Source organism: Apodemus sylvaticus, chromosome 23 (genome assembly GCF_947179515.1).
Source record: "Apodemus sylvaticus chromosome 23, mApoSyl1.1, whole genome shotgun sequence".
Lineage (NCBI taxonomy): Eukaryota > Metazoa > Chordata > Mammalia > Rodentia > Muridae > Apodemus > Apodemus sylvaticus.
Window position 1 is genome coordinate 34,367,871 of NC_067494.1, and position 141,345 is coordinate 34,509,215.

At 47.7% G+C, this 141,345-nt stretch overlaps 4 protein-coding genes across 12 annotated transcripts in view; 2 read left to right on the forward strand and 2 right to left on the reverse strand.

Annotated features, from left to right (window-relative positions):
• Nucleotides 1–1,376: 1,376 nt before the first annotated feature.
• Akap12 (A-kinase anchoring protein 12) lies at nucleotides 1,377–62,963 on the forward strand. 2 transcript variants are annotated; one of them, XM_052169570.1, is made up of 4 exons: nucleotides 1,377–1,716; nucleotides 18,383–18,497; nucleotides 55,582–60,241; nucleotides 61,965–62,963. In XM_052169570.1, exons 1-3 carry the CDS (start codon nucleotides 1,561–1,563, stop codon nucleotides 60,231–60,233), a joined length of 4,923 nt encoding a protein of 1,640 aa, XP_052025530.1. In that variant the 5' UTR covers nucleotides 1,377–1,560; the 3' UTR covers nucleotides 60,234–60,241; nucleotides 61,965–62,963. The 2 variants fall into 2 exon arrangements, with proteins under 2 accessions (XP_052025530.1, XP_052025531.1); XM_052169571.1 differs by lacking the exons at nucleotides 1,377–1,716; nucleotides 18,383–18,497 and adding an exon at nucleotides 37,530–37,722.
• Nucleotides 62,964–71,633: 8,670 nt separating this feature from the next.
• Nucleotides 71,634–90,966, reverse strand: Zbtb2 (zinc finger and BTB domain containing 2). 3 transcript variants are annotated; one of them, XM_052169268.1, is made up of 3 exons: nucleotides 90,897–90,966; nucleotides 78,867–79,051; nucleotides 71,634–74,426 (listed from the first exon to the last, which is right to left on the reverse strand). In XM_052169268.1, exons 2-3 carry the CDS (start codon nucleotides 79,037–79,039, stop codon nucleotides 73,055–73,057), a joined length of 1,545 nt encoding a protein of 514 aa, XP_052025228.1. In that variant the 5' UTR covers nucleotides 79,040–79,051; nucleotides 90,897–90,966; the 3' UTR covers nucleotides 71,634–73,054. The 3 variants fall into 3 exon arrangements, with proteins under 3 accessions (XP_052025228.1, XP_052025229.1, XP_052025230.1); XM_052169269.1 differs by lacking the exon at nucleotides 90,897–90,966 and adding an exon at nucleotides 90,386–90,470; XM_052169270.1 differs by lacking the exon at nucleotides 90,897–90,966 and adding an exon at nucleotides 81,144–81,365.
• A 13,915-nt stretch (nucleotides 90,967–104,881) lies between these two features.
• On the reverse strand, nucleotides 104,882–130,943 carry Rmnd1 (required for meiotic nuclear division 1 homolog). 4 transcript variants are annotated; one of them, XM_052170005.1, is made up of 13 exons: nucleotides 130,844–130,942; nucleotides 128,951–129,035; nucleotides 126,670–127,190; nucleotides 121,313–121,421; nucleotides 117,988–118,063; nucleotides 116,635–116,674; nucleotides 116,218–116,318; nucleotides 115,004–115,110; nucleotides 113,708–113,772; nucleotides 112,220–112,296; nucleotides 110,673–110,793; nucleotides 105,521–105,637; nucleotides 104,882–105,177 (listed from the first exon to the last, which is right to left on the reverse strand). In XM_052170005.1, exons 3-13 carry the CDS (start codon nucleotides 127,174–127,176, stop codon nucleotides 105,145–105,147), a joined length of 1,353 nt encoding a protein of 450 aa, XP_052025965.1. In that variant the 5' UTR covers nucleotides 127,177–127,190; nucleotides 128,951–129,035; nucleotides 130,844–130,942; the 3' UTR covers nucleotides 104,882–105,144. The 4 variants fall into 4 exon arrangements, with proteins under 4 accessions (XP_052025965.1, XP_052025964.1, XP_052025967.1 ...); XM_052170004.1 differs by lacking the exon at nucleotides 128,951–129,035 and having other exon boundaries at nucleotides 130,844–130,943; XM_052170007.1 differs by lacking the exons at nucleotides 128,951–129,035; nucleotides 130,844–130,942 and adding an exon at nucleotides 130,672–130,824.
• A 121-nt stretch (nucleotides 130,944–131,064) lies between these two features.
• The window catches only part of Armt1 (acidic residue methyltransferase 1), an 18,830-nt gene continuing 8,549 nt past the window's right edge, over nucleotides 131,065–141,345 (forward strand). Inside the window, exons 1-3 of one of the 3 annotated variants that reach the window (XM_052170008.1) lie at nucleotides 131,065–131,286; nucleotides 134,014–134,119; nucleotides 138,842–139,086. In XM_052170008.1, the coding sequence (XP_052025968.1) occupies nucleotides 131,246–131,286; nucleotides 134,014–134,119; nucleotides 138,842–139,086 (392 nt within the window). In that variant the 5' untranslated portion in view covers nucleotides 131,065–131,245. Of the gene's footprint in view, nucleotides 131,287–134,013; nucleotides 134,120–138,082; nucleotides 138,170–138,841; nucleotides 139,087–141,345 lie in introns of those variants that run through there. The other 2 variants (XM_052170009.1, XM_052170010.1) reach the window with 2 other exon arrangements.

The window sequence follows — 141,345 nt, forward strand, 5'->3', positions numbered from 1 at the left end:
GAGTGCTCCTGGCTAGCCTGGACTAGATTTGTGAGAAATTCTGTCTCAACAAACAAAACAAATCGAGGGAGGTGACACGTTTACAAATAACTAAAAGCAACTTGAAAGTCTGTTTCTAAATGAATAAACCCCAAAGAAACTGGCCTTCAGAAATAAATTGAGAAAACAAATTTTATCTTGAAAAACTAGTGATTCCCAATAGGCACTTAAATGACCATGAATAAGGACCAAAGGTTACTAGCTAAATGAATGTTTCCATTGATACTCAAGTAACCTGTATCAAATCTGGGGACGAGATATTTATCTGGCATCTAGGTTCAATGGTCTTACTGGTTTTGAATCATTAATTCCTTCATTAATCCACAGAGTCTCGCTTTGTGGCTCTCAGGATTGACTGAAACTCACTACCCAACCCACACCGGCCTCAGGCACAAGCTGACCCTCCTACCTTGGCCACTGAGGCATCAGAATTTCAGGCACCCGGCTCACCTGACATCACTTCATCTCTTCTCCCTAGTGATCTAACAAAATTTCAATTTAAGTCAAAGACTACTGGCTGCTATGTTAATACAATGAGTATTTAATCAAATGGTGGGAGAAAACCGACAGGCAAAATCTTCCTGTTTGATAATGCTGATGGCGGCTAGCGTACCTAAGGCAATGTGGTGTTTAGACGAGTGGCCTGGATGTGTAACCTTCAGCATCAGACACTCAAAGGACAGGCACATTTCCAGTAACAGCTTCATTTCCCCGCGTTCCCCCCGGGGAAAGAGGGCGGCGAGTCCTGTTGATGGCATCAGCTGACATCATGGGATCATGGGGACGCTAGGACCACCTCAGCGGTGGCCTGACTGCATCAACCTCTGGGTTTCCCAGCTCCTGCCACGTGAGCCGCCCTAATATGGCCAGGCTCAGGAGCAGCCCAGGAGCGCTTCCTTTCTCCTGCTGAACGAGAGAAAGAGAGAGAAAGCTAGAACAAATGCTTAAAGTCAGACACAACCTGAAGAAAAGCGAATGGAGATTTGGGTTCGCACCTGGTCAAATGCAAATCCTCGGGCTGCAGAAGATCCAACGTTGGGTTATCAATCATTAAATTAAAAAACAAAGCTTTTGCCCCCAGCCCACCCCCCTTTTTTTGCTGCTCCTGAACCTTCTGCAGCCCTGGGACAGACCCCAAACCTCTTGTCCCCCCTTTAGCGACCTGAGAAGCCCTGGGGGCGGGATGGGCTACTGGGAGCCGGGTGGCAGAGCCTCAGGTCCTAGCAGCCTAGGGGGAGATGCTGCAAGGCGTGTCTGGGCTGTGCTCATGTGATGAAGGGAGGGAAAAACAAGGAGGGGGGAGGAGGCTACGAGGTGGCTTTTTTTTTTTTTCTTTTAAGGAGTTTGCCACGAGCGCGTCCCCTTCATTCTCAGTCCGGGTGCGTTCTCAGCAGGATCGCAGAGAGCCGGCGCTCCTCACCCTTAGTCCCTGTGGTCCTGGGCGCACATCTCCTCGCCCCTCTGCGTCTCCGCGGTCCCAGGAAGGCGGCTAGCCGGCGGGAGTAGGAGAGCCACTGAGCCATGGGCGCAGGCAGTTCCACCGAGCAGCGGAGCCCCGAGCAGCCGGCGGGGAGCGACACGCCGAGCGAGCTGGAGCTCAGTGGCCATGAGCCCGCAGCGGAAGCGTCGGGAGCAGCAGGAGACCTCACGGACGCGGACGCGGACGCCGCCACCAAGGTAAGCCGCGGCCACCTGCCCGGGTGGGGCGGGATGGAGATGGGGCGTCCTGGCGGTTTCCGCCTGCCACAACTTCCCGCCGGTGCAGCCCATCTGAGAACTCGAGCGCAGCCCTTTGCCGTCTCTGGGGTCTTTTGCACTGGGGCGGGGCTGGCATCTTTGTGGAGGGTCTCTAAGGGCGGCGACCTAGCCAGCCTTTCCGCAGCCATCAAATCTGCCCCTGCCCGCCGGTTCTCCAGTCTTTCTTCTCTCTTCCGGTGGGCTGGCAGCCTGGAGGGATGGCCGGTGGGGCATCCGTAAGAATTGACCGCGGCCAGGCATCTTAAGCCACTTTGCACACCCCTAGATCCCAGGTCCCAGAGAGGGAAAGTCTGGACCTGCTTTGGAGCAGGGCAACGCTAGGTCCCAGGTTCCCCGCCCAGTGTTGGCCTTGATACCAGCTTCCACCCGGGCCACCAGGTTTGGTACCCAGAGTCCTGCGGCAGTGCCTGGGACACCGCCTAGCTGATGCAGAGAGCCAGGCGTGTAGCTCTCCTCCAGACAGAGAGAACCGGTGCAGAAGCACCAATGGAGGGATAGGCAAAGCTCCTGTAGCCCTGTCTCCCTTTCTCACAGTTTACTGCCTGTGGACTCAGTTGGATAAACAAACATTGGAGTTAGAAGTTCTGCACGGATGTAGGCAAAGGCTTAAGCGAGCATTCCTTGCACTCTTTCTGCCGAGTCCACTGTAAAGCTCTAGAAATGCTGCATTTTACAGGGATGCTTGGTTTAAGGCTGGGATATTTGATCCTGCCCACCACAGCCTCCACCTTTGTGTTTTGCTCTCGTTATTGTATTTTACTTCTGTATTTTACTTCGTTCCTTTTGTTATTGTTCGGGATTGTTAATTAATTAATTTGCTTACTTGTTTTAAGACAGGGTCTCACTTTGTAGCCCAGGCTGGCTTGGAACTCACTAGCTAGTCTAACTAGTGGCAGTCCTCCTGCCTCAGCCTCTCAAATGACTTCGAGGCCACGCCCGGCTGGAAACCTGGCATTTTAACAGATTTCCAGCACGTGTTTGTGAGCAAGACTTCACTCGGGCGGTCGGATTCACAATATGCTTATGGAAACATGTTGAACAATTAAACAACTTAAATGAAAAATCAACCAGTTGCTGAGTTTGGTGATAGCAGCGAGGACCTTTAGGAATGGGTCAGGAAGTGTAAACATCTTTGTGTGAGAATAAAACCTTGAGATCCAGGTAAATCTCACCGAGGTGGGACCTGATGGCTTTGACCTCTTCAGTTGCCTAGTATAATATAGGCTGGGTGGCCTCGCTCTAACAGTTCCTGCCTCCAGTTTTTAACTCATCGCTACTTGTAAAATCCAAATTCCCCACTGCCTCAGATGCACAGGTTTTCTGAGAGGCTTCTGCCACACAGACACCTTCTTTTGGATGCCTCGTTTACTTTTTAACACTTGTGTGACACTCTTTAAAAACTTAGTACTTTGAGGAATATACCTGTTTGGTTCGGTGAGCTGGGCAGGTGGGGCGGGGGAGGCGGCTAATGTGGCTTGGCACTCATGTGCAGGGGTCAGATGACAGCTCTGTGGGGTTAGTTCTTTACTTCCGCCTTTATGTGGGTTGTGGGGCTCGAACTCATGTTGCCGGCTTTGCACAGCAAGCACCTGTCCCCACAGAACCATCTCACCGGCCCTCACCTTGTTTTGCTGACCATCTCCATCAATATAGCTCCAGTCTGGAATATAATCATTTTAAGATATAATTGCTAAAACTCTACAGTCAGGAGACTTTTTTTTTTTTAATTGGTTTTTATATGACATCAAGTCTTATCTGTTTACAGTGAATTATTTCTTTTCCTCCTTCCACGCCTTCCATAACCTGCATCTCCCTTCCCCATCAACATCAACCGCCATCTTGAAACAGCCAAGCAGTCTCTTTTTAAGAGATGACTTAAGTGACGCCATTAATTTGTTGGCCCGTTTCCCAGTTATCAATTTGGAGATGGATCAATACACATGCACGTGCTGGTTGGAATAACTTCATTCCCGCCCACGGGTTACCCAGGTTTGAAGACCTAAGAGTTTTTCAATAGAATCTCCGAATTAAAAATGATTCAGCACCACTGTCTTCCCTTGCTTTTTTCCATCTTGTACTTCAGTCCCTGACCTCCAAGGCACAGGGCTTCCATCACTCTTGTCTCTTTAGCCCCTTGTCCCCTTCCCAGCAGTTCCCACCTTTGTGGACTTAGGGGCTTTTTAACTAACATGTTCCACAAGGCAAGGGGCTTACCTGGTTTGCTGATAAAGTGTCCCCCCACCCCCGGCCCCCGTGTGAGGCAAGGTGCCTGGCGTGAAGCATAGGGAACTTGGCAAGAACTGACAGAGAGGGACGGAGGGACTGACAGACGAAGTGATGATTCTGGCCCTTGGGTTCTCATTGGTGAGTGCGGCTGTCTGCTTCTCCAGCCTCATTTTGATTTGTTTCAAGTACCAGATAGTGACTGAGACCAGTCTCTCTAGTACTTAGTAGACGGAGCAAATGATTTAGGAAGAAAATCAGATCTGAAGACCAGTTTGCTCTTAGAAAGAGAGAGGCCTGGCTGGGTGTATAGGCTCACATTTGCAATCCCAGCATTCAGGAGTCTGAGGCAGGAGGACTGTGATTTTTGAAGTCAGTTGACTCTAGGTTACATGAACTTTTTTTTTTTTTTTTTGGCTCAGATGAAACATGTACAGAGTTACTTATGGATGACATCATGAATAATCGTGATGGATCTGTAGACATTTTGGGGAAGTTTGCTAAATAGTATGTAGTATATAGTATATAGTTTCCCCTTCTTTAGATAGAATGAACTTTTTTTCCTTTTTATAGAATTGATCATTAAAGGCCATTATCTATTTTTTTATATAATGTTAAATATTTATATCAGATGCTACATATTTAGTAAATCTGTTGAATTGGGGTTTTTGCTATTTTGGTTTTTTAAGACAAGGAATCAACTCATTAACCCAGGTTGGCCTAGAACTCACTATGAAGCCCAGGCTGGCTTTGAACTCTTGGTAATTTTTTTCAAGACTGAAATTACAGTTAGGATTCACCATTCTATTCAGTTTAATTTTTGTCATATATATATAATTTTAGGTCAACATATTAAAAATGGTTTCACCGTGGCATCTCTATACTACTGTCCACATTTTATTTACTTATTTTTTGAATGCCAGAAGGTGAACCTAGAAAGTGAACCCAGAGCTTTGGACCTGATGCTGGGCTTCAGTCCCCAGCCCTTGTTCTGGTGACTTTAGTTAGCAGTTAGTTCTAAGTTGCCCAAAGGCAACTCTTCAGTTGAACTCTGCTTGGAGGATAACTTTTTTTTTTTAATTAAAATTGTGTGTGCACACACTCGAGCATTCGTGCACGTGGGTGCTCGTGGAAGCTACAAGTGAGCTCCCTGGTGTGGGTGCTGGGATCCCTCCTCCTCTGCTAGGAAGTGCTCTTAGCCACGGAGCCATCTCTCCAGCCTCTGGAATTATTTTCTTTCTCCCCTTCCTCTTCCTCTTGCCTTGGGTTGAATTCAGGGCCTTGCTGGAGCTAGCTAACCAGCTGGAGCCTCAGCCCAAGGGCTAACGTTAATTACAGAAGCTTAACCTTGCCCCTCTTCTGGTTTTATCTATGCTGTACTTTAGTAAAAAAACCAGAAGCCCTATAGTCAGTCTTCATATGCAAATTCTAAGGGGAATCCGCTTCCTTGGTTATTTCCCCGGTTCCTGGTTTAAGACTGGCTGCTCCTGGGGACAGTTAAAATCGGCTTCTCTTTTTCTCACTTGTGTGTCCGTAATCTCTGGTCGCTGCAGGTTTAATTTCATTCAGTTGCTGACAGACCATGTGTGACCAATGAGTAGACGTCCATTGCTCTGGTAAATCTTGGTTTCTGGAGCCAACCTGCTGGCTGAGTTGGGCGATCAGAATGTCTCTGAATTAATTAATTAATGTGAATTAATTAATTAATTAATTAATATGTGCAGTGTCCTGCCTGTATGTGTGCCTGAATGCCAGAAGAGGGCATCGGATCCCATTACGGATGGTTGTGAGCCACCACACGGGTGCTGGGAATTGAACTCAGGACCTCTGGAGGAGCAGTCAGCGTTCTTAACTGCTGAGCCATCTCTCAGTTAAAAACCGTTTGTTTTTAAATAAATGATTACATATTTGTGTGTGTGTGTGTGTGTGTGTGTGTCTGTGTGTGCATGCATGCATGCCATATACATATGGAGGTCAGAGGACAAGCAATAGGAGTTGTCTCCTCTTACCATGTGAGCCCCGAACTTTGAACTCAGGTCTTCATGCTTGGCCACAAGCACCTTCATGCTGTGCCTTCTTGGTAGCCCTGAATTAACCTTTCTGTATTTTCTCCTCATCAGTGAGTGCAAGGCTGAAAACAGAACAGGGCTGGTGCAAGCTGGGCGAGGCTAGTGTCCCCAGGAGGTGAGGAGCTGGAGACCCTTGTCAAGTCCTTCAGGCTGTGGCTCCATTTGACTGCCGGAGTTACGAGTTGCTAACATAATTATTGTAATGTCCATGAGCAAGCGGTTTGCCCATATTTATGAACATGTACACCACAGTCACATCTGGCGCCCCCAGAGGTGAGAGGAGGACATCTGGTCCCTGGGCACTGACTAGTGAGCCACCAGATGGGTGTTGGGAACTGAACCCAGGTCCTCTGCAAGAGCAATATGTGCTTAGTCACAGAGCCATCTCTAGCTCCTTGAGTGGTATTTTAAAGGGTGTGTCTGTATTAAGACAGATATTGGGGGTGCCATTATTCTATAATTGACTGCCCTACGCTACTACTGTGTCTGAGAAATGGAAGTAGAATAGTAAGACTGGCTTTTAAGGCCCAAGTCATCTGTCTTTGCCCCGAATGGTCTAGAATTTAAAGTATCTTTATTAATGACATGGATTGTGTGTGTGTGTGTTTGTGTGTGTGTGTATGTGTGTCATGTAATCCAGGCTGGCCCCAAACTCACTGTATAGAGGATACTGTCCTTGAACATCTGATTCATCCTTCCTCTACTCTTTGAGTAAAGTGGCGGTTTTGCCTGTGTGGTTGGTTACCTGTATGCCAGTAGACTGTCCCTATGATAGGAGGTGCTGTTCTTTCCCTACATCAGAGACCAAACCCAGCAGCCCCCTTTTCTCTGCTAGGACGAGAGAGACTACACCACCAGGTCCCCAGCACCCTGCCCCCCAGGTCTTTATTCCAGTAGTTGAAAGACCGAGTCTCCAGAATCCGGGACCTCTTATAAAATGGGAAGGCTCAGGCTTGGGGGACTTACTCTATATTCCAGGCTAACCTGGAACTCACTGTGTAGCCCAGGCTGGTCTTGAACTTGTCCTCTTCTGGACGTGCGCAGATCCACTTTTGAAATATACAAATGCATACTGTATTTATTTAGTTTAAGAGCTTAATCAGCCTTCCCGAGTGTGTGTGAAGCACAGTTCTCACTCTTGCCTGGGCTAGAGCCAGTCTCCTGTCTCAGCTCCCAGCAATGGGGTTACAGGTGGGGGTTACAGGTACGCCGGGCTGTGCTCTGCTCTCATTGGCTTCTCTCTGCTTCTAGAATCAGGACCCTTTTATAAAATGGAATACTTGTCTGGATGACATGACATGACTTGAGGTTGACTTTATAGCAAAGAAATGGCTAAGGAAACCAGAGACGAAACCAGTACCTAAAGTTACTCATCTTGTAAAGATGAATGCAGCTGGAACTCGCTTATACTGCCCAAACTTTTATTCATTTGTTTGTTTGGTTTTTAGGCAGGGTCGGTCTCTCGATATAACCCCGGCTCAAAACAGGCAGCCCTCTTACCTCAGCCTGTTGCCTGGGGGATGACTCCAGGCATGTGCCCTCACACTGAGCTGGCTTTGCTTTACCTAACTCTTCATCTTTTGATATCTGAAAGGTCAGATAAACAATTTGGTTCCAGCTTGGTGGCCAGGAACTTTAGCAAGTTTGTCCCCATCCTTGGGCCTGGTGGAGGAAATCCATTTGAAACAATTTCAACTCTGAATTTTAGGACAATCAACACGAAGACTTCCGTAGATTTTGTGTTAGGCCTGGGGCAGCTGAGGATGATAAACTGTTCTTAACCACAGGTGGGAGGCCCTGGGTTTTATTCCCACCCACACAGCAAACTCGAACAAAGGGGCTTTGTTTTCAACGCTGAAAGTGCCTGTTTTCCTTGTCTTCTGTGAGTTTCAAAATATATGCAGGGCTTGGGGAACAGAACACCTGTGCAAGGAACAGAGCTTGCGGACTGTGTGCTCTGTGTGGGTCATCCTCTGGGATGTGAGGGGTTGGAGTTTGTGGCATTCGGCATTTGGAGAAAGGAGTTAACACCTGCATCTGTTGGCATCCTTGGACCTAATTCTTAGTTCTCCTAACCCGAACGTTTAAGATTGGACAATTGATTAACAGTTTCAGAGGGTGAGCCGATGGCCAGCATAGTAGGGAGCACTGGCGGGCATAGTAGAGAGCACGGCCCCGGGCGGGCTGGCCGGCATGACACTGGAGCAGTGGCTGAGAGCTTCCATGCTGATAACCCACAGACACCAGGCAGAGAGAGAGAGAGAGAGAGAGAGAGAGAGAGAGAGCCGAACCTTGTGTAAGTCTTTGGAACCCTGAAGCCCATCCCCCATAGCCCACCTCCTCCTCAAGGCCTCTCCTCCTAATCCTTCCTAAACAGTTCCACCAACTAGGGACGAGATATTTAAACACATGAGTCTATGGAGACCATTGTTATTCAAACCACCCCAAGGTCTGCAGTATGTGCTCTCTGACTGGAGGAAACCCCAGAATTCACAATCAGTACCAAACCAAGAGGTTTCGGAGATGTGAGACTCCCGGGCAGTCTGCTCTCTGGTCACTCCTCTGCAGAGCTTCTGAGAGTGGACGAGACTGAGTTGTTCCCTGCCCTTCACACGAGAATAAATATTTTGTTTTATTTATTATCTATAAGTACACTGTAGCTGTCTTCAGACACTCCAGAAGAGGGACTCAGATCTCGATAGGGATGGTGGTGAGCCACTATGTGGTTGCTGGGATTTGAACTCAGGACCTTCAGAAGAGCAGTCAGTGCTCTTAACTGCTAAGCCATCTCTCCAGCCCAAGAATAAGAATCTTAAACTGTTGGACTGTCTAGTTTCCTTCACCCGACGTGGGCACCTGCTTCAGCCTCGGCTCGCTTAGATATCAAGCTACGAGCAAGTCAGGATGTATCCAGAGATGAGGAGTCGGATCCCTGATAAACAGGCGGTCCGTAAGCGGGGGATGCAAATAGTCAATAAAGATGGAGAACTTTGAGCTGCTTCCTCGCCGTCCTAGTGGGAGACAAAACCTGGCAGCCTTTTCTCCTTCCTCTGGGCAGTGGGCCTACCTGAAGAATTCATGGCTGGATTAGGACATAATTACACCAAAGCTGTGTACCCATCAGTTGGACAGGGACCAAGGATTACCCCTCACACTTACAGGTCTTGTGTAGTGTCTGATAGGATAAAAATGCGGCGAGGGGGTACCTTTGGTGGGCCGATGCCAAGATGTACCCCTGAGAAATCCCGCCATGCAACAGATCTGGTGTAAGAGGTTTCTTTTCTTTTCTTTCTTTTTTTTTTTTTAAGTTCCATATAAATCTTTTTTTTAATATTTTTATTTTCTATATTCTTTGTTTACATTCCAAATGATTTCCCCTTTCCCGGATCCCCCCCTCCCCATATGTCCCATAAACCTTCTTCTCTCCATCCCTTCTCCAATCACCTCCCTCCTTTTTCTCTGTCCTTATATTCCCCTCCAATGCTAGATCAATCCTTTCCAGGATCAGGACCCTCTCCATACTTCTTCATGGGAGTCATTTGTTATGCAATTTGTGCCTTGGGTATTCAGGGCTTCTGGGCTAATTAATATCCACTTATCAGAGATTGCATTCCATGTGTGTTCTTTTGTGACTGGGTTACCTCACTTAGGATGATATTTTCCAGATCAAGCCATTTGCCTAAAAACTTTGTGAATTCATTGTTTCTAATTGCTGAAAAGCGGTTTATTTTCATGGGGAGAGGAATGTGGACTTGAGGAAGAGCAAAAAGGCCTTCGCATGAAAAGAGATAGAGGCAGATAGACAGGCAGACCAGCAGACAGACAGAATGACAGAGACACATATGAGAGAGGGATAAACAGGAGAAGGCAAAGAGAGAGGGGCAGAGAGGGGAATCTAGGGTGGGGTCCTTCTTACCCTCAGCACACCCCTAGAGCCCTTGGACTTGGCTGATAATTACGCCAGGTCCTGCTAGGACCCTGAGAGCAAGCGGGCAGGATCGCCTGTGTCCTAACAACGTCCACACTGAGGAAGATGCTAGAAGCCTCGGGGATGTAATTTTCGATTCACACGCCTTTTTACGGCTGTGTTCCATGAGCGTCTGTACAAAGCTGACTGAGGTTATGGGTTTTCCAAACATTACAAGAGAGACGCCTAAGGACCGTCATCTCAGTGGGTTGCTGTTGCTGGTAGATAGTAGTTTTTATGTCCGTTGTCTCAAGCAGAGATCTTATAAATTCCCTTTGCCTGGAGTCAGTACGGTTGATCTCCCACCTAACCAGATTTAGAACTCTTGTGTTTTCTTTTGCATACTTTCCCAGAGAACCCAGAAGTTTTAATATTTTTAAAAACATTTCTATCATTTAAAGTGTGTGTGGGGGGGGGTGGGGGGATACTTGACTGATCTGTGTGTTAACACATATTTGAGTTCTATCAGTTACGGATGGTGTTTCTAGCTGTGACGCACAGGGGGTTCTTTGGACAGATCATCTCAGAAAATGCCACTGTGATTTTTCCCCACAGAGCCTCAGAATGCACATTAAGGGCCCTTTGAAATTTAAGTAAACAAGCTCAATTCTGTGAGGGCTCCAGTTTTCAAGGTGCGTGGAGCGCGGAGCCGTTCCCGCGGGTGCCACTGTGCGTGCCGCTGCCTCCGCTGTGCTGATGTTTTTAGAGCCCGGTTTAAAAAAGGTCTGGTTTCTTAAGAGGTCTAATTTGTAGACAATGCTCCTAATTAAATGAGTCCATCATGAGGTCTGTTTGCATGAACAATATTATGTTAATTATTTTCTAGGACACTCAACAGTTGGAATATTTGAAATGTCTGGCCGAAGAGAAAGTGAATTGTGCCCACTAAGAGCAAACTGGTCAATTCAATGGCTGTCCTGAAGCACTTCTTTCCTATTCTCATGATAAAGCTAAAGCTGAAGTCTTCCTCCTCATGTTATTTTTAAGAAATTTTTATGAATTTTACCCAATACTACAACAACAAGAAGATAGAACATCCCTAGAGAGTTGCCAGAGACAGCAGCTTCGTCAAGTGGCCCTGACTGACCACAGCTTGTGTTCTAGGGAGATAGCATCCCAGATCCTTCCTCAGATAATAAATGTGACACTTGTCAAAAGCAGCTGAGAAGTATCTCTCTGCTATTAAAATCAGAATTTTAACTTTTTTTTAAAAGAATTTTCACTTTTTAAAATTTATTTATTTATTTATTTATTTATTATATGTAAGTACGCTATAGCTGTCTTCAGACACCCCTAGAAGAAGGGCGTCAGATCTCATTAAGGATGGTTGTGAGCCACCAATGTGGTTGCTGGGAGTTGAACTCAGGACCTCTGGAAGAGCAACCAGTGCTCTTAACCTCTGAGCCATCTCTCCAGCCTGAATTTTCACTTTAAAAAAAAAAAGATTTATTTTTAATTGGGTGGTGGTGGTGGTGGTGGTGGTGGTGGTGGTGGTGGTGGTACTGCTGGTGGTGGTGGTGTGTGTACCAACATGTGTGGGTACCAAAAGGAGAGCAGCTCCTTCGGGCCTGGAGTTCTAAGTGGTTTCGGGCCATCCAACCCAACTAGGGTCTGGGACTAGACCAGTCCTCTGAAAAAATTCACAGGTAGCTGAGCTACTTCTACAGCTCCCTGAAAATCAGAATTTCATACTGAGATTAAATATTCCTCTTTTTCCCCATGCCAATCAAGTGTTTAACCAACTAAGTGGTGATTTGCATACGCTTGTATTCTGGTGGTCGTTTGGGCGATGACTGACAGTGCCGCAACTGTCTCTTAAGTAAGATCCCAGAAGTCAGAGCTCTGAAGTGGGAGGTGTGTCCAGGGTGAGGACAGTGGGACCTGGATGTTTGTGTGCCACGATGGGGTTGTACGTATCCTGTCTTCTGAACTCTTCACATAAAAGCCATCACTAAGGAGGTTTCTGTTGCTTCCGGTTTCGTCCGCTGTACCCTGTACCAGAGGGGAAGGAAATAACCTGACTGCATAGAAAGCTAGAATTGGAGGCGTCTTCTGGACTCTCCTGAGTGTGTGTGTGTGTGTGTGTGGGGGGGTGTCGCCACGCTCCGAGTGACTGTTTTATCTCAGCGACCTGAGATAAGGACTTCCCAGATCTCCCTGGAGACTGGAGTCTCCTGCACATTCTTCTCAGTTTCATGTGGTTGGAGAGAGCTTTTGGTCAGCAGCCCCATAATCCCCTGAAACCTAATAAGCAGTCCGTTTATTGTCTTTGAAAGGTCTGCTAGTGCTTGTCGAGGCCGGCCCTTTCTGATTGCCTGAAGGTTAGTTTTCTTCACGGAAGAGAAATGTGCGTCTCTTATTTTAAGAATTGCACCATAACCGAGGGCTTCACCATTTCACTATATTTTTAAATTGCTTTTTTGTATTTTAAATTTTATTCTTGGCTCGCTTAGTGTCAAGTGTCACTGCCCATTGAGTCACATTACTCTGTGTGTGTGCGTGTGTGTGTGTGTGTGTGTGTGTGTCATGTATGAAAGCCTGTAGAAGTCAGCAGTCAGATGCCCTAGAGCTGGAGATATGAGAATTACCTGAAGTGTGTGCTGAGAACCGAACATGGGTCCTGGAAGAGTTCTTAACCAGAATCTTTCCAGTCCCCTGTATTGACATTTTATTAACTAGGAGGCTTTTTAGATTTATTTTATTTGTATGAGTGTTTTGCTTGGGGGTATGTACGTATATGTAAATCTGTGCATGCCCGGTGACTGCAGAGATGAAGGGAATGTTGAATCCCCTGGAACTGCAGTCGTCGACAGTTTTGAGCTGCCCTGTGGGTGCTGGGAAATCGCACTCGGTCTTCGCTCAGCAAGAGCGCACAACTTCACCGTGACAGAAAGCAAGACTTCACCGTTGCCATCTTTTCAGCCCCTGCCTCATTATTCTTTTAAAGAAATTCTTGCCCAGATTGGCCTCAAACTTTTAATCCTCCTGCCTCTGTCTCCCCAGTGCTAGGGTAGCCAGTACTATCAGAGCCAGACAGTTGTGCAGATTACATTGTCACCAAATGCTGGGACAACTTCACCAAAGAAAACATTTCTCCCAACTCTGGAAAATCTAAAGGCACACTAGATTCCTCATTGTCCTGGCAGAATATTTGACAGTAACATCTTAAATATGTCAGACTTTATTTTGCTAATGCTGCTTTGTCAACACAAGGGGACAATTCAGAAACGATGGCCTCAGTATGATAGAAGAGCTAGAAAAGACACGCCTAGAGCATATGTCTTCATTTGAACAACCGGGCCAGGACGTAAGGGGTCTCCGGTGTGGGCTTTTATGACATAGAGAATGTCCCAGATACTATTCGTTTGAATTCCAGACAGTCTAAAAACAGAAAAGTGTATTAGGTCTTGATTTATAATTGGGAAAATGAGCTGCCGGGAGGTTTCAGAGCCTGGGGGGAAGGAGAACCTGACCTCAGAACTTACTTAGGGCTGCTGTACCCAGCACTGTCTGATTGAAAATCCCCTGTGGTGGTTTGAATGGGAAATGTCTCCCATTGGCTGGAGCTTGGTCTCCAGTTGTTGGGGGGGGGGGTAGATTTAGGAGGTGTGGCCTTGCAGGAAGAAGTGCAACCTACTCTAGAAGAGGCTCTAGAGTAGGCAGCCTGACTCTACTTCCAGAGGTCTTTCTCTTAATACCTGAGGTAAAAGATGGGAACCCTTAGCTCCGCTCCTGCTGCGTGGAACCATGTGGAACCACAAAATAAACTCTTCTTCCTCAAGTTGATTTTGGTCATGATATTTTCTCAGAGAAACAGATATGTCATATGTCCCCCTCCCCCAACATCAAGGCGATAGAAAAACACTTCGGGCCATTCTCCTCCTTGGCATCCACCTCTCTGGCTCTTCCTTGCTCCCTTCTTTCTCAGACCAACAAAAGCTTAGAAAGAAAGAGACCATGGTTTCTCCCCCTTGGGTCCAGAGCATGAGCGACAGACACATGCAGAAGTTCCCCGAGTGTCCCCTTCAGAGAACGTACACTTGACAAGTAATTGTCAGGAGACCCCGTTTGTTGACAACACAGGGCGTAACAAGGATTTCACAGTTGACTTATTAGCATCTTAACATGTGCCAGGTGGTATTCTAGAGGTGCGTGTGTTGTTGGTGATCAAACATTGGTGTGACCCATAGGTAAGTGCTGTGCCTGTGGACCTGTATTCTAGCCTTGGTTGGCATTGTGATGGATGGCTTGAGGGCATTAACATGCCAAAGAACAAAGATAGGGGCACTCCAGACTCAAGTATAATGGTTGACATAATCTTTTCCTCGGAGACAAAGTGTCTCTCTCTTGGGTAGCTCTGGCTGACCTTTAACTCACTCTGTAGTTCACTCTGTAGATCAGCCGGCTTCTAAATCAGAGATCCTTCGCCTTTGCTTTCTGAGTGTTGGGATTAAAGGTGTGTGTCCTCCCTCCCTCCCTCTCTCCCTCCCTCCCTCCTTCTCTTCCTCCTTCCCCCCCCCCCACCTTCTCATTCTGATTATTTGTACACATGATTTCTGGTATTATAGGTAGGGCAAGTTACAAGAGTTGGAGCTGCCCCCTGTGACAGATGCTGGGTCATCCGCAGCTGTGTAGACTGTTCAGGAAGACTCTAAGATGGCTCCTGCAGAGGAGGCGGCTCCTCCAGCAGCCTCTCCTCCGCCCTCAGCATCCTGAGAGATGGCCGGACCTCATGGATTTTGTTCGTTGTTTAAGAAATTCATTAAAGGGCTTGATAGCCCGCACAGAGAACTCAGGGCAAGCTCTAGACAGTTATGTAACGCAGGAAGGGAAGAGGAGATGCCTGGTCCTCACTCTCAGACATCTTACAACTGCCTCGAATATCCCTGGATGTTCCTAGAGGAAGGCGAGGCTGTTGCTGGAAACATTTGGGAGGTTTGATTATTTTAGTGTTGCTTTGTTGTAATATGGTAACACTTTACTGGGATAAACTCTGGCTGACCCACCCAGAGGATATGAGCTCCAAACACTTAGGGTTTTGATTTGGTCGGAGGAGGCGTCTTCACTTTTTGAATCGCAAATCCAGTGGGAAGATTGGGTTTCTGGTACTCATTGTGCTTATGGGGTGAGGGCTGTGTCTTTCTATTCCAATTTTTGTCTCAAAAGGAATAAATGTATCCCTAATACTTAAGTCCAAGATGTGTGGGTAAAGCTAAGTGAGAGAACTCCAGAGAGAAAAATAGCTGGATCGCCCTCTTTCTGGACTGAAAACCTTGAATTTCAAAATTACCTTTCTCCCGGAACCGGACACCAGTGAACCTCATTTGGGTTCATTCAACCCCTCCTCATCCTGCCTTGAGGGAGCTGAGGGTAAATCCTGTCTTCAGTGGTCCTGTGAGAGTCCCAGGGAAAGGAGATACTGACTAAAGATGATTGATATGAGTTAGTGAGAAGTTCTTCTCAGTATGGGGAATCGGTGCATACGCTCCAGTTTTGTGGTTGGGAGGGGAAAAAAAAGCAAACGCTGGTTTTGGAGGGGTGGTTGAGTGGCTAAGAGAATGAATGCACTGCCTTTGCAAAGGAGCCAAGTTTGGCTCCAAGCACCCATGGAGGGGGCTGCCAGCTTCAGGGGATTCGGAGCCTCAGGGACCTGAAGGCACCTACGCTCATACATATATACCCATGCACATGCGCATGATTTTGAGACAAGGTTAAGGCACATGATAATACACAAATGAATGCAGTAGGCATAGTGGTCTATTTCTTTAATCCTAGAACTTGGGTGGGTAGATGGATGTCTTGAATTTAAGGCCAGCCTGGTCTACACAGAGCATTCCAGGCCAGCCAGGGCTACATAATGAGACCCTTTTCAAAAACCAACCAACCAGTTAAAGGAGGAGGAGAAAGAAGAAAGATTGGAACAGTTGTTTGTTTACAGTTTACAATTAACCTATCGTTTATAGCATGAAAAGTGGGTTTATTAAGTACCTGTGGGCAGAAGAGACAAGCTGTTTCCTCCCCCCAGAGCCAACTGGGTAGCTGGTTTAGCTAAATAGGTGATTTCTGGGTTTAGTGCAAGAACTTACTAACCTGGAGATCATTTGGGGAAGATGTATACCCTAGCAAACCTACCCTCCATGGACTGGTCTGTGTGTGTGTGTGTGTGTGTGTGTGTGTGTCCAGCTCCGTTGCTATCTAGTTTAAAATGTGCTGACGTTTTTTTGCTGATGAGCCTGTGGAGACGCCACCTCTCCTTTTAACTTTATGTTTCATTTAAAATTCCCATCTTTCATATTTTGGTAAGTGAACCCTTGAAGCGGAACTGTAATCCAAGCATCTTGTCTAATAACTGGACTCAGCATGGGCATTTTGAAGCTGACCGCTCCGTCTGCAGTGTCAGTGTGTGGTGATACCTCAGAGGAAATACTAGTGGGGGGGAGGGGGAGGACTTTGCCGGGAATAGAGAATGCCACGGTGAAATCGGTGCACTGTGTCTAAAGGCCACAGAATTTCTAGAATGAGCAGGACCTCCTGGTCTGGAGCTAACCATTGTCCCATGAGTAGTGACAGCATGGGGTTAGCTGGGTTTGTGACTGGCCCTTCCCTCTTTTCAGTGTGTGCATGTGCACATGTGCACAGCACTTATGTGGAGGTCAGAGGACATCCCCCTGTTCCAGTCCTCAGTGACCTTTCACCTTCTGAGTGAGGTAGGGTCTCTCATCGTCCTACAATGTCACCGAGTGGCCCAGGCTAGCTGGCCCATGAGCTCCAATGATCTCGAGATGTCGAGCTAGGAAATGGAGATTCCTATTTGTCTCTGGGATTACAGACGCGTGTCACCACACCACACATAGGGTCTGGGGAGGCAAACAAATTCAGGTCTTAGGTTAGAAAGCAAGTTCTTTACGGATCGACCACCTCTCTCCCTGTGTCCCCTGTTGTTCTCACCCGGCCCTTTCTAGGAGAACCCTCAGCTCTACCTCCTAGATAAAGCCCTGGACACCCCGAGCACAGCCTGGGGCTATCTATCTTGCTATCACTTGCTCTGCACAATTGCTTCACAGCACTTTTTATAGCTGTCACTTAGCAATTATGCATTTAATCACCTGGTTTGAAGGATGGAGAGATGTTAAGAGCATGCACTGGCTGGTCTTCCAGAGGACCCAGGTTTGATTCCCAGCTCCCATCTGTGCCTCCAGTTCCAGGGGATCTGATATCCTCTTCTGTCCTTGGGCACTGCATGTATATGGCGCACACACATATATAAATATACATAGATTTGAACATCTGCTCTAACTTAAAGACACCTTACTATTTATAAAGCTCAGTTATTTTTCCTAATCTGTATGTAGTCCCAAAGAAATGTGGTTTTATTTATTTGATTAGTTTTAAATTTGTACCATCCTAGAACAGGACACCAGACCCCTGGGACTGGGCTTCTGGATGGCTGTGAGTCCCCCATGTGGTTGCTGGGAAGCAAACATTGGTTCTCTGTAACCACCTCCCCAGCTCCAGCCCTTCCTTCTTTTACATTTTAACATTTATTTGTGTGTGCTGGTACATGTATGTGCATGAGTGCTGTGGTGCACATATGGAGGTCAAAGGACAACTTGTGGGGATTGAGTCTCCTTCTACCACAGATCGAACTCAGGCCATTGGACTTGGCAACAAGTGCTGCTGTGTGTTCCACGGAGCCAACTTTCCAGCCCGAGGGTTGGGCCGTACTAAAAGGCATTTTTAACAGATTTAGGAATAACTGTTAGTAGAAAGAGAGATGCTGAAGGAATACATCCAAGAGTGTGGGTGTGAGCTTTAAAAAACCAGAGTCATTGAGATTCTATTTTATAGTAATACACACACACACACACACACACACACACACACACACTCTTCTAGGGCCAGAGATGATAGATTTCTTCCCTAGCGCATCAATGCCCTGCATCCCTAACATCACAAGAATGAAATGGAAGGGACAAGATAAGTTTTGGCTTCCATGCTAGTTTGTAAACTCAGCATGCTGAGACTCACCAAATGCTTCAGTTTCTGACACAGGGCCTTAAGTAGCTAATGGACAGAGGGATGAATGCACAGACTTGTGCCCACACTTCACAGGCAAGGGTCGACTTTTGGTGACAGAGCATCAGGTATTCTATACGGTCACTGGATCTTCTAGAATTCTCACCTTCTTCGTCACGGAACCTCCCTCTTCTGTATTTCTCCATTTCATACTTCATGCACCGGAAGTCAAGGCCTTGCTTTTAGCCTGCACTGGGGAGTTTGGGACTGACCTCATGGTTACATGGCTTTGTCTTTCTCCGCCCCCCAGCTCCCACAGAAGAACGGTCAGCTGTCTACTGTCAATGGCGTAGCTGAACGAGAAGATGTCCACGTCCAAGAGGAAAACCAGGACAGGCAAGAGGAAGAAGCCATTGTTGAAGATGGTAAGCTGTCCTCGAAGGCCGGGCTGGCTTTGGCAGGACATTGGGAGCTGGAGGGCAGCCTGCACTTGCAGTGAACCGAGACCCGGTTGTCACATACTGTCATCAGCTGGTCTCAAAAGGAGATGTTTAACATGCACTGTGGGTGGCCCCTGTCTGTCCTGGGGAGGGTGGTGGCGTCATGCTCTATTTCTTCAACGTTCTTCTCTTGAAAAAAAAATTTTTTTTTAAAAAAGTCATTGTCCCTCATTCTTGTGTGATGATGTCAGGTGTGAGTTCTCATTAGAAAGACTAAAGTGCTTGCTTTATAAAAGTGAGGGTACAATATCTGGCCAAACTAAAAATGAAAGTGATATGTATACACACAAGATTTTTCTGGTATGTATATATCTCTTTCCCTGAGCTGTGATCAGGGAAATCACATCTAGATCTTGAGGCATCTAGCTCTTGAAAACAGTGACAAAGAAAGAGCAATGGGCTGGTGCATCTCTTCCTCCCTCCCTCCCTCCCTCCCTCCCTCCCTCCCTCCCTCCCTCCCTCCCTCCCTTCTTTCTTTCTTTCTTTCTTTCTTTCTTTCTTTCTTTCTTTCTTTCTTTCTTTCTTTCTTTCTTTCTTTCTTTCTTTCCTTCTTTCCTTCTTTCTTTCTTTCTTATATGTGAGTACATTGTAGCTGTCTTCAGACACACCAGAAGTGGGCATCCAATCTTATTATAGATGGTTGTGAGCCACCATGTGGCTGCTGGGATTTGAACTCAGGACCTCCAAAGAGCACTCTTAACCGCTGAGCCGTCTCTCCAGCCCGGGCTGGTGCATCTTTAGCTAAAGTGTTGCTTCCATGTTCATTCATGGGGCAGTAGTGCTGGGGTCATTTACCATTCAATTCAAGATATAGAGGAGCCATTGATACTCAGCGGGTACAGGCGATTGCCACTAAAGCTTCCAGTCTGAGTTCAATTCCCAGGACCTGCATGATAGAAGGAAAGAAGTGAGTCCTGAAAGTTGTCCTCTGCCCTACACACACACACACACACACACACACACACACACACACACTTGAAAAACAAATACATAAACATACCCATATAGATATACATACATACACACACACACACACACATACAGATATACATATATACATACATACACACACTCGAAACATAAATAAATAATACATACATACATATACATATACACATACAGATATACATACATACAAGTAGTTTTTAAAAGGTATATTCAGTGTAATAACTAGGCTCCTCTATGCAATATAAATAAGGCACAGATGAAAGGGCTGGGCATTGCCTCACTAGATAAGATCCTATGAACACATGGGACCCGTTTCTCCCCTCTTATCCCCCCACAGTGCTGCGTCAAGCCGGGAGCTCCTTTGAAGTTGGTGGGAAGAACTGATCTTTCTATATCACCACAGGCACCATATAAAGTTAGAAATGCATACATGGTCTCACAGATGAAGTATTTCCCTGACTGAGTATGAGCCTTTCAAATCATACCCGCCAGACAGCTGGCGTGGACCCAAATTAAATTCCCAAGGCCAATCCTTTGTCCCCTCCAGTTCGTTTCTGAGCTGAGCCAGACAGTGGATGGGGCGCCTGTGTGTGTGAGTTTGTGTGTGGACAGGTGCGTGCGTGCGCGCGCGCGTGTGTGTGTGTGTGTGTGTGTGTGTGTGTGTGTGTAAGCCAGAGGACAAGCCGCTGAAGACTCATTACTCAGGAGTCATCTACTTTGCTTTTTTGAGACAGAATCTCTCAGTGGCCGAAGCTTTTCAAAAAGACTTGGCTGGCTAAGCGGCCATCTATGGGGATCTGCCTCTCTAGCACTGAGAGGACACACGCATGCCCCCGTGGCACAAATCCCAGCAACTGCCTGGTGGCTCACAACCATCCGTAATGATATCTGATGTCCTCATATGGGGTGTCTGAAGACAGCTACACTGGGATTTGAACTCAGGACCTTCAGAAGAGCAGTCAGTGCTGAGCCATCTATCTCTTCAGCCCTGTTTCGGTTTTGTTGTTTTTTTGTTTTTTTTTTTAATCTATTTTTCTTTGTTGTGGGTTAGTGTGGATACGTACTCACATCCTCACTTATTCTTGAGTGTGCAGAAGTCTGAGTGTGCGTGTAGAGGTCAGGGGACACCTTGCAGGAATTGAATCTCTTTCTACCAAGTTTGTTTTAGGGATTGAACCCAGGTTATCAGGTTTGGTGAGAGGCACCATCTTGCCACCCACCCTGACTCCTCTTATTTTTAATTTGTGTGTGTGTGTGTATGTGTGTGTGTGTGTGTGTGCAAGTGCATACCACAGTGAATATGTGAAAAGCAGAGTGCACACACAAGTCAGTTCTCACCTTCTATTGTATGAAACCCAGTGATGGACTTCAAGTCGTCAGGTTCAGCAGCGCGATCATTACTCCCTGTGCAGAATTGCAAGTCCGTGAGTGATCCCCGTATGTGGTGGAGCTGATGTGTAGGCTACATGTTTGCGATCAGGGCCAGGCACACATCCCATGAGACCCCGGAGAGCGTGGTATCCATGTAGTCTGTGACTTGTCTCCCGGAGGCTTGTTGCCTGCTGTCCTCTTTCCCCCAGATGTGGTTCCTCAGACATGTCAGCACATGGCTATACACCAGCTTCTGTGAAAAGCCAGTCTGTCCCCACCTGTGACTGCACTGCATGACTTCCCTGAGCAGGCCCAGGTGGTTAGCTGTGGCTGGCCTAAGAAGTCTGGGCGCGCATCAAATGCCGGGTGCTGGGAGAGTGAAGAGAAACAGACTCTGTCCTTCAGAAGACCCTGAGAAAAACCCAACTTCTGGGAAGGGTAACCATCGTCTGAGAGGACTGTAGAGGTCATTGTACTGGCTGGTTTTGTGTGTCAACTTGACACAGGCTGGAGTTATCACAGAGAAAGGAGCTTCAGTTGGGGAAGTGCCTCCATGAGATCCAGCTGTGGGGCATTTTCTCAATTAGTGATCAAGAGGGGAGGGCCCCTTGTGGGTGGCGCCATCCCTGGGCTGGTAGTCTTGGGCTCTATAAGAGAGCAGGCTGAGCAAGCCAGGGGAAGCAAGCCAGTAAGAAACATCCCTCCATGGCCTCTGCATCGGCTCCTGCTTCCTGACCTGCTTAAGTTCCAGTTCTGACTTCCTTTGGTGATGAACAGCAGTGTGGAAGTGTAACCCTTTCCTCCCCAATTTGCTTCTTGCTCATGGTTTTGTGCAGGTTTAGATACCCTGACTAAGACAGCCACTATGAGACACTTCTTCTAGAGGCCTGTCCTTTTATCTTTGTCTTATCTGCCTGACCATCATAATTCACAGCTTGGCAGTGTTAATTAATGCAGATGGAATCCTCACATTAAATTCTTCAACAGCGTTTTCTTCATGCTTTTCTTTTGATATTAGTATTAAGCCTGTGGGATGTGTGTATGTGTGTGTGTGTGTGTGTTTGTAGAAGTCAGAAAACAACTTGTGGGAGTTGGTTCTGCCTTAGGAGTTCTAGTGATTAAACATCAGGCCGCATGACAGGTGCCTTTATCCCTGAGGCATCTCACTGACCTGTTAGATGCCTTTAGGAATAATTGTATGTATGTGCTCATAATTCCTTTAAAATGCTATTTATGAGGCCATGGGACAGAATATTTGTACAGTATGCTTGGGGTTCTGGAATTGACTCCCAGCACCACCAAAAAGCAGAAGAGAAATGACATGTGGGTCACGTAATTTATACCTGCCTCTAATGCCAGAATTTGGGAGGCCGGATTTAGAAGGATTGCTTCAAAGTTCAGGGCCAGCCTGGGCTACATAGTAAGTCCCAGGGTACTTCTGATACCAATTTTCTATATTTTATGTCACTGTTGTGCTAAATTACTCTGAGAAGAGCAGTTTAAGACGGGGTTTACTGTGGCTCATAGTTCAAAGTCCAGTCCTTCCCCCCCCCCCCCCCCCAGCAGACAGGCTGTGTGAGCTTGACACGGCTGTTCACATAGCATCTGCTGTCAGGAAGCAAGAGCCATGAACACGAGGTTCAGTCAGCTTCTTCTTTTAGTGCAGACTAGGACACAAGCCCAGGGAATGGCGGCCACTTTTAGGATGGGCCTTGCATCTCATTTTCCCTGCTGAGGAAAATCCTTCCTAGACAAGGCCGAAGTTAGGCTAACCTAGCCTAGAAAAATCTCATAGGGAAGCCTGGAGGCTTGTCTCCTAGGTAATTCCAGCTGCTGCCGACTTAACAACTCAAGAAGCCGCTGACTTTTTAGATAGACAGAAGTGAAATTTTTCCCACTATGACTTGTTTGCCTTTTCTGTGATTAAGAAATAAAAATAATTCAAGAATATTAGAATCTTTTCTCCCCATGGTTACTTTCTGCCCTCACTCCCTCCTCCCCAGCTTAGAAACTTTTTTTTAAGTGGCTGAAGTAAACTGAAAAATAGGTTATATATGTGGGGAAACAGTTCTGCGACTGTGTAATCTCAGAGCAAAGTTTTAAATATTTACTTGTGTGCGTGTATGAGTGGGGCATGTGCATAGGGGTTGGAAGACAATTTTTTGAGTCAGCTCTTACCTTCTTTATTTATTTATTTATTTAATTTATTTATTTATTTATTTATTTATTTATTTGGTTTTTCAAGACAGGGTTTCTCTGTGTAGCCCTGGCTGTCCTGGAACTCACTCTGTAGACCAGGCTGGCCTTGAACTCAGAAATCCGCCTGCCTCTGCTTCCCAAGTGCTGGGATTATAGGCGTGCGCCACCACTGCCCGGCCATTTCTTACCATCTTGTTTCGAGGCAGCATCTCTTGTTTTTGCTTCTGCACTGCATCCGCCAGGCTCCCCTGCCTCTGCCTCTCATCACATCTTTAGGAATGCTGCTGGGGTTACCGATGGCCACCATGGCTTCCAGAGGAGGATCTTAGCCCCTTGGGCTCGCATGGTGAACCCTTTTACCTACCCACTGAGACACATTGCCAGCCCCAGGGACAACTTTAGGCCATACGTGTTTAGGAATGAATGCAAACGTTTATGTACAATGACAAAAAAAAAAATCACTGCAATTTTCTTTCCATTCCAGAGTCAGTCTCTGCATTCTCTTCCGGTGATTTGTCAGTTTATCTTTTTATTAAATCCGCTTGGCTTTCTCTCTGAGCATCTTTTCCTACTGTCCCCTAAACAGATAAGGACAATTCCTGTGGATGCTACTATAGAATAGTATGGTATGGTATGGTATGGTATGGTATGGTATAATAGTATACCCATTGCTAAACAAAATGTCTAGAGAACCTCAGACGAGTAATTCAGCACTGTCTCAGGTCTGGATATGTTTGGCTGTTTCCTTCCCAAAACGGGGATTTCTGGGTGTCTCTGTGGATTGTAGAGTCTATGTAGCAAAACTCGACATTTCTATCTTTCCGGTCACATCTGTGTGAGCAGAGAGCGGTGGTGCTCCGTCCTTGTTTTCAGGTATTTTCTTCACCTAGGTCTTACTCCGTTTGCACACCCAGAGCGGAGGGAATTTACACCTGCAGTAGCATTTGTCCTTCCCTGCTTTGTGGCTGGTCCTTGTTCCTCTGGGGCTCACCCACGGGTGAACCAGCGAGTGTCTCCTTGTCAGCGAGCAGTAAAGAGGCTGCCTGTAGGCAGGCAGTGAGTCCCTGTGACACTGGCTGAGCATGGCCGCCCCTCCCCCATCCCTGGGGACACTGGTTAAAGCAGAGGTGTCTAGAGTGGCTAGTTGTCAGTCTCACGGGAACCCGCTTTGCTGCGCTGCACCTCGATGCTATCCCTCAGGCATGAGCGTGAGTGGGGGACTCAACTATTTAGCGGCTGAATTTGCTGCATTGGGGAGAGTACATTTTGCTAATGGTGCTTTTACTGACCCTCGTTTTATTGAATCTGAGCTTTCCCATTCCTAATGATAAGTACCATTTGGGTATGGGAAGACCAAAGGTGGCCTGAATACTTACTGTCCTCCCTGTGAGTCTGTTCCCTTACGGATAATCTACTCTAGAATCAAAAGCAATCCTTCTTCCTTGTTTGAGTTGCATAGTAACCTGATCTGGAGAGTAGGTACGCTAAGGCCTGCCCTTGTAAACAAAGACACACATACACACACACACACACACACACACACTCACGCACGCGCGCATTTGCTTTTCTGCTAAAGGTGGTTTCCCTACTCAGAAGAAATAGTTTAGGATTTAGGCCTCCTTTTCTGTTTGAACGTGTGACATAATCTCGTATATTTTTAGGAATACCTGCCCGCCACCCCATTATTATCCTCCATTCTGCCTCTGTTTTCCTTGGTGCCAGTTACATCTGGCATCTGATGTCTCCCTCTTACCTCCTCTTGACAGAGAAGAGAGCCAGGGATGTGGACCCGGGGAAGGGAGTTCATGGCAGCTCTGGCCCTGTGGTTCCATATGTCAATCTGGATGTTGCTCTATTTTTTTGTTAGCGGCTCCCTATATAGCCCGGGATGGCCTCGAACTCACGGTCAGTAGTCTTCCTGTCTCTTCCTGGCAATGCTGGTCTTACAGGTGCATGCCCCATGCCTGCGAGTGCCCCGGTTTTGTGAGTTTTGGCCATGCTCCCTTTTGTTGCATGGGTGGTAACAAAGCTAGCTCCCTTTCAGAGTGTGCAGCTGGCCCGCAGGTGTTTACTGCTGGCTGACATCTGTGCAATACCATCCTGACCTAACCACGAGCGAACAAGGATTTCCAGAAACGTTCTGCAGATGCAGGAGCCCCCCCCCACCCAGAGCACACGCTTTCTGTTTCAGATACAATAATGTCATGTGGCATTTTCTCAAGCTCAGTCCCGACTTGTGAATGTTTTGAAAACTGTAGAGCACTAACATGAACTAAACCTTGAACTCAGGGGAAAGTCCGCAGGTGCGTCATCCTGGGAATTCATTTAGGTTCACTCCTGCTTGTGTTGAGATAGCCCAGGCAATCCTCCTGCCTCAGCTTCCCAAGTGTTGAGATCACAGGTGCCTAACACTGTACTCTGCTTCTTTCTCTTAATTATGCTCACACACACACACACACACACACACACACACACACACACACACACACACATGCGCATGCAGACGACCTTCATTTGGATGTATCCCCCTATATCTGTGGAGTCAATTTCTATCTGTAAAATGAGCATCCCTTGAAACCTGACTCATCGATATTACTCCTTTGGGCCTTATAACCACAGAGGATTAGCTCATGCAGACACCTGAGCCTTCTTGGCCAGGTGCTTTAAATATCATTATGCCTATTTATAAATGATCTCAGCGGTTTTTCTTAATCTGATACTAAAAGTCATTTTCTGGATTTGAAGTTTTAATCTTAGTTGGATAAAAGGTTCATGAGGGGACATTTTATTCAATACTATCTTGCCTCAGAGGCATCTGGGTGTGAAGAACAAGGTTAATGGCTTTATAAACGAATGTCCCCACAAGGTATTGTGTGGATCTCTAGTGTGTTAGCTATGCCGAGTTCCTGGAAGGATGGGACTGAGAAAGAAAGGTGGATGGAAATGATTGTTGACCAAAGCCTTTGCTTCCTGTCAGCTAGCTAGCTCTAGAAGTGTCAACTGTAGATTGCTACGGTCTTATACAGTTCTGCTCACCGCTCCGTTAAGACTCACATTTTTTGTGAGGGTGGCACAGGGGTCAGTACATCGAGTGTCTGAGTGACTTTCTGCCACAGTGAAGAAATACCCAAGGAAGTTAAAACTGACCAAGAGGGGGGAAATCATTTTGGCTTCCTGTTTTATGGACTTCAGTCTAAGACTGGGGCATTCACTGCTTTGGGTCTCAGGTACGTGGGTGTGCCAACTAGCTAGGACCAAAGCATGAGAAGGAATGGGACGTTCATCTGCTGCTGAGAAGCAAAAGGAACAGGAGGGGCTCGTCCTATAATCCATTCAGGGAGTATGGGAGTACGCGCCTCCCCCTCCCCCCCCGCCCCCATAACTTGAGGTCCTCCCAGTCCTACTCCTAAAGGCCTGTGGTACCCTCCCAGAACACCACCCTGGGGGGTGTGCTCAGCAGTCAGGCAGAGGAAGTGTGTTCTCCTGGCTTAGAACTTGCTCTGGGCGAGCAAGGCGGTTGAGCAAGTAAACGCTGTTGTCGCACAAGCCCGGCGCCCTGAGTTTGATTCCCTGGAGCTGACAGAGAAGTTGAGGGAGGGAACCGACTCTCCATGGTTGTCCTCCACATGCGCACACACACACAGAAACACAGGGAAACAGACAGTCGACACAGGACAACTTGAAGTTGTTTTTCCTTGGAGGCTCTCTTGGTGTACACAGTGAGGTTCAGGCTAACCGTCTCAAAAACAAACAAACAAACAAACAATTTCCCCCCATTTGTGCCTATACTTTTGAGTTTTTGTCAGATTGTTACTGCTATTTGAATGTCTGTATAATAGAGTACGTTCATTATTCAGGTGAGCGCTGGATTAAAGGCAGGTAGCACTGTGCATGGCTGCTTTAAGACATCTTTAAATTTTTTAAATTACATCTTGTTCTTGTGTGTGTGTGTGTGTGTGCTCATATAGAACTCACTTCAGTTGATATTCTTTTCCACCATGTGAGTCTGAGGGAACTTAGGTCATTAGGCTTGAGAGCAAGTGGGGTTTTTTTTTTTTTTGGTTTTGTTTTTTGTTTTTTGTTTTGTTTTGGCTGAGCTGTCTTGACTTGCAGCTTTGATGTATCTTAACTTAGGTGTGTCACGTTTAGAAAAGCGCCAAGCGTGCAGTCATTCCCTCATGCGGTCATCCCCTCTCCGTGCGTGAACGAAACTCTAGAGCAGATGATGTAGAGACAGACATTTATCATGCTCCTAGTCTGAGCGTTTTCAACAACTCCTGAGGCCTCTCCTTGGCTTGTAGATGATTGCGTTCTTGCTATCCCTGCACCGTCTTTCCTTTCTACATCCCTGGATGTCTTTAATTGTCCAGATTTCATCTCATGAGGTCACCAGATGATTTGGGTTAGAGCCCGCCTTAAGTGACCTCATTTTTAAACCCTTTGTTTGTTTAGGCTTTTTTTATTTTATATTTTATTTTATTTTTAAAGACTCCCCGAGTTGCCCATGCTAGCCTTGAACTCGCACTTGAACTTGTTCTATAGCCCAAGCTAGCCTTGGACTCTAGGTAGAGCTATTGGCTATTTTAAGGCCCTTTCCCTTCAGAGCCTAGGGCTGTGACTCACCTGCAGTGCTTAGCTAGCATGCAGAAGCCCTGGGCTCTCTCCCTAAAACTACAGTAAACTGGGGTACGGTGACACAGGAGAGAGTGAAAAGGGGGGGTCAGAAGTTCAAGGTCACCCTTAACCACATTTGCCCATTCAGGGCCAAGTCACACTTTGTGAGACCTTGTCTCTAAAAATGGGGGTGGAGCGGAAGAAGGGGTGCTCTATCCAATGAGGTACCAGGTAGACAGAAGGGCAGTTAGCTTCGCATCCGGTGATTGTTGGATTGGAAAGTCAAGTTTGGGACCAAGAAGACTGAGTAGGAGAGAGTTACAGGGCTGTTGTGTCAGGACCCTGCATGCTATAGCTGCTTCTTCTGGGGAGTATGTTTTCCTTAAAAGGAGGCCTGAGACTCTGCCTGTTTCCGGGGGCTGACTTCTGTGCCTGCAGAGCAAGCTCACCTCCCTTTAGGGGCAGCCCTCTAAGTATTTGCAAACATCAGTCATGCCCCGCTTTCATCTTTCCTAATATCTCCCGGGAAAAGAAGCTGCCTGGCATTAAAAGAGAAAATCGCCAGGACTTACGTGTATTTCCAAGAGGAATGTGCCTCATGGAAGCCCGCCAAAAGTAACTGGATTTCACTATTACGAGTTCTCGGTTTTAAGTTTATTTCTCACTCTCTCTAAAAACGGAAGAATAAAGCCAGGCGTGGGGCTGCGTGCCTGCGTGCCTGCAACCCACAGCACTTGAGAGGTAAACTTGGGAACAACAGTTCAAGGTCCCGTTCCGCACTAACCTGGGTTACACCTCCACCCTATCTGTAGTGGTTTGAATATGCTTGGCCCAGGGAGTGGCACCATTAGGAGGTGTGGCCTTGTTGGAGTGGGTGTGCCATTGTAGGTGTGGGCTTTAAGATCCTCATCCTAGTTGCCTGGAAGTCAGTCTTCTCTGGTTGGCCTGCAGATGAAGATGTAGAACTCTCAGCTCCTCCTGCACCACGCCTGCCTGGATGCTGCCAGGTTCCCACCTTGATGATAATGGACTGAACCTCTGAACCTGTAAGCCAGCCCTGGTTAAATGTTGTCCTGATAAGAGTTGCCTTGGTCATAGTGTCTGTGTGCAGCTGCAAAACCCTAACCAAGACACTATTTTAAAACTAAACAAACAAATGTACTGGGGAGGTAGTTCAGATGGTAAACATGCCGGTGGACTTCAGTACAGTCTCCCAGAACCTATATTTAAAAAGCCAAGTGTGGTTTAGAGCGTGCTTATAATCCTGATGCAGGAGAAGCCAAGGTAAGAGGGTCCCTAGGGTTTGGTGGCCAGCCGGTCTACTCTGCTTGTTCTAGGCCAGTGAGAGACCCTGTGTTTTAAATTACATTTTTTTAAACTTTATTTTAGGTGTGTGGATGTTTTGCCTGCATGTCTGTATAGCATGTAGGTGCTGAGAACCGAACCCGGGTCCTCTACAAGAGTAGCTAGTGCTCTTAACTGCTGAGCCATCTTTCCAGCCCCAGATCTGGCAATTAAAAAAAAACCCTGTTATTATTACACTTAGCCTCTCTCTCTCACACCCCTTCTGTGTGTGTGTGTGTGTGTGGCAATTTACAGCAGTCGGCTCTCTCCACCAAGTGGGGTACAAGAATCTAGGTAAAGTCATCAGATTTAGCAGTGAGTTCCTTTACCTTCTGAAAGCCATCTTGCCAGCTCCTAAAGGTGACTTTTCAGAACTCTTGGCTAGCGTGCACGAGCCCCCAGTACAAGCACAAACAACATATCCCAAAAGTCAATCAAGCGTCTCCAGCCTCAGTGAAGCCTCTCACCAGGTCCTTGCCATGATCGAATGCTAACTCCAGACCTCGGGCCTTCAGAGAAGAGAGAAATGAGCCCTGGCTGTCTGGGAGCTGGGTGCCAGGTTTGTGGTGCGTTGTGTGGTTGCCCGGGCGACTGAGATAGTCAGTGAACGAAACTTTTAAAGAAGTGTATCGTTTCATCGCGACGGGCAAATCCTGGCTCTGAGCGTTCCCCTCGCCGGGTTAATTTCCGCTCACTGTGTTCAGACACATTGGGATTCCATCAGGGTCAGTATGATGGATGTGCTGTTGTCATCCTGCTGTTATCCAGACCCTAATCCCTCGTGTGCTTCCTGGAGGCCTCAGCCTCCTGAAGCTCACAGAAAAGAATCTCCAGGATCCATTTCCACTTGATAAGCTGTCAGCTAGACATGCAGGCAGCTCACCTGGGGGCCGATCGTTCCCCACTTGTCTCAGTCCTGCTCTGTTGCTGTGCAGAGACGGCGTGACCCACGCAACTCTTATAAAAGAAACCATCTAGCTGGGGACTCGCTTACAGGTTCAGAGCATTAGTCCTTTATCGGCATGGCAGGGGCATGGAGGGACCATGGTGGTCCTCCTGGTGCTGGAGCAGTAGCTTATAGTTAGTTACATCCTGATCTAGGAGGGGGGAGAGAGAGAGAGAGAAAGGGAGGGAGGGAGGGCAAAGAGGAGACTGGGCAGGATGTGTGCTTTTGAAACTACCAAGCCCACTCCTACTGTCATACTTCCTCTGACAAGGCCACGCCCACTCCAGAAAAGCCACACCCCCTAATCCTTCTCAAATAGTGCCACTCCCTGAAGCCTAAGCATACATATATATGTTCTGGAAGGTTTGAGGCTGCTTATGTGTGGGGTTTGGGGCCCACACTCTTGGTAACATAGATCCCGCTGTCACGGAGAATCAGTGAGTCAAGTGTTCGCTCTGCATGCAAGCATGAAAAACACAGTTGGGATCTCCAGCCCCGACATAAAAGCTTTGTCTATACTCCCAGCACTGGGAGGGTAGAGACAGACAGATCCTGAGGTCTTGCTAGCCAGACAGTCTAGCTGAAAGGACAGAATCCTAGGTCACCGAGAGGCCCTGTCTCAGAAATATGGTGGAGAGCAGTATAGACAGCAGACACTCGCCTCTGACCTACACACACACACACACAGGTAGGTGCACACACATAAACATATATACACACACACACAGGTGTGCTCACACACAGGTAGGTGCACACACACACACAAACCCATACAAAACACAGTATCATAGTAAACAAACACTTTCTAAAGACACACATGCTACACAGCATTTAGGATTCCATCAAAAATATACCATTCAGCCGGACAGTGGTGGTACACGCCTGTAATCTCAGCACTTGTGGGAGGCAGAGGCAGGTGGATTTCTGAGTTCAAGGCCAGCCTGGTCTACAGAGTGAGTTCCAGGACAGCCAGGGCTACACAGAGAAACCCTGTCTCGAAAAACCAATATATATATATATACCATTCATTTTCTGGTTTCACTCTGAATAACTTGTGGGCTTGGCTCGCACCTTTAATCCCAGCATTCGGGAGGCAGAGACAGGCAGATCTGTGAGCTCAGGTGTTCTGTTAGCTGCCTGAGGGAGCTGGCAAGGAAGCTTAGATCCTCTGAGGGAGCCGCAGGCACTCTCGACCGCTGGCCTGTCCTCCAGCCCGCCTTCAGATTGTTTTTTTTTTTTTAAGTTTTATTTACTTATTATATATAAGAACACTGTAGCTGTCTTCAGACACTCCAGAAGAGGGCATCAGACCTCATTACAGATGGTTGTGAGCCACCATGTGGTTGCTGGGATTTGAACTCAGGACCTTTGGAAGAGCAGACAATGCCCTTAAAGGCTGAGCCATCTCTCCAGCCCCCAGATTGGGTTTTTACTCTTCATTTTCCTCCGTGCTTTTGAAGTGTTTTAAAATTTCATGCTTTTCAGATTATTTATTTGGATTTTAAAAACTTAAATAACCATATCTGTGTTAACATAGCCAATGCATCTGGACCATAAAATTCAATTAGCTAGTGCTCTCACTGCATAGGGCAGAGACCTGAATGCCCAGAGCTCAGTAGAACCAGCTATCCTGCCGATAGTTTTGTCAGTATCCTTTCAGATATTCAGTATAGCCTTTAGTCCTTGCACTCGAGAAGTAGAGACCCGCAGATCCCTGAGTTCTAAGCCAGCCTGGTCTACAGAGCAAGTTCCAGGACAGTCAGGGCTATACAGAGAGACCCAGTCTAATATTGGTTATACATAGTACATCCTCTGGAGCTGCAGATTCCACACCTAATCAGTCAACCATAGGATCAACTAACCTTGAATCAATCTGTGTGTGTGTGTGTGTGTGTGTGTGTGTGTGTGTATGTGTATGTGTGTGTGCATGCATACATGCGTGTGTGTGTGTGTGCGCGCGCGCGCTCGCGCATGTGTGTGCGCGTGTGTGTGTGTATGCATGCGTGTGTACGTGTGTGTGTGTGCATGTGTGTGCGTGCATGCGTGTCCTTACACCTGTGCTAGGCTGGAATACTCTCTAAACATGCAGACATTTTCTCCTGCTATTATTGCTAGGTAATACAGAACGGCTACTGTTAACCCTGGAACGATTTGTGTTCTATTGGGTATTGCGAGTAACTCAGGAGTGATTTAAAGTTTACTGTTAAGATCAGGCATGGAGACTCACATTTCTGTAATTCCAGCGCTGGGGAAGTCAAATCAGGAAAGCCGAGACTGGAGGCTAACCTGGGCTATGTACAGTAAGACCCTATCTCAAAACAAACAGAAACACACAAACGGCCAGATAGAGTTGTGCATGTGTGTTAATTCCAGCACTTAGGAGACAGAGATGGGAAAATGAGGAATTCAAGGCCAGCCTGGGATATTCAAGACACTATTCAGAACAGACAAACAGGAAGGCACCAAAGCAGTGGAAAGGTCAGTGTGTAGTCATCCTGCAGTTGTCGGTGGTGCCTTGCTCTGTGCATCGTCCAGTGCAAGGCTGTGCTGCATAAATGGAGGCGGCCGAAGATGACAGCCCCCGGGCACTATCCCCGTACCCCAAAGGATCTTGGGAACCTTTCTCTGCTCCCAAGCAGCAGTGTGCCCTAGACCACAACGTCCACAGCTGATACTAGCAGGGACTGACTGCCCCCAGAACGAGATCTCTCAGCGAGTCGCAGGCCTATGGGAAGCATTTCCTTTCCACGTGTGATCCGCCTCCCCTCACTCTGGTTTTCTTTAGGTGTGTTATGTCTGTGTGTCATTTTTTTTTACATCGTGACAAAGTTGTTTTATCGTAGCTTTTTGTGGTTTGGGGTTTTTTTGTTTGTCTGTTTATTTTTGTTTTTTGTTTTGTTTTGTTTGGTTTTTGTTGTTGTTGGGTTTTTTTGGGGGGGGGGTTTCAAGACAGGGTTTCTCTGTGTAGCCCTGGCTGTCCTGGAACTTACTCTGTAGACCAGACTGGCCTCGAACTCAGAGATCCGCCTGCCTCTGCCTCCCAAGTGCTGGGATTACAGGCATGCACCACCACCGCCCGACTTGGTTTGGGGTTGTTAAGATTTGATCTTGTTAGATAGTCTTGGTTGGGCTAGGATTTGATATGTAGCCTAGGCTGGCCTCAAAGATGGCTATCCTCCTGCCTCTCAGCCTTCTGGGCTGTAAACCTGGGATTTACAGGTGTAAAGCAAGTCCCGGCTACTTTCACCACTTTTAAATTTTTAAGTTTTATTCTTTGTATATGGGTGTTTGGCCTGCATATATACCTGTGGTATGTGTGTGTGTGTGTCTTTGTCTGTCTGTGTCTGTCTCTGTTTCTGTCTGTCTCTGTGTGTGTGTCTGTCTCTCTGTGTGTGTGTGTGTGTGTGTCTCTCTCTTTCTCTCTGTGTATGTCTGTCTGTCTCTGTGTGTATGTGTCTGTGTGTGTGTGTGTGTGTGTGTGCACGCGCACGCACATGCCTGATTATTTTCAGAGGCCTGGAGAGGACACCTGTCAGGTTCTCTGGAACTAGAGTTATTGACAATTGTGCGCAGCCTCATGGGCTGTGAGAACTGAACCTGGATCCTCTCTGCAAGAGCAGTCAGTGCTCTTAAGCTCTGAGCCACCCCTCCAGCCCCTACACACTCCATTTTAATCACTACTATTTCCTTACACAGAGCTGCTATACTTGTTGAAGCCTGTGTCCGTTGGTGGGCACACTAAAGTTGTCTTTAAAGACACAACTTTAAACTGTGTGCCTGACGTCCTGTCCAGGTCCTCCTCTGATTGTGTGTTCTCATGGCTTGTGGGTGTGTATTTGATGCTGGGTCGTCTGGCAGCCGTGTTAGGCTTTGGGGAACATCCCAGGCGCCTTGCACAGCAGTTTCCCCTGCTGCCAGCAGTAGCTTCTTCATGGTGATGTTGTCATTTGGTTATTAGCACCCCAGTGGCTGTGAAGTGGTTTTAATTTGCATATTTACAATGGATAATGATGTTGAACATCTTTTCATCAGTTTATTAACATTTATCTCAAAGATCTTTTTTTAAAAAAAAATTTAAAAAAGAACTTTTCTTCTGCCCAAACGTGCTTTTACTTCCAGCACTCAGGAGGCAGAGGCAGATGGATCTCTGAGTTCAAGGCTAGCCTGGTCTACAGAGCAAGTTCCAGGACAGCCAGGGCTACACACAAGAAACCCTGTCTCAACAAACCAAACCAACCAATCAAACACCTTTTCTTTGGAGATTTTCTTTACTTTCGTTTTATGTGTGTAAGTGTTTGCCTTAATGTCTGTCTGTGGCTGCATCGCCAGAAGAGGTTTAAAGGTGGGTCTCCAGTTGCAGAGGGTCGTGAGTCACCATCTAGGTTCTGGAATTGAACCTTGGTCCTTCCAAAGAGCAGCCAGTACTCTTAGCTCAGCTATCCCAACAATCCCCTCTTTTCAGGTTATGTGTATATTTGTGGCTATGTGCATTATGTGAGTGTGGGTTTTCTCCCAAGTACAGAAGGGGGTACCAGATCCCCTGGGGCTGGAGTTATGGTTGTTGTAAGCCACCCAAGACGCCACTTCTTTGCTTATTTGAAACACAGTCCAATAGCTTCCCTAACCCTGAGGGTAGCCTTGAACTCCTGATCTTCCTCTACCCTCCAAGTGCTACTATTACAGGTGCGCTGTTATACCCACCTCTGTGTATGTTCTTTAGCCAAATATCTGCTGTCCCGTTACTTTATTTATTTGTTTGTTTTTTGTTTTGTTTTTGTTTTGGGGGGGTTGGTTTTTTGGGGTATTTTTTTTTTGGTTGGTTTATTTTGGGGGGGTTGGGTTTGGTTTTTTTTTGGATTTGTTTTTTTTTTCAAGGCAGGGTTTCTCTGTATAGCCCTGGCTGTCCTGGAACTTATTCTGTAGACCAGGCTGACTTGGGAACTCAGAAATCCACCTGCCTCTGCCTCCCGAAAGTGCTGGGATTACAGCTGTGCGCCACCACTGCCCGGCTATTTGTTTGTTTTTGAGACAGTGTCTCATGTAGCTCATGCAGCGTCTCATGGAGACTTTGAGGTTGGCCTCAAGGTCATTATGTAGCTGAAACTAGCCTTGAACTATCGATCTGCTTCTGTCCTCAGTGATGGAATCATACATGCACTCCATCCCTGGCTGCCCCTGTTCCTTCTGAGACTGTTATTACAAAGCTCTTAAGATGCACTTAGAAATCCTTTCTTGCGTGTAATCTCTGTACGAGCATTTCTGGTTAGCATCTCTAGCTCTCCCCTGCTGTCCTGGGCCTCCGAACATTAACAGTAGTTAACAGTGGCTATAGGGAACCCACCCATGAGTCCCCGAGTCCCATGGGTCCCCACGTCGTGCTTTCTGGGCATCCCCAGGATGTTGCTTCTTTGCGTTCAACACTGGGGAGTCCCCACTCTTTTTGTAGGCCAGCTCTATACCCCTACCCCATTCCCCCGGGCGGCTGCCACTCACGACTAAGAGTCCTAAGGCCATAGTATCTAATTGTCCCCCTCCCCCCCTCCCGTGGGTTCAGGCACAACAAAACTGGAACATGATCTTGGTAAATATTTGTCGATCGAATCCTGCAGATTTAAGAAACATCCCCACGCCATCTTCCACCCAGTGATGGGCATATAGTCTGCCGTTTTTCTCTGGGTGGTGATGCCTGGCTCTAAAACGACTCACTTAACACAAGTACAAAGGAGGAGATGGCAAAGGAAGGTCGCCTGAGTTTGTAGTGACCCTTCTGTCTGACCTTTCCTTCTGCGTTTGCCCTGATTGATGGTTTTCCATTTTAAGGCGGTCCCCAGAGGAACTTGCTGACAGCCACGACATATACTCCCTGGCCTTCCTTGCACAGGGAGAGAGCGATCCCAGAGACCTGTGTGCAGGGAGAGTAGGCCTCTAGCCTGGCATCCATTGCTCCGCCTTCGAGCCTTAGCTGCCTCCCTTTGAGCCTTATTTGAGGAGCGAATTGCTACCTGTGTGTCATGAAAGCAAAGATCTTGCCTGAGACCTTTTAAAAAAGAGTGTTTTGTGTCAGAATTTTGTATCTGGTGCATTTTCCCCTTAGCTATCTCAGTGACATCACTATTATTAGAATTTGGGCTCAGAAGGGAAGGTGTTGCAGATGCAGTCAGGTAAACCCCGAATCCTCAGAGGGGCGGAGCGGCAGCCATGTGCTGTCCACAACTGAGCGCTGGGAAGTGATTCTGTCTTCTTAGTTCCCTGGGGCGCTCTGGGGAAGTGTCTAGTTTAATGTGGACCGCTGATGCTGCACCTCCGGGCTTCTTATCCACGATCTTCACAGCCGGAATAGATGGTGGGAAGAGAGATTGCTGGGCTATCTGAAACCCCACCTACTGAGGGCAAATGTCTGCTCCCAGATCTTAACCAATCAGAATAAGACCCATAGCCTGGCTTGCCTAGACTCTCAGCCAGGTTGGGTGTTGGCTGGGGTCTGTGTCTCGCTGATTGCCTGGGAGGATTTGGCCCTTTCTTCTTTTTGGGTCGGAATGTGGTGCGTCGCGCCCCCTGGTGGCAAGAAGCAGCAACCATACAATCGTAGTCAATGTCTGACCAAATCTTTCTTTGATTCCGCACCCTCAATGTCGCTTGTGTTTGCAAACTCTTTCCCCGCACCGATCTCGCCGCTACAGTTCCCTAAGTAGTCATGAACAAGGCCTTCAGGTCTTATTTTGGAGTAGGGAGAGATTGTTCGCTCCAACATGCCGGTGCCTAATGGACCTATCCTAACGAAGACCCTGCTCATTTATTATTGTGTCTTTGTAGAGAAACGATCTCAAGATTAACGGAAAAGAAATATCAGGCCGCCTGCATTTTTTAATGCAGCTGCTTTATTCGCTCTAGGCTCGTACGTTAGAGGCAGGAGGATGTTTGGGAAGTTTCAACGAAATGTTTAGCTCATTTCTACCACGAAAAGAGGAGAGACCCAAGGGTCAGATATTTCTGCTTTTTAAAAAGTTTTCTTGGCTAAATGTTGAAGATAGTTGGCTTTGGGGCGACCCTTTGCAAAAGGCCTAGGAATCAGGACCGCAGGAGAGTTGTGGGTCTTTACGCCGGCCGCTGTGTAGGAAACGGTTGGCAATATATAAAATATATTAAAAAGGAAATGCACCTCATCCACCTTTAAACCAACTAAAGGACACCGAACACGGCGTTAAAAATCGGAGAATTTAATATCTGTGTAGTTATTGCCTTTACATAATTTTAAAAGTTTGAGATGCAGGAGTAAGTGCCAGGGATGAAGTCACTGCTTGGATCCAATTTTGATGCTCGGGGTCTGGCTCAACCAGGAGACTTAAAAACTTCCTCCGGGGTCGCTAAAGACCAGGCACTGAGAGCAGCCCTGTAAAATGGGGCACGTGACTGCCCCGAGGTGCAGCCAAGTCCGGACAGAGGTGTGGGCGGTCGGGCTGTGGGCGAGGCCTGGGGCATGGGCGGGGCATGGGGCGTGGGCGGGGCCGTCCTATAATTAGCCGGAGCAGCGCTTCTCCAGCGCACATTGCTGCACCTCTTGGGCTGGAGCGGCTCCTTGATGCTCTGGGGGTAAACAGGGCTGCGTTCCTTCTCTTCACATCGACACCTTGCTGGGTTGGCAAGGGAGGAGACAGAGGAGAAAGAGACTTACTGCTGTAGGAGGCTGAAGACTGTTATTAAACATGCTGGGGACCATTACCATCACAGGTAAGACTTTGGTGACTTTTTCTTCCTGCTGATGTGACTCTGGAAGAAGAAGAGTCTCAAGAGGTGAGCCATGTGTGGCTGGAATTGTATTGGCTTTTCAATAATCTCTCCCTGCACTTTCACTGGGAGAACATTCCGCAGTCCCTCAGGAACCGATGGACCGTGCGTTTTATTTTTATTTAAACCGAAATCTTCCTGGAAGTGCTCACAGGACAATGCATCTGGTTAGGAACGATAGCCTTTCCTCTTAGGGAAGTGGGGGCTGTCCTGTTGAGTGGGAGCCACAGCGGCTAGCCGAATTGAATCAGTGTTAGATTCGCTGTGGATAACCTGCCCCTGTCTGATTTTAAAAGTTCCTATGTCTGAGAAATTGCAAGCGCTTGGAGCTTCCTAGAGCTTGTTAATTAGAAAGTCGTGTATCAGACTAATAGTTTAGTTCTGACATATATGGTTGGTATCAGTAAAGCCATAGTGACAAAATCTACAGCAAGAAACGCCATTTAAGTGTTAGTAAAAAATAGTAAAAAAATTATTTTTGCTATGCTTGTTTTCTAGGAATCTACTTGTGTGAGTTGTAATGTAATGCCAACTTCTAGAGAGTGGGCAGCCTAAGCCAGGCTTTCAAACTGCATTTGCAAATCCACTAACTTGGTATTTGACAGTCTCAGCCAGTTCTACCAAGACTGGGCTATTTCAGAGACTATGTTTAATTAAGCATGCTTTCCCTTTTAATCCTGTAGAAAGTAAACTCCACTCCGCTAATTTACATTTATAAAAATGGCTGTGATTTCAATACTTGAGACCAATGCTGCCAAATCTGTTGTCTCAAAGTGGGGCATAGACTTTGCACGGCTTCCGTATTTTTCTCTGTGTGATTGTTCCCCCAAAGCCGTGTCACCCTGTGGAATTTTAAATGACTTCAAAAAGTTTAGCAGAGCTAAAAATATCTCTCACTTCCTATAGTTTAGTTTGTTTATGGCGAGGGCTCTCTCTCAGTCTGTCCGTCTGTAACTTCAGTCATCTTTCTACCGCTGGCCAGGGTAGAAATTTATGAAACCTAGAAATTAAAAATGTTGAAAAGAAAGCCAGGCAGTGGTGGTGCACACTTGTAATCCCAGCACTCTGGGAAGCAGAGGCAGGCGGATTTCTGAGTTTGAGGCCAGCCTGGTCTACAGAGTGAGTTCCAGGACAGCCAGGGCTATACAGAGAAACCCTGTCTTGAAAAAACCAAAAATCCAAAAAACAAACAAACAAAAAAAGTTGAAAAGAAATGATTAGCATTCTTCTCTCATGCCATTAGGTGTTTTGTTTAAGATTTGTTTGTAATAGTGTGCATATGTATGTGTCTGTCAGTCCGTGTGTGGATATACGCATGTGAGTATAGGTGCCTCTGAAGCCAGACATCTTGGATTCCCCTAGAACCTATAGTTACAGGCGCTTGGATATTGGGAACTGAGCTTCTAGGTTCCGGAAGAGTTGTCTATTCTCTTGACTGCAGCGCCCTCTCTCCAGACCCTGAGTCAGGGTGTCCACATGGATGTATAAACAATGCATCGAATGGGTCCTCCCCGATCTCCCTTTCTTCTGGCATCTTTTTGTTTTTTTTAAAGAGTTATTTATTATATGTAAGGACACTGTACCTGTCTTCAGACACTCCAGAAGAGGATGTCAGATCTCTCGTTACAGATGGTTGTGAGCCACCATGCGGTTGCTGGGAATTGAACTCAGGACCTCTGGAAGAGCAAGCAGTCAGTGCTCTTACCCCCTGAGCTATCTCTCCAGCTCCCATAGACTTACAAGGTCTGGACAATACCTGCTGAATTAGGATCTGACAGATTGTCCACAGTACATGTCAAGTCCATTCTAGTTTCCAATTAGCATTAACTGGGCGTAGAAACTAGAAAATTGTTGTTTGCAGCACGATAGCGAAAAGTGTCCCCTTCCATGATACACAGTGGTACTGGGATAGCCTGAGCTAACCTAGCCTAAACTGCTTCAAACTCCCTAGGTAGCCAGGGGTCACCTTTCCATACCTTCCATTTCTGGTCCTCCTGTGTGTCCTTCCCAATGCTGGGCTTATGCCTAGGACACTGCTACCACACCCAGTTTGTACAGTGCTGGGGATGGCCACCAGGGCTTTCATGAATTCCGGGCAGGGGCACTCTCCCAGCTGAGCTAGCCCAGAGCTGCTGCTTGCATCTTATTTATTACCAGGTTGTGTTCCTGGATGCATGCATTTGTGAGTGAGTGTGTGAGAGTGTGTGTGTGTGTGTGTGTGTGTGTGTGTGTGTGTGTGTGTGTGTGTACACGTGTGCCTGTATTGCCTGGTCTGCCTGTATTGCTGTGTGTTGTAGAAAGACAATTTTCCTTGCCAGTTTTCTGCAACTCAGGTCCTTAGGAGTGTTGGGCACTCCCTTGCCCTCCGACCCCCCTCGCTCTCTCCCTATGTATCCCCCTGGCTGGCCTAGACCTTGACGTGTAGATCAGGCAGGCTGGCGTTGAATTCACAGATCCCTCCTGGTGCTGGGATCTACTGCTTTTTGAATTAAGAAAATGTACCTTTCACAACTGGAGAGGTAGCTCAGCTGTTAAGAGTAAGGCCCGAGATATGATCCCAGCACCACCACCGCCCCGCTTGTTCTTTATATCTTAAAAGTAAATGGGGAATACAAGTGTGGGGACTCAGTCCTATAAATCCAGCACTTGGGAAACAGGCAGAAGGATTAACTCTGGTTTGAGGCTAGCCTGGGCTACAAAGTGTGTGTTCTTTTTTTAACAAAATTGGGGAGAGGGGGGGAAGAGCCAGTGATGTTCTTAAAAGGGGGACAAGAGCCTGTGAGATTTTAAAAAAATGTTTTAAATGTTTATTTTTTATTATTATATCTAAGTACACTGTAGCTGTCTTTAGACACACCAGAAGAGGGTGTCAGATCTCATTACAGATGGTTGTGAGCCACCATGTGGTTGCTGGGATTTGAACTCAGGACCTCTGGAAGAGCGGTCAGTGATCGTAACCCTTGAGCCATCTCTCCAGCCGGAGATTTAAATTTAAGTAAAAGAAAAACAAAACAAGACCGGGCAGTGGTGGCGCGTGCCTGTAATCCCAGCACTTGGGAGGTAGAGGCAGGGGGATTTCTGAGTTTGAGGCCAGCCTGGTCTATAAAGTGAGTTCCAGGACAGCCAGGGCTATACAGAGAAACCCTGTCTCGAAAAAAAAAAACAAATCCAAAAAGCAAACAAACAAACAAAAACAAAAAGGAAGAAGCATCTGTGCATATTGTAGACAGCTTATGATGCACGTTTCTATGCAAATTATTGGTGGGGGGGGGTAGTACCCTGCAGACAGCTGGCATCAGGGCTGCGAGGTTGGTTCTGGTCTGTGATGAGGACAGAACAGTAGTCCAAAGAGTTGAGGCACTTCGCTGGCCTCTGTTCCCGTTGACTGTGTTTTTGGTGCGTTTAGGCCTCCACTGTCCCCTAACAACTAGGAAAACCCTGATTAGTGAGCTTTCTCAGGCCATACAAGGAAGTGCCTCATAAAGGATCTCTTCTGATGGCACAGATGATGCTCTCAGGACACCCTTGCATCAAGGTGGCCAAAGAACTGCACGGCAATGTTGTCACCTGGACGGTCCTTTCCCATCTCGGTGTTAAGCCCCAGTGAGCAGCTTTTCTGCCCGGCCCTCTCTTGGCCGAGGAGCTTTGGCCGAGCCGAGTTGAGCTGGGCGTGTTTTGATAGAAAGGGTGGGTTCAGAATGCAGAGAATTCCTGGAAAGAGTCCAGGAGATCGTGGGGGAAAGTTAAACAGTTCCAGATGTCGCACACTGGAAGCCCTGCCTGGGGAGAGAGCGCTGGCTATTCCGAACCTGGAGAGTGAATAGTATAGCTTTGGTGGTGTTAGACCTTTTTTGTTTGTTTGTTGGTTTTTAAAAAGTGATGTCACGTAAACTCAATGGCGAAATTGAGATTAAAATATTAACGCTTTTGTGAACTACAAGAGAGAATTTGTTTTTAAGCTTCCAAATTGTGTGTGTGTGTGTGTTGATATCTCAGTCTCCTTAGTGTGACTGTCTCTTGACATCTGTGGGGAGTTAGTTCCAAGACCCCCTTAAAATGGGTACATTAGAGGAAAAGTGTTTTTATCCAACCTTAGCCCGTGCCATTTGCACTCTGAACACCCCTAGAGCCCTTGCACCGCCTGTAAATAGTTGTCACCCTGTTGTCTTGTCCTTCAGGAGAGGTGATGAAGAAAGAAGTTGGTGTAAGCTCAGTTTGGATGAAGCTTTTCTCCCGAAATGTTTTTTTTTTTGCTTTAAGTCTGGTTGAACATTCATCCCATCCTTAGGCCAGAAGATGGGTTGCTAGCGGGGGCGGTGTGAAGATGCCCGTGACTACCAACTTGGGCCTTTCTGGTTGAGTACCCCCATCTGGATCCTGGTGAGCCTCTGCCCCAGTATTAATGAGCATGTTGGACGGCTGAGCATCCGAGGTTTGCTTCATGAACAGCAGTTGTCCTCACAGTGGGGGGAATGCTGAGAGTGGTGTACTAAGTATTTACTGTCCACGGCGAGAGAAGGATCTCTTCCACCACTGCTTGTATTATTGATGCGTAGACTTTTAAGGGGACAAGGAAACGTACCCCAAGTCACTGTTGCTTCCAGGGACCTTTAAGCGTTTCCACTTTCTGCCTAGCGGGACAAATCTAAGGCAGATGATTCTGCAGGAGCTGGAAGCCCTCTAGACTCAACCCCGTGCACTAACTCCACACGTAGCAAAAGGATCTAAAGCCAAAACTAATAGAGGGCGGGCTCCACAGTTCAGCTGTAATCTGTGCTTAATCCCCAAAACCCATGCAGAGGTGGACGGAAGGAGCCGCTGCCCAGAGACGGCCTCTGCCTTCTGCGCATGCGTGGTGTCTCTCATGCCTCCGTGCATACATAGCACACACGCAAGGCAAACTAGAAAGAGGGAAAAATTAGTTTTTTGAGATATGATGACATGTCTGAAAGGTAAACGGTGGCCCTTATACCCAGGAAGCTTCTCCATGAATATTTTTTCTTTTTCTTTTTTTTCTTAAAGATTTATTTATTATTTTATCTAAGTACACTGCAGCTGTCTTTGGACACACCAGAAGAGGGTGTCAGATCTCTTTACAGATGGTTGTGAGCCACCACCTGGTTCCTGGGATTGGAACTCAGGACCTTCGGAAGAGCAGTCAGTGCTCTTAACCACTGAGCTATCTCTCCAGCCTGAATATTTTTTTCTTATCTGAAGGAAGATTTTATTTTATTGTTTTAAAGGTCACAGTTAAGGGCATGCAGTCCATCATGGTGGGGACACCAGCTTCTGCTGCCCATAGGGGCTCTACCCCTGAGATTGTGTGTGTGTGTGTGTGAGAGAGAGAGAGAGAGAGAGAGAGAGAGACAGACAGACAGACAGACAAATAGACAGACAGACATGGACAGGATCTCACCATGTAGTCCAGGCTGGCTTTAAATTCTCATAGATCCATCTGCTTCTGCCTCGAGGATGCTGGGATTAGACCTGTGGACCTTCCCTCCTGCTAGAAGCGAAGTGTGGTGGTTTAGGTCTTTTTCTTAACCCCCACCCCCATCCTTGCACCTTTTTATGTTCCTTTTGTTTTAAAGCATCCAACAGCTTCCCAAGCTGGGTGGCACGACAAGAGACTCATTAGTTCAAGGCTAACCTCAGCTATATGAGGAGCTGGATACCTGCAACTCCGTCAAAATCAAGCCTCTCTGTTTACTAAGCATTGTCCATGACTGCATCCTGTCTGTCTGTCTGTCTGTCTGTGAGGCTCTGGCAGCCCCATGGCTGCTGGGAATGATGTCTGGTGTGGGGAATCTCCGCTGCCAGCTAGAACTCGGGGAACGTGGGTAATTTGAAAGTTCCGAGCAGAGGTGGGCCAGTGGGAGCCAAAAGCAGGGGATGGGTCGTAAAGAATGGAATAAAAACACAGACCGAGAGGCCACACCGGGCTCACAGGGGTCAAAATGGCGAGGGACCTGCAGGCTTGCATGCTACAGAGAAAGAAGATGAGAGCCAGCTGGAGACATAGGCTTTCCTTAATGCTCCAGAAAGGCTTGTGTTGGAAATCTGCTGTTGTGTTGTTATTGTTGTTGTTGTTGTTGTTGTTGTTGTTTGAAGGCATCAGTGGAACTTGCAACTTTGCTGAGTTTGAAAGTGCACCAGACCACCCTGTGGGCTCTGGTCTTACTGATCCACAGCAGCTGGCTGGGCTACACTGCTCTCTTCTGTCAAACTCCACAATGACACTGCCTGTGAGCCCCACAGTGTAACCGCAGACAGGACCAACGAACTGCTGGGGAGGCCCCAAAACATGAGTCGTGCTACCATTATACTACACTTTGGCAAACCATTGAATGACTTAACAACAACAACAACAACAACAACAAAAAGCCCATAAATATTAATAGTGATCACCTCCACACACTGTCCTAATGGGAATCCTTGTTTCTGTAGATTACAGATAGATGGCTTTTAGAATTCAGAAAAATGAGCCAAGTACTTGGGTATGGCGTGCCTGCTTGTAGTTCTGACATTTAGGGAGTGGAGGCAGGGGCATTGCAAATCCAAGGCCAGCTTCAGCTATATAGCTAGTTCATATCAACCTCAAGATATTTGAGGCCCCCTGCTTAAAAAACAAAAGCAACACAAAACAATAAGTACATTTGTTTTTGAAAAACCAAACAAAGCCATTGAAGTTTTAAAGGCGCATAACCAGCCAGCATACTAATTCGCCGGCTGTGAATAATAGCGTTTTTAGTCAAAATGTAAAGAAGCCAATCTGAAGGCTGGGGATCTGGTTCTCTGGAACAATACAGCGGCAGGGGAATTGGGATGGGATAGCATGGCTATCTAAAACTCTGTGTCTGTGAGCCCTGGATGTCCTGTAGACCAGGCTGGCCTCATAATCAAGAGATCCCCCTACCTCTGCCTAGGACTGTGATTAAAGGTTTGAGTCGCCACTGCCTGGTTTCTTTCTCTTTGGGGGGAAGGGAAAGCAATCCTTGCCATTTTATCCACCTGTGAACCCAGCACTCAGGGACCTCACGGTGTATGAATGGAGGAATGGAGGGGAGTGTGGGGAGGGACAGAGAGGGGCTGGGGGGGGGTGAGAGGGACAGAGAGACATGAACTCACTATGTAGACAGGGCTGGCCTAGAATCTGAGATCCTACCTGCCTCCGCCTCCCAAACTCTGGGATTAAAGGCGAGCACCGCCACACCTAGCAATTTAAAATCACATTTTATGTGTGCGTAAATGCTCGTGAATGGTGCTGTACCCTAATGGAAGGTGGAGGACAGCTTGTGGGGAACTGGTTCTCTCCTTTACCCTGTGGGTCCCCAGGATTCAGGTCAACAGGATTGGCGACAGGGCCTTTCTTTACTCGCTGGCCCTAAGGAAAGACTTTGGTTTTTGGACCATTTCCTCCATGGGCCTGATGCTTTCGTGAAACCCCACCCCCACACATCCCCTTTCCTCCCAGCCTTCCTCCTCTTCTGATCTCTACCCGAGCCTTTTCCAGATCCATGACTTGGTTTTGTGACCGTTCCGTTTAACCAGGGCCTCCTGTGTTGTGTGAGCCCTGGATTGCAAGTATGCACTGAAGTCTTGTGGGGTCATCGGCAGGTACATATGGAAGGCAGCGGCTCCCCGACTCCCTCACTGTATGAATAGCAAGCCCTTTAGCCTAATAGTTTAGCCTGGAGAAATAGCCCTGCCCCCACCTCTCCCAAGCCCGCCCTTCACCTTTTGGCCCAGCTCGCCCAGCTGGTCTTTTGCAGTATCCACAAACTGTGACTTGTGGTTTTAGTGGCTGCGTATTGCAGGAAGGACTGCATTGCGCAGTCCTGGTCTAGGGTATTTTTGGTTGCTTTTATTTTATGCTGTCCTTACGTCCCCTTTGGTTCAATATTTAGGTAATGTAGCCAGAATGTGACAGGGCGGGGATGATGCTGGGAACTTCTCAGACACTGGGCCGAGTGACATTTGTCCCTTACGGGTTATTGAGCCTTTCTTCCCTCCCCCTCACTGTAGTCGTTCTTTCGGGTTTCTCGCCTGACAAACACATGCTGATCTAGCACTGTAAATACTTCTTGTCCTAACCAGTTGTCCCCTTGTTTCAAAATGATGGCCAGGTGGTCTTTGAAGTCCCTACCGGTGGATGGATAAGGGGTGTGCATTCTTTCCTTTGGCTTCAGTATAGCTGTAAGCGTGAATAAACCCCACTTTTCACACCAAAACCACCATCGTCTGCTTTACACGTGCAGTCATTTTCCTGTCCAGGTGGGAGAGCTGATGCGTCCCAACACTTACTCTTGTCTTGTGGCATTTACAGGTGTCATGTATTACAAGGACTTAACGGGATGGGGTGGGGGAAGGCCGTGCTTCTACCAGTGCCACGCCGGCCTTCAGCTATCCCAAAGTACCACACACTTGTAATTATATGTAATCATATGTTAGCTTTTATTATATAGTATGGTTTTATATGTAATGTATATTATTATTTTATTTATATGTATTGTGTATATGTATGTATGTGTGTATATATGTTTGTATGTGTGTATATATCTGTGCACGCAGTGAGCAGTTTGGGTTCAAAGAAAAGTTATCCATAATTCACAGTTTCCATGTGTTCATTGTGGTCTTCACTGTCCAAATCCTTTCCCAAAGTGCCGCCTTTGTTATGGAAGTTTGAAGACCCCCTCGCTGCACAGCCGCAGTCAGAGCGTACAGCGTGTAAGTTCCGTCCTGGTGGGGGACTGTATGTATTCTGACAAATGTCAACGCTGTGTATACTTTCAGTATATTACCAGAAAGTGTAGTGTCGCTGCCTAACACACCCCTTATTACCTATACATTCTTCCTTCTCTAATCTAAACCTACTGAGCCCAGCGGTGGTGGTGCACTCCTGTAATCCCAGCACTCTGGGGGGCAGAGGCAGGTGGATTTCTAAGTTCGAGGACAGCCAGGGCTACACAGAGAAACCCTGTCTCGGGAAAAAAAATAAAAAATAAATAAATAAAAACCAACCAAAAAACCTAAACCTACTGAATTCTATCTTGGCTACTCCTAATTTTGATCAGTTATGAAGCTGAATTGAAATCAGTGCCCAAGCCGGCAGTGGCGGCGCACGCCTGTAATCCCAGCACTTTGGGAGGCAGGCTGATTTCTGAGTTCGAGGACAGTCAGGGCTATACAGAGAAATCCTGTCTCCAAAAAACCAAATCAAAAATAAAAATAAAAAATAAAAAAGGAAAAAAAGAAATCAATGCCCAAGTACAAGGTGTGTGTGTGTGTGTGTGTGTGTGTGCATGCGCGTGTGCCAAGGATCATGATTGCAGTCTCGCAGGATACAAAATATGTTTAGTACTGTAATAAACTGCCTAGTTGTCCCCCTAGGTCGCTGTAGGGACCTTCTCCCTATGTGGCCATTTTTGAAGTTCCTGTGTCTTCTGAACCAGTTGGAGGCTCTGCCTTCAAGCTCTAAGACTGTACACGGCTATAGGAAAGGACTTGGCCCTGGAACATAACAGCACTACAGTTAGGTTCTATCAACTTAAAGTGCTTAATCCCAATCCAAAGCCACACAGAGACGTGTCCGGAGAGCCTGTGGCCATTACTTTGAGGGTTCACTAGGTAGCAGATATAGATGGTATACAGATCGGGGGAGCGCCAGAAAGCCCTCATCCTGCACTAGATCTGGGGGGTGAGGCCCCCACACGTGATTCTAGATCCTTCTGGATGGGGGGAGGGGCTTGCCTTGGTTACCTGGCCGACGGTGCCCGGCCTCTGTGACGGATGTAGCCGTCCCCAAGGGTACCCCCCTCCAACTGGGCGGCCGGCGCCTGCCCCGCGGCCGGTTGGTGCCCCGCGATGGGGCAGCCGGGAGCGGCTGGCCGGGCCTCGCGGGCCGCTGTCCCGGGCCACCAGCCACCATGCCCTGGTGGAGTAACTTATGCTGTGAGTAGTGCGCCCCCTGGCGGCCGGAGCGTGGCAGCGGCTGGGAATCGCGATTCCTCTAGAGGAGGGTGTGCGGTTCCCAGCCTTCCTGAGCGTCGCAGCAGAACGGGGCAGCAGGCATTGCTTTCCAACCCCGAGCTGTCTGCATTCCTACGTCCATTCAGCCTTGGAGAGCAAGGCCAAGCCTCCATGTGCTTGCTACACGGAGATGAGCACAGTAGAGTCTTTTCCATTTATTTATTTATTCACTCTACATCCGACCTCTTGCTCTCCCCCCCCCCCGCCCCCGCGCGCGCAGACAGCCCACTCCCTTCCGCTTTTCCTCTAAGAAAGGGGAGAGCCCCCTGGGTATCCCCTGGCACATCAAGTCATTGCAGGACTAGGCAGAGCAGCTCATTTAGGGGAACAGGATCCACAGGCAGGCAGCAGATTCAGGGACAACCCCGGCTCCAGTGTTGCCGGGAGCATAATATAGATTTTAACACAGTGGCAATGCTCGGGCTACCCCAAGAGTGGATATCACTTCTTGCCAGGCAGAAAGCACGGCCTCCAGCACCGGAGCGGTGGCTGTGCTCCCTCCCGAGCCGGGATGGAGCATAGAGGGAGGTGGACCGGGTCTCTGCGTGTGCCGACGCATCTGCATCCTCATCCGCTGTGGGTTCAAGCCCTTGATGCCGGCTTTGCAAAGGCGCGTGTGCGCCGCAGGGGTGCGCGAGGACCTTTCTGTATCCTGTTGGAACCTGGTTTAAACGGCCTTGGGCACCAAGCTTGGTAGACGCGAAGGCCAAGCTCAAGGCCCGGGCCATCAGATGTTTGATAGCTTGGCTATGCAGTAGAGGCCGAATTTTTGGAAGTGAACTTCCCTGTAAGTTCTATTCAGATTGGGGTTGGAGCGGGGGAGGTCTCCTGGGGTTGAGGCAAGAAGAGGCCGACAAAACCGCGAGTGTCTAACCGTGGAGGCAAATGGAAAGGAAGCCATGTTATAATCTGGGCTTGCATCTGGAAGAGTGTTCTTAAATAATAAGAAATTTACTTACAATTTCCTACAGGATACTGTAGACTGGTAGGCCAGTTCAGACTGCGTAAGCATTTATTTATTTATTTATTTATTTATCTATTTATTTATTTATATTTTGTATGTGTATCGGTGAGAGGGTGTCAAGAGCTTCTGGAACCGTAGCTTCAGACAGTCGTGAGCTGCCGTGTGGGTATTGAACCTGGGTCCTCCTGCAAGAGCGGCTGATGCTCTTAACTACTGAGCCATCTCTCCAGCTCCCACTCCTCCCCAAGCATTAAAAAAAAAAAAAGAAAGAGTACATAAAGCCGTCCCTTGAGTATTGCTTAGCCATCCCTGCCTGCTTTGTCCTGCTAGTTGGCTGCCACCTGTTTGTTTTGTGTCCTTTAGCTCAACCCTAAGCATCCCTCCCAGTGTAGAATTTAAAGGGGAAAAGGATGGACCTGGAGAGATGGCTCGGTGATTAAAAACAGTTGCTCTTGAGGAAGGCCAGTGTTTGGTTCTCCAATCCCACCTGGTGCCTCACAACCATTCATCCTCCTCCTGACCTCTGAGATGGTGCACCTATATTCATAACATGCAGGCAGAACATACACATAAAAATAAAATAGGGTTGTTTTTTTTTTTTTAATTTCTTTTTCACCAGGTGATGATGACACACACCTTTAATCTCAGTACTCAGAAGGCAGAGACAGGCAGATCTCTGAGTTCAAGACCAGCTTAGTCTCAAAACGATATAAAACGGTTTAATTTTAATCTTTAAAAAGATAGGTTTTGGGGGTCTAGAGAGATGTCTCAGCAGTTAACAGCATTGGCTGCTTTTCTGTTACTTTATAGAACTCCAATTCCAGAGGACCTAACATCCAGATGGACATACATGCAGGCAAAACATCAAAGTCTTAAAAATATATAGTTCTGGCCGGGCGGTGGTGGTGCACACCTTTAATCCCAGCACTTGGGAAGCAGAGACAGGCGGATTTCTGAGTTTGAGGCCAGCCTGGTCTACAGAGTGAGTTCCAGGACAGCCAGTGCTACACAAAGAAACCCTGTCTTGAGGGGGGAAAAATACATCTGTGTGTGTGTGTGTGTGTATGTATGTATGTATGTACGTATGTATGTATGTATACACACACACATATTTTTAAAAAGATGGGTTTTTAAAAGATTTATTTACTTATTTTATATAGATGAGTACACTGTAACTGTCTTCAGACACACCAGATCCCAATACAGATGGTTGTGAGCCACCATGTGGTTGCTGGGAATTGAACTCAGGACCTCTGGAAGAGCAGTCAGGGCTCTTACCCGCTCTCTCCAGCCCCCTCCCCCAATCCTTTTTCTTTAATTTAAATTTATTTCTTTAAATGCCAACTTAATAGAAAGCTTGAGCATTCCCTCCTCTCCAGCCTTTGAAGTTCCTGCCAGCAGTCCTTCCTGTTCTGCCTTGGCCTATTGTAGCATTGGCTCCACAGGCCAGGCTCGGCAGGCCAGGCTGTCTGATGCTGTGCCTTTGGCCGATCCTTCCCTCACAACTGGACTCCATTCGATGGGAATCTGACCTGTGCTTTCTCAGCAACTCCCACGGGTTGTCAGGCCTGATCACTTGGTTGTGGTGGCACCTGTTGGATTTCTCCACTGTAAAGGGACCTTTTTGAAGTTGTCTGTCACCTGGGTGTCGATTGTTGTCACCCCACAAACCACAGGAATAGCGATCTCAGTCAGACAGGGACATATACCCGAAGACTGATCAATCAGGGCCATAGCTCAGACTTCAGCTCACAAAGGCTAAAACCTCAAAAACCACAGTGAGCTCATCCGCTGTTGCTGGAAGTGCTGCCCAGTGGTCAGCTCTGACCCAAGCCATTTTAGACATAGCAGTTCATATTCACCTTTCATTTGATGGGTCCTACATAAAGCTTATAGTTGTGGAATATCTTATGATTAACAAACCTCTTAACATACAGAATATAACAGTATGTGGTAGCAGGACCCTGCTCTGAGTCGTTATTTTTCTGCGTCAGTGACTGGCAGGCATATCACAGCAACAATATGAACATGAACATGGCACACATGAACAAAATGGCTACAGCTGTGCTAGGGGCAGGCCTCAACGCTGATACTCTAAAACTTTATGCTTCCTGACGATTTTCACCCAACGATTTTAGCAGCTGTTGATCCTTGACGTGTATATATTATTTCCTACCACCGTATTTTTTTAATTATTATTTTAGTTTACTTATTTGAGCCAGATTATTTATTTGAGACATATTATGTCATCCTGGAACTCACTGTGTAGACCAAACTGTTCTGGAACTCACAGAAACCTACGTCCTCCGTCTCTCAAACTCTCTATGATTAAAGACAGAGATCACCATGTTGGGCTTTATTTTTTAATTTCTGAGATGAGGTCTTACCACGCTGCCCAGGATGGCCCTCAACCTGGCCATCCTTCCTGCCCCTGTTCTCTAAGTAACAAGCCTCCCCCACCGCACCCTCTCCAGACCTTTTTATTTCGTTCAGAGCCAGGAGCAGGCTAGGAAGACATTCTACCACAGAGCCTAACTTAACAATGCACTATTTACATTTATATATTTTATAATATATATTTATATTGACTTTCTTAGTTGGGGTTTCTAGTGCTTTGATGAAACACCATGACCAAAAAGTAAATTGGGGGGCTGGAGAGATGGCTCAGCAGTTAAGAACACTGACTGCTCTTCTGAAGGTTCTGAGTTCAAATCCCAGCAACCACATGGTGGCTCACAGTCATCTGTAATGGGATCTGATGCCCTCTTCTGGTGTGTCTGAAGACAGCTACAATGTACTTAACATACATAAAATAAGTAAATAAATCTTTAAAAAAAAAAAAAAGTAAATTGGGGAGGAAAGTATTTATTCTGTTTACACTTCCATATCACAATTCAGTCACCAAAGGAAGTAGGACTGGAACTCAAACAGCGCAGGAATCTGGAGGCAGAAGCTGATACAGAGGCCATGGAGGGGTGCTGCTGATTGGCTTTCTCCTCAAGGCACGCTTAGCCTGTTTCCTTATGGAACCCAAGCCAGCTGAGTGACGGCCCCTCCCCATCAATCACTAATTAAGAAAATGTCTAACAGGGTGTGGTGCTGAATGCCTTTAATCCCAGCACTTGGGAGGCAGAGACTGACATATCTCTGAGTTTGAAGCCAGCCTGGTCTACCAAATGAGTCTGGGACAGCCAAGACTATTACACAGAGAAACCCCATCAAAGAAAAAAGAATATCTTATGGCTAGAACATTTTTTTTCCTCTAAAGATTCATCCATTTTTTTTTAAGATTTATTTATTTATTGGTTTTTTTTTTTTTTTTTGATTTGGTTTTTTCGCCACCACAGCTCGGCGATTTATTTATTTATTATATGTAAGTACACTTTATCTGTCTTCAGACACCCCAGAGGAGGGCATCAGATCTCATTAAGGATGGTTGTGAGCTACCATGTGGTTGCTGGGATTTGAACTCAGGACCTTGGAAGGAGCACTCATTGCTCTTAACTGCTTAGCTGCCTCTCCAGCCCTCATCCATTTTTTTATATGTAAGTACACTGTAGCTGTCTTCAGACACTCCAGAATAGGGCATCAGATCTCATTACAGATGGTTGTGAGCCACCATGTGGTTGCTGAGATTTGAACTCAGGGCCTTTGGAAGAGCAGTCAGTGCTCTTAACCGCTGAGCCATCTCTCCAGCCCACCCCCACCCCTTTTCCCATAGTTTGTTTTTTTCTCATTATAGGTGGTTGTGAGCCACCATGTGGTTGTTGAGACTTGAACTCGTGACCTCCAGAAGAACAGTCAGTGCTCTTAACTGCTGAGCCATCTCTCCAACCCCCAACAGCTGGATCTTAAGGAGGCATTTTCTCATTTGAGGTTCCCTTCTCTCAGATGAATATAGATTGTGCCAAGTTGACCTAAAATTAGCCAGCACAGTGATATACCTCCAAAATTAATTATTTTGTTTTTTTATGTGAGTGATTTGCCTGCATATATATATATAGTGTGTGTGTGTGTGTGTGTGTGTGTGTGTGTGTGTATCTCATACCTGTCAGGAGCTTGAGGCTGTCAGATCCTGGAACTAGGGTTACAGATGGTTGTGAGTCACAATTTGGGTGCTAGGGACGGAACCCCTCTGAGCCATCTTTCTAGCCACATTACTTCTGAAATTCTAACGAGAGACATAAAACACGGTGGCACTTGATTGCAATCCCAGCACCTGGGAGGCAGAGGCTGGAAGACAGAAGTTCAGGATCATTCTTGGCTGCATAGCAAATTCAAGGCTAGCCTGGTCTAAGTAAGGTCTGTCTATGAACGAATTAACACCAACCAACCAACTAAAGAGAGTGACTTGGTGGATCACACTAGAAGTTTTATCTGTTTGTTAAACTTTTTTTTTCCTCTGTAAAAATAGTTTCTTGGGGCTGGAGAGATGGCTCAACAGTTAAGAGCACTGACTGCTCTTCCAGAGGTCCTGAGTTCAATTCCCAGCAACCACATGGTGGCTCTCAACCATCTCTAATGAGATCTGACGCCCTCTTCCGGTGTGTGTGAAGAGAGTATACTCACATAAAATAAATAGATCTTTTTAAAAAATTATATTTTTTGAGGCTGACGTCAAATGCCAACACAAAGGCCGGAGGGCCTGAGTTTGACTCCCAACACCCACCACAGAAAAAGCCTGGGGTAGGGGGAGCAAGGGAACAGCCAGGACTTGTTAGCCATCTAGTGTAGCTAAATTGGTCGCCTCCAGGTTCAGTGAGAGACCATAAGGTGTCTCAGCAGGCAAAGTGTGAGTACACTGTTGCTCCCTTCAGACACCGGAAAAGGGCATCAGATTCCTTTACAGGTGGGTAGGAGCCACCATGTGGGTGCTGGGATTTGAACTCAGGACCTCTGGAAGAGCAGTCAGTGCTCCTCACCACTGAGCCACCTCTCCAGCCCCGCAAAGGTGCTTTCTACTTTGTGGCAGGATACACCCGTTCCCCCACAACACAAAGTAAAAAAAAAATTGAGTATAAATAAATGTGTGCCTGAGGAAGACCTTCATGTCATCCTGCGCGCGTGCGTGTGCACACACACACACACACACACACACATACAGGCTCGCGTATTGTTTTGTTGGTTGCATTTTATTTGGAGATCGGGTCTCATTAGTCCCCTAGCTGTCCTGGACTCATTCTCCCAGCCATGTTGGCATTGAAATTGAGGGCATGGGTTGCTTCTGCCTCCTGAGGGAGGGCTGGAATTAAAGTCACGTGATTTTAATCCTGATTTTTTTTTTGTTTGTTTGTTTTGTTTTTTCGACACAGTTTCTCTTTTTCTGATTTTTTTTTTAAGATTTATTTATTGTTATATGTTCAGTACACTGTATCTGTCTTCACACATCAGAAAAGGGTGCCAGACCTCATTACGGATGGTTGTAAACCACCATGTGGTTGCTGGGGTTTGAACTCAGGACCTTCAGAACTGCAGTCAGTGCCCTTAACCACCGAGCCATCCCTCCAGCCCGGCTGATTTTGTTTTTAAATAGCATTCTTCTTCATCCCTCATTTACTGGATTTTGTTTTTGTGTCCCTACTCATGAATTCATGAGGTTTTTGTTTTTTTTCTTCTTAAGATGTCTTTTTCCGGGCTGGTGAGATGGCTCAGCAGTTAAGAGCCCCGACTGCTCTTCCAAAGGTCCAGAGTTCAAATCCCAGCAACCACATGGTGGCTCACAACCATCTATAATGGGATCTGATGCCCTCTTCTGGGACATCTGAAGACAGCTACAGCATAGTTACATATAATAAATAAATAAATCTTTAAAAAAAAAAAAAGATGTCTTTTTCCTCGGATCTGTTTTGCTTGCACACATACACCTGTGTGCCATCTGTGTCCAGTGCCCACAGAGGCCAGAAGAGCATGTCGGACCCAGCCACCGTGTAGGTGTTTGGAATTGAGTGTCCAGGTCCTACATAACAGCCTGTGCTATTAGCCACACAGGCATCTCTCCAGCCCATGGAACTAATTCCTTGAAAACCAAGGAAGGGTAAAGAGCCAAGTGTGTAGTGCCTTTGAATGTGAGGTTTGAGAGGGTCCCTTTGAAAGGAGCAGCCTTGGCCCAATCTATGAAACATCTACACACACCTCCACAGTCTACTCTACTTTATGTAAGACCCCAAAAACCGAGGGTGCCCCAGCACCCCACACCCCGGAAGGCGACACCCAAATCACTCGCGAGAAACGGTCTCGATGCAATAGCATGAGGATTTCTTTATTTCCAGAATTCTGAGTTCCATAGCCGTGCACCACGCAGGGTTAGAGGACTATGGACCCCGAGTGCTGAATTGCAACAGCTTTTATAAGTTTACAACAGAGCCTATGAATCACAAACCAATCATTTCTTAGCATGGAGAGCCCTCGAAATGCGAGCCAATTCATTTGTACCACTCCATAGTTTTTAGGCCAATCAGTTTAAATTATCGGAGCCCGCGCTCAGTGGACCAATTCGCTTTCTATGATGTCTACAGCTGCTTGAACTCCTGCTTAGGGGTAATGGCGTAAGTTTACAGAAGATAAGCTTAGCCCATTTCCAGTTACCCTATGGGGCCAGGATCACCTATTCAAGGCCTTTCTGCTAGGTCTAAACAAAGGGCGGGCTCTCGAAAGTGACCTTTTACCTAGTTTCTAACAAAGCGAGATAGCATTTTAAACTCCTGATTTCTTGGGGGTCGTTAGAGTTAGGCTGTATTATTTTCTATCCTTTCACCTTACACTTGCTGAATACAGTCATTTTTCTCTTCTCTTTTTCCCCCGGTCAACAGTCGGACAGAGAGAGTCAGAAGATGTGAAAGAAAAAGACCGAGCTAAAGAAATGGCGGCCAGCCCCACAGTTGTTGAAGACATCACAAAGGATGAGCAGGAGGAAACACCAGAAATGATTGACCAGGTCCCTGCTTCAGAGAGCAACGTGGAAGAAATGGCGCAGCCTGCCGAGTCCCAGGCTAACGATGTCGGCTTCAAGAAGGTATTTAAATTTGTCGGCTTTAAATTCACGGTGAAGAAGGATAAAAATGAGAAGTCGGATACGGTCCAGCTACTCACTGTGAAGAAAGATGAAGGCGAAGGGGCAGAGGCCTCTGTTGGGGCAGGAGACCACCAGGAGCCCGGAGCGGAGACCGCCGGAGAGTCAGCATCCAAAGAGAGTGAGCTGAAGCAATCCACAGAGAAGCAAGAAGGCGCCCTGAAGCCAGCGCAGGGCAGCACAGAGCTTCCCCTGCAGACCGAATCCGGTCAAGCGGCTGAGGAAGAAGAGGAAGAAGTAGTCAAAGATGAAGGAGAAGAAAAACCTACCAAATCCCCAGAATCTCCGACCAGCCCTGTCAGCAACGAGACAACATCTTCCTTCAAGAAATTCTTCACTCACGGTTGGTCCGGCTGGCGCAAGAAGACCAGCTTCAAGAAATCCAAGGAGGATGATCTGGAAACTTCGGAGAAGAGAAAGGAGCAAGAGGCCGAAAAAGCAGACGAGGAAGAAGGGGAAAAGACAGAGCCAGGCCCAGCCTCGGAGCAGCAGGAGCCCTCAGAAGGCCCAGAGCAGGCCAGGTTGTCGGCAGACTACGAGAAGGTGGAGTTGCCTTTGGAAGAGCAGGTCGGCGACCTGGAGGCACTGTCTGAGGAGAAGTGTGCTCCTTTGGCAACGGAAGTGTTTGATGAGAAGATGGACGCCCACCAAGAAGTTGTTGCAGAGGTCCACGTGAGCACTGTGGAGAAGACGACAGACAAGCAAGGAGGAGGAGGAGAGGTGGAAGGGGACGTGGTGGTGGAAGGATCGACAGAGTCCTTGCCCCCTGAGAAACTGGCCGAGACCCAGGAGGTCCCCCAGGACGCCGAGCCTGCCGAGGAGCTGATGAAGAGCAAAGTGTGTGTCTCTGGAGGTGACCATACTCAGCTGAGAGATCTAAGCCCTGAAGAGAAGATGCTGCCCAAACACCCGGAAGGCATTGTCAGTGAAGTGGAGATGCTGTCCTCTCAGGAGAGAATCAAGGTACAGGGAAGTCCCTTGAAGAAACTCTTCAGCAGTTCAGGCTTAAAGAAGCTCTCCGGGAAGAAGCAGAAGGGGAAACGAGGAGGCGGGGGAGATGAAGAGATGGGAGAAAGCCAGCAAATCCAATCCGAGTCCCCAGAGAGCGCTGATGAGCAGAAGGGAGAGAGCTCAGCATCTTCCCCTGAAGAGCCTGAGGAGATCACGTGTCTGGAGAAAGGGCCATCGGAAACACCCCAGGAAGGGGAAACTGAGGAAGGAGCTACTTCCGATGGAGAGAAGAAAAGGGAGGGGATCACCCCCTGGGCATCCTTCAAAAAGATGGTGACACCCAAGAAACGGGTCCGTAGACCTTCTGAAAGCGACAAAGAGGAAGATCTGGAGAAGGTCAAGAGTGCCACCTTGTCCTCCACGGAGAGCACGGTGTCGGAAATGCAAGATGAAGCCAAAGCGGGCAGCGAGGAGCAAAGGTCGGAGGAGCCGAAGCGCAGGGTGGATACGTCAGTGTCCTGGGAGGCGCTGATTTGTGTTGGATCGTCCAAGAAGAGGGCCAGGAAGGCATCATCTTCCGATGATGAAGGAGGGCCTAGAACCCTGGGCGGGGACAGTCACAGAGCGGAAGAGGCTAGCAAAGACAAAGATGTCGGAGCAGAGGCCCTTGCTGCCAGCGCCCAGGACCAAGACCAAGCGCACGGAAGCTCCTCGCCTGAGCCGGCTGGGAGCCCTTCTGAAGGGGAGGGCGTGTCCACCTGGGAGTCATTTAAACGATTAGTCACCCCCAGGAAAAAATCCAAGTCCAAGCTGGAAGAGAAAACTGAAGACTCCGGTGTAGAGCAGTTGGCTTCCGAGATCGAGCCAAGTAAAGAGGAATCGTGGGTTTCCATTAAGAAATTTATTCCTGGGCGGAGGAAGAAGAGGGCAGATGGGAAGCAAGAGGCCACCACCGCCGTGGAAGACTCGGGGCCACCAGAAAGCAACGAAGACGACCCCGATGTCCCCGCCGTTGTGCCTCTGTCTGAGTACGATGCGGTGGAAAGGGAGAAGATGGAGGCACAGAGAGCTCAGGAGAATGTGGAGCTGCCCCAGCTGAAGGGGGCTGAGTACGTGTCCGAGGAGCTGAGTAAGACTCTGGTTCACACTGTGACTGTCATTGACGGGACCAGGGCAGTCACCAGTGCGGAAGAGCGGTCTCCGTCGTGGATCTCTGCTTCCGTGACAGAACCTCTGGAACACGCAGAGGGAGAAGCAGCAGCCACACCACCTGTGGAAGAGGTCACCAAAAAAGAAGACATCATTGCAGAAGAAACCCCCGCACGCACCCAGACTTTGCCAGAGGGCAAAGACGACGCCCACGACGACATGGTCACCAGTGAGGTGGATTTCACCTCAGAAGCCGTGACTGCTGCAGAAACCACAGAGGCGCTCCGTGCCGAAGAAGTTACCGAAGCATCGGGGGCAGAAGAGACCACAGACATGGTGTCTGCCGTTTCCCAGCTGACCGACTCCCCGGACACCACAGAGGAAGCCACCCCAGTTCAGGAGGTAGAGGGTGGCATGTTAGATACAGAAGACCAGGAGCGCCAGACGCAGGCCGTCCTCCAAGCCGTTGCAGACAAGGTGAAAGAGGAATCCCAGGTGCCTGCAACCCAGACGGTGCAGAGAGCAGGGCCGAAAGGTCTGGAGAAGGTGGAGGAGGTAGAGGAGGACTCTGAGGCTACCCCAGAGAGCCTGGAAGGTCCTGAAGTCACGGCGGCGGCTCTAGACTGTGTCACCCCATGCCAGCCTGTCAAGCTGGCAGAACAGGCCACAGCCCCCGAGTCATCCGAAACCTTGACAGACAGTGAGACAAATGGAAGTACTCCCCTAGCGGATTCAGACACTCCCGACGCGACACAGCCAGACGAGACCATTGAGAGCCAGGAGAGTGAAGCCATTGTCGCCACTGTCAGGCAATCACAGGTCACAGAGGAGGAGGCAACTCCTGCTCAGGAGGGGCCTTCAACACCACCTAACCTCCCAGCCCAGGAAGAACACGGGGCAAAAGCAGGAAGGGATGTTCTAGAACTTACCCAGCAAGCGCTTGCTGCCGGGGCAGTGCCCGTTCTGGCAAAGACTGAGGTGGGTCAGGAGGCTGAGGCTGGCCATTTTGATGGAGAAAAAGTCAAAGACGGACTAGGTGTGAAAGAGCTGGAGGGATCTGTGCACACTGGAGCCAGCAGTCAAAAGACTGCTGACGTGACACGTGGCGGTGAAGCGACGGAAGTGGCGGGAAGTCAGGAAAACGAGAGTGCTGGAGAGCAGAGTCTTAGCCCGGACGAGAGAGAGATGGGAACCGATGTTGAAAAGGAGAAAATGGAGACAGAGACAGAGAATGAAGAACATGAACAGGAAACAGCCCACCCAAAGCCCGTCCTGACAGTTGCCGTGCCCCTCTCAGAGAGCGGGAAGGCCCTGGGCAGCCATGACGGAAGCTCTTCTCTCCCAGACCACGCCAAAGCAGGTTGCCTAGAGGTTCAGGTTCAAAGCTCAGACACAGCAGTCCCTCAAACAGCGGAGGCTGTGAGAAAGGTCGTAGGAACTGTCGCAATTTCAGAGACAGATGAAAGTCTGGACTGTGAAGGGGCGCACCTGTTAGCAGCCGAGAAGTCCCCTGTGCCCCTGGGGCCGGAGTCTCAGGCAGAGTCCATCCCAATAATAGTAACTCCCGCTCCTGAGAGCACCCGACATCCTGACCTGCAAGGAGAAATAGGCGCGTCCCAGACACAGAGATCAGATGAAGATGACAAGCCAGATGCTGGCCCGGATGCTGAGGGCAGGGAGAGCACAGCCAAAGAGAAAGTCCTCAAGGCTGAACCTGAGATCTTGGAACTGCAGGATAAGAGCAGTAAGATTGTCCAGAACGTCATCCAGACAGCCGTTGACCAGTTCGCACGCGCAGAAACAGCCCCCGAAACACGCCCTTCCGATTCCCAGGCGCAGGCTCCTGTGGTGCAGGCTGACAGCCAGGAAGCACAAGAGGTGCTGGACAAGGGTGAAAGCTACCATCAAGTCTCCACCCCAGGCCAAACCCCCAGTGCCGCAGCCCAGGAAGGACTCGCGATTTCTGACGGTTCTGACGGCGTGGGCAAGGCTTCAGAAACGATCAACATGCTTGCAGTGGAAAGTGCCAGAGTCAAAGAAAGCCCTGAGAAGCCGCCTCTACAATCCAAAGATCAAAAGGAACATGCGGCTGACGGCCCCCAACTCCACGGCCTAGCCCAGGCGGAGGCGGGTGCCTCTGCAAACCTAACCAAAGAGTCCCCAGACACCAGCGGACCAAAGCTAACGGAGGAGGGCGATGCCCCGAAGGCAGAGGTCCAGGAGGAAGAAATGAACAAGGCCCAGACAGAAGAGGATCTGCAGGAGCCCAAGGGAGACCTGGCAGAGTCCTAAGACGTTAGGTAGGTAAACTTCCTTCTGGGTGGTTGGTCTTCCTCCATCCGGATTTCCCTGCCCCATCTATGCAATTACATGGCAGATAACAGATTGTATATAGAGCCGGGGCGGTGGTGGTGCACGCCTTTAATCCCAGTACTTGGGAGGCAGAGGCAGGTGGATTTCTGAGTTCGAGGCCAGCCTGGTCTACCCAGTGAGTTCCAGGACAGCCAGGGCTACACAGAGAAACCCTGTCCCGAACCCCCCCACCACCACCACCAAAAAAAAAAAGCAGATTGTAGATAGAACCAACCTTCAGTTGGAAATAATTATCAACTAGAGTTGTATCTAGGGTGGATATGTGAATTTTGTTTTTGTTTGTTTTTTTCCTCTCATCAGAAGCCCAGGTCTTGCTGATGTAATGAAAATAATGGCTTAATTTTGCCGCTGCTGCTGCTGCTGCCGCTGTTGTTTTGAAACGAGGTCTCACTATATAGTCCTGGCTGTCCTGGAACTCACCGGTGTAGACTAGGCCTGCCTCTGCCTTTCTCCCTCCCCAGCTGGGATTAAAGACCTTCGCCATCACACCCAGCTCAGCCAAAGCTTTTAGCATTTTAGTTTAGGGCCTGGAGAGGTGACTCAGTGGTTAAAGTGTATCATTAAGAAAGTGTTCGTTCCCAGTACCCAAGTTGGGCAGCTCACCACCCCTCCAGCTCCAGGGGTCCAGCGTTCTTGTGGTCTCCTAGCCCCTCCGTTAATGTGCATGCTCACATACAGACACGTATTAGAAATCTTTTTTTTTTTAAACTAGCTTATAGCTATTGGGGGGAGGGCATGGGCCCCTGCTCGAGGCAGCATTAACAAGCATTCTTTAACTTTGCACAACTGAACCTGGGACGCGGTGGCAGTGCTAATTTAGCCTTGCAGCAGTATAGTACAATCTGGAACACGCTGTCCTTTTTGTTTTAGCCCAGGCTGGCCTCGGGGGTTGCTTTGTTTTGCCCAGGCTGGCCTTGAGCTTGCTTTGTAGCTAAGGAGAACGAGAATGATACATCATTTCTCAAGTTCTGGGATTACAGGTGTATTGTATTATGTATCCTGCCATGCCTGGCTTTCCCAGAGGCAGAGACTCACTACTGTGTAGCCCAGGCTGGACTTGAACTCCTGATAATGCTCCTACCTTCAGCCCACCCTGTCGTTAGATTATAGTCATGAGCCGCTACGTCTGGCTCTGATAAAATGCGTCTGGCTCTGATAAAATGCGTTTCTCTTCTGTGTGTGGTGCTGAGGTTGGAATTCAGGGCACATTCTAGGCCAGCACTATGACTTAGTTATCAACCTATAAGGACCCCCAACCCACCCCTACTCCCTACCGTGTGTGTGTGTGTGTGTGTGTGTGTGTGTGTGTGTGCGCGCGCGCGCGCGCGCGTGCGCGCGTGCGCACGCGCGCGAGCGGTACATGTGTGTTAAGTTTGTGCAGTAAACCTGAGCTGTCTAGCCAACCCCCTTCCTCCTTTAATGCAATTAGATGCCAGTGTCCCACAGTCCCCCATACTCAGACCTCCCATGCCCAGAGCCCTCCATACCCAGAGCTCCCCATGCCCAGAGCTCCCAATGCCCAGAGCTTCCCGTACCCAGAGCTCCCATACCCAGAGTTCCCCATTCCTGTGGCTCTCGGCAGTTATTCTGTTGTCTGTAGAATGAGGGAGGAAAGGGGATTTTTATCTCTTCTCTGTCTTCCTTCTCCAGTTGCTCATTGTATATTTGTAAGACCAGAATGTGAAGACAAGTCACGGAACAAGATGCTGCTGTTGGGACCTTGAGACCAAGATTTCAGAGCCCTTGAGATCCAGAGAGCGGAGCCGTCCAATGATTTCAAACCCTGTAGAGCACCCCGACAATCCTGAGGCCTCATCGGGAGCTAGCGCCAGCTAACATTTCCTCGTTTCAAGACTGCCTACCTATGCTTTGCCCCTTGTCGTACGTGTATTTCAGATTTCAGGTCCTGCGTTCTCGGCCTGGAACCAATGTCGGCAATACCTAGTTCCACTTCTCTGACTCGGGCATCTTCCTTTTTGTATTTATATGTATGTTTTACGTAGTCCTCCTCCTGTACCTATTGTATATTTTTTTTTCTAATGTTTAAGCACATGCCTTTTGTATTATGCAATATATAATGGGTGTGCAGCCATAGCAAAGCTTTGAGAAGCCCCAAGCCTCAACTGTGACCTGCAGCAAACAGAAATAACGTTCCTGGCAGGAAGACACAAGTCTTTTTTAAAGTTTACCGATGCTTAGATCTGTGGGCTCGTAGTCCTCTGAAAGTGGTCGTTTACCTATGCACAGAGCTCAGAAATAAAAACTCCATTTTGAAACATCCAGAATTTCCCAATATTACCATGACATTTTTTTTTTTCCTAATCCAGCCCAGGTTGGAAAGAAGTCTCCTTAGTGTCAGATTGAGCCCCATCTCTTAATGATACAGATAGTGTGCCTAAGGCCGTGAGATGTTTCCTAGTGCAGAAGGAATCTGTTGTTACTTTTTGAACTATACTCTTCTATGCTGGACCGAGTTCATATGCAGATGGAAGTGAGTCCCGTTCTTTACAGATGGTATTTTGATAGCTACTGGAGTTTGTCCGTGTTGTTATCTGTGTCCCTTCTTTTAAGAACAATGTTGCATTATGTTCCTTTGGATAAATTGTGATTTGACAACTGATTTAAATAAAAATATTTGCTTCACTTATATCCACTGGTTTGTATTAAACACTGAAGGGTCTAGATCGCATACTTAACTGTAAGATACAGGCAAGGAGAAGACAGTGAGAGAAACTGGAACTTTTCTTACTAGCCACCCCATGAAGACGTTACTTTGTACTGGTTTGTTATAGAATTAGAAGAAGCCATGACAGGAATGGGTTTTGTTGAAGGAAACCAGTATAACCAGGTGTTGGAGCACATACCTGTGATCCCAGCTCCTGCAATGCAGAGGCAAGAGAATTGCTGGAAGTTTCAGATTAGCTAAGAATGACTGGGACTTTATTTTTAAAAGCAAAAAAGACTCAAACAAAACAAAAAACCTGCTGGGCCTGGTGGTACATATGCCTTTAATCCCAGCATTCGGGAGAAGAGGCAGGTGGATCTCTATGAGTTGGAGGCCAGCTTGGTCTACAAAGAGAGTTCCAGAACAAATCTATTCTCAAAAAATTAAAAAAGTTGCTTTTTTTTTTTTTTTTTTTTTTTTTTTTTTCCTAAACGAAATAAGGGTTGGCAAGATGGTTCAAATAATAAAGGCACTTGCAATTCTGGTGAACTGACTTCTGCCTACAGAATGTATGCAGATAAGAGTTTCCTGTAGTTTCTGGATAGTCACTATGGGCTTCCCCAGCATACTACTACCTATGATGTTTCACATGATAATGGCCACACAGGCTCGTGTATTTGAATGCTTGGTCCCTGGTTGGAGGAACTTTTGGAGAAGGAGAAGGAGGTGTGTCACTAAGCATGTGGACTTGTGGGTTTCAGAAACCCACGCAATATTCCAAGTGAGCTCTCCACCTTATAGAGACGTAAGCTCCCAGCTGTGGCTCCAGCGCCATGCCTGCCTGTCTGCTGCCGTGCTCCCCACCTCGACAGTCACCGACTCTCCCTGTGAAACTTCACCAATAAACCTATAAGTTGCCTTGCCCTGGGTGTCTCTTTACAATAATAGAAAAGTAAGACACCAACTAATAACCAGTTATGAATTAGAACCCCTTTCTTCAATTCCCCCAAGAAAGGGTCCCATAGGGTATGCCTCTAATCCTAGCTTTTTGGAAGCAGGGACAGGAATACTTGGACAGGTTGGGAGTCACAGCTAGTCTACTGAGAGCATTTTGCCTCTGGAACCTCATCTGGGATCCTGGAAATCAATGCTTGTATTTTAATTATGCCTACCCACCATCCCCCATCTACAATCAACACTTTCCTCTTCCCATCTTTGTTCTACTCTAACCTTTCTCCTCCGCTCTGGTCTACTCTGCCCTTTTTTTTTGTAATTCATTAATTGCAGTTAGTATTGCCAGTGTACATGGGTGTGGGGCCATCTGCTGGAACTTGACACTTCCAAAGAAAAATGACTCTTTAAGGTCTCTTCTGGAACTGCTGGGCGGGTGGTGGCGCACACCTGTAATCCCAGCACTTGGGAGGCAGAGGGAGGCGAATTTCTGAGTTCGAGGCCAGCCTGGTCTACAGAGTGAGTTCCAGGACAGCCAAAGCTATACAGAGTAACCCTGTCTTGAAAAACAAAACAAATAAACAAGCGCTCTTCTGGGACTGGAGAGATGGCTACGGAGGTTAAGAGTACTTCCTGCTTGCTCTGATTACTTGGGTTTGATTCCCAGCACCTACACTGGACAATTCACAATCACTCAAAACTCCAGTTGCAAAAGATCAAATGTTCTTTTCTAGACTCTGGCAAATGGTGTATATACACAAAAAACATTAAAAATATATCAAAAGGAGAATCAGGAAATGGAGAAATGTCTCAATGGTTAAAAGCACTTTCACTCTCCAGTTCTTGTTACCCACGACGGGTGACAACCATCTGTAACTTCAACTTCAAGGTATCTGATACCACCTTCTGGCATCTACCGGTACCTGCACACATGTGCACAGACATAACACATGCACGTAAATAATTTTATTGTTTTAGCGAACCAACAAAGTACTGATTGTGTCCTAGGAATTGAGAAGGTAAAGAATTAAGTTCTGCATTAGTAACCTGGCCACAGAGGCATTGTGGGGTGTGAAGCTGTGATTTGGGAAAGGCCCAATCTGAGATGTCCATGAGATTTTCTGAATTAGTTGTCTCATGACTGTGAGCAGATATATGACACCAAGAAATTTAAGGGAGGAAGGATTGTTTCCCTTACAGTTGAGTGTGGTCTGTCCTTGGGGTGTGGTGGGACAGCTAGTTACCCTGTGGCTGTAAGGACTCAGCAGTTGGCAGCTGGATACACTGTGGGCATCGGAAGCTAACTAGTGCTTAGCTAGCTTCTCTCTTCTTTCTTCAGGCTACAATCCCAATCACTGAGACGACACTGCTAATAATACTCAGGGCATTCTCCAGCAAGACTAGAAATTCCCTCAAGTCCAGCCAGACTGCCAGTATTCATCTTTAAAATATCCAAGAATAAAGCAAATGTAGAAACCAGCAGCAGGATATATTGGTCTCATAAACAAAAGAGAATTTGGGTTAATGGAACACCAAGAACTCTGTTGTTGGAGAAAATAATAGCTTACAAAGATTTCTGCAATTTTTGAAAGGAAAGGATTAGCAAAATTCAAGGTCTTGTACATACTACACTAACACTGTACCTCTAAGATGGTAACTATAATACTAGCTCATTTTACCTTTTTTTTTTTTTTTTTTTTTTTTTTTTTTTTTTTGGTTTTTCAAGACAGGGTTTCTCTGTAGACCAGCCTGGTATTGAACTTTGAAATCTGCCTCTGCCTCTGCCTTTGCCTCTCTGCCCCTCTGCCTCTGTCTCTGCCTCTGCCTCTCTGCCTCTCTGCCTCTGCCTCCTCTGCCTCTGCCTCTGCCTCTCTGCCTCTCTGCCTCTCTGCCTCTGCCTCTCTGCCTCTGCCTCCTCTGCCTCTGCCTCTCTGCCTCTGCCTCTGCCTCTTCCTCTTCCTCTTCCTCTTCCTCTGCCTCTGTCTCTCTGCCTCTCTGCCTCTCTGCCTCTGCCTCTGCCTTTGCCTCCCAAGTGCCAGGATTAAAGGCATGCACCATTTTGAGCAGCTGAGATTCAGAGGTATGGGCCACCATACACCCGGTTCCTTACAAAATTTCTTTTTTAAAAGAAAAAATATTTATTTATTATATGTAAGTACACTGTAGCTGTCTTCAGACACCAGAATAGGGTGTCAGATCTCTTTACGGATGGTTGTGAGCCATTATGTGGATGCTGGGATTTGAACTCATGACCTTTGGAAGAGCAGTCAGTGCTCTTACCCGCTGAGCCATCTCTCCAACCCCCCCCTTACAAAATTTTTTTAAGCTTATCATAGAAACTTTGGCTTAGGTCACACTGCCCCCTTCTTTCTGATTCTCTCTCCATCCTTTCCTTTGCTCCCTCGAGAAACTGTACCTGGTTTTGTGTAGCAATTTCCTCAGAAGAAGCACTCTACCCTGGAAGCTCAGGAAGTAAACAACACAGGAGTTTCAGGATATTCCTGAAACTGATCACACTCCATAAGCCCCTTCCTCCCCAAGCTTATTTAAACACACTTAACAGTTGCTGGGTGACTCTCAGAGCTGCCAAACTTCCTGGAAGAGGTTCAGACCAGCCGAGCTACCTAGAAGAGACACTCTGGGATCTGTGGAGCTGCCTGGAAGTCATACATTAAGTTCCAGGGTTTACTCATGCTGCAGAACAGAAAACTTCAGTGATAGAGCTGTCTTTGATAGCTTTCTGCTCCTGTACATAACCTCTCACACTATACTCCTGTAAGTGACCTTAATGACCACGCCCACCACGTCAGTCAACAGGTTCTCCAGAGTAGGAGCGAGGATTGAGAAGAGACAATTAGACAATACTGCAGCATGACCTAAGTCAATTCTGAGACTGAAGGAAGGTTTATTTTTTCCCAATCCACTTTTATACCATTTTAATTACATGCAAGCAATAAGGACAAATAGTACAATAAATACAAATAGTCAAGGAACAAGCAAGGCAATAAATAAAATCCTGTGATCATTCCTGTGGTCACCGTTTCTAAGGGCTTGTCAGGAAGACCACAATATATGAACCTACTTCCTTGTCTAATCCGAAAATCAGATTCTTACCTGAAGCCTACTTCTTTGTTCTACCTTAAAATTAGATTCCTCCCTGAACTTACTTCCCTGTTTTAGCCTAAAATTAGATTCCTGTCTGAGCTTATTACTATTTCCGCGTCATGGTCCAATGTCAGATTCCTGCTTGAAGGCCATTTCCTTGTCCTGGCCCAATGTCAGATTCCTGCCAAGCGGCCAAAAGCTCCCCACACCTTAATCTGATCTGCTGTAGCTTGCCTATCTGGGGTGAGTGGATGTTTACATTTCCCCAGGAGTGGTGTCAAATAACAGCTGGCCTTAAAGTCAAGATCTCTGTGCCTGAGTATGGAGGATCCGCTTGCCACACAACTAAGGCCAGACAAGCCATTCATAGAACTTACTGGTGCTGTTTTGCACCAGCTCAGCCTTCAGGGTTCTTTTTCTTCCCGTTAACTGGACTTGAGTCCAGTTCCCAGCACCCATATGGGAGGAGGGAGAGAATTTATAGCCACCTGTAACTCCAACTCCAGGAGACAGAATGTCTTTCTCTGGCTTCCACAAGTACCACACATGTGCTCTCTGTCTCTCTGTCTTTCTCTGTCTCTCTGTCTCACACATACACACAACAGACAGAATGTAAAGATAGACTGTACTAGCCGGGCTGTGGTGGCACACGCCTGTGATCCCAGCACTCTGGGAGGCAGAGGCAGGCGGATTTCTGAGTTCGAGGCCAGCCTGGTTTACAGAGTCAGTTCCAGGACAGCCAGGGCTATACAGAGAAACCCTGACTTAAAAATAACCAAAAACCAACCAAACAAACAAACAAAAGGATAGACTGTACTAATATGTCACAGTACTTTCTTGTTATGAAAATAACAAAAACCCTAGACGCATTGCGTGAGGGAGGCAAGGAAGCGGTTACCTCTCCAGGTCGTTTGATGGTTTTGGAATGATGGCTTTGGCCTTCCTTATGATCATTTGGCATGCTTCATTTCCAGACTCGTTCCTCTAAGAGGTTGTTAGACTCTCTCTGTAGCACCTGATTTTTTTTTCCTTCTTTGCCCTGATTTTTTTTTAAAGATTTATTTATTTATTTTATGTATATGAGCACACTGTAGCTGTACTGATGGTTGTGAGCCATCATGTGGCTGCTGGGAATTTGAATTCAGGACCTCTGCTCAATCCAGTCAGCCCCACTCTCTCTGGTTGGCCCCACTTGCTCTGACCTAAAGATTTATTTATAATTATATGTAAGTGTAAGACCCCCCAAAACCCAGGGCACCCCAGCACCCCACGCCTTGGAAGGCGAAACCCAAATCACTCGCTAGAAACGGTCTCGATGCAATAACATGAGGGTTTCTTTTATTCCAGAGCTCTGGGGTCCACAGCCGTACACCGCACAGGAGTAGAGGACTGTGGGACCCCTTGCAACTGAATTCAGGGGTATTTAAAAGGGAAAAATCTCAAGACAAGGGGTGGAGGACACAATTCTCAAGGCAAGGGTTGGAGGACAAACTATGCATGGAATGGGGAAGTACAGAATGAGGAAGTCAGGAGGTAATCCTCCTGCCTCTGCTTTCCCAGTGCTGGCATCCTAGGTATGTGCCACTGTAAGACCTTCAAAAACCGAGGGTGCCCCAGCACCCCACGCCTCGGAAGGCGACACCCAAATCACTCGAGAGAAACGGTCTCGATGCAATAACATGAGGACGTCTTTATTCCAGAATTCTGGGTTCCACAGCCGTACACCGTGCAGGGGTAGAGGACTGTGGACCCCGAGTGCGGAACTGGGACAGCTTTTATAAGTTCACAACAAAGACCGCGAATCACCAACCAATCATTCCTTAGCATGGAAAGCCGCAAAATGCAAGCCAATCGATTTGTACCATTCCATAGTTTTTAGGCCAATCAGTTTAAATTATCGGAGCCCAAAAGCGCTCAGTGGACCAATTAGTTTCTTATTTTCTTGGAGTCTATAGCTGCGTGAACTCCTGTATAGGGGTAATGGTGTGAGCAGTTTACAGAAGCAAGATAAGCTTAGCTCATTTCCAGTTACCTTGTGTGGCCAGGATCACCTATTCAAGGCCTTTTTGCCTTGGTCTTAAAGGGCAGACTCTGGAATGTGACCTTTAATCTAGTTTCTAACAAAGAGCACAAAGCGCGGGCTCTGGAATATGAAGTGTTTGGAGCTCCTTAGAAGGCCGGAGTCAGGCTGTATTTTCTATTCTTTCACCACTATCCCCACCTCTTGCACTACATTCTTTTTTTCTTTTTAAAGATTTATTTATTTATTATATGTAAATACACTGTAGCTGTCTTCTGACACTCCAGAAGAGGGGGTCAGATCTCACAGATGGTTGTGAGCCATTATGTGGTTGCTGGGATTTGAACTCAGGACCTTCAGAAGAGCAGTCAGTGCTCTTAACCACTGAGCCATCTCTCCAGCCCCTGGACTACATTCTTATTAAGGGCTCAAAGATTACAAGCGGATCTAGACGGAGAACAGAAAGTTTTGAACAAGCCCCAGAGCCTTCGAACTCCTACAATTCTGAGAACCTCATTGACGAGAAGAAAGGAGGGTTATTCTACAGCCAAGATGGCCAGGAATCCTGTGCGGCTCAGGGTTACCAGCACCAGCACCAGCACCATGCGGGCGGAAAGACTGGGCTACAGGCCCAGGCCTTTCAGCTAGTAGGACATTTGCCCAGTATCTGGGTTCTGTCTCTAGAACCCTTGTAAGCCAGGTGTGGTGGCCTGCACCTGAAATTCCAGCACTGAGCAGGGGTAGGATGGAGGAAATCAGGAGTTCAAGGTCATCCTGAGGTATTTATGGTCTTTGGGGCCTGTCAGAGTTAAGTGAGAAAATTTCCCCCCACCCCCACCATCAACAACAACAAAAGAAACTTAAGGGTTCCACCCACATAGTGACCCATATCCTCTCAGGGTAGGGCCAACAATCTTTCTGCCCAAGCCTTCCCGAGAGATCTGTGGCTCAGAAAGGCTCAGAAAGCCTTTGCGGTGATGTGAGGCTTTAAAATATCTTGAAGAGCAGGGCATGGTGGAGCTAGGGGCATGCCTTTATTCCCTGTACTTGGGACCCAGAGGCAAGACAATCTCTGTGAATTCGAGGCCAGCCTGGGCTACATAGCCAGGGCTATGTAGAAAATTCCTGTATCAAAAAAAAAAAAAAAAAAGTTTTGAAGAGAATTGCTCTAATTGCATGGTAAATAGATTGACAATTTAAATGATCTTTTAGGACTGACCTTTATAAGGAGAGAAAATATTACTACATTGGAGACCTGACTGGGCCACCAGGGAGGACGTGATTAAAAACGGACAGTCCGGGGGGGGGGGGGGATGGAGAGATGACTTAGAGGTTAAGAGCACTGACTGCTCTTCCAGAGGTCCTGGGTTCAATCCCCAGCAACCACATGCTGGCTCACAACCATCTGCAATGTGATTCTGGCACGCAGGTGTACATGCAGATGCAACATTCATATACATGAAATAAGTAGATTTTAAAAAGGGACAGTTCGTTATATCAGAAACAACATGAAAGGGCCCTTAAAGGGAAGGGAAGGGTCCAGTGTGAAACCCAGAGAGACGCTTCATTAGGAGAGATGGGTTATGGGCTGGAGAGTGGCTCAGCGGTTAAGAGCACTGACTGCTCTTCCGAAGGTCCTGAGTTCAAATCCCAGCAACTGCATGGCGGCTCACAACCATCAGTTATTGAGATCTGATGCCTTTTCACCAGAGAGAGATGGCTTAAAAGAATAAGAGAGCTACCACTACTTTAGAGAAACGCCAACGAAAAGGGTCTGTCTTTTATATCCCTTCAGGAGGGCAGCATGAAGTGACCAGGGCGTGGAGGAACCAGGTACAGTGGGTAGGTGTAAATAATCCACAGCACAGCACAGCTTTATAACTGCTTTCCAAAGTGTGTATTTATATAAGCATTTTACTATAAAAAGGATGAAATGGCCCCCTTACTGGTTAATAATCTAGGTTCATAGTATGCCTTGTGTTACTGTTTGGCAGCACCCCGTGTCTTTGTAAAGACAGTTGCTCTGACATCCTACACAACAGTCCTGTCAGTCCGTTTTTTTTTTTTAAAGATTTATTTATTTATTTAATGTAAATACACTGATGCTGTCTTCAGACACACCAGAAGAGGGTGTCAGATCCCATTACAGATGGTTCTGAGCCACCATGTGGTTGCTGGGATTTGAACTCAGGACCTCTGGAAGAGCAGTCTGTGCTCTTAACCTCTGAGCCATCTCTGCAGCCCATAACCCTCTCTTTATTGGCAGGGACAACAGCACTGTCTTGAGAAACTATTTGAGGTCAGACAGGCATACATCCAGCTAGAATGACTTTTTTTTTTTTTTTAAAGATTTATTATATGTAAGTAGACTGTAGCTGTCTTCAGAAGACGGCGTCAGATCTTGTTACGGGTGGTTGTGAGCCATCATGTGGTTGCTGGGAATTGAACTCAGGACTTTCGGAAGAACAGTCGGTGCTCCTAACCACTGAGCCATCTCTCCAGCCCTAGAATGACTCTTGATGCAAGGTTTCCAAATTCCTGTGTTCTTTAGGTAGACAGATAAGAAAACGATCACATGCCCATTTAATTAAATGTTTATTCAATGAAAGGATGTATAAAAACTTACAAATCTGAGAACGCAACTATACATATAAGGATGGTGGGACATTCAGTTTCTAACGTACACGTACGGTCTAGCTATGCACTGCCCTCGCCCTGCCCCGAGTCCTCACTTCCGGCTCCTGCTGCATCCTGTGAGACCACTCTCTCATTGGCCCAAGGGAAGGTTAATGGACAACTTCTCATGCTGTTAGGCCAGTGGGAAAAATTTCAGGTGTTAACAAAAACTGGAGGATATACAACAAAATTAATTGTTTTCCTCCAAAAAGATTTTGTGCCCTGATTTGTTAATTTTGATGCTTTAGTAGATGTCACCAGTGAACTATGGGCATTGCATTTTTATTTTGTATTTTGGACAAGGTCTCTCTGTGTAGTCCAGGCTGGCCTCAGACCCCTGCTCCCCCCACCCCCATCTCTTAGTGCCGGGGTAAGAGGTGGGCCGCTGTGCCAGGCAGCATCAACTTCCGCCCTCATTAAAGTTATACTTCCGGCTCACAACCTGCCTTGTGTGGTGTGTAACTGCCGTGCACACCACTGACTTTGCAGGCAGTTTGGCTAGCTCAGACACAGCAAGCTCACCACTGGCCATTACTGTTCAGAGAGACATTCTACAGAATCGCATTTTCAAATCTGATTTTAAAACAAGTGTGTCAGGAACGGAAACACAGCATCTTCTTGTTCACCTGGAGAGAGGCCAGCCACTGGCTAAGGCATGCGCACCCATTCCCCTGTCTGCAGCAAGTATCCATACACGGTCGCTCAAATACAAATTCATAGCCTGTCAGGTTTTTATCCAAAAATGAAGATTGCCATCACATTATTACTCTTTTGCATTTGTTAAAGTCGTTCTCCTAACTAGTGATTTTCCTTAACTGGACATAATCTCAAAGGATACATTCTGAAATCAGACACCGAGAGGACAAACATTAAAAACAGTCTCTTGGGTTTCAAGTTTCCCCACACCTTCTAGATTTGCATAGCACAGCCCGGCTTTATCTCTAAGAAGCATGCTGTATTTTCTGACTTTGTTTCTTTGAGAAGGAAGACTTATTACCCAGGGACAGTCATAATTTTAGCTTACCAAATTATAGTCTAGTTGTTTTTATTATATACTCTTAATTAATTCCAAGTAGGTTTTTAAAATAATCTAAAACTTCTCAAAACCTATTTCTTTATAAGTACTACTGACCATTATCCTTCCAATATCCCCTGAATTAACGTAAATATAGTCCAGGTTTATAATGCACAAAGCCTTACAGAGACGGGGCTGGGAGAAGGGCGGGGAAGGAGGTGGGCCCGTGTGTATCATGCCATGGAGAAACTGTCCCGAAGAGGGGAGAAGATTGTAAAAATGACAGTTTTTAAAAAGACGAGTAACATTCAGTCTAGTAACACAGTTTCCTGCTCCTTTTTGATGGACGCTAACACGGGGTGGTCAGGTTCCGTGACCTCTGAGTCCCCACTGCCCAGGAGGACTGACCGGCCCTCGTCCAGGGCGAACCCGTCCGAGTTCTGGTTCTGGCAGGAGTGTCTGACCACCTCGTTGGGCGTGGAGAAGGTCTTGTCGCACAGGTTGCACTTGTAGGGCTTGTTGGCCTGCACCAGCATGCTGTCCATCTGGCTGCCCTCCTCGAAGGTGCAGAGCTCCAGCGTCTGCTTGTCCACCATGGTGTAGGTGTCGATGCTCTGGTTGAGGCACACGTGGCGCGCGGCCTGGTTGGCCCTGCAGAAGCTCTTGTCGCACGTGCTGCACTTGAAGGGCTTGCCCGTGTGGATGTACATGTGCTCGCGCCAGTGGCTCTTCTGGATGAACTTGCGGCCGCAGATGCTGCACTCGTACTTGCGTCGCTTCACCTCCCTCTCTTGGTCGGCCTGCTCCAGGTTGTCGATGTCCGCAATGTCCGAGGGCGGCGGGGTCTCCGACTGCTGCTGCCCATCGATGATGGGGGAGTCGGAGATGTGCTGCAGCTCGCTGTCGCTGATCATGCCGGCCTCCGGCACCTCCAGAGCATCCTTGCCCAGGTCGGCCGCGTTGCTGCAGAGCGACAGCGGGGCGCGGCCGTCCCCGGGCGGGCCCGCGGTGAAGGGCACTCCGGTGTGGATCTGCAGGTGCTCCCGCAGGCTGCTGCGCAGCGTGAAGCGCCGGCCGCACAGGTGGCAGGCGTAGTACTTGGGGAAGCTTCCGTTCCTCTTCATGATGCTCGGCTTCACGTGGGCGATCGTGAGAGAGGACGGCTGCTCGTCAGAGGAGGAGGCCTCTAGGTTGGTCTCCTCCCCAGGAGGAGGGGGCGGAACAGGTGTGGAGACGAGTTCAGGCGACAGCGAGGTCTGCAGGGGGTCGGCGGGAGTCATATTTGTCCGGTTCACCTGGGCCAGGTTTGAGGTCAGCTGCGACAGCTGCGAGGTCTCTGGCACAGGCTCCTGGTTCATCCTGGTGGCCTGTGGCCTAGGCTCCCGCCCAAGTTTCTCAGGCCCTAAGTTCATCTTGGTGGCTTGTCTCAGCTGGTGGTCTGCGATCTGAATGCCGTACAAGGATGAGGCCAGCGGGAAGACTTGCTCAGGATGGGCAAAGGTGCCTTGGCTGGCGAGGCTGGCTTCCTGGATGAGGGGGTAGGCGTGCAGGAATTTGATCCCCTGCTCCAGCCTCACGGGGTCGATGAGCTGTGGGGCCATCTTCCCAGTGTACATGAGGTGGAGCAGATAGCTGAAGATGTCGGGCTGTATGTCGGTGGGCTTCAGGCGGACACATTCACTGAAAGAAAAGTAGAGCGCTGTGAGGAAGCCCAGACTCCGACAGAGGAACAGCCCAGACCCTCCAAGACAAAGGACTGCACTCACTGAGCTTAGCCACAGACCCAACTCAGCTCAGCAGAACAGGCAAGGTAGGTAAAAGCGTTAACCTGATTAGAAAGCCCTGGAATTGTCACATGACCCAGGAGAGCTGGTTGTACTCTGAGTTATGAGACCTTCCCAGCCACCTTCCCGGGTGGCAATGGCACCTCCTGCTGTGGGCTTTACAACCTTTCTAGTAACTGCCCCTAATCCTTACTTTACAGGTGGTGAGGCCCATGGTGCCCTGCAGGGTTAGTGAGTGGTAGGGTTAGGCTACCTAATTCCAGAGCCCCATGGAGGTCCTCCAGAGCAGCTGTGGGGCACACGGGGCACACGGGGCACACGCGGGGCTGACCAGCCTCCTCTGATAAGCAGTAAAGCAGGCATCGTGGCTCAGCCAGGTGTCTCTTTTAGACTGATGTCACTTCAGAAGCAGCGCCCCCTAAAGGATGCTTCAGAGCTTAGAGTGAAGGAAGAAGTGGGGACCCTCCTCAGACCATCACTACTGAGAGAACTTCTAACACCTCCAGAGGCCTACGAGATGCATCTCTGAAGTAGAGAGGCATGCAAGATCATCCGTGAAGTACATATGTATATACATACATACATATATACATACATACATATACACACACACACACATATTCTATGCATTTCAGAAACAGTTCCCTTGAATATCCTTAGAATTTATAATAATGCATTATATAACTTCTTGGCATTAAAGACATTTTTGTCAGGTTTAGCAATTATGTTCACCATTTAAATCAATTATCTCTCACCATGCTAAAATATTAACAGCATACCCCATCTTCTAAATTTAACATTTTATTTTACTGAGATAAAAATAGATGAGCTAGGCGTGATATATAATCTCAGCACACAGAGGGATGAGGCAGGAGGACTGTCTGAACTTCAAGGCCAGCCTAGCTACAGTGCAAGACAAAGGAAAAGAAAAAAGGCTAACATGGCTTTAAGATTGACTTCTAGGCTTCTTTTTTTTGTTTTTGTTTTGTTTTGAGACAGGGTTTCTCTGTGTAGCCCTGGCTGTCCTGGAACTCACTCTGTAGACCAGGCTGGCCTCGAACTCAGAAATCTGCCTGCCTCTGCCTCCCAAGTGCTGGGATTAAAGGCGTGTGCCACCACCGCCTGGCTGACTTCTAGGCTTCTGACAGGACATCTCTATCACTGGATGGGTACCACGGTCTTAAGACTTCATACACTTAACTACAAATCCCGGAGTCAAGCATAAAATCCAGCACCCAGCACCAGAGTATGGGAAATGCAAGCTTAATGCTGTTTCTTTAAAAAAAAAAAAAAAAAAAAAAGACAAAGATTGTTAGTTCCTATCTTTATTTCATCTTTTCTCTCCCACGCTGACTGAGACAAGGTTTCCCTGTCTGGATCTGTCTGACCTGGGACTCACGGAGACCCACCTCCTGCTTCCCAGCTCTGGAACTAAAGGTGCTTGGAAACATTGGTGCCATCAGGCAGGGCCAGGAACTCAGAGACCTAGGCCCCCAGAGATGCATATTTCTCTGGGAGATGGATGTAGTTCAGCAGCCGGGGTTTCCGTCCAGCATTTCCAGTCCTACCCAGCTGAGCCCTTTCCTCGGGGCTTTGCAGTTGCTCACTGTGACTGTAAGCCTCGACAATTTTAAGCAACGTCTGTATAGTTCCTGATGATGTAAGGACAGACCTGGGAAGCCAACACTGCATACACTGCAGCCAGGCCTGCAAGGAGTGAGTGCTGGGCTCCTGGGCTTGGCGGCGCTGGCAGAATACTATGGGCAGGAAGCTGGGCATCCCTGGGGTAGCCCAGCAGGCATGTGTGTACACACATGCATGCGTAGTTTCTTCTGAGCCATTGCAGCTTCTGGAACCCTGTGCTCATTTCCTGGGTGCTGGTTGGACTGCTCATTCTTCCTATCCACTCAACGTGATAGGGTCCGACTGTCACTTCTCTACAATGCACACAGCAGCCCCACCTAAGCTCCGAGGTGCACACAGTGTGCTGCCAGTGGGGAGAAGGGTAAAAGGGAGTGCTGGCACAACCGCAAGCAGTAATTCGCCGTCAGTTTCTCCTTCGTTAGAATTCTAGAATCAGAGTTTTAAATGATGCTAAAGTTGTTTTTTTTTTAAATGGAGACAGGCTCTCAATATGTAGACCAGGCCAGTCTTGAACTCACAGTGATCCACCTGCCGCTGCCTCTTGATCACTAGATTAAAAAAAGGCACAGGCCACCACACTCAGCAGGCTATTTTTACCATTAGTTTTGTTTTCAGTTTATTCTACTGAGAAAAGGTAGAGACACCTAGTGGCGGCTGGCGACAGAAACCTTCCGTCTTTGCCTAGAGGCGATCAGGCAGGCACCTCTGCCCGCGATGGGAAGAGCTTCTAGGCAGGATGCTCGCTGCTCTGTAACAGTGAACGCTGCTGCACACTGATGTGGACAAGGATGGTCGCCCGCTGGGCGTTCTCAGATACACAGACACATCCCTTTGTTAGAGATTTGTTCACTGCCCTATACTTAAGCAAAGGGACGCTTCTTGCATCTAATTAAAACCCATCACATAGTCTTTTGCATTTCCAATTTAAAGACATTTCTTTTTCAACATCAATTAGTTCACTGTGTTGAGATTAGATGCTGCAAATAACATCTTTAACATAACGATGCTAAAGGACGGTAAGTGTATATATGAACTTGTTCTGAGATAGGGTCTTGGCTCCTCTGCACCTGATAACTTTCCTGCCTCAGCCTCCCAAGTGCTGAGCTCACAGGGATACATCTCACATGACCTGCCCAGAGGAATCATTCCCAGGGCTCTAAGACGACGACTCACTGCTAAGGTCCCTGCTCTGGCCTTCTTGCTCCTACAGACGGGTACCAAGGGGCTATTCGAAGCCTCAGCCGTCCTCTGGGGTGGTGTGGTGCATGTGTGCACCTCTCTGCTTTGCCACTGCAGGTAGGAAGGAGGAGGCTACAGATGGTGGTTACCGTGAGCAGCAGGGTGAGTGCATGGAGCACTGAGAGTGGAGGCAGCTCTGAGGAGTCACAGCGGCCATCCTGATGATTTCGGCTACTTGACTAGGATGAGGGCGAGGACAGAGAGTCGGGGGTAGCGTGCCGCGGAAAGTGTGGACAGAGGCTCGCCTCAGCCCAGCTAGTCTAGGGACACTGATCTGAGTGATGTGGCACTGGGTGGTTACGGATGGGAGTGCAGGAGCGAGGCCAGGGCGATGGGACATGTGCTGACAAGCTGTGGCCCAGGATCGGTGACATGGGGGTCTCAAGTAGATCCCAAGCCTGGGTTACTCGAAGATGGAAACAGCCGCCAGGAGTCCGTTTGGAGAGAGCCTTTTAGCTAAATCTTATTCACGTCCAATGAGAAAAACAATGAGGGCAGTCAGGTCTAAATGACGGACGGACTTCTGTAGCTACAAAGATGGAGGCTAGAGCTGACACTAACAAGCTTCTCCCAGCCACGGAGAGGGAGAAGATGACCTGCCCAGCACAGTCAATGCGCAAAGACAGCAGGGGCACAGGAGGCCCCGTACCCAGTGCCCCCATGAAGAACAAAGGACACTTGGTCACAGTGAGGGCTGAGGAGACTAGGAGGATGGCCTGCAGGAGGGCAGCGTACTGGTGGAGAGGTGTCCTTTGGAACATGACTGCAGCAGAGAGAGGACAGGAAGAGTGGGATGAGCAGGGCAGTTAAAGTGCAGGTGACCTTAAAGACAGTTCAAGGAGAGCAGAGAACTGTCCTCCTGCCGCTCAGGTCAGGGGCAGCCTCACCCAGACTGGGCAAGGGCTGGGGGTGGGGGTGCGGCGAGGATGGTGAAGAGCAGAGTAAGAAAGATGGAGAAGTGGGAGGAAAGGGAGAGGGGAGATTATTTTCCACACACACCTAGAGATTCTTTTCCCTAAGATATTTAGGAGAAATTAAAAAAAAAAATCAGCAAAGATGAAAAGTTTGCATTAGAAAAGAGGGAAACAGGAAATCTGTGCCTCCAGCGCCTCATTTGAATCCAAGTAAAGGGGACAGGCCTGGAGGAGCAGCAGGGCTTACTGACAGGCCCCTCAGGTCTCCAGGCGGTCAGGGGAGGGGAAACTCAGGCAGGAAGGCAGTTTGGAGGTCTAGGCTGTAAGGGGCCAGGTTAAGATAGGTGACTCTCAAATGCTAATGAAAGTATTCGTAACCAAGAAAGGCAGGGCTGTGGGGTAACAAGGGAGTGGGGGGGGGGGTGCCTAGATCCTGGGAGAGGTGAGAGACCCGTGGTCAGAATGAAGGCAGAGTAGGAAGAGGGGCCCAGCGGCGGGAGGCCTACAGCCCTTACAGTATTATCAAGCACTTTAGTTACCTGGTCTGATGGACAAACAACATCTTAAAGTAATTGGAGAATGAAGCGAGAACTGATTTGTGTGCCTTGAAGTACACATCGCCGATTGCAACCGTGCAGTCACACAGGAAACCAAACTCTCGCTGAGCGTTTAACTGCTGCAGTAGAATAAGTCCATGGTTGGTCAAATCCATTTTTTAAAAAATCTGCAAAGTAAACAATTTTATTTTTAAGAAAGGTGTTCCACAAATATGAATGTGTCCTAACGTTACAGTAAGGTTCACAGCTACCATGTCACCAAGGCTAGCATGCCAGGACCCGTTACACACGGCACACACATCAATCCATTCCATTTGCTCGACAGTCGCTGGGACAGGACCCGCTGGGACCTATTTTCAGATGATGTCATCTGGGGCAACTCAGGGGGAGTAACCTGCTGAGGCTGGTGAAATAACCCAGGCAGAATACCTCCAAGTATCAGTCCTTAACACAACCCCACAGCAAATGCTAATGGTTCTGGAGAATCCGCCCAGTTTTTCACCAAGATTCCTCCTCCACTACCCGAAGCCCCAGGAGGCTTGCATATCCATTAGCAATGGAGCTGCGCACCCCCCCCCCCTTTTGTGGAGGAGGAAATGGATTTTGAGACTTGAGAGTAAGCTGCCCCAGGCCTTCTGGGAAGGCTAGAGAGTCCAAATTTACATCTGAATGCGCCTATGCTACATTGCTACATTCCGCCTTTTAAGCCATGCAGTCACCCGACCAAGGTCCTGGGGACCGATCTGTTTACAGCGAGAAGCTGCCGGAACCTGCGGGGCTCACGGAATCCCCAGATGAGTCCTTTTCCATCCGCACACCAGGAAAGCCCACTGCGGGATCAGCATCCTTCTCCCCAGAGTGAGAGCAAGGGTCAGAAGTGCGCAGGTCCCTCCAGCAGCACCCAGAGTGGTGGGGAGAAAACAAGTCAGAAATCAAAGTCTACAGCCAGAAGGAAGCAAACCTGCAAAGTAGAGAGCCCAAGGAATTTACACAAAGCCTCCACACCATTACAGGAATCTGGTAAGGTGTAAAATGCATCAAAAACCAAAACTCCTAATCCCTAATTGTAATTTCATATACTAGCATTGAACATGGAAATGAGAAACACCAGCACCGTAATCCAAATAATGGAATCCACAGGTGAACATACCAAGATGTGTAGGAGTTCTATGTGGAAAAATAAAAAGTGGTAAATCTCAAATCTTCTGTGAGATCTTTCTACAGACAGACAAGACTGTTCGAAAACGCAAGGAGAGGCAAACACAGGAAGTACAGCGTCTTCAGATAAGAACTAACAAGTGGGGAAATCAGGCCTTGTTACTCAACCCAAGATGTGGCAGCAGGCCCCAACTCCAGGAGGAGATGCTGGGCCCTGGCTGGCCCACAGACAAGCAGGACGGATATGCCGGGACCCCCCCCAGAGAGTGCTGCACCGGGTGAACCTCTGAAGGCAAGAAAGAAAGACAGACCCTCGAGTAAGTCTCACACTTTCACACAGACACACTAAAAACGATTCATGGCTTTGAGCATAAGGCACACAACAAAAAAGGATTTTAGAAAAAAAAAATTTTAGGGATCTACAGAAAGGGAAGAGGTAAGTCAGACTTGGTGAAATTACGTGTTGGCTCTGAGAAGTGTTCTGCTAAGGATGGACAGGAAGCTAAGGACTAGGACAAAACATCTGCAACTCCTCAGAGGTCAGTGCTCATAGGGTCAGGAAGTAAAGAAAAAACTCTGAAATTCAATATACAAAACAAACCAGGAAGCGAGCGCGATGGACTTGAAGAGGTCCCAAAGGGAAAGAAGCGGTGAGAGGCCCAGCTCACATCACAGGCTGTGGAGGACACGGCGTGACTGGCTCACCCTGCTGCTCAGAGCGGGAGATGGCACACGTGGCCTGGGAACTACATCCAGCTCAATGGCTACTCGGATATGCTTGCTCCAAGAAACAAAAATGGACTTCTACACAAAACTGTACACCAATGTCTGCAGTGGTTTTACCGGAAACAGCCGGCTGGATAGTTGGGCTGTGGAATGAAGCACCCGGTCATTGGAGGAGACGGACCACAGCTGGCCTTGCTGGCCAGGACACTAATTCCAGCATTCAGAAGGCTGAGGACTGGCAGTGTGAGGCCAGCCTGGGCTACACTGAGACCAAACCAAATCAAACTAAACCAAATCGAACCAAACCATCTATTGTAGACAAAAGCTAGAAGAGTGAATTATGCTCACTGAAAACCAGTCAAGCACAAAACTCACCTCTGACAGAATAGGCACGGAATTTAGAGGAATGGAGAGCAGACTTGCGATAGTGAGGGCGAGTAGGTGGGTATTGCTACAAAGGGAACGAGGACACCTGTGGTTACAGAGACGTCCACAGATGCTAAGAGTCAACGTCATATTTTAGTGGGCACATGGTCCAGCCCAGCCCATACGGTGTCACCTAACTGAATGTGAAGACACGAGAAACTGCCGACAGCGCAGTGTTTCTCGAGCAGCAGACGAGAGGTGTGCCGTGAGCTGTGTGGTAGATCTGGGGTTGCATGCCAGGGCCTCACTGCAGCTATGGCTGGGATTTATGGCAGGAGTGCTTTGGGTAGCAGAGGGAAAGCCTACAACGCCTCAGCTCGGCTGTGTGGCCTCTCCAGAAACACTGCGGTTTGATCGGGAAACAGTGTTTCCTGCCATACTGCCTCAGATTCTAAGTAACAGGTTCCTGTATCTCCAGATTGTCTGTCAGTACACTTTTGAATGCAAGACTGTAAAAACAAAACAAAACAAAACCACTTTGCTGTTTCGGTGGCTGACTTAAGTTTCATTAAAAAACAAAACAAAACAAAAAAAAACCCCAAACTGTACGTTTACCCTGAGATTACGACAGGACTTCCTATGATCCCTGAAATGGCCCTGAGTGTACTTCTGCTGTTCCTCATTCTCTATGCGCTTGGGTGAAGCAGCACGCACGAAAACGTAAAGTTAAAACACTGGCGAACCCAGAAACCACTGCAGCTGTTCCCCTCCTTTAGGAGCAAAGGTTAGACCAGCCGTTTGCCCCTTGTCCGTGACAGCGACTGCTGTACTGTTAGCACCCCTCATACACTACCATTTTATCTCACACTAAAAAGGCATTTGAGGTACGACTACTTACACCCTAAATCAAGGAAATGGCAGAAGTTAGGCAGCTGCTCAGACCACAAGCCAGTAAGTCTAAGAAGTAGGGTCAACCAGTGTTCCTTGGATTTTGTCTGTTGAGAAAAACTCTTTATTTATTTACTTTATTTATATGAGTACACTGCATCTGTCTTCAGACAAACACTAGAAGAGGGCACTGGATCCCATTACAGAGGGCTGTGAGCCACCATGTGGTTGCTGGGATTTGAACTCAGGACCTCTGGAAGAGCAGTCAGTGTCCTTAACTGCTGAGCCATCCATCTCTCCAGCCTGAGAAAACCTCTTAATGCGTGGCTCAGATTGGCCTTGAAATCCTGTTCCTCTTCCCTCCGTCTCTTGTTTCGTTTTTGTTTTTTGTTTCTCTGTGTAGCCCTAGCTGACCTGAACTCACTCTGTAGACCAGGTTGGCCTCGAACTCAGAAACTCACCTGCCTCTACCTCCCAAGTGCTGGGATTAAAGGCGTGTGCCACCACTGCCTGGCTTCCCTCAGTCTCTTAAGCATTGGCATTGCTATTTGGTTTAAAGTAAGAGATACTATTTCTTAAAAAATATTTTTAAGCATGTATACTTGTTATAAAAGACTGAAATAGTATGTAATATTAAATAGTATGGACATACAAATATTCATGTTGCCCCCTGCACATATATTAGCACACATATTCTCTCTCTCTCTCCCCCTCTCTCCTAGTTCTGGGGAGAAACCTCTAACTTGGCACATGCTAGTAGCACTACTGAGCCACACCACCCAAGACCTAGAGTACTACTTTTTGAGGACTCCTTCCAAATATTTGCTAGTTTTACTCCCCGTGATGTGAATGATATTTAATGACAGGATGCATATATTAACTCTATTTCTGTTTACTCTAGTGTCTCTTCATGAACTTTATCCATTTCATTCTTGTAAAAAATGTAGGCCAAGTCAGCTTGGACTGACCGAGCTCTCCTGCTGCCCTTAAGTGCTTCTGCTTCTTAAGGGTTCAGTTTAAAAGGATGAGCCGCCATGCCCTCTATCCTCTTCTGATTTTATTTAGTGTGTGTGTGTGTATGTGTGCACATGCATGCACAGGACAACTTTATAGAGTGCGTTCTTTCCATGTGGGATTTGGGGGTTCACCTCAGGTCACCTGCCTTGGTAGCAAGTGCCTTTGCCCACTGAGCCATCACGCGCCCTTTAGTTCACACACAGCATTAGGAAGGTTGAGAACCGTACCACAGATGGGAAACAATCCCTCCCTCCCTTTTTTTTTCCCCCTTTGGTTTTTTTCGAGACAGGGTTTCTCTGTGTAGCCCTGGCTGTCCTGGAACTCACTCTGTAGACCAGGCTGGCCTCGAACTCAGAAATCCACCTGCCTCTGCCTCCCAGATTAAAGGTGTGCGCCACCACCACCCAATTCCTTCCTTCCTTTTTAAAAGATTTATTTATTTTATGTATTCACCATTGCTCTCTTCAGACACACCGGAAGAGGGCATCAGACCCCATTGCAGATGGTTGTGAGCCACCATGTGGTTGCTAGGAATCAAACTCAGGACCTCTGGAAGAGCAGCCAGCGCTCTTAACCACTGAGCCGTCCCTCCAGCCCAGCCCCTATTTCTTAAGCGCTTGGATTGTAGGTGTGCACCACCGTGTAGCTCTGAAAAGCATAACAAATAATATACTTTCATGATACCAAATATCTACTTAATTTTAAAGTTCCATTTATTTCTCAGACAGGTTCTTATGTAGCCCTTGAAGAGCTCACACAGCTCTTGAAGCTATGATTTTCTTACCTGAGCGTGCAACTGTGAGCTTAGTGATCTTTCCAAAGTATCCAACCATTAACAAAATCCAACCATTAACAAAAATTCTGTCTCATCCACCTGCTCCTCTCACATTTGGGATGCTGAGTCAGGACGTTTTGTAATCAAGGACCAATCAGACGGAGCCATGTGTTTTCACCTGAAGATGCGGCTTAGTGAGACAAGATGGTCATTGGGAAACTTGTGGTCCCTGGTGCAGGGGCTCTTGAGGGAGCATGGGGCTCCCTGCCTTCCCTGGCTTCCCTGCTGTCCTCCCTCAGACTCCACACAGGGCGGGGCTGCCTCCTTTCTAGTCACCAGATGAGCAGGGCAGGTGGAAGAGGAGCCTGGGGCCTTGGCTCACGCCGTTTTCAGAGCTGTCCGCTGACTCACGGCACACTGGTGTGCACTCACACTCGTGTGCTCACACAACGGGCTGACACAAGCCCTGCCGCCCTGCGGGCTCTGAGTCCCCCCCACCCCACCCCACCCCACCATGAGCAGAGTCGCCTGGGAGGTTGTCTGGCATGGTGTTTACCATCTGCTAGTCCAAAGCTACTAACTAGGCATTAAGGGAAGAGGGTTCTGCTCCAGCCATGGTTCCTTCTGCGCTGACCTAGCCTGGGAAATTAGGAGAGAAGTGTAGCTTTTGTTTTTTCAATATAAAAAATTCTGCTGGGCGGTGGTGGTGCACACCTTTGATCTTGGGAGGCAGAGGCAGGCGGATTTCTGAGTTCGAGGCCAGCCTGGTCTACAGAGTTCCAGGACAGCCAAGGCTATACAGAGAAAACCTGTCAAAAAACAAAACAAACAAACAAAAAATGCCGGGTGATGTTTCCCTACACATTAAGTTTGGACAATGCTTTATGGTTTACTAGGAGCCCAGAGAACTGAGGCAGAGAGGCGAGATGCAAGCGGATAAGGCTGCGGACTGAGGTGTGGCTTCAGCTTGTAGCTTTGCAACAATGGGAAGGGGTCACAGTAGAAAGACCAAGGAAGTTCTTCTAGAATCTGGACAAGAGAGGGACAGAGGGTGCGGACCAACGGAGAGAGGGAGAGAGGGAGAGGGAGAGGGGGAGAGGGAGGAAGAGGGGGAGAGGAAAGGGAGGGGGAGGGGGAGAGAGGGAGGGGGAGAGATTAGAAAGATCTCTGGAAGATCCAAGCCTGAACCCTTGCCTAGGGAAGAAGGGTGGAGAAGTCAGAGCCTCAGCTGGGTAGGTCTTAGGCGGGAGATAGGCCAAAGTCTTAGTTTGGTGGGAAAGAACATGTTACATTTGCAAGACCTCTGGGCTCTCTAGGATGAGGCGGACAGATGTAGCGCTCTGGCCAGGCTGGTCTGGGGCTAGAAGTCTGGCGGCTGATGTCTGAGGGTCTTCAGAGAAGCCAGACTACTTGACTCAGAGCTGGAGCCCTTAAATAACAGGCTCCTGTCAGCACGGGTCAGGGCACTGCGTGGGAGTGGGTCAGGGCTCAAGCTTGTTGCCTTCTGGGTCTGTGTGCAGCCCTGCCTTGCGTCACAGGACATTTCTAAAAGCTTTTACCAGTGCTAGTCACAGAGCCAGCAATGAGAGTGCACACCTTAGACCTGCACAGAGAATCCTCACACAGTTGTGGGTTAGCCCTCAGTTGGCAGAGTTCTTGCCTAGAATGCACAAAGCTTTGGGTTTGATCCCCATATAATCAATAGATCATGTCAAAAGTAAAACTACAAACATTTTCCAGAGCCAGTTAAAATGATTGTTTGGAATATTTAATGGTTTGGTTTTTATCTTCACTCTCTCTCCTTCTTTGATATACTGAAGACCTAGCTGTCAAGGGCTCCCTCTCAGAGTCCCCAGGCCACAGGCCTTGGCAGGGACACAGGAGCAGAGGGCTTAATTGAGGTCTATTGGCCAACCCTAAGTTCCTCTTTCAGTTTCAGTACAGAAACTGAGGAACAGCTGCGTTTGGGAATAGACATTCCCTTTTGGAAGATAACAGCTCTCAGAACACAGGAAACACCACTCAAGAGCTCCAAAAGGCCCTGAAACACTTGATTTTATCTCCACCAAGAATAACGAACCCTGTAACGAACGGGGTACATCAGGACTGAGGAAGCGCCATTCCGAATAAGATGGGTCTCTCAAGTGGTTCAGGCCACTTACCAGGGTAAAAACTGTCTTTTCAATTAATACTAATAAAAGTTAACGTGGGAGAGGGAGTGGGGCATGAACTGAACCCCCTGATGCTGGCCATCTGGAGCTCACTAGACTTTAGAACTTCAGGTCAGAGGTAGGAAAGAAGGAAAAGGCATGGAAATTACAGTAGCACGTACTGGACTACTGGAAAATGCTGCATTTCAGAGAAGACAATTCTAAAACCTATGCAGCAGTCGACTGACTGGAAACCAACAAAGGATCACACCAGCAGAAGTGACAGCATTAGCTCCTTTTTACACCACCTCCAGGCCTGGCTCAGGCTGAACTGCTGGTGTGTGGTGTCCAACTCAAAGACTCCTGTACTTTAACTGTAATGAATTTCTAAAGACTAACAGGGTTCTAGGGATGGGACTTGGCTTATCAGACCAGGCAGCACGTGCCCTCTACCACTGAGCCTTGTACTTTTATTCATGCTTTAAAAAAAAAAAAACAAAAAAACTCATTATCCAGTGGTCATTTGGGAAATATCAACGCAATGAATTATGAGCATTCCCCAGTGCTAACACACTGGAAAACTAAGATCAGTATCAGTAGTGAAAACTGTTTCAGCCATATGGAAGGAACCTGACAGACCCATGGGGACTCACAAGGATTGGAGATACTTATATACACATTTTGGGGATTGAGAAATCAAAATAACCAGCTAGTCTGTCTCAGCATACTCACACATTTGAAAATTAGTTTGAGATAATTCTACACTTTCCCTGGTGCAGGACCTATGATGTGTACATAATTTAAAGGAACGGGACATAAAAAATTTGGTTTTGCTTTTGCTTTTTTTGAGACAGGGTCTGTCTACATAGCCTTAGCTTTCCTGGAACTTACTGCTATTAAGTAAACCTTGAACTCACAAGAGTGCTGTGATTGTGTGCACCATCACGCTTGTCAAAGGCTTTATTTATAAGTACTTAGCCAGATATAATAAAATGTTTCACAAATTCCTAACTTTGTAAAGATCATTTCTTCCTCTTATTTCTGGGAGAGGTCTTGCTAGTTAACACAGGCTGGCCTTGAACTTGTAACACATCAATCTTCTTGTTCTAGCCTCCCCAGTGCTGGGGTTACAGATACATGCCCCCATGTCTGCCTTGAGTTTTCTTGAAGAGTCTCGAGTACATCCCTCATGCACACGGTCTAGGGCTTGTGTTTGAATGTGAACACCAGCCTCCAACTGGGCCTCTGACCCAGGGAAGAATCATTTTACATGTCAACCTGTGCTGCTGTTTCTTAGTGAGGGTCCTGGGGCTGATGTTTGCTCCAGGCACCCCAGACCCCCTTTGTCCCCCCCTCTCCTTCCTCCCCCATTTCTGTCTCTCTCCTTTCCCCTTTCTCTGGGGTCTCATGTAGACCTCAAATTCTCTGTGTTGATAATGGCAGACTGTCAAACCTCCAACTTGGGAGTGTTGGGATTTCAGGCATGTGCCACCATGCCTGGCCAGATTCCACACCTTTATGACCATCTTACCATTGGAAAATATGGAATCTCATTTAGTACCAATCTGAAATCCCCTGATAGGGTCTCAGTGTCGTGTTAGGAGACCCAAAGAGCATATATAAAGAGATGTTGGCCACAGGCCTGAGAGTCTTCAGTTTCCTTCTCCTACCTCATCCTGCACCAGGCTACAGGGGAAGGGCGTTCGGGGTGGGGATGAAAGACCCAGGGACACTATGATGGAAGAGTCCCCCACTCCAACGCTGATACCACCCTGTTTCCTTCACTGCCTACCTGTTCTAGGAATTCTCAGGCAGAAAAGCAACCCCACCTCCACGGTGGGGCACAAGCCAGTAGATACTTCAGATCACGGGTGACAAGGCACAGCTCCTGAGGGGGTGTTGGGATAAAGTGTTTTGTAGGGATGTCTTAGTCCCTGTTCAGTTACTGTGAAGAGACACCATGACCAAGGCAACTCTTACCAAGGAAAGCATCTAATTGTGGGCTGGCCTACAGTTTCAGGGTTAGTCCATTATCTTTAAGGCAGGCAGATGTGGCTCTAGAGGAGCAGAGTTAGATCCTGATCTGCAGGCAGAGAGAGGCTGGGCCTGGCAGGAGCTTTTGAAACCTCAAAGCCCACCCCTGGTGACAGATTTGCTCCAACAAGGCCACACCTCTCAGTCCTTCTAATTCTTTCAGACTGTATCACTCCCTGCTGGCTATGCATTCAAATAGACGAGTCTACCAAGATCATTCCAGTCAAGCCTCCACAAAGGTCTCCGGAAACGAAAAATCTGGACGTCGTCATTGTGCAGTTTATATAATTTAACATAAAAAACTCTCCCAGACCTTGTTCTGTGAGTGAGACATGTCGACCATTAACTTTGCTGGAGCGTTTTGGTGGGAGTTTCGCACCCACTTATAGACACATACTTTGAGGAAGAAGCTTAAAAGTGGGCAAGGAGGTGGGAACAAGGGACGAGGGTCTCTACTGCCTACTCACTCGTGCTTTGTTCTGTCACCCTTTCCACTTTAGAAAAAATGTTTTCAACAACAGGCCAGTTCCTGAGCTAGGAAAGACAAACCAAACATGGAATCCCAAGTTTACTAAATGAGAAACAATATCATGTTTAAAAGAACTTGGGATAAATTAACATTCTTAAAAATTATCAAGGTCTCAGGCGGGTAGTGGGTGCCAGCAGAGGCTGGAGGTCTTTGGACCCCCTAGAACTGGAGTTACAAGAGGTTCTAAGCTAATTGATTTGGGTGCTGGGAACAGAACCTGGGTCCTGGAAGAATAGGAAGTGCTCTTAACCACTGTATTTCTCCAGCCCTGGTATTTTTGTAATGTCTAGATTAAAAAACAAAACAAGCCAGACAGTGATGGCACACACATTTGATCCCAGCATTTGGGAGGCAGAGGCAGGCAGATTGCTTAGTTTGAGGCCAGCCTGGTCTACAGAGTGAGTGCCAGGAGAGCCAGGGCTATGCAGAGAAACCTTGTTTCAATAAATAAATAAATAAATAAATAAATAAATAAATAAATGTAAAGGTCTGAAAATATCTTGAGCAAACTAAAGTTGTTACTATGAATATCCCCACTCTCAAATTTGATTTTTTTCTGAATGTAAGAAACCATAATAATGAGAAGTTTTTTGTTTTTTTTTTTAAAACAGGGTTTGTAGTCCTGGAATTCATTCTGTAGACCAAGCTGGCCTCAAACTCAGAGACCTGCCTGCTTCTAGGGCTAACACACTGGCAAAATATATTAGTTCTAATTTCATGCCTCTCAGAGTAAGTACCTTAGTCGTACTTGTGCTTTGGTCTGGTAGTCAGGATCTATACAGTGTCAACCACGAAGGGCACACAGACCGTTCAGATCATCCCTTATGTGAGCCCCAAATCCATTCTCTTTATGCCACATTTCACTAAAACAATAGAATCTAGGCTCTCACGCTAAATGGGCCAAAGGTATTGTATGATGATGGTGAGAAAGAACAATGCATACTGGGAGAGAGGAGGCTCCCCGAGGTATAATTAAGTTGTTCGAGAAGCTGGGTGGAAGTTCTTGCAGCAAATGGCCGGTCAGGCACAAGATTTTCGCTCTTCCTGCTCCGCTGCGCGATCTAACTTGCAGATCTAATCTTTATAATGCATTATCGGCTAAAAGCAACAAAAAGCCCGCACCCTATACAGCGTCTAACCGTGCATGCATTCTGATCTACGATCGAGCTTGTGCTTAACCCCGAAGCAGCCCAAAGCCCTAACTCCACGGCTCCGACTTCACCCGCTCTGCACCGCAAGCAGAGAAGGGCGCGGCCGCTCCAGCTGCAGCCCTTAGGCGGCGAAGACCCGCCCAGGAGGCCTTGGCCCCGCCCCGCGAGGGAGAGGGCGGAGCCGGAGGACAGGCGCACCGGTCCCGCCCCAGGGGCTGAGGGTAGGGGGAAGCACCGCGCTCAGGTCGCGCCGCTTGCTCGCCCCGCCCTTTTGCCCCGCGCACGCGCGCGCCCCGAGTCCCGCGGCGCTGAACACAATGCCGAGACGCCTACGCCGCGCGCGCGCACCGCCCCGGCCGGCGCCACGGCCCCGGCGCCAGGGGCGTGGTGGAGGGGCGGGCGAGGGGCGGGGGAGGGGAGCAGCGCGCGCGAGAGCCGCAGACAGCGCGAGACCCGAGGCCGGAAGCGCGCGTGCGCGCCCCCGCCCGCGAGCGGGAGGCGGAGCCGTAGCAGTAGCGACAGCAGCTGTAGGAGCCGCTGCAGCTGGGAGACGCGCCAGAGAGGCCGGGCCTGCTCCGGTCCGACCGGATCCCTCCCCTCCCCCTCCCTGCTCCCTCCCCTCCCCCAAACCCACTTCCGCAGCTCGCGGCCTGGCCGCTGAGGCGGCGGAAGACAACCACAGCGGGAGGCGACGGCGGAGTACGCACCTGATGGGCCCGCCTGACGGGGCTCCGGCGCGGGACCGCTCACCGGCAGCCGTCCGCTCCGGACGCCCTTGGCCGCGGCGGGCAGCAGGGACCGGCGACTAGGACCGGAACGCGGAGCGCCCCCTCCCCTTGCGCCCGCCCTCTCGGCTTCCGTCCCCTCCCCCTCCCGCGAAGCCCCGGATGGAGCGGCCGCGACTCGCCGCCGCCTGGCTGCCGGGATGGTTTTGTCAGGCGGCCAGAGCCCCGGCGCCAGGCGCAGTCGCCGCCCCCGCCCCGCGGGGCCGCCCCCGTCCCGGCCTCCCCGCCCCGGCGCCCCGCGCGCTCGGGCCCGCCGCCTGCCTTCGCCGGGAGCCCCGGGACGGGAAGTCATTCGTCGCCTTTGTTGCCACGGCCGCTGCCGGAACCGTTTGCGAGCTCCGGCGGCTCCCGCCCCTCCCTGCTGCTTCCCGGAGCCCGGGCCGGGGGCGGCACGTGGGCCCCGGGACGGGACGCGGTGGCGGTGCGCGCTTACCTGTCGCCGGTGCGGCCGCGGCGGGCCGTGAGGAGGAGGCAGAGCCGGGCGGCCTGGCCTAACTGTCCCCCGCCGCCGCCGCCTCTGCCCCGCGTTGCTGCTGCTGCTGCTGCTGCCGCCGCGGTCGGTGTCTCCGGAGCGGCGGCGGGCGGCGGCGGCGGGGCTTTTCCTGTCCGGTTACGTTAAGGTCACATGACCGAGAGAGCGGAGCGACTAGTGCAAAGAGGCTGAGAGCGGCTCCCGCCGGGGGGGGAGAGGCGGCGAGAGAGCAGTGGCGGCAAGAGCCCCTCCGCCCCCCCAGCCGCTCCCCTCCCCCCGCCCGCCCGCCCGCCCCCGCCTCCGCCTCCTGCTGCTCTGCCGCCGCCACCACCGCCGCCGCCGCCTGCAGCTCGGCGCTGCGGCTCCCACCCAGCCTGGGCTCGCGGCCCCAGCCAAAGTTCTGCAAGCCATGTGCAGCCGAGGCGAGGAAACTTCTCCGCAGCGGTCGGGCCCGGAGGCCGGCAGCCCGGCCCCCTTGTTTACAGAGTGTTTAGGTAGGACCAGTCCTGCAGTTGCAGATGGTCTTTTCGGGGTGCAGAGGGAGATGCATGCCCGTTCTCCTGTCAAGGGATGCTTGACAATCTCTGGCCCTCCGCCTTTGTCCCCGGGCTGCTCCCGTGGTAGCTTCTCGTCCCAAGATTACGGAGTTGGGCTGTTGTCGATCACGGATCACGGATGGCGTGGCCACCGGTGCTGACTGAAAAGTCACACAGAAGTGGCTGTCCTGCGTGTCCTGTGTTGCGAGGTCGAGGTGCTTGCTGCGTTACATGGGCAAATTGTAGGCTAAGAAGTTTCCGTTAGGATGGAGTGGGATACTTCCCCGTGTTATCCGAGTTTTACCTTATGGTGCTCCGCGGTGTGCGCGTTTGGGCAGGACACTACCCTCTGTTGACTTTTGGTCTCTGGAGGATCTGGTGGAGTGGAGTCAGTTGCCATCCCGTGGGGTGTGTTAAAGGGAGATCCTGAAACGTGGTAACATGCAGGGGCGTTGGAATGTCCTGATTGAGCATTCTTAAGGTTTTAGATTTTACTTTTTATGTTGCCGTTTTGTGTGAAGTTGTGCTTCAGGAAGTACGGTTTTGTCCCTTCTGCGTGCTTGAGTTAATGGGTTACTTTCCATAGCTTAGATTTTAAGCTTGTTCATAAATAAGTGGAGGCAGTGGTTTCCTGGTTACACTTGGCTTTCAAGTGCAGATGCCAAACTCATTTGTTTTGAAAGTCAGACTTCTAGCACCCTGTGCACTGACTTCATCCTAGAAATCTTGAATGTGATTTCACCATCCAGCTTTGTGTACAGCTACTGATGACTAATTTCTTTGAGGTTGTAAACATCTGTGTAACTGTAGTGTTGCCCAGTGTGAGTAACAGATCCAGTGGATACCTGCCTTGAACTTTCCAAGACTTTGATCAGCTAGATGAACAACTTGTGGAGTGCTTAAATGTTTGCGTCCACAACCGAGCCCTGACACTGACCTACGTGTTCTAGGGCATTATCAGTAAAACAGCTGCGTCGGACTTCACATTGGCATGCCTGCTTCCTTGGAGTGGCTGCTCTATTGTTTTTAGAAAGAGACCAAAATGAATGTGATTTGGTGTGTAGAGAGAGTGTACCACATACCACCTCTCTGAGTCTTAGGAATAGTTTGTCAGTACTTTGTAACAGTTTCACAGAAACAAGCTGGTGCTAATCTCTATAAAGACTTGTGCTAAGAGCATGTATCCCTGTTCCCTCAGAAGCTGCTGGAGCAAATATGTTGTCCAGAGCATCTTGGTCTCCTTAGGAGCTGCTGCTCAGATTGGAACTGGACTGTTCTGCTAGCTCTCAAGCCATACTCCAGCCTGCTTGACTTTCACCAAGTGTGGGGGTATTTTGTTTTTCAGTCCCCATCGTGACTTTAGCTTAAGGGCTCTGTGTGCTTTCTCCTAGCTTGTCTGAGTGGAAGCATTTGTCTGGGAAGGCTGGGGAAAGAGCAGCTCTTGTAGAGAAGGACTGGATAGTGCCACTCTGGACAGTGCCCAGGGCGCACCTTCCCTCTCTAGTCAGTCTGCTTGGCGGAAGAGTCACGCCTGCCCCAAGTCCAATAGTAACTTGGGAGCTCAAACTAGTTTTATTTAAAACAATACTAACAATCTGAGTGGATTTATCAGAAAAGAAAGTTATGAGTATTGTGTGAAGATTTAGTTTGTGTTGTGCAGAGATACTGCCATAAAAACAGGCATTTATTTGCATGTTTTGAAGAGAATAGTTACAGTGTGACAGGGACAGTGGACAAAAAATTGGTAGTTTGGTACTTACCCTTTAACTCCATAGTTTTGGTGAAAGCTTCGTGAGTTGTGTGTGCTAAGGTTGGAGGTGGAATTTCCTTTAAACATTGGTAAGAAAAGTTAACAGGAAGAGCTTGGTCATAAAGGAGATCAGAATCCAGTGCTGCCCTTCACTAGATGTTATGAAGGGTCTCCTGTTGAGTAATCTCTTAAATTAGGATAATGGCATGCTTGTGCATGTTGGGCTTCCGAGTGTATGTGGCATGCCACACCACCCTCTGGTGCTTTGAGACACGGTCCTTTGGTATGGTCCTGAATGGCCTGGAGCGTGCTCTGTAGACTATCAATCCAGCTGGCCTTGAATTTAGATTAACATATATGTCAGGAAAGATACATTTTAGCCAAATATGGCACATATCTGTAATCAGCTGTCGGGAGGTTGAGGCAGCAGCATTTCTATGAGTTCGAGGCCAGTCAGGGTTAGAGAACAAGACCCAGTCTTAAATCAAAAAACCAACAAACCCCACAAATAAAGCAGACAAAACACCAATTAATTTGAAGACTGTGTTTATTTCATTGGCTGTATCATAGAAGCGCTAGGAACTACCAGCTAGTGGTTGGTTGTTACATCACTGTCCCTCGAGATGAATCCCTATGCTCTAGAGAGCTGCTGCAGTTACGGGCTTGCCAATCTCTTAGAACTTACAATTGTAATGCTAAGGAATGAATGCCTTTTAAAAATACTGTATGGATATGCATAAGGTGTGCCGTGGCCCATGTGTGGAAGCTTTGGGTCCTTCCACCTTAGGGTTCTGTAGGGTTGTGAGGATCAAACTCAGATCATAGGGTTGCACAGGCGACTGCCCTGCTGAGTCGCATCTTAAATTTTGCGTGTTTGTTTGTGTGTCAGATCTCTCTGGAGCTGAAGTTAGGGAAAGTTAGCTATTGCTGTGGGTGCTGGGAACTGAGTTGTTCTTTGCAGAAGGAGTCTGCACTCCTAACCTGAGCCATCTTTGCAGCCCTTTTTATTCTTTTTTGAGAAGTGTCTCCTATAGCCCAGGTGGGCGTGGGACTTGGTTGTGTTCTCTGGAAGGTTAGAGCCCCTGGCTTTACTGACCTAGTGCCAGAGTTAAAGATGCATGCTGTCTGTAAAGTGTTGGCGCTCTCCTGCATTCATTCACTTCAGAGCCCAAATGAGGTAGGGATCACAGTCTGAGGAAACACTCATTTCTGCTGCTGTAAACCAGCCCAACATTAAGACAGTAAGCAGTAAGGTATGTGTCTCTCTCGTAGTTTTTGTGGATCAGGTGTCTGAGTAGTGAGCTGAGAGGCTTTGTGACAGGGTCTTTCGGTCACGTTACTGTAGCTGCTGAATCTGCTTCCAAGGAAGGTCACTGTGTCTAGCCAGTTGTGTTGGTTGGCAGGTTCTTCGCCAAGTGTCCTGGTGTGGTGGGTGTCCCCCAGAGCAAGACTTTGAAGCCCCAGGGAAGCAGCAGCCACACACTGCTAGTGGCTGTCTAGTGCTGTCTAGTGGCAGTGCAGAGCACAAGCCCAGCCTGACAGTGGGCGGGAAACGAGCTTCGCGGTGCAGTGGTTTAATACCTGGCTCAGTTCTAGGTCTTTCCTGTTCCTAGGTGAATTAGGATGGGATCGGAAACCTAGCTGAAGTCAGTCGGTGAGTTACTAGTTGATCAAGTCAGTTTTTCTTTTCCTTGAAGGGCATCTAGTTTCTCTGCTCAATCTTAACTGTAAAAGGAGACTCAAAGAAGCTAATTACTTCGAGTATGGTCTGATTCAGTCTTTGAAAACTAAACTGTTCTGACCTTTATCATGAATAATCTGTTTGTGATGAGAAAATTGGCTGGCAATTGTTTTTTAATTTTTATTAAAAAAGGTTCAGTGAAGATCGCTTATCTAGTCTCCCAGTTTGCAAGTTTCTGATGTTCAGCTTTGAGTGTGTATTTATATAGAATATATATGTGTATATATGTATTTATAATTTAATATATTTAAAGGACTTCTGCATACTTACGTGCTTGGGCATATGGTGCCTGTGTAGTCCAGAAGAGGGCATTGGATTCCTTGGAATTTGCATCACTGAACCATCTCTGGTTCCTGTGGATTTTAAAGAAGGATTTATTTTTAATTATGTATATATGTGTTTATATCAGTTACTTTCCTGTTGCTGTGATATCATGACCAGAACCAGCTAGAGGAAGAAAATTTATTTTGGCTTAGGGTTCCAGAGGTAGACTTTAGGCAGCAGGGGAGAGGCATATCAGGGAGTCATGGCAGCTGAATGCCAGAACCAGGAAGCTGACAGATCACATCTCAAGTCACATACAGAAAGCAGAGAGAACAAACGGGAGGTGAGGGGAAAACTCAAAGCTTGCCCCCAGCAAGACTTTTTTTTTTTAAAGATTTATTATATGTAAGTACACTGTAGCTGTCTTCAGACACACCAGAAGAGGGCATCAGATCTCATTAAAGATGGTTGTGAGCCACCATGTGGCTGCTGGAAATTGAACTCAGGACCTTTGGAAGAGTACTCCATGTTTTTAACCACTGAGCCATCTCTCCAGCCCGTCTGGAAAGACTCTTACCCAAAAGATAATCAACTTTCCAACACAGCACCACCAGTGTGATGACTGTTGAACTACATGAGCCTGTGAGGACAGCACCACAGTATGTTTGGATGAATGTGTATAAGTGCAGGTGCCGTCAGAGTCCAGACGAGTGAGGGCTGAAGAAAGCTCTGGTATTTTACGCTGTGAAATGATTGGCACTGGGGATTGAACGCAGGGCCTTGTGTGTACTAGGCTAGTGTATGTTACTGAGATAAATCCCTAGTTGTTTTACTTTATTTTGAGATGGGGGTCTTGTTAAATTTCTCCCACGATCAGGTAGCTGGCATTACATGATTTAGGTTACCAGCAAAGGTAACCTAAGGTTACCTTTCACAAGGTGTGAAATTTTTATAGAAAATTTAGGACTGGTTTTTGCTTACTAATATAAAGAAAAGGAAGAGACTGCTGTTGGTCACAACAGTGTATCTTAGTCTCTCTTCCCAGTTCTTTTAGACTTTTCTAAGTAATACACGGGACACCATAGATTATTTTATATTTGTTTGTTTGTTTTTATTCGATATATTTTTTATTTACATTTCAAATGATTTTCCCTTTTCTAGCCCCCCACTCCCCAAAAGTCCCGTAAGCCCCCTTCTCTCCCTCTGTCCTCCCACCCACCCCTTCCCACTATGGTTTTGGATCTTAGAGACTGGGTTTCTCTATGTTAACAGCCCTGACTGTCCTGGAATTTGCTGTATAGACCAGGCTGGCCTTGAACTCACAAAGATCTGCCTGCCTCTGTCTCCCAAGTGCTGGGACTAGAGGTGTGTGCCAGAACTAATGGCTTATTTTGTATTATTACATGACAGGCTCTTTGCCCCTGTGAACCTTGTTTTTGTTTTCTCCTTTTTGTTTTTTGCATGTGCCACCATTCCCAATGCCTTTTTAAAGAAATGGGAGACGGTTTCTCTCGGTAGCCTAGGCTGGTTCAGGACTTCATCTATAGGCCTGTCCTTGCCCAGGAGTGTTGGGATCACTGTTAGGGTCTGCCACACTTTGTAAATTTTGTGCCGCCTATTCAGTCTTACCTCCCTTCCTCTCTGATAAGGTTGAGGTGGCCTGAGCAGGCTTTGAAACAATGTTGCCAAAGATGACCTTAAACTTTGAAACTTCTGATTCTGCTTCCACCACCCAAGTGCTTGGTTTACAGGTGTGCATTACCACCCCTACCCCCTAGTTTATAGGGTGCTGGAGGTGTAATCCAGGGTGTCATCCCCTGCTAGACAAACACCCCACCCTTCAATGGAGATAAGTCTCTACCCCTAAATGTTGGTTACTTTGTTTTGTATTTGTTTATTTTGTAACCCTTACCTCTGTAAGCTTGAGTGAGCTTTTGTGAACTGTGGGTACTTTAAAGGCTTAACAGCTTACAGGGAATGTGTAGTTGAAGGGTTAAGACTGGGGAACCTAAGATGATTTTTATCACTAGAGCTGAATGGAAAGGTGATTGTGGTAGAAAGCATCTAGGTATAGGTTATAGGGTGTGTGATTGTCTGAGTGTGTGTGTGTACATGTCTTTAGTCTTGCTATTAAAGATGCACTGGGGAGAGACAGAATGTGGTGCATGAGGGCTTGTAGTTCTACGGTGCCCACTGCATGTGGCACTGCTAGTGTTTCACTGGCCAGTCGCTTCAGCCTAAATAAAGAGACCGTTTCAGTTAACAAAAAGTGCTGGTCACGTGGCTCATTGGGTAAGAGTTTGCTAAGCAAGCCTGGTGAACTGAGTTGAGTTCCTGGAGCCCGTGTGTGATGGTTTGTATTTGCTTGGCCCAAGGGGTGGCACTATTGGGAGGTGTGGCCTTGTTGGAGTAGGTGTTATTGTGGGCATTGGCTATAATACCCTTGTCCTAGCTGCCTGGAAGCCAGTATTCTGCTGGCAGCCTGCAGATGAAGATATAGAACTCTCAGCTCCTCCTGCACCATGCCTGCCTAGATGCTGCCATGTTCCCATCTTGATGATAATGGACTGAACCTCTGACCCTGTAAGCCAGCTCCAATTAAATGTTGTCCTTGTAAGAGTTGCCTTGGTCATGGTGTCTGTTCACAGCAGTAAAGCTCTAAGACAATGGAAAGGTGGAAGGAAATAACTGACCCTATGAAGTTGCCCTCTAACCTCCACATGTATGCTGTGATACACATGCGCCAGGCACAGGAGACAAGAAGGAAAGAAAGGCTTTGCATTTGTAGCTGGTCTGGAATTGTGTGTGCTATATCTTATACATTGTTTAATCTCTTAACCTTCATTTTTATTTCTAACAGGGATAAACTTATCAAGATTGTGTAAAGTCAGTACAATATAGAGGGTGCTCATTTAACACAATACCTTACTAAATGATAGTGTTCATTAATACACTTCTGAAATAGATGAATTTCTATGTAAATAACTTCAAATCATATGTACAATAAAGTTGATTTTTCTTTCCATGTGCAGTCTTGTTAATTTCAACTGTGTGTGTGTGTGTGTGTGTGTGTAATAGAGTGACTAATTCATCTAAATAGGGTGAGATATGCATCCAAGTTAGAATTAAAGTTTGTGGGTGGTCTCATATACCTTAGGCTAGTCTTAAACTTTTGGCCTACAGATTTTTCTGCAGTCCTATAGATACATTTTAAGTTGTAAGTGTATGAGGGTGTTACCTACACGCCTGGTGCTCCAGGTCAGTCTTAGAATGCCCTGGTACTGGAGTTATGGTTGTGAGTTGACTTGTGGGTGTGGTGAACTGACCTGAACCTTACCTGAGGTACGAGTATTGAGTATTCTTGGCTGCTGAGCCATCTCTCAGTCCCCTGCATGCCCTCCCCACCCAGTTGAGGCAGGGTTTAGTAGCCCAGGCTGTTCCAAAATTTACCTTGTAGTTTAGAATACTGTTGAACTTGGATCGGAGCCAGGAGTCCCAGTGCCCTGCTGAAGTACTAATGTACTTCGTCAATAACACATGTTTTAATTTTTTTGTTTGTTTGTTTTTTGGTTTTTTGGATTTGGTTTTTTCGAGACAGGGTTTCTCTGTGTAGCCCTGGCTGTCCTGGAACTCCCTCTGTAGACCAGGCTGTCCTCGAACTCAGAAATCTGCCTGCCTCTGCCTCCCAGAGTGCTGGGATTACAGGCGTGCGCCACTACCTCCCGGCTTGTTTTGATTATTTTTGAGACAGGGTCTCAATGTTTAGCTTTGGCTGTTCTAAAACTTACTATGTAGACCAGGCTGGCCTCAAACTCTGAGATCCACCTGCCTCTCCCCCAGAGCACAGGGATTAAAGGTGTGTGCCGCTAAGCCCTAGACTTTTTAAATGATGAGATTCACAAGATTGCTGCACATTTTCTTTTTGGTTTTTTTTCCAAACAGGGTTTCTATGTGTAGCCCTGGCTGTCCTGGAACTTACTCTGTAGACCAGGCTGGCCTCGAACTCAGAAATCAGCTTGCCTCTGTCTCCCAAGTGCTAGGATTAAAGGTGTGTGCCACCACTGCCCAATTGCTACACATTTTCAACCTCCTTATTTTTTTTTTTTTTCTTTAAGTCTCCTGTAGCTCCAGCTGGTCTTGAACTCACAGATGTAGGCAGGAATGACTTAAGCTGCTGCTCCTGCCCCATCTCAGTGCAGAAATTCTCGGTGTTGCCACCAGAGCTGTTTGGTGTGGTGCTGAGAGTGGAGGCGAGCTTTGCGTGGGCTGGGCAAGCACTCTGCCCTGCTGGATCCTTAGCCCCACGATGAAGAATGTTCTGGTTGAGGGTGCAGGGCGCTCTGGTCAGAATCTCCAGTGAGCGGCAGCTCCCTGCTGGTGAGCCCATCCGGCAACTGGCATTCTGGTGGTGGTTGGCAGTTAGGTAAGGTAAGTAAGTGCATCTCACTTGTATTTTCCACCTGTGGGTTGGAAGGTGTGTGTGAGAGCCCCATTGTAAATTGAGATACATCTGTACATCCTCTGATAATATTTTTGTTCATCACATAGCCATTGATTGGCAGAAGAGTATAGAAGTATTTTTATGGGGAGGTTTCTGCCCCCTCTACCCCATACAGCTCCTGAATAAAAGGCAGAAACCTGGTATTTTTATTAACAAGCTGTAAGCCTAAATGGGCAGGTTCTTAAGGTATTCTGACACAGCCCAGCCATGGGCCCTGTGATGGTAGCCTTATCCCGCCTCATGGCGGCCTTATCCCTCTCTGTTCTTCCTAGTGATTCCTACTGAGATCCCCTACTCCATCTCAAGTCCTGCCTTCTTCCCTCTCCTGCCCAATCACAGGCTCTAGCCTTTTATTATCCGATTAGAGATTCCGGGGGAGCATTCTTTACAGCACATTGGCCAATGCAGTGCCCAAGTCCAGACTGCAGCCTGAACTGGGACAAGAACTCAGCATTTGGATTGACAGCACACAAGACCAGCCCCAATAGAGACGACATGGTTGAGGCTCTGTAGCATTGCAGCAGGGTTGTGAGTTGACAGGTGGCCAAGAGGAGGGCGACTGAAGACGGGTGGGCCAATTTTTGCAGGACTTCCACATTTCTGGGTCAGAGGGTTGCTGCTCCTGGGACACCTTCACTCCCAGGAAAACCTAGGGTGGTGGGTAGTGATGGGTCACATTGCAGAGAGGGTCACAAAATTCAGGACTTAATGTGGTGCCTAGAAGTAAAACTGCCTGATCAGAGCTAAGAACTAAAAAAAAGATCAGTCCTGAGCTAGGAATGGTTTAGATTTGGATTGAAGCACATTGCTTTTCTTAGTTTGCCACCCTCTATAAGACTTAAGCTGATAAACTCACCAACCAGAATCCCCTCAGCCTAATCTCGTCAATAGCAATATTTATTTTTTGTTTTGTTTTGAATTTTTGTTTTTTTTTCCGAGACAGGGTTTCTCTGTATAGGCCTGGCTGTCCTGGAACTCACTCTGTAGACCAGGCTGGCCTCGAACTCAGAAATCCGCCTGCCTCTGCCTCCCAGAGTGCTGGGATTACAGGTGTGCACCACCACTGCCAATAGCAATAATTTTTTTTAAAAGATTTATTTATTTATTATATGTAAGTACACTGTAGCTGTCTTCAGACACCCCAGAAGAAGGCCACAGATCTCATTACAGATGGTTGTGAGCCACCATGTGGTTGCTGAGATTTGAACTCAGGACTTTCAGAAGAGCAGTCAGTGCTATTAACCGCTGAGCCATCTCTCCAGACCCAACAATAGCAATATTTAAAGATGGTCACTGTTAAAAGTAGATTCCGGTTTTGTATGGAAGCAGAGTTAAAAGTTTAAAAGCTTACCTGTTTGTAGTTTGGAAATTCAAATGGTGACTTCTGTCTAGTCAACTCTTAGTACCTGCCCCTAAAGCACGTTACCTAGTGGTTTCCTCTTGTCTTCATTGTAGGTAAGCTTTGCAAGGCTGGGGGCCCCTGGATCTCAGCTTTCTCATGATTTCTTGGAGTTGAGAGTAATACATACAAATTTGTAGCCAGGTGGTGGTGGCACATGCCTTTAATCCCTGCTCTTGGGAGGCAGAGGCCAGCCTGGTCTAAAGAGTGAGTTCTAGGACAGCCAGGGCTACAGAAAGGAAACCCTGTCCTGGAAGGAAAAAAAAAAAGCACTCCACTGATTTGTTGCTGCCCTAGAAAGCACTGTAACTAGCCTATGTGCATTAGGATGGATGGGGCCTTGTGGGCTATGTAGATAAAGACGCCCTGAACTTGAGTTAGTCTGTTAAATGACAGACGGTTTTATATTTGTTCGTGATAATCCCACAAGAACCATCAGTTAAGCATCACCAGTTGGATTAAGAGACTGTCAGTCATTAAAAAGGTTCAGTGGGGCTGCTGGTCTCTAGCTGATCCCAACGTGGCTGTCCTGTGGGTTTAGAGATGCCAGGAGTACCTGCTTAGTATATATGAAATTCCGGATTCTGATAACCAGCATTGCACACTGTACGTGTTGATAGGCAATGAGCTGGCACCACGTTGAGGTAAGGGGGAAGGAGATCCTGAACATTTTTTTTTTTTAAATCTTGGAATTAGAATGCATTTTAAATAGTCCTATCTGTATTAAGCATGTATGTCTACACTGTGCATCAGCCTGGTTCCTGTAGAGGCCAGTGGGTGGCATAGCATCTCTTGGAACTGGAATTAGCACCCCCAAGTGCTCTTAACCGTTGAGCCATTTTTCTGGCCCCAGAATCATACTTCTGTCATTGGATTATCCTCATAGTTAAAATGCTCGTAACTTCATGCATATTATACTGACCACTGACCTCACAGCAGCTTTGAGCTTTTGGTTTGTTTTTTGAGACAAGGTCCCAGTTGGGTGGCCTTCAGTGGTCAAATATGCTGGTCTTACCTGGCTAAAATTCCTGACATACATTACTTTTCTTTTTCTTTTAAAGATTTATTCATTTATTAAGTACACTGCAGCTGTGCTCAGACACCCAGGAAGAGGGAGTCAGATCTTATTACCGATGGCAGTGAGCCACCATGTGGTTGCTGGGATTTGAACTTGGGACCTTTGGAAGAGCAGTCAGTGCTCCCAGCCGCTGAGCCATCTCTCCAGCCCATATTACTTTTCTTTCTTTTTCTTTTTTTCCTTTCTTGTTTCCCTTCCTTACCCCCCCCTCTCTGTCTCTCTGTCTGTCTCTCTCTCTGTCTGTCTGTCTCTCTCTGTCTCTCTGTCTCTGTCTCTGTCTCTCTCTCTCTCTCTCTCTCTCTCTCTCTCTCTCTCTCTCTCTCTCTCTCTCTCGTTTCGTTTTTGGTTTGTCGAGATAGGGTTTCTCTGTATAGTCCTGGCTCCTAGACCAGGCTGGCCTCGAACTCAGAAGTCCACCTGCCTCTGCCTCCCGAGTGCTGGGATCAAAGGTGTGCGCCACCACTGCCCAGCCACATTACTTTTCTTGAACCCAGGGTTTTACATATGTGAGGAAGCACACAATCACTGAGTTACATCCGCAGTGAGGTAGATGATTAGCAATCTACTTCAGGGCTGGAGAGATGGCTCAGAGGTTAAGAGCAGTCACTGGCTGTTCTTCGAGAGGTCCTGAGTTCAATTCCCAGCAACCACATGGTAGCTTATAACCATCTATAATCAGATCTGGTGCACTCTTCTGGTCTGTGGGCACACCACACATTAATGGATAATCTTAAAATCTTTAAAAAAAAAAACCGCCTACTTCAGAGATGAGAAGACAGTGTCCAGAGAGGTCTCTTGACTTGCCCAAGTAGATGGAAACACTAAAGCAAATGTCTGTCTGGTGTTAATCCTTGAATTCTCATGGTGATACAAATGTGATTGTCCAGTCCCAGAAAGGCTTACTTTTTGATTTTTTTTTTTTTTTTTTGAGGTACTAATTCTAAAGTTGCCTGCCTGCTTTTCAACTTTTCAAGACAGGGTTTCTCTGTATAGCCTTGGGTGTTCTAGAACTTACTCTGTAGACCAGGCTAGCCTCAAACTCAGAGATCCTACCTGCCTCTGCCTCCCAAGTGCTTCAATTAAAGGTGTGTGCTACCACCCACCAGGGTAAAGTAGTTTTTCCTTTATGAGCATGTTAGTTAGTTATAATTGGTTGCCCCGTGACTGTTTTACTAGCTAAAAAATTTGTTTTGCAAACCAAAAAAAAAAAAAAAAAAAAACCAAAAACAAAAATTTGTTTTGCAAACAAACAAAAGCCGGGCAGTGGTGGCACATGTCTTTAATCCTAGAGGCAGAGGCGGGCAGGGGCAGATTTCCAAGTTCAAGACCAAAGCTATACAGAGAAACCCTGTCTCCACCCCCCACCCCCCCAAAATTGTTTTGCTTGTGTGTAACTGAAAGTTTTAAATACTCAGTTGAAAAGATCTTGATTTTTGCTATCACACTGACGGTTTGTCAATACTGTTTTTATAAGCCACCTTTAAGCTGTATATAAGGGGATAGAATACATTAAAAATTTTGTCTGTCATGGTCCATTGAAATCCAGAACCATTCTCACTCTGCATTATTCATTTCTTTGCTACTGCTTTTGTACTACATTTTCCCCCATAAAACTTTATCCTAATAAATGTTGATGACAATCTGTTTCTGGTTTTTGTTTTTTTGCAACACTTATAAATGTTAACTTTTGTCGGAGCATGCAGGCACCATAGTTTTTCTACCTTATTAAAATTCTTACCATTTTCTGTTTAAATAATAGCACCTGTCACTCACTGGGATTTCAAGTCAACGGTTTTTGGAAATGTATCTTTTAACAAGAAGATTTAATAGCCTTGTTCAAAAAGGTTATCCTCACCAATTTATTGTCCTTTCACGCGGCTTTCCTGAAGCTCAAAGGCTATTTAAATGCAGCAGACCACATGTAGGGTCCCTGAGAGATGCTACTGCCTATAGTCACAGCAGGCTGGTGACAGCTAGTGGATGACGCTGCTGTTCCTCCTTGGGAAACTTGGGTTCCCTTGGGTTCTCGGGATTGCAACATGGACCCAGCTACGGGCAGCTATGCAGAGAGCTGGAAGGAAAGGCCACACACTCGCCTTGGCAGTAATAGCAAGTCAGCATCAGCAAGATGTCACTGATGTGTTCTCTGGTATAGTTGACCAAGGCACAAAATGAATGCTCCATTGTAGTGTATGCAAAGTACATGGTTGTGTACACACACACACACACACACACACACACACACACACGATGGGATCTTGACAGAGTCAAGGGGTCAGGGGCAGAGCTATGCTGAAGTCCTGAAGGTAATTATGTCTTTGTTAATTTTATGTGTTTGTGATGAGTGAGGTGTGAGTCATGTACACACAACACTGTGTTTGGAGGGAAACCGACTTTCTCAATGTTACAGATAGAAAATGTCTTCCTGCCAAAACACATACATCTCCTGTAACAGTGTCTGTACGGCTCTTAAGCCAGGGCCATGATTCCAGATTTTAAGAGTGGTGTCTAAAGTCGGCCTAGTCGTTCTTTTTGTGAAGATATTCTGTATGTTCAGGTGTTACCTGTTCCTTAAACTGATGAAACATTTTCCTTTAGAACTTTGAGTATGTTGCCCCAAACACCGTACTCTGACTTTTAATTCAGGTAGCAACATAATTAAGAGTTGACAGGAGCATTACAACATTTGTTTGTTTTATTTTGAGACAGTCCTGCTGTTACTGTTGGCCTCACACTGGGCAGTCCGCCTCTTCCCAGGGCAGTGATGGGTGCCTTTCCCGGGGCTGGTCTGGACCGCACGATCTGCTTCAGCTCAGAGTCCTGAGATTCCAGTGTGGCCCATGCGCACTTAAAGGGCTGAGGAAGAGCCAGTGGTGAACGCTGGTTTTGCTGGTTGCAGGACTTCTGTCTTCCCAGTGTGGTGCTTTCATGATCACACGATCAGAAGAAGACTCTCCCCAGCTCGAACATTACCTTAGGAAGATACAAACTGAGTTACTACTCTCAAGGTAGAACTGAATTTCATTTCCTAAGAAAAAAAGGGTTTTTACTTGTTCCACAAGTAAACGCCTGGTGATTCCTCACTGTGTCAGGTTGAGCACAGCAGGGACGGCCACAGCCTGAAGAGTGCTCTTACTGTGCCCTTGGAGGAGCACTGCCATCCTCCCAAGGCTGCAGGGCTGAGGCACAGGCAGGTGAGTAGGTGCTGGGCTCCACTTGGCAAACTCCCAGTGGAAAGGAGCCAGTGCTGTCTACACCGTGGGACCTGACTCAATGCATTTGACCCCCAGCCACCTGACGCAGGGTTGCAGCTGACCTCGATGGTGATGAGGATCACGATCATCCACTCCAGGCGGAGCGCTCGCTTCTCAGTGAGGTGATTCCGCATTAGGTCTGTCAGTTCCATGCAGTGCTGGAGTTTCTCATTCATGACCTGTGAGAAAAATCTCAGTGTATTTATATTGAAAGAGAAAACAGGTAAGACATGCCAGGTCATCAGATTCTTGCTGCTTAGTCAGCTAAGGTGACCAGTGGTTAGCAAAGAGCGTTTGATGACTCCGTCTGGAAACATCTTCGTAATGCAATTTTGTTGTGTATGTTTATTGAATGTATGTGTGTATAGATGCCTGTGGGGGCCAGGAAGTGTCAAGCCCTCAGAGCTTGTACTAAGCATCTGTGAGCTAGCTATATGGGTGCTGGGATGTTTTTTTTTGTGAGGGTTTCCCTGTAGCCTTGACTGCCCTAGGCTCCCGCTGTATACCAGGCTGAGTGCTGGGATTAACTTTACTAATGCAGGGAGCGCTCTTAATTGAGATTGGGGTCTCATGTAACCTAGGGTGCCTGAAGTCTTCCTGCTCCCACCTCCAGGAATGCTGGTATTTCAAGAATCACCACAGCTAAACAGTGCTGGTGACTGAACTTGAGGCTTCATGCTTGATGGGCAAAATACCAAGTCAGTTATATTTCTTGGTCCCTTTGTATTGCAGTTTAAAAAAATTTTTTTTGCATACTAATCTGTGACTGACGGATGTTTTTAAAATAGGGTTTTCTAGTATTTTATTAGGGGAACGTGAAACTTTATTAAGCATGACAAAGACTGCTTTGGCATAGGGGCCACGCTAATCTCCACAGCTTGAGTTTTGTTACTGTAAGGCTTTCTGGAAACATGTAGTACATGTCACAAACTCACCACTAGATGGCACCACTGCTGGCTGAATTGGCAGAGGTTCTGGGTTACAAGCCTTGGATAAGCTGGTTGGAGTGGGGGTATGGATGGCTGCTACATCAAACAGGATCTGATTTTAAACCTGAATATGAATACAGCTGTATACAACCTTCTGAAGGCTGTAAAGTGGGAACATTTATAGTTAGTGCAGGTTCAGCCAATGAGCTGCAGTCTAGGCAGGGACTGTAGCATCTTAGCACGTCAGACTCAGCGTTTGGCACAGAGGCATAACTGCTTTACCAGTGAGGGTCAACACAGAACACACTGGTTGATAGAGCCACCTTCTAGTTTCTAACCTAGATAAATGCCAGGGTGGCACTGTGGTCCCTTTTTGTCTCTGTCTACTGCCTGGTCTTGGCCTCAATGTGTTCATCTTTTAAGATCCTCCCTCCTGACAGCTCTCCATTTCAACTGTGACCACAGAACAGAGAACATGTTTTTTTCCCAATGTTACTGCTTTCAAAAAAATTGGTGCAGTGTTACTATAACAACTTTAAAGTCTCCTGGGGCCTAGAAAGAGCTCAGCATAGGAGTGTGATTGCTCCCAAAGAAGACAACCTAGGCAGTTCCCCAGTACACAACTGCCCATAATTCCATTCGAGGGTTCTGATGCCCCCTTCTGGACTCTGGGCATCTGCATGCATGTGCTACACTAAGTCCACACAGACATACATAAGACAGACAAATAAGGAAATTTCCTGTAGGTGAATATTGTGAAATCCCAGGACCTGGAGCAAAGGCAGGCAGATTTCAGAGTTTAAAGCCATCATGATCTACATAGCAAGTTCCTGGCCAGAGAGCTACATCGGCCCCTATCTTGAAAAAAGAAAAGTCCCTTGATAATTAAACTAAGTTTCTTTGGTTCAAAGCTGGATTAACCTAAGCATTTGGCCTAGACCAAAGCAGTTTCAAAATCAGGAGACTAACATAGTCTAATGAATACCTAAGAACGTCAGTGCAGAGGGCCTGAGATCACTTGGAGACCCAGGAAGGGAAACGCAGCTAGATAAGTGTGGTAAAAATGACCAAGGAAGCAGAGATCATGAACCGCACTGGTATCCTAATCAGTTCCTTAAGCTTACGTGGGAACGGGCTGATTCTAAGGAGAATCTTGGTGGCAGGCATATTCCATCTCACTGTAACGACTACTGCAATGGAACACACCAAGAGACATCCAAAAGGGAAACGGGAATACTTCAGTATGGCTGCACCTAAAAACTTGTCACAAGAGGCTTTATTTCCAGAGACGTGGAGACGGAATTTACATGACATGCACCCACTCTAAGCATCCTACTCCGAGAAACCTCTCCGTAACCACTTCCACCACCACAGTTCACTCATCGCTCTGTAGACTGTTACCCACTGCCAGTCACACTCCGTACTCTAGAGAGACCCCAGGCTGGCTTCTAGCTCACTGTGTAGCCCAGGGTACTACGAGGATATGTAGGCCAGTGTTTACAAAGCAGGCTGCTAAAACTACCTCCATTCTAAGAGTCAGAATTCTACACCACCAGCTAAATGTTCCGGATTGGGCCCACTAATGTTACCTCCTCTCTAGGAATGTGGGCAGGCCTGCTGGCTTGTTTTAAACAGAACACAGCAAAGTAAGACTCTGCCTCATGTGGCGTTCTCTCTAGCACTCTTACCATGCACACAGTGGTTAGATGCTGATGAGTCTGTGGTGAGGAGCAGAGACTAGAGACTTTAGCGCAACAGCCTGGAGGGACTGAGCCTAGTAACCGCTAAGTGAGAAGGCAGGAGGTGAAGCCTTCCCAGCATTCCACAGTCGCCTGCAGCCTTGTGAGGGGCCCTGACCCAGGAAACCAGGAGAAAGCTGCTGGTTTGGGGGAAACTGTACTACAGGTAGCTGGTGCCCGCGCTGACGAGGCCTCCCTGACACAGGACTTTGGTCCCCCTCACATCTCCATCCTCAGCCTGTGCAGTCCCCGGCCAGCACAGCCGCGCTTGTTTCATCCGTACAGACGACCTGGATTAGCAGATGTCTCAGACATCCGGAATGTGGAACTACCGTGACTGGTCCTCTGATGAGGCCCGCACCAGCAATCACATCTTTCTGAGCCAGCTAAAGGCGGCATGGTTTGGAATGGCTGCCTTTGCCTGACATTTGGCAAGTGTCTTCTTTCCTGCACTGGGCGATGCAAAGGGACACCGAGATGAGTGAGGGCTGTGGGCACCTTTGGTGGCTTGATGAATGCAAAGGACAAGTGTCTGGGTTGGAGAACAGGATGTCGTCACGGCTTTCAGTGAACTGTGCAGGTTTTTGTTTTTTAAGAAATTTCATCATTTGCTTGATGGGATGTGAGATGGCGGAGAAGTGAGGGGAGGGAATATGTTTAAACCGGGTAGGACAGGACACAGCTGAACTCAGGGTTCTAGGCAACAAAAGAAACTGGAGACTTTAGAAACTGGTTGATAGACTAAAAGTAAACAACAACCTATCAGACTGTTAGATGGAGCAATGGGAGAGGTGCTTGCGGCTAAGCCTGACAACCTAATTCAGTTCCTACCACAGGAGGGAAGGAAAGAATCGAGTCCTAATGGTTGCCCTCTGACATACATGCATACCCTGGCAGCAGTGCATCCCCCCCCCCCCCCACACACACACGCAATAGATGTAAAATCGGCACTGAGGCAGGACAGCTGAAGCAGATACTAACTGGGCAACAGAGCAGGTGGCGGCTGGGAAGATGGCTCAGCTGATAAAGTGCTTCTCATACAACCATGGGGACCCGACTTCAGGTCATTAGCACCCAGATTAGGGGAAAAAACTGGGCCTGGGGTTACAAGATGGCTCAGCACTTGGCACTAAGTCTGCCAGCCTGGGTTCAATACCAGGAACCTAAGCGGAGGGAGGAGAATGCCCCAGTCCACATGGCATGCGTGCTGGCACTGATGTGCGCGCGCACACACACACACTCACACACACACACACACACACAAGTGTAATTAAGGGAGAACGGGCACAGAAGCCAACGCCCACAACCCCAGAGCTGGGGAAAGGGCTGGGGATGGGAAGACCCTCGACACGTTAGCTGGCCGGCCAGTCTTAGTAAACTGGTGAGCTCCATTCTCGGTAAACGACCCTGTCTGAAGAGTGGGGTGGAGTGGGAAGGAGAGGGCTTAGCAGTGAGGAGCGCTTGCTGCTCTTCCAGGAGACCGGAGGTCAGTCAGGTTCCCAGCAACCACACTGGCTGACTTCTTCTAACAACTGCCAGTAATCCTAACTCCAAGGGCTCGAATACCCGGCTTCCACACTCACACACCTACTGCACAGGCACCTGTATATGTGGCAGTACACAGATCCACAGACAAGACACGTCTAATTCTTTTACAGATGGACAACCACAGAGGAAGATTGAAGTCCCCTCGTGTCTACACTGCATGGTCACGTCTACACGTACACTGAACATAAGCAGTATCACATCACCGGTAACACACAAAGGAAAAATCATGATTAGCTACTTGGGAGGCTAAGGCAGGAAGATTCCCAAGTGACACTTCTCCCCAAACAAACAAGGAAGCAAGGATTAAAAACAACGGGACTCAGCCGGGCGGTGGTGGCACATGCCTGTAATCCCAGCACTCTGGGAGGCAGAGGCAGGCGGATTTCTGAGTTCGAGGCCAGCCTGGTCTACAGAGTGAGTTCCAGGATAGCCAGGGCTATACAGAGAAACCCTGTCTCGAAAAAACAAAATCCAAAAAACCAAAACAAACAAACAAACAAAAAAACCAAAAAAAAAAAAAAAAAAAAAAAAAAAAAAAACAACGGGACTCTCAGGAGTGAGCCTCTGACACAGGAAACTCACGAGTGGAGCCAAAGGTAACCCAGGGACTAGGCTAGGACAACAGGAGCGCAGTCTGAGGCCAGCCTGGGCTACAGTCTGATACTCTGTATCTCAAACCCCTCTCGTAACCATGATGTTTTATACCTTCCTTCAGGTGGTCAAGGTGGAGAGGTTATCTCTAGTCCAGCTTGGTCATGAGCTCAAAAGCAACTGTCCTGTCAGTCTCCTGAGCAAAGAGACTGGACAGTGACAGCAGAGAGGACACGAGGAACTGGGGATCCTAAGAGTCTTTCTCCAGATGCTGAGAAGTTCAGTCTTACTAACTGTAGCAGAGAATGTATTTCCCAACACACCCTGCCCAGGAGGGTTTCCATGTGTAGCTCTGGCTGGCTGTGGCCTGCTTCTGCCTCCAGAGTGTTAGGACTATAGTTACGCACCTTAACTCTTCGAGTAATGCTAAGGAACTGGCAGGTCTTGTCGTAAAGCTCCTCCAGGTTCGCTCTGTCCCAGTAGAAGTCAGGGGTGATCAAGAAGTCTGAGCTCAGGTTTATTCGGTGCCTAAGTAAAAGAGGAGAGCGTAGCCATTCTAATGTATGGTGGATTAACAAAGCAGCTACTATGTAGCCCATATTTCCATAGTGTAATGTGAGCATACTCTTAAAAGTCACTCTTCAAAAAATACTGGAGGAGTGTACCCGTGTACCCCGAGCCAGGAAGAACTACGGCGACGCCAGCAAAGCTCACTTTCTTCTTGCCCGCAGATAGCTCCCCCTTCTCACTCACCGACCACCTGTAAGGCTCCTCTATACCCTCTCCGTCATTATGCAAACACAAGACAGGCAAAAATACACTAGGTCCTTTTCTGCTAGCTCTGTAGGTTAGCCTGGCCTGGAGCTCACTATGTAGCCCAGGCTAGCTTGGCACTGGATAAGCAGCCTCAGTCTCTAGTGTATTAAGAACATTAAGGTGTGTGTGTGTAACTGGCTCACTCTTAATTTTATCTATCCTTTTGAATTAGATGTCTGAGCTTACTTTAGAATTACTTGATTTAATGGAAATTGATGCTGCACTGTGTACTGGCTGGTTTTGTGTCAACTTGACACAAGCTAGAGTCATCAGAGGGGAAGGTGCCTCAGGTGAGGAAAAGCCCACGAGATCCAGCTGTACGGCACTTTCTCAACTAGTGACCAAGGGGGGGGGGGGTCATGGTGGGTGATGCCATCCCTGGACTGGTGTCCTGAGTTCTGAGGAAGCCATGGGGAGCAAGGCGGTAAGCAGCACCCTCCACAGCCTCTGCACCAGCTCCTGCCTCCAGGCTCCCACCCGCCTGCAGTACGAGGGACACAGATGCTGGCATGCCGGACCACTCTCCTGGTTGGTCTAAGCTTGTGGGAAGACAGTCCTCAGGAAGGCATGTTCAAGCTTTGGGCACGTCCTTCAGAGGGGAACTGGATGACACTGTCCAGTGAGACCTCTGCAACCAGGACGCATCCCTCCACAAAGACAGGAACCCAGCACAGTTCAGCGGCAAGCCCTTCCTCTCCTGTAGCACTGTACAGTTCAGCCCCAATAAGCAGGGTTAACTTCTGGAAGCACTGTCCTGTTTCCTGTGCTGAGTGACAGGTTTAATGTAGATGGGTCCTTCTCCTGTGAACCCATCAGATTTCCTGGCAGTCCTAACAGCCTGCCTGCTCCTCACAGGGCGGGCACTGGGGGAGGAGGGGAGTGGAGGACATTTTTCCTGCTTAGAGTAAAATTTGTTTTTTGGATTTTCTGGTTTTTTTCCAGACAGGGTTTCCCTGTATAGCCCTGGCTGTCCTGGAATTCACTCTGTAGACCAGGCTGGCCTCAAACTTAGAAATCCGCCTGCCTCTGCCTCCCAAAGTGCTGGGATTACAGGTGTGCGCCACCACTGCCCCGCTCACTCGGCTCATAAATGTTTTATGTTAAAGGAAAATCCTTCATTTACAAGAGAACATTTTACCTGAGGGCAAAGAGCTCACCCATTTTCTGCATAACTTCTTTGTGAGACAGTTTGACTTTCTTCCCAGCTTTTAACGCCTGTTTGGGAAAAACAAAACAAAACAAAGCCCCAAAGCCACATAGACAACGGTCCTTGGTGGAGCCCATGACCGCAGTCAGGGTATTAAAGACTGCACCTCTCCCAGCAGGCACAGTCTGTCTCTGTCAGTCTACGGACAGCACAGCTTACACTGTCTACAAACACTGACATCTTAGACAACGCTGACCGTGCACAGCTTTGGTTCCCTGGGTGGGGAGGAGGACTGCAACAGTCAGCCAACCTTCCAGGCACCAGGGAACGCTGCACAAACGGCTTTCTAATCGGTCTAAAGTTAGATCTATGGAGCCAGTTCTCAATGTCACGTCATAGCCTATGATTGATACGGATGACTTGCCCAGGTGAAATACTTAACTCATCTCAAGAGTTGTGAATTTTATTACCCTCCGGCTCCTCATTCCTCCTGCTGCTGTGAGTGGCCCCCAGAGACCATCTGTCCAAGTTTATCTACAACTCATGGCACTGGAAAATGGTTACAACTTTTAGAGGCGGAGCCAGTGGGAAGATGCTAGGCCACTGGCCCCACAGCTCTGAAGGGCTGCCGCCATCCTTGAGCCTCCCTGCCAGCTGCTCGCTGGCCGTCATGGAGGGAGCACCCCTCGTCCCAGCAGGTGCTCCTGGCCGAGGGGTGCTGCCTCGCCGAGGCCGAAGGCAATGCACCTGCTTACTACAGCATGAACCCACCAAACAACCCAAAGAACTCTTTCCTACTAAATGTTGGTTATCCCAGCCTTGTGCTTACAGTAACAGAAAGCTAATACGCCCTTTTTAGTTTTCTCAATGATAACCATTCCTCACCTCTCATTTTAAAGAGGTTTATTTTTATTTTATCCAAGTATTTGCTTGCATGTATGTTCCTGCATCACATGAGTGCCTAAAATCAGGGAACACCAGAATCGGGTATTAGAGTCCCTGGAACTGGGGTTACAAGCACTGTGAGCCCCCAGCAGGGTGCTGGGAACCCCGGTTATCTGCAAGTGCTCTCATCGCATACCCACCTCTGTAGCCCCATTCCTATCTCTTAACTGAGAAGTGGGTTCTCCTCCCAGAATGACTGATCATATCATTCTGCTTTGGTAAAAACCTGGGACTCTCTGAGCTCTGGGCAACCGCATCACCACTGGGCTCCCCACAGTGCTCCCCCTCTGTGAGTCACACTGAAGGCACTGCAATCACAGCAGGGTCATCTCAAGTTCCCAAGTCACAGGCAATGTGGGATTCCTGATCTTTAGTTCATCACTTCATGTGTAACTGAAAGTGTCTTGCCTATGGCCTCTGTAGTTTTTCTAGTTACTCTTTATATTCAAACATGCATACTATTATGTCGAGGAATTAGTACTTTCCCCCCAAGAAACCAATTATTGATAAAAAGTAGACAGATGACGTAATTACCTCTGGAATGGACTGAATAGACTCAATAAATTTGTCCAGGGTTGCTTCCCAAATAGCCAGCTTCACTGGGGAAAAAGAGGAAGAGGGAAGCTTTCTTACTACCGCGTTCACGGGCTCACAGCGTGCACGGGGCTCTGCTGCCCCCGCTGCCGCCCTCACTAGCAGGCAAATGCGCGCTCACAGCGTGCACGGCCCCCGCTGCCGCCCTCACTAGCAGGCAAATGCGCAGCTGGCCTGGGGCTCATACCTGCAACCTGAGCCCTGATGATCCTGAGCCTGACCCAGGCTGTAAAAATGATGTTTTTGCCCTCTAAGTATGACTCAGCCCTGAGAAGGCACTGAAATGTCACATGCTATTTTACAGTCAATGGTTTTATTATTTACTTACTTTTGGTTTGTTTGAGATAGTGTTTATGTAGCCCTACCTGCTCTGGGACTTAGTCTGTGGACCAGGATGGCCTTGAACTCTGCTCTGCCTGCCTTTGCTTGGATTAAAGGTGTACACCACCCCGGCCCAACAATGGAATTTTTATTAATTTTAATATAAAACCAAAAATAATATAAAAAAAAAGCCAAAGAACTAAAACTTTTTTTTGTTTGTTTGTTTTTGAGACAGGGTTTCTCCATATAGTTCTGGCTATCCTGGAACTCACTCTGTAGACCAGGCTGACCTCAAACTCAGAAATCCGCCTGCCTCTGCTTCCCAAGTGCTAGGATTAAAGGCATGCGCCACCACTGCCCGGGCGAACTAAAACTTCTAAAGAAGATAAAAGACAGTTGTAGGGAAAAGGAGGGAGTGGACTCCAGATTTCTAAGTCTGTAGGCAGAACACAAGTGTATCTCCATATTTTCTCCTGTCTCAGAAACCCAGAGGGCACAAGTCACACCTAGCCCTTATAGGTAGTGCTGGGCGTGAGGCAGGGGTTGGACTTCCTGGCCTTTCCTACACACCTCAGGCTGTGAGCGAATCATGGCGCCTCAGAGGCTGTACAGAGGAAGCCCTTACAGAGCACCCGTGGGTCCCGGGTCTCAGTAGACGGGCAGGGCTCCCTCTGAATTTGAGTACTGAGTAGCGTAGCGCGGCCGTGGAGGGGCAAACACAGGCAGTGCTGGGGCAGGGAATACACCTGGGAGAAGTGGAGCTTTACAGTGCGGTCAGAGGGCCACCACCAGCCGGCAGCGTAATCCACACGCTTTTAAAGAGAAGAGGAATACCAGGGCTGCCCTGACAACCCCAATCATTACCCAGTGCTTAACCTCTGTGCAGCTTAACATCTGCAGCGCAGTAAGGTTTACCTGACAGGCAAAGAGCGTTGGAGAACGCAAACTTCTCGAGAATGGCGTCATCTAAGTCCAGCTCAGAGTTTAGCTTGATTTCCCCTCTGTGCAGTTTTGATTGTCCCCTGTAAAAACAACAGGCATGTTCAAACTCTGAAAAGCAGCCGCTTTCCTGAAAAACATCCGACCATCTTTCTAGAAGCTACTCTGACAATTTTTCTGTTTGAGACAAGGTTTCTCTGTGCAGCCCTGGCTGTCCTGGAACTTGCTCTATAGACTAGGCTGGCCTATTACTCACAACAATCCACCTGCCTCTGCCTCCCAAGTACTGAGATTAAAGGTGTGTGTTGCTAGCCTGGTAACAATTTTTTATTACATTTTATAAATGTCCTCTTACCCTTTGACCCATATAATTATATTCCTAGGAATTAACCCACAAAAATAGTCAGGGAAAGCTTGTGAATTTTTTTTTTTTAACTATACGTTGACAGTGTCACACGGTAGCCTAGGCTAGCTCAAACTCTCCAGCCTCATCTTGTGAGTGCTGGGGTTCAGGTCGGAGCTACTCTCCCTAGCCCATACACTGCTGCTGAGCCGGTGCTGGGACCTGAAGCGGGTCTGCAAGAGCAACAAGCGTCCTTGCCCACTGAGCCAGCTCTGCAGCACCACAATCATCCTCAGTGTCAAATGTTCATCAGTAAAACAGCAGAGAACAAAAATGACTCAATAGACAGATAAAGTAGAGTGGTAATTCCACAGAACAAACAGGCTAGACCTAACAGCCAAGCCTGTAGTCACAGCACAGTGGAGACTCAGCTAGGCTGCCGCCTGGCCACACCTCCTCACCTGAGGATGCTGTCAGGCCTCCCCATTCTCAGAACTGATTCTCTTGTACCCTCATAAAACACTGTCACAGTCAAAGTCAACTGGAGAAAACACAGATCTACTTAAAAGTAAATCCTTCCTGAAACAATCTGATAAACTCATCCTGATGAAGGTGTGCTATGTGGTTAATTCAGGTTGCTGACAAAGAATTCGTTATAATTTTGGATTAATACTTCTATTTGCTTGCACCAGCTGATCCCGGGAGAAGTTAGGTGCAGATCGTGTTCTTCGGTGTGGGGGCTGGGTGTGTACCGGGAGGGAGCTCACAGGCTCTCGATATTCACAGTGATCTCTGCTTGGCCGCAGCTCGCCCACCCTCCTCATGCATGTGCAGAGAAACTGCTTACTCTGTTTTTATGTAGTTGAGCTCTTCGTTCTCCCAGTGAACCAGAGCCACTTCATAGGGCTGGGTTTCGTGTCTCTCTAGAACTTGCATCACGTGTTTCATCTAGGAGAGAAGGGCATTTGCTTGCGTTACACTGCCTCCCTCACGAACCACGTGGGCTCCTAACCCTCCTGCCTCTACCTCCTGAGTTCCGGATGACAGTATCCTGGTTGCACTTATAAACTTAGTCTCATTTAGTTCAGCTGTATCTTATACAGAAAATCCCTGAAAATCAGTCTATTCTGTAAGCTGAGGGAAATGGGGTAGACTGTGGTGTACAGGAGAGCAGCTATGCAGCGTGTGATGTCCCTGTACTCCAGCTTCAGACAAGTGACTTAGAATCCTATGGTTCCACGTGCTTAGACTTCATTATACTTACAGTTTTGTCTTTTACATTCCAGAACACAGCAGCGCCTTCCCTGATCCAAGAACAGCAGAGTCAACCTCGGCAAAGGGAGAACACATTCTCTTTAGATTATTTGTTTTGCCTCCGTGAGAGTGTGAGTGACTGGCGCCCAGGAAGGGTGGGGTAAGAGTGATGGATCCCTGGAACTAGAGTTACAGTTGGCTCCGAACGACATGTATGCGCTGAGAACTGACCGTGCTGGTCCCGTGAGAACAGCAAGTGGTCTGAACCGCTGAGCCCGCCCTCTAGCCCCCGGAAGGCACTCTACAGAGTCACACCGACAGCTGTGCTTAGGTGCCTCTGACAGTGCTTCTCAATCTCCCTAACGCTGCGGCGACACTTTAACACCACGTTGTGGTACACTCCTAAACATAAAACTATTTTGGCTGCTACTTTATAACTGTAGTTTTGCTACCGTTATGAATTATGATGTACACATCTGTGGTTTCTGATGGTCTTAGGTGATCCGACTGCTCTAGAGCAGGCTGAGAATGCAAGTGAATAAGCTTACTCCATCGACCGTTAAGCCTGGCTTGCCTGGGTACGTGGCTGTGAGTACCACGTCGGCTGACAGTTACATTCTTTTGGATCTCCATCTTTCTCTTCGGCTAGTTACTTGTCCCCAATGCACCTGATCCTTCCTCTCATCAGTAAGAGAGTGGGACAGCGTGTGTTTTATGCGGCTGCTACTGTGCTGCCACTCACTCGAACAGAGAAGACTGTGACCCAGTGTCCCTCTCTTAGGTCTCTGACAGGCAAGCTGAAAATCTTAGTGGAAATGCTGCAGAGGGAAGGAAGGACACCAGGTGCGGCGCTGCTTTGCCCTATTTGCATATTCAGTGAAAGACATACCAGGCAAAGATGATTTAATTGTTTTAATAAGTTTGTTAAAATTTATTTTAAAAACTTTCATTTTATAAGATGCTATCTACTGGGGGCTGGAGGTGGCTCAGTGGTTAAGAGAACTTGTTGCTCTCCCAGCACTTGTCTGAGCGGCTGGTTCAGGTCCCAGCACCCATGTTATATCAACTTACAACAACCTGTAACTCCAGGGGAACCAGTGCCCTCTCTGGTCTCCGCAAACAGGCATGCATGTGGTATACAGTTTTTTGCCTATATATGTAGGCAAAAAGCTTATACACATAACGTAATAAACCTTTTATAAAAAGATGATGTAGAACATTCTACAACCTACAGTATTAGCATTCTGGTCTACAACTGCTCATCACTGGCACGGGAAGATCCCAGGAGAGGCACACCCACCCTAGGGATGACAAGCATCAGGGTGCAGACCATCTTCCCAAAGCCATGTCATTCCTGTCTTACCTGAACAAGAATATTGTTCCGGGATCACCTTCTTTCGCAGAATTTTCCACACCTATCACCAAGATATTTGCTGCATCTGTGATGTAAAGCACCAGTCAAAGCTGTGTCCCGAGTGACAGGGGCTACTGAGGGCAGCCTCTGCGTGCTTTAAGCTGTTCTTAGGACCAAGTGACAATCCAAAGTGTTCCTCAATCACCAACTTCCGTTTACAACTCTGGGGGTTTTAAGGTGTGAAGATGGGGGCTGGAGAAACTGCTCGGTGGTTAAAGGACTGTTTGTTGTTCTTGTAGAGAACCTGAGTTAGATCCCAAAACTATGTTGGGTGGCTCACAACTACCTGTAACTCCAGCTCCGGGTGCTCTAGTGTGGCACACACATGTGCACACACACAGATGCACACTAACAGAAATAAATCTTAGAGGGCTGGAGAGATGGCTCGGAGGTTAAGAGCACTGCCTAGGTTCAACTGTGTGCGCCTACAGAGTGGCTCACAGCCATCTGTAGCTTCAGTTCCAGGGATCTGACACCTTCTGGACTCTGGAGGGCACCAAGCGTGCATATGATGTACAGACAGAAATATAAGCAAAACGCCCACACATATAATAGAATGCTTTTTTAAAAAAAGAAAAGTCTTAGAAAACGAAGGTAAGAAACTACTTCCCTAGAACATTCTACAACCTACAGTATCAGCAGTGTTGTCTACCACTACTCATTCATGCTGATGCTGATTCAATAACCAGTATAATAAATATTACAACTTATGTTCAATACAACTATGTCAAGAATTAAATCTTTCTACAAAATTAAAATGAAATACATAGAATTAGTACATCATTTCTTTAAATGACTTAAAGCTCTTCTCTTGTTTCAGACGAATCACCACGTGCTTCAGGTTGGCCTCTAAGGCAGCATTTAACTAATTCTGACCCTGAACTTGTGCCCCTCTGCTGTGCTGGGGATGCAGGCATTCTCCACCCTGCGGTTTTAGTGATGCTGGAGAGGAAACCCAGGGCCGTGTGCATAACAGGCCAACACTAACACCTGGTCCACATCCCCAGTCCCATTAACGTTAAGTTGTATAAAGTCTGGATAGAAGGAAACACACAGAGAACACAAGAGTAAAAACCTAGCTAATGTCAAGGCCAGTTAGGAAAACTATAAGTATAGTCACCTGTAGCCATGTAAGTTTTAGTCTTTTAAATGTTGTAGAACGTATCAGTATTCACTTTACCTTTTATACTGGGGTAATTAACAGCTCTTATAAGCATATATTCTATAATGTAAATTATAAACAATATATTCTAATTACTATTACTAATGTATACAGCTATGAACAAGCTCTTCTTTCTTAGTATCTGTGTCTTTGAGACCATGTCTAGCTATGTCCTAGCCTGGCCTGCCCCTGTGGTACTCGCCAGTCCCAAGTGTAGAAGTGACACTTGCTTTCTCACTCAGGATTCTCAAAGCCTCAGGATTCCTGGCAGGGTTGTAATGGGGGGGGGGGGGAGGGGACAAAGGCCCTAACAACCGTTTGGAGCACACGCCCAACTCCCCTAAATACATTTTGCTGACAAGACAGTTTACTGCATGGATAGCCCCAAGTGCTGGAAGGGGAATGAAGGGCCCCAGGCTGCCCTAGGCAGCCTCCAGTGTCAGTCATGGCCGCCCCCGACCAGTTTTCATCTGAGGGTTTCTGCAGAGCTTTGTTCTTCTAAGTGAACTAAATTGTTTTGTCATCAAATATAGTCTGTTCATACAATTAACAATGAAAATGTATGTCTTTCAACCCATTATGGGTTAAAAGACCAATGAGTCATTGGGGATTTGTTTTCTGAGTCAGGATCTCTATGTAGCCTTGGCAGCTCGGGAACTCACTATGTAGACAAGGCTGCCCTGAAACTCCTGAGATCTGACCTCCTCCGCCTCTTGAGTTTTAGGATTAAAGACGTGCACCACCACCCAGCTGGACCAGTCTCCAAGAGTCCTTCAAACTTTCCTAAAATACTAAGGTAGTTTTCTTTCTTATATTCATGTGTTTAACTTTTGCTTTAAATTTCTTTCCTTAAAAGCATTTGGCTAGGACTGGAGAGATGGCTCAGTGGCTACTCTTCAAGAGGTCTTGAGTACAAATCCCAGCAACCATACAGTAGCTCACAACCATCTGTAATGGGATCTGATGCCCTCTTTTGCTGTGTCTGAAGATAGCCAGTGTGCTCATATAGATTAAATAAATAAACAAACAAATAAATAAATCTTTTAAAAAGTATTAGGCTAATAATTTTTTAAAGTCTCTCTTAGGTCCTGTGATTATCATGGCGTTTAAAATAGCTTTTAAAAATGTTTAACAGTTATTATCATTGTTATTTGTGAGGGATGTGTGTGGGTATGTATGTGTGTGTCTGTTTGTGTGCGTGCACACGTGTGCAAATAGCTTTTTGTTTTTGGAAGCATGGTTTCTCTGTAGCTCTGGCTGTCCTAGAACTTGCACTGCAGACCAGGCTAGCCTCAAGAGACCCACCTGCCCCTGCAGGTGCTGAGATGAGATATATACCACCACTGCCAGGCTGTATGCTAGCTTTTTAGTGTTATGAAAAGCAGCCGTCTGGAGCAGTGGTTTGGCCTATGTGTTAAGGACTGGACCTAGTTCACTATACTGGGAAGTGCGGCAGCTTTTAAGAGGTGAGGCTACTGGAAGGGAGAGTGGTAACTGGATGTGCGCCGGTGACAAGGACCCCAGTGTTGTGCAGGGAGCAGCTTCCCTGCTGTGTACACGCTCTTCACCAGGGAACGTGTTCCTTAACACAAACCCCCAAATAACGGGGAACTGTCCACACACTGGAATCTCCAAACTGGGAGCTAAGATCAACCTTTCTTCTGTTTACATTTACTGTAGGTATCTAATAATTCCACAACAGGAAACTAGGATACACGTTCTTTGATCTTCTCAAGTGACAGAGATCCTATAAAGATTAAAATGGCATATTTGTCTTAATCCAAAAATTCTCTACAAATATATTTAGTCATGTCATTTGAATAAAGACCTTTGCGACTATTTTCTTTTTTCTGAGATAAGGTCTCACTATATAGCTCTGGCTGTCTTGGAACTTGCTGTGTAGCCAGGCTGGCCTTGAACTCACAGAGATCCGATTGCCTGGCCTTCTGAGGAAGAGGCTTAAAGGCACGTGCCACTATGCCTGGCTGGGACTATTTTCATAATAGCAATCAGTGGAAAAGGAAACGGAAACAGATGTCCACTGAAACGCCATTCACAGGAAAGCCATGTTCTAGCACATAGTGCACTCGGCCCTGGGTTCGGGAGCAGTACCTCTCGGCAGGCTTGTCACTTCCACGTAGCCACAGGAGACCAGCTCTTGGGACAGACTTCCCAGGTGATACTCATCTGCTGTTGCGAACGCTGTGCACTGCATCAGGTCCTGTGTGGGGCATGATCACAGGACTGAGGTTAGCGAAGGGCTCAAGCACCTCCCATGGCGGCTGGGCCCCGCTAGGGAACTCTCCTCTGCAGAGCCAGAGCTGCAAAGTGTGTGTGGACCTCAGAGGTGCAGATAGAGTTCAGAGGGGATGAAAGGGGTGAGCTATGTGGAGACAAATCTCAGCTCCAGTTAGAAAAGAGCCCACTCTGCTAGCCAAAGAGGCAGACCACCGGGCGGCCCTGGAAGAGAAACCACATGGCACAAGTGGTAGGATCAAGCACGCCCCGAAAAGGAAAACTGGTTGAAAGACATTTCAGTTCTCCAGTCCTGAGGGTCTGTGGCTCCATTCACAGCATAAGCAGCTAACGTCACTAGCCTTGCAGAAGCAGAGATCCCTCAGTCCACAAAGGATCCAGTGTTTTCCCTGGTATGTAGTAACTAGTGGTCTGCGTATCTGAGGGTGTGCCCTGACTCGCAATGCAGAACTGAGCAGAGTACAAGCTATGCAGACACTTAGGGCTTTTCCAGACAGTAAATGGCGCAGCTGCCCATTCGACAGTTTGCCTATCAATTTAGTGGGCTCAAACCAGCTTTTTAGATTTATGATTAATTTATGTATACCTGTGTGCACCTGCGAGACTGTTTGGTGTACTATGTTTGTGCAGGATCCCATGGAGGCTAGATGGTGTAGGATGATCCCCTGGTGGTGTAGTCACAGGCAGCTGTGAGCCACCAGATGCTAGCTAGGGGCTGAGCCAGGGTCCTCTGCTACACCAGGAAACACTCTTCAATTGCTGAGCCACCTCCCAAAACAGCTTTTCAGGTAAATTAGAGGACTGATGGGCATGCCTGGCATAATGATGGCTTGATCCCCAGCGCTGGGAAACAAAGCTAACAGTCAGGAAACACTGCACAACATTAATCCTAGGATCAACTATTACACAGATGTATGACACACACATCTGTTTATGTATGCATTGTGTAGCACTCACTATACATGTAAAATAATCTTCCTTCCTTCCTTCCTTCCTTCCTTCCTTCCTTCCTTCCTTCCTTCCTTCCTTCCTTCCTTCCTTTCTTTCTTTCTTTTTTGAGATAGGGTTTCTTTGTGTCCTGGAATTCAGTCTACAGACCAGGCTGGCCTTAAACTCAGAGATCCACCCGCCTCTGCCTCCCAAGTGCTGGGATGAAAGGAATGTGCCACCACTACCCAGCTGTAAAATAATTTGTTAGAAATATGGTTAAAAGTTTGAAAGCTATCAGCATCAGAGCTGTCACAGAAAACCAAAAATAAAGATTTCAGACAGAAAGTCTGGGGGACAATGCCCTTCATTAACACAATGCTTCACAAACTGCTCAGAACTGTTCAGTATTCACTGTCTCCTCAGACATGTCAGGTGCCAGGCTCCCCCTGCTGTCATCCCCAGTGGGAACCCTGGAGGAGTTGGCTCCGGAGTTCTTCGCACTCCCCTGGCCTAACTCTCAACTCCTCAAAGGATGGACTCAGCCAGCCTCGCCTCTTCTGGGTCAGTTCCACATCCCGCCTGTTTCATAAGCAGCACAGGAGGAAATGGAGGAAGACTTCAGGGTCCACTCGGAATGTCACACCGAGGAGACACCCGCTCACAGGTGCAGGGCAGAACCTGATGGAGGTAACTGAGCGAGGGCTGGAGGTGGCGCCGCAGCTGAGAGCCCTGGCTGCTCCTCCAGGGGACCCAGGGTTGACTGCTTAGCGCACACACAGCTCACGGCGCTGTGACTTTGAGGAACCAAGTCAGGTAAGGCGCAGCTAGTGCAGAGTGGGAGGATAAGCAGCCCCGTCCTCCTGCAGACAGCTGACAGTCTACATCTCAGTCACACAGGGAAAACATGAACGCTGCCACCCGAGGGTCAAGGGCGCCAGAGGGGTGGGGGCGGCAGGCAGCAGGCAGCAGCGAGCTTATGGTACAGACTCCAGCGGCTCCAGAGGCCGGCCATGATGTGAGCAGATGCGAAGACTGCTGAAAGGAATCCTCTCACCGAGACCTGGACATTTCCTGAAGCTTGCAGGACAGAATCAGAGTAGCAGGGGACACGTGCTGACAGGCGTGGTTTGGTTTACAGAGGAACAGCAGAGGCCCAGAATGGAGAGGACATAAAGACTGCGCTTCCCAGGACATAAAGAGGAGAAAAGCCAGGAGAGGATGGGCCTGCGGCTGCCCTGCACAGGAGAGCATGCAGGCAAGGCTCTAGAACAGCCTGGAAACTTAGCACAAAACCATATACCTGGAGCTGACTCAAGTTTAGCATGTCTTTCTTTTCCTTCTCTTTCTCCCCCTCCCCACTCTCTCCCCCTTTCTGTTTTTTTGAGACAAGATCTCTCTATGTAGCCCTGGCCATCTTGGAACTGGCTATGTAGACCAGGCCGGCCTCAAACTCCAAGACCTCCCTGCCTCTGCTTCGCAAGTGCAGGGAGTTAAAGATGCACACCACCACACGCCACTCTTAGTGTAGCATTTCCAAATGCAACCTGTAAAAACAGACGGAGGGGTTCCACGCAGATCCTCTCGTAGCTTTGACTTTCGACTAAGTGCAAGATTTGAACATCCCCACTAGGATGGATGTCTCTGGGTGAGGCAGTCTCTACCTCACTGAATCTGAGTCAAAAGGCTGAGAAGTGACCATCCCTGCCTCTCCTGCGTTGTTTACGTTGCTGGCCTGTCCCTCGGTGATAGAATGCAAGTTTGGGCCATCAAAGGATGAGATGTGGCAAATTACTCAATCACTGATTTTTGAGAAAATGTATTCTAAGCCGATGAAGATGACATCTTCAGACATAATGCTTCCTGAAGCCTGAGTCTTTGCTGAAAGTGTTCCTCTCCGCCATGTTGGAGGCTTGTGTTCTCTGAGGACTTACTTGTGCTTTCCTCAGGGTACAGCTAGCCTAGGTGGCTTGCCTGTACTCTGTATGTATGGCTGTGGGCTGCTTCTAGTAATAAACGCGTCACAAGTTTGAAAGTGACTTTCTGACATCTTGTTTGGGAATTGTCTCACAGAAGCCCACTGGGGAAGGGGAGTCATGCAGTAGGCTGTTTCTGTTTAACAGTAACGCTGTGTTCATGGTAACCCCATGTTCATGGTAACCCCGTGTTCGTGATAACATCATGTTCATGGTAACGCTACTTTGTAAGCAGCTTTCATTTCACTGTCTTTTCTAGTTTTTTTTTTTTTTTAAACAACATCTTTATTTTAAAGTACTAGTTAAATTTGCAATGTTGAAATATATTTCTGGTTTGGGGAAGGGAACTTGTTCCTAAATAGATGACCAAAGCCTTATGAAACAGTTATTGGATTAGGCCTCAGATTTACACCTTTCTATTTCTTTCTATTTTAAATGTAAAACAAAACAAACAAACCCACCCTTTTCAACTTGTATTCCTCTGGCCACAGAAGACTCGGTCTAGCAGTTGGGGCTGGCAATCTATTCAGGACTCCTGGCTTGAGAACAGCACTCCTGTGTGGCAAGGTAGTTTCTATTTTATTTATTTATTTATTTGGGTTTGTTTGTTTGTTTGTTTTTTGAGACAGGGTTTCTCTGTATAGCCCTGGCTGTCCTAGAACTCACTCTGTAGACCAGGCTGGCCTCAAACTCAGAAATCCGCCTGCCTCTGCCTCCTAGAGTGCTGGGATTACAGGCGTGCGCCACCACCGCCCAGCCAGGTAGCTTCTATTTTACTGACACCAGGATAGAAGAGACTTGTATCTGGCCTTTATCCTTAGATTAGCTCCCAGGAGAACTGAAGGGAGTGTAATTCCTTAGTAACATGGGACACTGGAGCATCACTTGGGGAATCTGCCTTCTGGTTCCTGGCACACAGCCTAAGCCCTGGAATCCCTAGTCTGACAGGAGTGGTGTTTATTCTACCGAGGTAACTCTTGGGCTCTGGGTGGATTCAGGGTAGGGACTGGATGCTGGGAACATAAACTCTGACTCAAGCTTGTGACCTCCTGCTCCACCTCTCCAGAGGCAGGAAGGCTGGCTGGTGAGTGAGTTAACTCGAAGACCATCCCAGAGCTCGGTAAAAAGGCCCTGTCTGCAACACTTTCATCTCTTAGTGTCTGTGTAGAGACAGCACAAGGAGCGAAGCCAAACCCGTATCTAAACCCGTCTTCCGCTGCCCAAGCACCAGGCTGCACGCCCTTGGCACTTTTTCCTTTTTTGGAGACAAGGTCTTGTTATTCAGCCTTGGCTGGGCAGGAATGCCACGTACACGAGGCTGAACTTGAACTCAGTGTGCTGGGGTTAAAGGCATGGGCTCAGTATACTTTTTTATTTTGAAACTGGGTATCACTATATAGCCCAGGCTGGCATCAAATTTGATCCTCTTATCTGTCTCTCTGAACCATGGACTGTTATGATGCCTGACAGTTTAGCTTCTTAAAATCTGTCAGCAGCTCAGTACAAATAAGCCCAGCCAAAATTAAACGAACTCAGGGTCCATCCTCTAAGTTTGAAGATAGACCTCCTGACTGTTGTGGTTCATCCAGGAGGCCTACCAGAGGTTTACACAGGTCCATTTCTTTCTTCACCCAGGCTGGCCCCACATCCCAATAGATGGCAAAGATCTCTGCCTCTTTTCCAATTCAGCACATTAAGTACAAGGCATGGCTTGAAGATATCATTCAAGATTCAAAGTTAACAAAAGCCTTGACTCTAACTCTCAGCTGTCCAGAGCTTAAAGGACAGATGTAAACTGCATCTGAAAATCCCCAGAATCCCACAACAGTAATCACCAAAACAAGAAACGCCTTGTATTTGCAGAGGGTAAAACAGCGACGCCCCCACTGCCTCACCAGTCACTTCTTTACCCTGTGCGGTCACCACAGGCTAGCCACAAGCACCCCTGGGTTGGCAGTTAAATCTCTTCAGACACATTTCTGGTTCAGTTCTTAGAAAAACAGGTGTTTCTCCAAGCTGCATCCCTGTCTGGACAGGACGGCAGCTCCTCTTAGACCTCCCGGCCTAACTAGCCCTCCTGAGTAACGATGAGGCCTCTCTGCACTACATTTCTGACACGGACAACTGACTCCAGCTAGTTAAGCTTTTCTGTAGGTCTGGCTATGCTAAGCTTCAAAAGTTTTGTGCAGAATCCTGAGCTGGTTGCCCAGTTTTCATGCGTCAGCAGTGAGGCCACAGTGTAGCACGCACTGGTTTAGAGGACACACAGGGGCAGACGCACTTAAGGGCCTCAGAACTAGTAGACTTTACCTCATTCACCGACAGATCTGGAAGGTTGGTCCTGGACGGCTGCCGGGTCCGAGATGCTTTGAGCGGCCTCTTGACCTGCGGAAGGTCTTGTTTGGGAACAAGTGCTTCATTTGATACAGACGAGTGATATCTCTTTACTGCCTTCATAAACCACTTAGAACATAGGAGATTTGGTCTGTGGGGCATGTTCCTCTGAGTCCCAAAGGGGTGCATACTTGGCTGGTCTTCTTTTCCATCTACCCACCGGCCAGCATTTAACGAAAAGAATCTGCTCGCGTCTGATACTATCCGGCTCATTTCCAGGATCTTTGGCTTATTCAAACTGTCAGCCGTTATATTTGGAAAGAATGAGTCTAAATGTTTCTGTATTGTCAGGCCGTTGTGGCATGCTGCACTTTCAGATTTACTAAGTGGTCTTAATATAAGCCGAGTAAGTCTCTGGCACTGATGAGCCATTGTTGATATGCTGTGTAAACTTGCCAGGGTTTGGAGAAGTCTGGCTGGCATGATCACATCTTAGGCTGAAAGAAGAAGAAGAAGTAGTAAAAAGTCAGGGTGGGTTTTAAATATATGTTTAAAGCACACATATATTTCCTTAGGAAATAGATTTTCTGTTAAAAATTTGTCCCACATTGGCCGGAGCGAAGGCTCAGCTGTAAAGAGCACTTGCTCTTTTCTGTTGGTGTCTGAGCCGCAGTCTCGCACTCTGCAGTGCTACCTGGCCTGGAACGCAATCTCACTACACAGAGCGAGTGGCCTCAAACTCATGAAGATCTGCTTGTTTCTGCCTCCTGAGTGCTAGGACTAAAGTCTTGTGCCAAAAGACCCAGGTTCAATTTCCAGTACCTCTATGGTAGCTCACAACTGCCTAACTACAGTTCTGGGAAGTCTGATGTCCTCTTTGACATGCACATGGTATATAAAAATTCATAAAACAAAACACAAAAATCGTAAAACAGAACTATCATAACCTAATCCCGTAGCTAACTAACTATATATACACCCATATACACACATATGCGCGCGTGCGTGCGTGCGTGTGTGTATGCGTGTGTATGTGTGTGTGGGGGGGGCACAGCTTGGTGGCACATCTTTAAAATAAACAAGGCCTAGTTTTTTCAGTCTTGCAAACACAAAACACACACACTTTCACTTTTCCCATTTACTCATTATTTGACCTCTTTCTGGAAGATTATAAAATTATAAATCTATTCTCAAAAACAAAGATGCTAAAAGAGAAAGGTGATGGAACCTCTTTATTACTTTGCAAGAATATCAAATATTTAAAAACAGCCGGGTGTGATGGTATACATCTTTAGTCCTAGAACTTAGGAGGCAGAGGCAGGTGAGTTCAAGGCTAGCCTGCTCTTCTACATAGTGAGTTCCAAGCCAGTAAGATGTATATGGAGACTCTCAAAAACAAACCGACCAAAGAAAAACCTCCAACCAAATCAATCAAACCATCTATCAATCTATCTATCTATCTATCTATCTATCTGCATATACACGCACATACACCAACCAGTACTTACACATTCTTCATTCAACCTTTATAATTAAAACACCAACTAGCTGAAGCTACAGGTGCACCCAAGGCCAAATATCTCTGCCATCTTATCTTAGCTCCTTTGGAGAAGACAGGCATTTTCTCCTGTCATTGAAAAGCCATGGAAGACAGCAAACCACAGAGCTGCATACAAGACACCAAGCAAACAGAAGGAGCTCACTCGGTTCCACTGGAAAGGCTCCCGCAAAGACTGAAATGGCTTTCGACTCTCAAGCCGGGAAGCGGGGGCTGGGCATAGGAGGAGTAGGGTATATTAGACATATTATACAAATCAGACAGTTAGGCATGTTAGATAGGCACGCCCGGGCAAGCACACACAGAGCCAGAAGGAATGGGATGTTAGAGGTAATTCCCTCCTCTACTTACAATATAAAAGTGCACGCTCTTTTAAAAACAAGCCTATAGTAAGTGGTAATAACAATTCTTAAAAATTAGGTGCCAAAGATTCAAATGTCACTCAGACTTCATAACTCACAGAAAACCCAGAGAGTATGACACCCAAAGTACTATGCAGTCTTGACAGGGAGCGCGTGGGTGAGGCGTGTGGGACACTCAGGGGTAACATTTGCAGAGAGATCAGCAAAGCAAACCGGCCAGGCAGCAGCATTATTTATCTAACAGAAGGGCTGCAACTTCAGCAGAGGGAGAAGTGAGCTGCAGGAGGTAAGGGGGAAAAAGTTTCGAGACACAAAAAGACACATTAAATGATCCTACGGGTTCCACAGGTGAGTGGCAGTGGGTGAAGTCACAGTGCGAGTGTCACATAGTCGGGTGTTTCAGAAACACATCTCTGCTAATGCTGTGAAGGAAGAGCGGAGAAAGACTCAGACGCGACGCTCCAGTGTCCTCTACATTCTAAATGCTGTTTTACCTCACAATAGCCCAGAGGAGAAGACTGCGGTCTAGACACTAGCAGCTCTCGGTTAGGCTCAGCGGTGCAAAGGTGCCTGCTGTTACACCTGACAGCCGACGTTCCCCCAAACCCACACAGGAAGAGACAACTAAGTGGTTCCTGTGCTTGCCCTGAGTGACCTCCATTGTCCTCTGACTGACCTCCGTATGCTGTGGTGTATGTCTGAACTCCACCTCCCCCCACCCCAAATGAAAGCGAAGCAAAAAACCCACCCTGGCTTTCCCTGGTGCTAGGACTATGTCTTTACCACTATCTCAGACACCTGTAAATCCCCCTCAGAAGGGGTTAAAGGTTATTAAAGTTAATTTTACCCACTCTTTTCTTCTGTCAGCATCTACAAAGCTTACGATCTCCCGGACTCCTCCCACATACCCCACCTCAGCTGTTACTCCCCAGACTCCGCCTGTCTTTCCTGTCCATTCCTTCTACTCCCCAAAGGCGACAGTTGTCCTCCGTCAGCTGGACCTAAAATTTCCAGTCTTTCCACTCCCTTCACACCCAGCTAATGATCCACGTCTACTACAATCCTCCCATTCCCTGTGAATTCCCACATCCCTCCCTCTTCCACAGCCAAGGGGTCTAAGCTCAATCCTAACTGGACAGGATTCACCTGGTGCAATTTCCACCTACACTCTGGCCGCTCACTGGAGACAGCCAACTAAGCACCTCCTGGGTCCCTCTCCGGCCAGGGACACTCAGGTCTTCTACAGTGCTCTGCCATATATATCCTACTGACCAACCCCCTCAAATTTCCAGGTCTCCTCCTACTTTCTCAGTAATGACCTCCATTTCTCCTCCACTATCAGAATAGAAACTGAAAGTTCTACAAGAAGACTCCTCAGCCACCTTTGGCCCGCGCTCACTGCCTCTGTGCCCAGCGTGCAATCCACCCTCTTCATAACTTTTATTATTTAACGTGTGTCTGCATGCATCTGTGCATCACAAGAATGCCTGGTGCCACAGAGGCCGGAAGAGGGCATCGGATGCCCGGCAACTCACTGCCCACTCCTTTGAAGCTTTGGCTTCTAGAATACCACATGGGTCATTTTCCTTCTGTCGTTTTTTGTTTTTGTTTTTGCTGGTTCCTCATCCATTCAAGAATGTAATACATCAGGACTCAGATTCTGGGTCACGTTTCTTCCTAATCAGTCTCTTGGTGACCTTACCCGATGCCGTGTTTTATAAGTCGTCATGATGAGTAGCTGTTTTCTGTGTTTGTCCAGCTATGTCCAGTGACAGTTGTGTCCTTGGACACAGAGGTGTCAACTAAATTTTTAAAATGAAACCCAAGGCAGCTGCCGTTCTTGATCATTTATCTTTAAAAATAATATAGCCGTGTGCCTAAGGATAGCACTAACTGCACTCGTGTTTTATGTAAATTAAGTTGGGAGGAGCGGGACATGGGGGGGTGGCGGACATCACAAAAATATATTGTATATGAGATGCAGAATTATGAGATGCAGAATACCATCTATTAAAAAAGCGGCTGCATCCAGGTCAGATTCGGCGAAGTGGTGCTGACCTTCCGGAGCACTCCTTCCAATTCTTGGCAGCTACTACTAAGCCCGGCTTGCAACGCGGGGTCGCGAGTGTTTGTCCTAGGTGCTTCGGGCTCCCGGCTAAACCCCGAGGCCCCGGCCGAAGCCCACACCTCCCCGCCAGCGTCTCAGGCTGGGGAAGCGCGAAGCACTGACCTGAGCGCGGAGAGGTCGACCCGCGACGCCCACGCGCACGCTCCCGCCGTAGGGACCTCCGCGGAAACACACTCCGCCCCGCCCCGCTGCGGCGCAGGCGCACTGCAAGGCTCAAGCTGGACGGCCGGGCCACGTGACTGCCCGAGCACGTGACCGCCTCGCGCACCCCTTTCCGCTCGGCGGCCCTGCCGCCTCCGGTCCTCTAGGGCTTCCGCTTGCGTAGCCGGAAGGCCCTCGCAGCCTATGCTCTGCTCCTGGACGCGCCCCCAAATAAAGTTTTTTGAGTTCAAAAGCAAGCGCTTAAAAAAAAAAAAAAACTAAAAAAACTCCAACGCTTCCTTTCTGGAACCGCGGCCGTTGAACCCGGGGTGACGCCAGTGAGTGGCGTGTGGCGCCGGCGTGATGGCCGAGTCCCCGGCGTTTCTCTCCGCTCAGGACGAGGGGTGCGTCTCGCTTTTTTTTTTTCTTGCGCACTTGGGAGGAAAAAAAAAAACAAAAAACCCACGTTGGGTGAGGAAGCTGTGGGCGTGCGGTCGGGGTCGCCGGATCCTCAAGCCGAGAGTTCGAGTCCCGCCTCGGCTCGCTGTGCTAGCGAGCGTCAGGACCTAGCTAGATCCGCTGTGTACCTTCTTCCCTGTTTTCACGTATCCTCAGCGCTTGAGAAGCTGTGAGGCAGGAGGATTGCTGCGAGTTGGAGCCAGCTTGCGCTGGTAGTGAGTTCGAGTCCACTGTGGAAAAGTAGGAAAAGCTTGTCTCTAACAAGCGAGGAGGAAAAGCGCTGCGGGGGCCACAGTTAGGACTCACACCTACTGCGGTGTGTGTTGGTGGTGTGGGTCCAACTAATACTCTTACAACGTTTGAATAATTTTGTGTGTGCTCACACATGCCGTTATTCAGAGGACAGCTCTGGAGCCGGGTTTTCTTTCAACTCCCGGGAGTTTAGAGACAACTCAGGCGGCCAGATTTATCAAGTGCCTTTACCCGCTGAGCCATCCCACTGGCCCCCAAAATAAGTATCATTAGACGTAGGTCACTAGCAGAAGCTTGCAATTTTCACATTTAGAATTCCCTCCCCCCCTATACACACTTCGCGTGAAATGTGTGTTAGGCACAATAGATTCACCAAAACAGCTGATAGCAAAATGGAACAATTAGTGGGACGTTAGTTTATATTTAAATTTAAAGTTATGTAAAACTTACAAATTGCTGACTGTAATGGAATTTTCCACTGTAATGGTTTGGAACTGGTTGAGTGGCCCTGGGAGGCAAACCTGTGGATAAAGGGGAATTACAGTTTGCTACGACTTCGAGGGCGGAAGTTATAAGGAAGAGCAAAAATAAGCATTGGCTAAATAGCCAGTCTTTGTTTGGTTGGTTTACTTTTGACACCCAGTTATTCTGTGGTAGAGGATGACCTTGAGCGCCCAATACCTCGCCCCCATCATAGAGGTGAGCCACCATGCTAGGCTCCAAATTCATATTTCAAATACTTTAGTTTCAAATAATTTAATCAGTTGTAGGTGTTGGGGGAGGGCGGCACTCACCTGTGATGTCACCCAGGAATGGGGGAGAGTCCCGTCCCCTTTGTCCTACCTTGTTGGGTTCTGGGGATGGACCTCAGGTGCCTTCTCCTGCTGAGGCAGGTCCCCAGCCCTTGGAATCGTTTCTAGGTGCTTAGGTGTGGCTTCGCCTGGCCGTGAGTACAGTGTCTGTGCCTCCAGAATTAATCAGGCCCTGTTTTGGGAATCCTGCCTCTAGGAGCCTCCCGGCTTCCTCCTAACCCAAGGATCTCCTGGGGGGCGGAGGGGGGGGCTGCAGGACAGGTTGGGGGCAGGCGGGCGGGTCATAGAAAACTCTGGTTGATGTGCGCCCTCTCCCTCTCTGTTTCCACACTGACACTGATTCAGTTCTAATTCTAGGAGTTAAAAAGCAAGTTTGAAGGGCTTCAAAACCTCACAGTCCAAATGTGGGGTTTTTGTTTGTTTGTTTGAATTTTTAGTTTTTTTTTTTTTTTTTTTTTTTATATAGTTCCTCTTCAAGGACTCCTGAAGCAATGCTCAACTAGTTTAAAAGTCAGAACAAGGCACTTGAGTTTGTAGACATGTAATAAATTCAACAGAGATGATTGGGGCAGAGGAAGCTGATGAGCTAAGCACTGTACACTGCTGTACGCTAAAAGGTTAATGTTTCAGGAACCAGACAGAGGGCTCAGTCATAGAGAGAGGAGGGGGGAGAGGCCTGCTCTTGCACAGGACGCAAGTTTCGTGCCCAACACCCAGGTCTGGGGTTCACAGCCACCTGTAACTCTAGCTCTAGGGGTTCCAGAGCCCCTGGCAGGCACCTGCACGAACCCCACCCATATCAGGGAAATGCAAGTCAAAACTACTTTGAGATTTCTTTTTTGTCTTTCTAAGCGATTGACCTAGGACCAGAGCCTGTTTGATTGCAAGACCAGTCCTTAACCACATTGCTGACGTAGTTTCTGATTTAGAAAAAGAAATTGAGTAGATAGAAAATAAAATGATCGGTTGAGTTTTGCGGCAGAACCCAGTATTACAGTCTGCTCACTGGCCATGACAGTACAGTTGCAAGTTTTCTTGGGTCTTCTGCCTTCTTCTCTCCGGTCCTTCACCCACCCTTCCTTCCCCTCCCCTCTCCTTCCCTCCCCTCCTTTTCCCTCCCCTCCCTTCCCTTTCCTCCCCTTCCCTTCCCTTTTTCCTCCCCCCCTCTCCTTCCCATCCCTTCCTCCCCCTCCCTCCCTCCTTCCTTCTCTTCTTCCTTCCTTCCTTCCTCCCTCCCTTCTTCCTTCCTTCCTTCCTCCCTCCCTCCTTCCTTCCTTCCTCCCTCCCTCCTTCCTTCCCTCTGTCCAAATGGATCTTACATACCTACCCCAGGAAGACCTTAATCTACTGCTCCTCTTCCTGCTGTCCTCTGGGGCAAGGGTCACAGCTGTGCCAGTGTCTGTCCTGTTCTGCAGCTTCACCCCTATAAGACGAGTGAGCAACATGTGAGTTCCGTCTGTCTCCTGTCTATAAAGCGGGTAAAAGTGGTGCGCCTTCAACAGTCGCAGGAAAAGGGATTTGGATCCAAATGAGGTGTTCCAGAAACTAAAAGCGGGCATGCCTTCTTAATCTACTGAGTAATGCAAGATATTGGACTCTCTCTCCTAGGTCCTTTGCATATCTTACGATTAAGGACAGAATACCGCAGATCTTAACCAAGGTTATTGATACATTGCATCGACATAAAAGTGAATTTTTTGAAAAACATGGAGAGGTAAGAATTATATCTCAGCTTTAATTTTGTGCTAGTTCTTCAGGAGAATAACAGTATTTATAGAAGGTTTCTGCTCTCACGTAAAGACTTGTGTCTGGCACAAACACCTACCTGCTTTTCTGGGTTGAGGTAGCCTCCGGTTGACCTGTGTGCTAACTGCTTAACCTCACTACACATACTTAACGGTCAGAAATGATGACCTTCTCTGAAGAGCTTTTGAGGTTTCACAGCTACCTTATTACAGTATTTGTATGACTAATCGGAGGCCTTGAGTCCCACAAGTGTGAGAGTGAAGGGCAGTATGAATTACAGTTGGTGGACAAGCCAGTGTGATTAAATACGGGAAAGATTTGCTGGTTGGGGTAGAGTACAACTTTAAAATTCACCTTGCCTGTTTAATCAACAGATGAGAAAAAAAATCCTAAGTAATTATGTGGATGTGGATAAAGCCTCTGAAGCTCTGACCTGGTTATCTGTGGATTGTGCTGCGTGCACCTGCACCGTCTCCTCCCCCTCCCCCTCCCTCCCCCCCCCCATTTTCTTTCAAGATAAAGTTTTGAGTGAGATAAAGTTTTGAGTATGTAAAGATCTTGAACTCTTGGATTACAGTTGTGAGCCACCACATACAGATTGTACACTGCTGGAGAAAGAACACAAGAGTCTCCTCCTCCCCATCCCCTCCCCCTCCGCTCTCCCCTCCCCTCCCCCTTCTTTCCACCCATGCCTTCTGGATGGCAGGCATGCACTTTGCCACCAGAGCCGCATGCCGTCGTGTCCTGTACATTTCTTGAGCACGTTGCAGTGAAGATTCAGAGTGGGGATTAGTAATGTTTGGTTTTGTTTTTTTTTTTTGAGACATTTTGATTTCTAGTATTTTGGTTTTCCTGTGTAGCCATGGCTGTCCTAGAACTCACTCTGAAGGCCATGCTGCCCTTGAACTCACAGAGATCCACCTGCCTCTGCCTCCTGAGTACAGGGACTGAAGGCGTCTGCCCACACCACCAGGCTGTAGTGATTCTTTATTGGCCTGATTGAAATGAAACAAGGGCGGGCACAGGCGTTTTGAGTGTAGAGTTATCTTTATGTATTTATTTTATGTGTGTGATTATGTATATGGGTGTTTGATCTCTTGTATGTCTGTGTCCCACACACAGCATAGCATGCAATGGCCGTGAAGGTCAGAACCCAGGAACTGAAGTTACAGATGGGTTTGTGTGACTGAGGGAACCAAACCCAGGTCTTTAGCAGTTTCTTTTTAAATAAATCCTGGTATAATACAAGACCATTTTTACTTTCCGCTCCCCTCTTGAGACTATCCAATTTAGGCTGGCCTTGAGCGCAGAGCCTTCTGCCTTGCTTCCCGGCTAGGTCAGAGGCTTACAGCTCCACACCCCCACTCCCTGTTATTTGTTTATGGCTGATGTCTCGCTCATCTTGGACACTGACATTGGGCTGATGGGTGTTCCCAGTGTATTATACATACATGCAGCTTCATCTGGATGGGTGTTCCCATTGTATTATACATACATGCAGCTTCATCTGGATGGGTGTGTGTATTTTACATACATGCAGCTTCATCTGGATGGGTGTGTGTATTATACATATATGCAGCTTCATCTGGATGGGTATGAGTATTTCACATACATGCAGCTTCATCTGGATGGGTGTGTGTATTATACATACATGCAGCATCATCTGGATGGGTGTGTGTATTATACATACATGCAGCATCATCTGGATGGGTGTGTGTATTATACATACATGCAGCTTCATCTGGATGGGTGTGTGTATTTTACATACATGCAGCTTCATTTGGACGGGTGTGTGTATTAAGCATAATCAAGCCAAATCTAGGTGCTTTGCTTAAATGATCGCCTCCTTCACGTAAACACTACTATGTAAAAGTAACTTGTTCTTATGTTGCAATTTTTCTCTGGGAGGCTTACTGCCTCCAGCTGCTTACCTAGGCCTAGTCCTGGAAGTTTCCAGCTTCCAATCTAATCTAGGCCTAGAATGTCTTCACCCTCTGAGACTCACTGCTGAGTAAGCTCACCCTTCCTGGTTCTCTCTGAACTCCAGCTGACTGGTTCAACTCAACTGTTCTCGCTCAAACTCCTCTCTCCGCCTCTGAACTGGCCTCAGACTGTCTCTGGCAGGCTGTTCTAATCTCTGGCTTCTTCTTGTTCTCTGGCTTTTTATGTGCCTAGCTTGTTTTCTTCAACCTGTCTCTGCACAACTGTCCTGGTAACACTGCCTGCTCTCCCTCCCAACTCTCCTGCACTGCTCTCCACGCACTCTGCTGTGTTCCTGCACTGTCTCTACCTCAAGTAGCTTCCCTTTCCTCTTTTCTCATGAGAATTGGGCGTATCCTGTTCTGTCAAGTCTTTCTCTGATTCGTCACTTTGTTTGCCTCTCAATTAGACTTCAATTTTAAACATGGGTGCTTCCTTCCACAAACTAACTTCTCCTTTACTGTTTGGAGTTAAAGGTGAGTACTAAGGGCCTGTCTGTATTCCAGCCAGAGGGATTAAAGGTGTGTGCTAAGGGCCGAGCCATAGCTAGAAACAGGTTTAAATATCTTGGAACACAAACAACCAGAAGTCTTTTATAATTTGGATTTTTTCAACTGTAGTGACCAAAAATGTAGTGGTGGGTCACATCTCATTGTGTAGCTTCAGCCTGTGTGCTCATTGTGAGTAGGTGGCGATTTGGTTAAGCATTAGAAAGCAAGGTCTGTTGTCAGTGCGGCCCTGTCCCATTTCACTGTGCTGGGGACAGGACAGTATTAAAACCCTGGCCTGAGTAGCGTCAGCTCTCTGTCGCTGTCTTGTCTTAGGTGGTGTGTCTCTCGTCAGTCTGTCTCTGTGAAACTCTCCCAGGAAAACTGCCTCCTCCTCCCTCTCTGCTGCTGTAGTCCCTCTCTCAGCTCTACCGCTGGAACCTCTTAGGGCCCCCACACTTTCTAGCCTCTCTCCTTTGGCTCTGTGAGCAATATGACATCTTCAAGGGAACCATGTCTGTCTTGTGGTTCTCAAAAGCCCATCCATCCCCTTAGACTACCTGATAGGGTAGATGTTGACTCTCTTGGGGTGTCACAGACCTCATTTATTTGTCTCTGACTCTGAACACAGTACCTGGAACATCAGAAAATGTTTGAATTGAAGTGAAACAAGATAAAAATCAGGTATTGACGCCACATTAATTCCTGGCTCTTATAAACAGCTGATGCCAACAGCCCTGTACAAATCTCAGCTGGGCCCAGGCGTGCGGGTGAATGTCTTCAGTCCCCGAACCTGAGAGGCAGAGGAAAGTGAAGCTCTGTGAGTTCAAGGCTAGTCCGGGCCATGCTGTGACTTCCAGGTCAGCAAGCACTACACAGTGAGGCCCTGTCTCCAAGCAAACAAAATCTCAATTATAGCTTATCCTTAAATCGTCTATTCAAATGACAGACCGTAGGGAGAGTTGCAGAGGGTAAGTGTGGAGGCCACACTGGAGAGATGCTTGCTGACTTAGAGCATTTACTCCATGAACTGGAGGACTGGAGTTGGGATCCCAGCAGCCACAGAGCAAGCCTGCTGTTCTGCAAACCCTGCAACTCCAACTCGGAAAGACCTGTGCTCTCTTTTGGCCTCTGCATGTGCACATACATGTTTTTGTGAATGCACACGTGAATGTGCACACATACAGAGGCACATACGTAAACAAGTAAAACTTCAAAAAAGGAAAAACAATGTATTGTGTGAGAATGTGGCTCAGTGGCTGAGCATGTGCTTAGTATGTCAGCCTTGGGTTCAGTCTCCAACCACAGGCACACCACACATGTGCATGCGCGCACACATACACACACACACACACACACACACACACACACACATACAGACTTTCAGGCTTAGTTTCTAAAACTTGGTAGTTTTTGCATCTTCTAACATTGTGACCCTGCAAATCTCTTAAAACCTCAGCCTCTGGCAGCAAAGTGGATCCTACTTGATACCAAGAAGATCTGGGTGTGGGGTTAGCGTGGTGATTGACAGCCCGCAGAGCACGTACGAGGTACTGGCTTCCATTCTGTGCAGAGGGAGGAGAGTGAGGCTAGCTCGGCAAAGTGATGGCATTAAAACACAATAGGGACTTCCCGTGTAACAACAGTCTTCTAGAACCCTCCCTTCACGTAGCCCAGGCTGGCCTCAGGCTCTGTACAGCCTGTGCTGGTGTTAGCCCTTTCCTTTGATCCTGCGTCTCAGCTTCACAAGCACTGGGATGACCGCGGCCCTCCGCCCTTCAGCTGTGTCTTCTTTCCACCACACACGTGTTTTGTTGGTGTGTAGTCGAGGCACTGTGCTGTTATCCCATCTTGTGTCCCCTCTGATGTGTCGCAGGGATGGGGCATCTGCCTGCCACTGACCTGGGCCAAGGATATAGGCTGGAGAGCAGCCCGGAGGAACTCCGAGTGCAGGTTCCCTTCCTGGTCATGGCACTGGAGACGGCCAGCGGGAAAGGTGCAGGGGCGCTAGTGGCCTTCCTCTGCCTTGCTCAGCCTCCAAACGGAAAGGCCAGGTCTTAGCAGGAAAGAGAGGTCGATAAGATCATATAAAAGTCAAAGTGTGGCTTTAAAACTGTTTCCTTCTTCACTTTAGGTCTCTGAGCCCCGAAGCCCTGGAGGAATGGGCTTCCGTGGGCACCGCACACTGCAAAGCTCTTTCTTTCCCTTCTATGCTTTCGCAGGAAGGCGTCGAAGCTGAAAAGAAAGCCATCTCTCTTCTCTCGAAGCTGCGGAACGAGCTGCAGACAGACAAGCCAATCGTCCCCTTGGTGGACAACTATGTGGACGCCGACGCGTGGAATCAGTACCTGGAGTATCAGCGGAGCCTTCTGAACGAGGGCGACGGGGAGCCACGCTGGTTCTTCTCGCCCTGGCTGTTCGTAGAGTGCTACATGTACCGGAGAATTCACGAAGCCATCATCCAGAGGTAAGTGCACCGCCCGGGCGGCCAGCGTGCTTAGCTAACTGACAGCTGTTTCTGAGAGGTCATCAGCCCGCAGGATGGCTCAGCAGGTTGGGGCTCGCTGCCAGAACTTCCGGAAGGAGAGAACCCAGTCTCCAACGCTGTCCTTTGATCTGGCTGCCATAGGCTTACCATGTCACGTGAGCACCCGCAATAAATAAATGGATGTAAGTAGAGATTTTTACAGTAAAAACAAATAGTGCGTACTGAATAAAAAGGTTAATTTGAAATTTAAGATGGAGCTGGGTTTTTTGGTGGCCACCTTTAACCTCTGCACATGAAGGGTAGAAGCAGGCGGATCTCTGAGTTCAAGGCCAGCCAGAACTACATAGTGAGGCCTTACTTTTTTTTTTCTTTTTTTAAATTGAGGTAGATGCTGGATAGTGGTAGTGCAAGCCCTTAAACCCAGCACCTGGGAGGCAGAGGCAGAGGCAGGTGGATCTCTGTGGAGGCCAACCTAGCCAAAGCAACACAGGTGAACTTGTCTCTAAAAAAACAAAAAAACAAAACAAAAGCCAAAAACAATTACCAAAGGAGCAAAGAAAGCAAATGCTGCATGGTGACAGGGGGCACGTGGATGGGCGGGGCGGCCTGTCAGGCTAGTCAGGAGCAGCGAGGAGGGAAGCCCGGGCTCTGCTCGCTCTCCTGGTGTGGCCAGGGGCTGTGCTGCCCACATTAGGATGATCGAGATAATGTCACAGGCCTGCCTGTTCAGGGATTTGCCTCCAAGGGAGCTCTAGATCCTTACGCTGATGACATAATGATGATCTGAGTATACCATTACGATAAGATACCAGTCAGAAAAGGGACGCTCTCACATACTCTCTTAATCTTTCTTCTGCTTTCTTTTAGTTTTAAAGATTTGTGTGTTTATATGCACTGTTTGTGTGTGTGTGCACTATCTGCATGTACATGTTTTTATATATATGTGTAATGTGTGTATATGTGTGTGTGTGTGTGTGTGAGTATGGTCATGCATGTGTGAGTGCCAGCAGAGGCTGGAGGCCTCTGGATCCCCTAGAACTGGAGCTACAAGAGATTCTAAGTTAATAGATTTGGGTGCTGGGAACAGAACCTGGGTCCTGGAAGAATAGGAAGTGCTCTTTTTTTTTTGGATTTTGGTTTTTCGAGACAGGGTTTCTCTGTGTAGCCCTGGCTGTCCTGGAACTCACTGTAGACCAGGCTGGCCTCGAACTCAGAAATCCGCCTGCCTCTGCCTCCCAAGTGCTGGGATTAAAGGCGTGCACCACCACTGCCCGGCGGAAGTGCTCTTAACCACTGTATTTCTCCAGCCCTGGTATTTTGTTTTTAATGACTAGATTAAAAAACAAAATAAAACAAAAAACCAAAAAACTAAATGTCATATATCTCAAAAACTTAAGATATTTATTTATTTATTTATTTATTTATATGTAAGTACACTATAGCTATCTTTAGACACACCAGCAGAGGGAGTCAGATCCTATTACAGATGGTTGTGAGCCATCATATGGTTGCTGGGATTTGAACTCAGGACCTTCGGAAGAGCAGTTGGTGCTCTTAACCGCTGAGCCATCTCTCCAGCCCTTCCAAAAACTTTTTATAGATCATTTATTCTATTTACCTTTTCTTAAGAAATTCTGATGTGCATCTGTTTTATAGCGCAAAAGAAGAGGTGATGGTAATTGGTCTTTCAGTTTATAGGTTCCAAAAATACAAGTTTGATGTAGGATCAATCCTTTTGTACCTGTTTCTTTTTCTTTTTTAAAGATTTACTTATTTATTTATTATATGTGAGTACACTGTAGCTGTCTTCAGACACACCAGAAGAGGGCATCAGATCTCATTACAGATGGTTGTGAGCCACCATGTGGTTGCTGGGATTTGAACTCAGGACCTTCAGAAGAGCAGTCAGTGCTTATAGATGGCTGAAACCATCTCTCTAGCCTTTGTACCTGTTTCTAGACACCATAGTGCAGCTCAGTCTCCATGACCAGCCTGCAGCACTGTGGTTGCTATCACACCTGGGGAAGGAAGGCAGGAATGGCCAGCTGGGCGGTGGTGGCGCACACCTGTAATCCCAGCACTCTGGGAGGCAGAGGCAGGCGGATTTCTGAGTTCGAGGGCAGCCTGGTCTACAGAGTGAGTTCCAGGACAGCCAGGGCTACACAGAGAAACCCTGTCTTGAAAAAGCCAAATCTTAAAAAAAAAAAAAAGAAAAGAAAAGAAAAGAGAAGAAAAAGG

What these genes read in the sequence shown, in the direction of transcription:
- Akap12 (XM_052169570.1), top strand. Translation starts at nt 1,561, where the DNA reads ATGGGCGCAGGCAGTTCCACCGAGCAGCGGAGCCCCGAGCAGCCGGCG. An exon ending in ACGCGGACGCCGCCACCAAG is followed by an intron (nt 1,717 to 18,382) that starts GTAAGCCGCGGC and finishes TCCGCCCCCCAG; the next exon opens with CTCCCACAGAAGAACGGTCA. An exon ending in AGAAGCCATTGTTGAAGATG is followed by an intron (nt 18,498 to 55,581) that starts GTAAGCTGTCCT and finishes CCCGGTCAACAG; the next exon opens with TCGGACAGAGAGAGTCAGAA.
- Zbtb2 (XM_052169268.1), bottom strand. Translation starts at nt 79,039, where the DNA reads ATGGATTTGACCAACCATGGACTTATTCTACTGCAGCAGTTAAACGCT. An exon ending in TTGTTTGTCCATCAGACCAG is followed by an intron (nt 74,427 to 78,866) that starts GTAACTAAAGTG and finishes CTTTTCTTTCAG; the next exon opens with TGAATGTGTCCGCCTGAAGC.
- Rmnd1 (XM_052170004.1), bottom strand. Translation starts at nt 127,176, where the DNA reads ATGCCAGCCAGACTTCTCCAAACCCTGGCAAGTTTACACAGCATATCA. An exon ending in CTCAACTACATAAAAACAGA is followed by an intron (nt 115,111 to 116,217) that starts GTAAGCAGTTTC and finishes TTGTTTTTACAG; the next exon opens with GGGACAATCAAAACTGCACA. An exon ending in GGTGAGCTCTTTGCCCTCAG is followed by an intron (nt 110,794 to 112,219) that starts GTAAAATGTTCT and finishes TCTTTTACTTAG; the next exon opens with GCACCGAATAAACCTGAGCT.